The 144,179-nt window shown below is 45.1% G+C and overlaps 2 protein-coding genes and 1 long non-coding RNA gene across 6 annotated transcripts; 2 read left to right on the top strand and 1 right to left on the bottom strand.

Moving 5' to 3' along the window:
* Positions 1-13,604: 13,604 nt before the first annotated feature.
* LOC148454874 (uncharacterized) lies at positions 13,605-20,501 on the bottom strand. The gene is made up of 3 exons (XR_015874573.1): positions 20,437-20,501; positions 17,998-18,044; positions 13,605-13,875 (listed from the first exon to the last, which is right to left on the bottom strand). It is a non-coding gene; the product is annotated as an uncharacterized LOC148454874 (long non-coding RNA).
* A 36,460-nt stretch (positions 20,502-56,961) lies between these two features.
* Positions 56,962-85,882, top strand: LOC148454873 (Krueppel-like factor 4). Of its 2 annotated transcripts, none has more exons than XM_088460681.1 (3): positions 56,962-57,142; positions 83,801-84,776; positions 85,001-85,882. In XM_088460681.1, exons 2-3 carry the CDS (start codon positions 83,810-83,812, stop codon positions 85,174-85,176), a joined length of 1,143 nt encoding a protein of 380 aa, XP_088316807.1. In that variant the 5' UTR covers positions 56,962-57,142; positions 83,801-83,809; the 3' UTR covers positions 85,177-85,882. The 2 variants fall into 2 exon arrangements, with proteins under 2 accessions (XP_088316807.1, XP_088316806.1); XM_088460680.1 differs by lacking the exon at positions 56,962-57,142 and adding an exon at positions 82,962-83,122.
* LOC148454872 (uncharacterized) lies at positions 57,166-114,663 on the top strand. Of its 3 annotated transcripts, none has more exons than XM_088460684.1 (3): positions 57,166-57,303; positions 112,240-113,215; positions 113,813-114,663. In XM_088460684.1, exons 2-3 carry the CDS (start codon positions 112,249-112,251, stop codon positions 113,986-113,988), a joined length of 1,143 nt encoding a protein of 380 aa, XP_088316810.1. In that variant the 5' UTR covers positions 57,166-57,303; positions 112,240-112,248; the 3' UTR covers positions 113,989-114,663. The 3 variants fall into 3 exon arrangements, with proteins under 3 accessions (XP_088316810.1, XP_088316809.1, XP_088316808.1); XM_088460683.1 differs by lacking the exon at positions 57,166-57,303 and adding an exon at positions 57,593-57,652; XM_088460682.1 differs by lacking the exon at positions 57,166-57,303 and adding an exon at positions 111,004-111,139.
* The last annotated feature ends 29,516 nt before the right edge of the window (positions 114,664-144,179 follow it).

Genomic DNA, 144,179 nt, shown 5'->3' with positions numbered 1-144,179 from the left:
TACATTCCAGTTGTGTCCGGTATACACACAGCTCATGTCAGGAGGGATAACTATAAAAATATGTTACTTCTCCTTATACAGTGTTTTATGTGGTGCCCCGATGGGAGTACCGGACATGGTATTATCCTTTTATTGCATGTGTCCCTTTCCTGTAATGTTGTACTATGGGAAACACATTATACAGTATATTATGATGGTATTATACTCCTGTCTTGCTCTGTAGTATTGACATGTTTCCTGCATTGCAGAGAATCTAGCTAGTGTCAATTTCTGCTGCAGCTTGTAGTGTGTAATGTAATATTAGTATGTGACGTGCCATTATTCTGCAGGAAACTAGGGCATTGCTTCCGCAGCCTCGCTGTGACTGAAATCTGGGACATATTCTCACTTTCCACAAACCGGAAGCAGCTGGAAGCAGATACCATTCATCGTGAAGCTCATTTTAGCTTTTCATTATTTTCCATACAATCTCATTTGCTGATCAGTTCTGTCTCCTCTCTCAGATGCTACAAGTGCTAATATTGAAGCTGTTTTCACACCTGGATACGGATCTGGGCGCCATCTTGTTGTATCACAAATACTTCTTTGTTTGGTTGTATATAGCTCCTCTGTGTTCTGTGTTATTGTATACCTGTATAATGTATATGTTGTGGAAGCTGTTATTAGTTATGGATCCTTCTCCTGGTCACGTGTCACACATCCAGGATCTCTCCCGGCCGTTCTCCTGTCTACATTCACTCTCTCAGGTCCTAGAAATTATGTGAGTCACTCAGGGTTTGACCTGTAATGAAGGTGGAGTGTCATTGTGTTAATTGTTATAATTACTTTTCTCTGAACTTTCTATTTCTTGGTCAGTTAAACTGGAAATCAAAGTGTGTCTTACACAGGTGTCAGGGTAAGGTGGAAATCCTGCCATGTGGTGGTGCGTGGTGAGCACCTGGCAGAGAGGACTGGGACAGCAAAGGAAAATCCATCAAATACTGGGCTTAGTGGGTCATTCAGACCCGCTCGCGAGCAGCAGTACCCTCGCAAGCGGGTCGATGTTCTCCACTGCGCATGCGCACGACGGAGGGAGCTCCGTCGTGCGCATGCGCGAGACCCGGGGAGCCAGGGCTTGTGGCAGGGAGACCCTACCGCAGGGTCTCCATCGCAAGTCCGATGGTCTCGATGGTCAAGACCATCGCGTCCATCTTTTTGGCCGCTCGCAAATGCTGTGGGTGGTCACCCACAGCTATACGAGCGGCCAGGAGGCCGCTCCATTTTCATGGAGGAGGGCCCTGATTCAGAGCGCGTCCGGCTCTGAATCAGGCCCTAAGTGTTAAGTGCGATTATACACATATCAAAGTACAGTCAGGTGCATAAATATTGGGACATTGACAGAATTTTGGCCTCTATTCACCACTACAATGGCTTTGAAATGAAACAAACAAGATGTGCTTTAACTGCAGACTTTCAGATTTAATTTGAGGGTAATTACATCCAAATCAGGTGTAGGAATTACAACGGTTTCTATATGTGCCTCCCATTTTTTAAGGGGCCAAAAGTAATGGGACTATCAACTCAAAGCTATTTCATGGACATGTGTGGGCTATTCCATCATTATTTCATTATCAATTAAGCAGGTAAAAGGTCTGGAGTTGATTCTAGGTGTGACATTTGCATTTGGAATCAGTCACTATCAGTGAAGCAAGCCATCATTAGGCTGAAAAATCAAAACAAACCCATCAGAGAGATAGCAAAAACATTAGGTGTGGCCAAATCAACTGTTTGGAACATTCTTAAAAAGAAAGAACGCACCGGAGACCTCAGCAACACCAAAAGACCCAGAAGACCACGGAAAACAACTGTGGTGGATGACAGAAATATTATTTCCCTGGTGAAGAAAAACCCCTTCACAACAGTTGGCCAAATCAAGAACACTCTCCAGGAGGTAGGTGTATATGTGTCAAAGTCAACAATCAAGAGAAGAATTCACAAGAGTGAATATAGAGGGTTCACCACAAGATGTAAACCATTGGTGAGCCACAAAAACAGGAAGACCAGATTAGAGTTTGCCAAACAACATCTAAAAAAGCCATTACAGTTCTGGAACAACATCCTATGGAGAGATGAGACAAAGATCAACTTGTACCAGACTGATGGGAAGAGAAGAGTATGGAGAAGGAAAGGAACTGCTCATGATCCAAAACATACCACCTCATCAGTGAAGCATGGTGGTGGTAATGTCATGGCGTGGGCATGTATGGCTGCCAATGGAACTGGTTCACTTGTATTTATTTGTATTTATTGATGATGTGACTGCTGATAAAAGCAGCAGAATGAATTCTGAAGTGTTTCGGGCAATATTATATGCTCATATTCAGTCAAATGCTTCAGAACTCATTGGACGGCGCTTTACAGTGCAGATGGACAATGACCCAAAGCATACTGCAAAAAGCAACCAAAGAGTTTTTTAAGGCTAAAAAGTGGAATGTTATGCAATGGCCAAGTCAATCCCCTGACCTGAATCCGATTGAGCATGCATTTCACTTGATGAAGACAAAACTGAAGGGAAAATGCCCCAAGAACAAGCAGTAGAGGCCTGGCAGAGCATCACCAGGGATGAAATCCAACGTCTGGTGATGTCTATGCGTTCCAGACTTCAGGCTGTAATTGCCTGCAAAGGATTTACAACAAAGTATTAAAAAGTGAAAGTTAGATTTGGGATTGTTTAGTTTGTCCCATTACTTTTGGCCCCTTAAAAAGTGGGAGGCACATATAGAAACCGTTGTAATTCCTACACCGTTCACCTGATTTGGATGTAATTACCCTCAAATTAAATCTGAAAGTCTGCAGTTAAAGCACATCTTGTTTGTTTCATTTCAAAGCCATTGTGGTGGTGAATAGAGGCCAAAATAAGAAAATTCTGTCAATGTCCCAATATTTACACACCTGACTGTATATGTGAGGTATAATCCCCGAAAACACCAGTTTTCAGGGGTTTACCTCAAATATTAAGTATCCCCTGTTTGTATTAAGGAGGGACCGCAGCAGGTATCTCCAATACCTGCTGTGATTCCTCCATTACCGCAGGCAGCCGCATCCCCCATTGGTTTCTATGGGGGTTGCGATGCTGCCAAATTTACCAATATCCGGAATGTGATGCATTCCCGATATTGCCCCCCTCAGCTAATGCCATCTGAAGATGGCTTTAGCCGATATAGCCTATGGGCTACACCGTACATTAATAGCCGGCGGAGAGATCAGCCGGAACCCTCCCCGGCTATAGCGGCTGTGCATGTGCGAATGCGTATCAGCCCTTACACTGGCCGGCAGCTCTCCGGAGAAATCGGAGCCCCTGTCCCTGCTTGTCCCAGACGTTACATCCGGCTGCTATGATCGCATTTTGCAATGCGATCAGGGGCAGTACTGACATGTCCTGAGCACGTTGCAAGACCGATCATTAATAAATGGGGGCCTTAGAGGCTGGTTCTGAGTTGGGAGCAAAGCAATAAAAAAAGTAACTGAGTACTTGGATAAACCATGCTGCAGTGCAAATACATGTATTATTTTTGCATGCAGGGTAAACGCTGGCTGCTTTTTTTTACACTGCAATTTAAATTTGGACACACCCCTCTCAAATCTAAATCTCGGTACACACTGTAAGATATATTGGGTGATCTTGCAATCCGCGATCGATCGCAGTGACCATCGCATAACGACCATTACATGAATTGGGTGGTCGCATCTTCCCATCTGATGCGCTGTAACGACATATTGCATCATGCGGTGGATCGTGCAGTGTGCACAGCGATGCCATATAGCGTTACATCACATTGTTGGGTCGTGACATCCATGCAGATGCGTATCTATAATGGGTGCAGGGTGTGCGGGGAACACGGGCCCCTGGATCCAGGGGAGCCACGCACCGCACACCCTGCACCCATAATGTTACTTACCTCTCCGGAGTCCCACATCGGCGCGGTGGTCCGACGCTGAAAGACAACTGGAAAATGGCCGCTGCGGCCATTTTCCCGGTGATCTGTGCAGACCCTACAGACTATGGGCACACTCTAGTGCCCAGAGTCTATAACGCAGCTCAGTGCGCTGCCGGCCGCCGGGTGGAGAGGAGGGGGCCCATGTCGGAGACTGCACACGGGCCCCCTCCTCTCTAGAAACGCCCCTGCATCCATGCGTTTTGTACCCAGCTTTATTCTTTCCACACATTGTAAATCTACCACACCTGCAACGTAATATGGTTTTGTTGAGGTGTAAAGTTACTCTTTTTTTTTTCAGCCCCTTACAAGGAGAAACCAGCGCACATAAAAAGGTGATGTAACCCATAGCAACCAATCACATTCTGTCATTTGTCTAGTGTAATTTAGTTGGTTGACATTTACTGAGAAAAGCTTTGAGGGCTGCCAGATGTAAAACCTAACATTTATAGCAAGCTCTTCGGATCCGGGAATTCTTACCGGTCGTGTTTTTAGTGTCTGGGAATTGTTTTACTCACACTTACCTGTGCCCTGTACCAGGGGCGGTTTAAGAGGAGGAGGCATACGCAGGTCTCCGGTAAGATGGCGCCTGTGCTATGTACACGGAGACTTGTCTACTGCACATGCGCAAATCTCAGGAAAATGGCAACCACGCCATTTTCCTGGTGATTTCTGTCTGCAGGGCCGGCCGACATGGGACTCCGGAGAAGTGAGTATAATTCTATGGGTGCGATATGGGCCCTGGGACCCGTGTGCACTAGACACCCTGCACCTATTATAGATTTGGCAATGCCCTGTACCTCATTGCAATATAAGCTTCAAATAATTAAGGAATGTACCCTCCTGTAAAGAAACCCTGAAATCTTGCATGTAGGATCCCAAGATGCATCCAGCTGAAAACATTTGCGCTAGGCGTATGTCAGGAATACAAGTGTGTAAACTTATATACTTTCCTGTAGTAGCCTAAACGCAAAGGTCACGTATAGACGGCCACTACTGATCTAATATAGCCAGGACCATAATGATTTTACTGCTATTAGCTAGGGGAATGTCAATGTTGCAGTTAAGTGAATGAACCATTGCTGTATTCAGCCAACATGCCTCTCCAGGCCTTAGGGCAGTAATTTTCAACTTTTTTCAACTCACTGCACATTCGAACAAGGTTTACATTTCGAAGGCACGCCACAGGGGCGTTTCTAGAGAGGAGGGGGCCCGTGTGCAGAACCGGGCCCCTCCTCTCCGCCCAGCGGCCGGCGGCGCACTGGGCTGTGCGCGGCCAGCACCGGAGTTATAGACTCTGGGCACTACCAGAGTCTACAGTGTATGTACAGGTCACCGGGAAAATGGCCGTGGCAGCCATTTTCCCTGTACTGCGCATGCGCAAACAACGGGAAAATGGCCGCCGTGGCCATTTTCCAGTTGTTTTTCAGCGCCGGACCACCACGCCGACGTGGGACTCCGGAGAGGTAAGTAACATTATGGGTGCAGCCATTATAGATACGCCCCTGGCACACCATTAGTCCCTCATGGAGAAAAAACACACACATTGGCCTCCACGGGAAAAAGCACTCACAAATTGGCCCACCGCAGGAAAAAGAACAGGCATTGGCCCCCACAGAAAAACAAACACACACATTTGTCCCCCACAGAAAAAACATTAAACACAATAGCACCCACTGAACAAAAACAACCTCATCGGGCCCCACAGAAAAATAAATAAAACACAATGGCCCCTCTGAACAAAAACAACCACATTGGGCCCCACAGAAAAATAAATAAAACACAATGGCCCCACAGAGAAAAATATAAAACAAAATGGTCCCCACAGAAAGAAAACAAACACACACACATTGCCCCCCACAGAAAAAATAAAACACAATGGACCCACAGAACAAAAACAAACACATGGGGCCCTACAGAGAAAAAAGAAAAACACAATGGCCCCACAGAAGAAAAAAAAAATGGTCCCCACAGAAAGAATAAAAAACACACACACATTGGCCCCCACAGAAAAAAACAATCACATTGGTTGGCTCCCACAGAGAAAAAAAACACAATGGCCCCCACAACAAAAACAAACACATTTGGCCCCACAGAGTAAAAATAAAACACAATGGCCCGACAGAAAAAAAATAAAAAAACGAAATGGTCCCCACAGAAAGAAAACTAACACACACATTGGTCCCCACAGTAAAAAAAACAATCACATTGGCTGGCCCCCACAGAAAAAATAAAACAAACAATCACATTGCTCCCCAAAACAAAACAAAAAAAAATATCACATTGGCCCTCGCAGAAAAAAATAAAATAACCAGCTGAGAAGGCTCACTGTCGTCCCTGTCCTGTCCCTCATCGGCTGGGGTTGCTCAGTCACATTCAGTGACTGAGCACACAGTGCAGCGCTGGGAGCAGCGTGCAGGCAGGGGGGTAAGTGGACCTAGGGCCAGCCCTGACATAAACGTATGATAATGCACTTTTCATGTACATGCACAGTGTGGATTTGCGGCATATGAGTGTCCCGGAATTTTACTTCACAATGATGGGGGCCCTAAGTAAAGTCGCTAGTTGTCTGCATAATGCGCCAGTTACTCGGACTCCTTGCGCCAGAGAATAAAAGCAGTTTTTTTACTGGATGGATCTGCTGAGAGCTGGCACAATTATGAAATCCCTATTGTCCTGAACAGATTCATGTCCCGGCCGCAGCTCCTCCCTGGCAGTGCCCCCAACCAGAGATAATATTTAGTAGATGTTGACAGCTTCAGTAGGAAAACATGTTGCTTAATGCCAGCTGAAGATGTCAATTAAACCAGTTATTGCTGCTTGGCTAGATCTCACCCACGCACTAATGAATACTTGTAAAGGATTAGCGCTGCCTGCTCCAAGGATTCTCTGTTATCTGCCCTGATCGTTGCTGCCTGGTGCCAGCTGCAGATTACATGAACGAGAGATGCTTTAACATGTCTGCTCATCAGTCAAGTGAATGACATATGGCTCGGTCTCCTCCACACTGTGGCCAACAGCAGGTTATAGTAGGAACAGAGTGGCGACGGACCCCCTCCCACATTATAGGGGGAGACTAAAGCTGGCCACACACTAGACCAACTTACATCCAACCAGCCAACTTGTTGATTGGTTGGAATGAAAATCTGGTAACGTATGGGAGTAAATAATGATCAGCAATTTGCTCCTAAATGCCAGAAAACAGATGAAAATGGTAATTCAAACAAGTTTGTTAAATGTTTGATCTAAACTATTTGGGCCTGATTCAGACCCACTCGCGAGCGGCTGTCCGCTCGCAAGTGGGTCGATGTTATGGACTGAGCATGCGCATGACGGAGGGAGCTCCGTCGTGCGCATGCGCCAGACGCGACGAGCGAAGGAAAGTCCTTCGCTCGTTGTGTCCGATCAAAGGGGGCGTGCTGTCAATGTTGATTGACAGCACGCCCCCTATGGTGGGCGTGCCTCCCTGACGGGGGCGTTCCCACGGGAACGCCTCCTGTCAGAAGCCGGCCCACTGACATCACTAGTGATGTCAGTGGGAGTGATTTTGGCTCTGATAGAGCCAAAATCACTCCGGAGCTTGCGGTTGAAAACCTCAACCGCAGGCTCCGGCTCGCAAATTCGATGGTCGCGATGGTCACAATGCACGCTCGTATAGCCTGTGGATGGTGACCCACAGCTATACGAGCGTCCAGGAGGACGCTCCATGAAAATGGAGCCCGGCCCTCATTCAGAGCGTGCGCTCTGCTCAGAGCGTACGGCTCTGAATGAGGGCCTTGTTCAAACAGTTTTGGTCCATTTTCCAGCGTTTGGGAGCAAATTGCTGATTCCATTCCTTACCAGATTTTCATTCCAACCAATCAACAAGTTGGCTGGTTGGATGTAAGTTGGTCTAGTGTGTGGCCAGCTTTACTTACAGGGAGACCTACTGCGGCGTTCCACACCAGTGGGGTCAGCATAGAAGCCCTCTACCCGTCTGCTGCATACTCTCACTTCTTCCTTGGGTGCATGGTTGTCATATAGACCTACTGACAGTGGCCCAAATCTCCTGTGGCCCCATCGTATTGGAATGTGCATGTTGTGTATACGTAGCAAGCATTCTGCAGGTGAACTGGGGATATACTGCAGGTAAAGTGGGGATATACTGCAGGTAATATAGGGATATATTGTGAGTATGTTTTTTATGAACAATCTTTAAAATCCTTACAATGACACAATATAATGCACAGTTGGTGCCAAGAAATATAAACTACTGCAAATAATATCATTATAATCATTCTGATGTCATCACTTGTAATCAGAGAGTTCTGATGTTATCACTCCAGTGTTCATCAGAAAAGCTTGTGTATCATTTATAAAGAATAAAGAAGTCACTATGGAGATTAGAGGTTTGTATAAAAGCAAATAATAATAATAATAATAATATCTATGTGAATCACAGTAAGGGGTGCAATGACCTATATCGAATGTTAGTATTCAGCAACAGTATTGTATTACAGTAACTATAATGGCTGCAGGGTAAGCGGTGCACATGGGCCCCTGCGTGGAGGGGGCCCATACCACAATCCTTGCACCCACTAAACTTACTTACCTTGCATTCTGTTCACAGAGATATCCACGTGTGCGATAGACTATGACACAACATATGACCCATGCCCGGTGGTTAGAATCCCGACAGCGGCATCCCGGCAGAGGAGGAAATCCCGATCGTCCAAGGTAAGTATTGTCTAACCTAATTCTACCCCTTAACCCTTAGGGGTGCCTAACCCTAACGTTCCCCACAGTGCCTAACCCTAATCCCCCCTCTAAGTGCCTAAACCTAACCCCACCTTCCCCGCTGCCTAAACCTAAGTTCCCCTAACCTACCCCTAGCCTAAACCTAACCTCCTGGGGGGTGCCTAACCCTAACCTACCCCCCTAGTGCCTAACCCTAATCCCCCCTCTAAGTGCCTAAACCTCACCTCCTGGGGGGCGCCTAACCCTAACCTCCCCCCCTAGTGCCTAACCCTAATCCCCCCTCTATGTGCCTAAACCTAACCCGGGAGGGTGCCTAACCCTAACCACCCTTCCCCTAGCCTAAACCTAACCTCCTGGGGGTGCCTAACCCTAAGTCCCCCCCGGGAACCCTAAACCTAACCCAAACCCCCCCCCCCCCCGCGCGCGGCTATCCGTGCCCGGCATCCCTGCGATCAGGATGCCGGGCACCGGTCTCCCGGCGTCGGTAGAATGACTAGATTTAGACACCTGTCATTTAACCCTCGCTGGGATTAAGCAGTCGGGAAGCCGGCTGTCGGGATTAGGTCCGCCGGCTTCCCGACTGCAGACCGTCATGTACTCTCTCAGCAATGTAGGAAATAAATTCTCCCCAGAGAATGCAGAGAATTCTGTGCAGAGAATTCTTTTTAATAATTATACCTTTTGGAATATCCAGGATATTTCTTCCCATCACAAAAGTGGGCTTATAACTTCAGCACAACACCGCGTGTACCAATAATACATCAATTAGAAGAAAATGAAACTAAAATGCTATGAAAAGTTTTACTGTGACTTTTCACTACTCGATAATACACAACTATGGATATCTACTTTTAAAAAGTGGGTTTATAGTGGAAGCAGTAGCTAGGGAGGTGCGACCAGTGCCATGGCACAGGGCACCACAGGGCAGGGGGCGCTGTTTGGGCCTGTCAATTTTCCTGTTTATTGTCATTCTCACTTGTAGCTTCCTTTTCTTTTATCCGTAACATCTCCTGGCCTCCCCTATCTCTTCCCTGGCCCTTCCCCATGAGGCCATGCCCCTTTTTTGGGTGCGCTATCTTATGTCCCTATTTAAAAAAATGGGGGGGGCAATGCTCTCTCTGGCACAGGGCACCAAAAAGTCTAGTTACGGCACTGAGTGGAAGTAAACGCTGCAAGGGGTAAATTTACTAACGTGCAGGTTTTTAGAATTGGAGATGTTGCCCATAGCAACCAATCAGATTGTACTTAACACCTATCTTGCACCCTCTAGACGATAATAGCTAGAATCTGATTGGTTGCTATGGGCAACATCTCCAATGCTAAAATCCTGCACTTTAGTAACTATACCCCCAAAAGTGTTTTGAGATGTTGCATGGGAGAGTAAACTGTAGTAACATAACTTCCGTGCATGTCAGAACAGTTCTGCTTACTTTGTAAATAATTCACGTGTTGCTCACTACAGTCTGTCATATTTATGCGAAAGATCCGTCTACATCCCAAGAAGTCTCCTACTTATATCAATAAATAAAAAGCTGCAGCAATCTTACAGCAAACCTGTTTTGTTGCTATACATATTAATTAATAAACAACAAGTACAAATGTTACAATGATATAATTGTCCTATTTCTCATTATACAATACAGGCCCACTCACTTTTAGAGAGCTCAGCATGGACGCACCCAGCCACATATAATAATCATATAGTAATGTACGATTGGTGTAATGTTGGCGAATGACGAATGACTTGTGTGAATCAAATGAAAATCTGAAACAAATAATCTAGAATTACAAATAAGAGGTTTGAGAATAAAAACATGTTATAACCAAGCAATAAAGCTAAGGTCTGTCACGTTTCGTGTTCCACATTATTTTTAGAGTTACTAGCTTGGATCTTAGTGTTGCAACAAAACAGACCAGCAATGAAAAAAGTGTTGTATTGTACAGTGTGTGATTTGTAGCATGATTCAATTCGTACATGAAATTATAACCTATGTGTCATTTACTTGTTGCAGAATATCTCGTGTAAGTGCGTATCACTATTGTTCCTGCTACCTGTGTCGGCTTGTACTAGTCGTTCCCAGGTCATGGCGAGATCACTTTAAATGGCAATTATAATATTATCATTCAAAATATGACCAAAAGCATATAAGCAAAAACACCCTCAGTGAACTCCCATATATACCCATAATCCTTCTGCTCAGTGCCATTAATAACTCTACTGTACAGTATATCTCATTGTATGGCAAGCGTGACGCGCTGACAATGGCAGGTGCTTTATTTTAGGGGAAATTTGACTGAGTGGATTACTACGAAATGACATTGTTAGTTTATAGGTTAAATATGGGGCAACGGGCATGAATGGTGTTTCTATAACAAATTATATTCTGGAACTAGGTTCCCTTGTGGAGAATATGGGGCCTATTCATTAAACCTAAAAATTCTCTAGAGATAATTAGGTTTAGAACTCGCATGGAGTTCTAGCTAATTATAGGTGGAATTCATCATTCCACCTCTCCATAAGTATCTATTCTGAAAAGCTGCCATTTCTGCGATGACAGCTTTTCGGGAAATAGATACTTTTCCCTGCCTACACTACCTTATCGCATCTGGAAACAGTGCTGCGCATGCGCTGTTACATCTGTAAAACCAGCGCATGCGCAGCACTGCCTACAGATGCGGTAAGTTTGTGTACCCCCCCAACCCCCCTCCGCTCACCTACCCCCCCCCCCACCCCGACTTACCTGTCCGCGCAGCAGCCTCCGGCTCCGTCCTGCTGGTCTGTCATGTGGTTTCCCAGCAGACCACATGACAGATTAGAGTAAAAAAAAAAAAATTTTTTTTCTCTAAACTTTCTTGTGCTCTGCTGGGGAGCACACATGTCCGACCAGCCTCCGGAGCCTGAGGACGGAGCAGAGCACCGGAGGGACTCGTCGGGGGACCTGCACACGCGGATACAGGTAAGTCGATTCTGCTATTCGCCACCTCACAGTGGCGAATAGTAACTGCATCAAATTCCGAAAATTCATAATTTTCGGAATTTGATGAATACCACAATTTCCACATCCCCATACTAATGTATGGGGAGTGTGGAAATTAACGCAGGGGAGCTTAGCAAGGAGATATCTGTGATATCTCCTGTGCTAAGTCTGTTCATGAATACCAAAATAACGTTATTTAAGGAAAATGTCCTTAAAAACGTTATTTTAGTGTTGATGAATAGGCCCCATAATCAGCATGTATCTGTGAGAGTTAAGAAGCCATCGACTGGGCGAGGGTAGATAAGATGGTCTGATAATCGGAATGACCCAGCGGAATCAGCTGAACGACGCCTGTTTGGGAAGAACAGTGAGGTCTGATACCCAAATGATCCAGTCCATTTTTTCAGAAGTTTTCAGACTGGTAACAATTATCGTTCAGATTCATACACTGAACAATAATGGTTCGTTTCATCGGCTGATCAGAATGATTATCGTTCAGCGTTTGGCCAGTTTTGGAATAGAACAATTTTGATGTTGTATACATTAAAAGGTTACCGTTCATCTTTGAGTTGTTCGCTACTTATATCAAAGGATTCATATTGCCCCATTTTTCTCTACTTTGAAGAGTTCTGTGAAACTTTAGAATTATTATGGACTCTGGGCCTGATTCAGACCCGGTCGAAAGCGCTGAGCGCTCGCAACCGGGTCGATGGTGGCCCACAGTGCATGCGCACGACGGAGCCGGCTCCGTCATGCGCATGCGCGAGACCCGGCTAGCAACGGGCAATCCGTCGCTCCGGGTCTCGCACCAAAGGGGGCGAGCTGTCGATGTTGAGTGACAGCTCGCCCCCTTTGGTGGGCGGGCCAGGGGGGTGGCTGCCCAAACGGAGGCGTTCCCATGACAACGCCTGCCATTTGGCAAGTGATGTCAGTGGAGAGCTTCCGACTCTGTTAGAGCCGAAAGCTCTCTGGGGCTTGCGATGAACGAGACCCTACCACAAGGGTCTCGTCGCAAGCCCACAGCTATAGCGAGCGGCCATGATGATGGTCGCGATGGTCAAGACCATCGCGACCATCATCATGGCCACTCGCTATAGCTGTGGGTGGTTACCCACAGCTATGCGAGCGCCCGAGATGCCGCTCCAAAAACAAAAAAAGCCCAGCCCTGATTCAGAGCGAGCGCTCTGTCAGAGCGACCAGGTCTGAATCAGGCCCTCTGCACAATCTGCAATATCAGCATCCTAATCAGGCATGATTGTAAATGTGGTCTGAAGGTGGCTATTGTCATCCCACAGGCTCCAATGGGGACTGGCTCAGCAAATCTTGTCCAGACTCAGGGTCCAATTCAGCAAGGATCGTAACTGCTAATACGCACGCAATCGGCCGATTGTTGCGTACTGCTCATGCGTATGCATCGCATTCAGTCTTAGTGATCCCTGAGGGAACTGTAAATTGAAGAACTACAATGCAGACCCATCGTAGAGTGATTGATAGGAAGTAACATTAGCGGCTGCTCATTGGCTGGGACCCACGTGGAGGAGCCGCTCATTGGCTAAGCTTACGTGGGTTCCAGCCAATGAGCGGCCGCTAATGTTAGCCACCGCTGATTGGCCGGCGGCCCGGGACTGAAGTCAACTCGTTCCCACGAGCAGACAATAGCACAGTGTAACAGCATGCAGAAGCATGTTGTTACACTGTATCCGGAGCCCGTATTGGATTTCTGCGGAGAACATCGATGGACGTAAAGGTGAGTATTGGATTTTTTTTAACAGGTAATTCGATGAGATATTTTACATTGACAAGGGGACATCAACATCTGGAAACAGGTGAGTATGTGTAAGTGTGTTTATGGATGCAATAAAGCTTTATTTTCGCGGTGTGTTGTGTCCATTTATATAGAGTTTGTAGAACTGTTATCTCAACACTGAGATATAAACAATGTTGGTTATTTTTCCTGACGTATTTGTCTTGCAGCTGGGGACTCCATGGCCCTGGCTGCTGCATGTCTTGCAGCATCAGCAGAGTGGCGAGCTAGCCTTGCAGTGAGGGAATCTCTCTCTCTCGAGTGGCTTCTTGGTTCTCTTGTTGAGGTGCCAAGCGTGCTTGTACTTCTTGCCTCTCTTTTACTTCTAGCAGCTGTGGAGCTGTAACCCAGACTGATCGTTTGTGGCATGGCTATTCTGAAACTTAGAATTTGGTTGTGCTTTAACAGTGAATGTTGTTGAAAAGGACCACACTTTTAAAGGCTGACATGTGAAAAGAACTAAACTTAGTTTGAACGTGGTATACTAAAGGTAAAGGGGGAAAGCTTTGACAAGGGACACGGAAGTCATTCACACCTGGATAACAATGCAATTCAGGTGTAAGTGACACTGAAGGCAGGTATATTCTCTGACTCGGTTGGAATGGGGTATATTAGGAGCAGAGTGACTTACAGGAAAGAAATCAGTATAGCTTCCCAAGTCACTGCAGAACAGAAATCAGTGCAGTACAGAAATCTTTGCCAAGCAGAAGTCTCTGCAGACCAACATTGGAGACCATGGCATATGAAAATGTGCTTGGAGGAAATTAGTAACTGTCAGTGCAGGTGCAGTGTGACAGTTGATCCTCTGACTCACTGCTCTTCCATTGGAACTCTGCCTGGTACACCCCCACTGGTACATATCAGCCTGTGCCTTCGGATCAGTCCAGTTTTAGGTACTGGAAGACATCCTGAAAGAACTTGCTTAAACAAAACTTTTAAATTAGAGACTCCATGTAGAACTCCATGGTCCTGACAAACTTCAAACATAGTCAAAAACCTAATCCTGGTCAAACTACACAACCATGGCAAATTTGGTGGAGCTAGGTACAAAACTCTGGCCCTGTATAAAGAGACAGACAGACACACACACACACACACACAATCTCACTCATTATATAGATGTCCCTCCTTACAAACACATACATACTGTATTTAGTCTATGTGTTCAGTTTTGACTCTTCCATCACAACCCTTTCTTACACAGGAGTCCACTAAACTACTAATATGCTCATAATATCCTGCAATGACTACTGTAACTTCTTCTAAGCCAACCCATCTCCCCTTCAGTCTGTTCTCAGCATCACACTTTACTTCATGTCTAGTTTCCTGTGATTTTCCTCTGCGTCCTCTCCAGCATCTAAACTTTGTATCTACTGAACTAAATTACCTCCTTCCTCATTTTCTATCACCATATATCATTGATCTGATTTCAAACACAATGCCACTCAAGCTACTGAGATCCTCTCTTATAACCCTAATCATCCTTCTGAGCTACACTCCATCTACAAAACTCCCTGCCTGACCCCCAACAGAGTCCTTCAACTTCACTCCATCAGTTCAATTCCTCTGTCCATGAAATCCTCTCAGCTTTGTCACTCCATCCACCTTTTACCATCTTCATTGTTATACTTCACTCTCCCTAATCAGTCCTTGTGTCTCAGTTGCGCTGTCAATCTTTTATCAGGTTCATTCCTCCCATGATACAGGACAGATTCTTTCACCCAAGGGCCCAATCCCAGGAGCAATGCCTCATGACCCCTAACGCTTCCTCTTCTCACATAGCTCCATTTCTATGTCCCTTCCTGCCAGCACCTTAATAGGAGTATGGTTGCTGGCACAGTGTCAATGCTTCTGTGGACTATGCCAACCTGGACATAAACATAATTATACCTATTTCCAGGCATACCTTTTGCACCTAGCAAAAGATAGGTGCAAGTGCACACTGATAATCATGACTTGTAACAATCCAAACATAAACATAGGGCATGAATGGGAGCACCACAAGATGTTTGGAGCCCTACATATGGAAGAATATACACATTTTTCTCACTGCACTCAGTTTAGTAGCATATACTGCAGAAAGGAAGGCAGAGTTTGCTGTCACATTGCGCTTCCTCCTGCAGTCAGTGTATAAGGAATGCAATTACTGACAATGTGATTGGAGATGGGAAGGAAGGAGGCAGATACTTCCACTCCACTCGCAGTGTCAGGTACTATTACAGTAATTGCAGGAAGGAAGGCAGAGTTTGCTGTCACACTGCGCTTCCTCCTGCAGTCAGTGTAATAGGAATACGGTTACTGACAATGTGAGTGGAGATAGGAAGGAAGGAGGCAGATACGTTCTCTCCACTCGCAGTGTCAGTTACTATTACAGTAATTCCAGGAAGGAAGGCAGAGTTTGCTGTCACACTGCGCTTCCTCCTGCAGTCAGTGTAATAGGAATACGGTTACTGACAATGTGAGTGGAGATAGGAAGGAAGGAGGCAGATACGTTCTCTCCACTGGTAGTGTCAGTTACTATTACAGTGATTGCAGGAAGGAAGGCAGAGTTTGCTGTCACACTGCGCTGCCTCCTGCAGTCAGTGTAACAGGAATACGGTTACTGACAATGTGAGTGGAGATAGGAAGGAAGGAGGCAGATACGTTCTCTCCACTGGTAGTGTCAGCTACTATTACAGTGATTGCAGGAAGGAAGGCAGAGTTTGCTGTCACACTGCGCTTCCTCCTGCAGTCAGTGTAACAGGAATACGGTTACTGACAATGTGAGAAGGAAGGAGGCAGATACGTTCTCTCCACTCGCAGTGTCAGTTACTATTACAGTGAATTCAGGAAGGAAGGCAGAGTTTGCTATCACACTGCGCTTCCTCCTGCAGTCAGTGTAATAGGAATACGGTTACTGACAATATGAGTGGAGATAGGAAGGAAGGAGACAGATACGTTCTCTCCACTGGTAGTGTCAGTTACTATTACATTGATTGCAGGAAGGAAGGCAGAGTTTGCTATCACACTGCGCTTCCTCCTGCAGTCAGTGTAACAGGAATACGGTTACTGACAATGTGAGTGGAGATAGGAAGGAAGGAGGCAGATACGTTCTCTCCACTCGCAGTGTCAGTTACTATTACAGTGAATTCAGGAAGGAAGGCAGAGTTTGCTATCACACTGCGCTTCCTCCTGCAGTCAGTGTAATAGGAATACGGTTACTGACAATATGAGTGGAGATAGGAAGGAAGGAGACAGATACGTTCTCTCCACTGGTAGTGTCAGTTACTATTACATTGATTGCAGGAAGGAAGGCAGAGTTTGCTATCACACTGCGCTTCCTCCTGCAGTCAGTGTAATAGGAATACGGTTACTGACAATATGAGTGGAGATAGGAAGGAAGGAGGCAGATACGTTCTCTCCACTGGCAGTGTCAGTTACTTATACAGTGATTGCAGGAAGGAAGGCAGAGTTTGCTGTCACACTGCGCTTCTTCCTGCAGTCAGTGTAATAGGAATACGGTTACTGACAATGTGAGTGGAGATAGGAAGGAAGGAGGCAGATACGTTCTCTCCATTGGCAGTGTCAGTTACTGCTGCAGTGATTCCAGGAAGGAAGGCAGCGTTTGCTGTCACACTGCGCTTCCTCCTGCAGTCAGTGTAATAGGAATACGGTTACTGACAATGTGAGTGGAGATAGGAAGGAAGGAGGCAGATACGTTCTCTCCATTGGCAGTGTCAGTTACTGCTGCAGTGATTCCAGGAAGATTTGCAGAGTTTGCTGTCACACTGTGCTTCCTCCTGCAGTCAAAGCATGTGACTAGAGCATGAGAGAAATCAAGTGATTGGAGATTAAGGAGCAGCCTCCTCTCTATATTTTACACCAGTTTGAAAAATGTCCATCTGTTTGCATGTCACTACCTGTAATCTCAAATTAACAGGGGTACAGAATATGCCTAATACTTTATAAATGAATGACAATAAAGAGTAATACTGTAATTGCTGTGAGTCAATTTAGGGAGAACTCGGGACAGCCACAGACTGTCAGACTGTTTTGTTCTCCAGGTGAAGAGTTGTCACATTGGAGCGTAGGACAATGTCCTACACCATCCCCACGTCATTTCTTCCAATTTCCAGCATTAAGAAGCTCGGCCCACATACTATGGCTCAGGAGGAGAGCGGGATCAATCAGCCTTTCAGATGCTACACAAAACATGACTAATAGATTTTCTGAGACCGGTAAAAGAGGAATAGGGTGCAGTTTGTCAAAGCAAATGTTTCTTTCTATTAATACACAGAGAGGGATAGGAGGAATCCCAGCTTAGACCTGCACCTGTAGATAGCTCCATCCCTGTCCATAGCAACCAAACACAAGCAAACAGTTCTTATCACAGTCGTGCTCTACCTGACGCTGTCATGCACTGCGCACGATCAGGACAGGAAGAGAGATGTGAAGTGTGCTAGGGGTGATACATTGTATCGCTAGTGACTGTGCTTTCTTCTATATCTCCTGCTGTGATTAATACCTGTATCCAGCATCTAGAGAACTGCTTCCAGCTGCTCCCAGTGTAATCTGTAAGTAATCACAGATATGTCAAACATACTTGGCAGGTAGTGTGTAAATATATTCCATTTTCATTCACAGGTGGTATTTACATATCACTAAAAGTCAGCACTGTTTGGTGCAATGGTTAGCATCCACTGGGCAGGGTCTGAATGGCCAAATATTCTCTGTAAAGCGCTGCGGAATATGTGTGCGCTATTTAGGTAACTGTTAAAAAAATAAAACTATCACATCCCAGGAGAGGTGGAGTTAGGGGCCGATTTATCACTGACTGCATCTTAGCCCTGATAAACATATGTAGGACACGGGCTGCAATCACTTTACTTCTGGGATCGGACTCAGCAGAGTTACTGCACATGTGCCATTACACAAAATTACTTTAGTAAATAAGCCCCTAAATTGTGTCTACAACGACAGCATAGTATTAATGCCCTACCATTCCTGCCAGTCATAGCATCCCTGTTAGAACAGTGAATATGATAGTGCAGGGCCGCTCTCTTGCTAATGCAGTTTTTCTTCTGACAGAGAACGTGCTATTAATGACTCTCCTCCCTGAACTACCCATTGGAGCAGGAGATAAGCGTACATCACTTAATTTAAATTACCTGTTAAAATATCTCTTGGACAGTGTTTAATTGTCATCTAATATTGTAGAGAAAAAAAAAAGAGAGCTCATGTAAGATAATGGCCCCCATTTATTAATGATCGCACTTGCAATGCGATCTGGGCATGCCTGTACCTCCCATGATCGCATTGCAAGATGCGATCATAGCGCCGGGGTTTATTATCCGAAAGAAGCCTGTCCCTGCGATGTGCTGGAGAAATGCCGGGGCTGCCGCGCATGGGCAGGGAATTGGTATGAAATACCGCCGGCCGCATGGTTCGATTCCCGGCAGCGGCAGCCCGACATGAGCAGAGATCCCGGCAGCGGAAGCCCGACATCGCTGGAAATCCCGATCGTGGATAGGTAAGTATTGTCTAACCTAACCCCCCTAACCCTCCTTAGGGGTGCCTAACCCTAACCTCCCCCCCAAGTGCCTAACCCTAATACCCCCTCTAAGTGCCTAACCCTAACCACCCCCTTCCCCGCTGCCTAAACCTAAGTCCCCCAGGGGGTGCCTGACCCTAAATCCCCCCCGGGGTGCCTAACCCTCCCTCCCTCTAGCCTAACCCTCCCGGGGGGGTGCCTAACCCTAAGTCCCCCCCGGGAGCCCTAAACCTAACCCTCCCCCCCCGCGGCTGTCTGCTCGCGGCGCCCGGCATCACTACGATCGGGATGCCGGGCGCCGGTCTCCCGGCGTCAGGGAAATGCCAGACGTCTACATCTAGACGCCCAGCATTTCACCCTTGCCGGGATATGACAGTCGGGAAGCCGGCTGCCGGTATTTAGGCAGTCGGCTTCCCGATTGCATACCCATGGGCAGTCCTGCTGACTGCACATGTGCTGTGGCCATTTCTCGAGGAGGGTTCCGGATGAACCCTCCGCCGGCCAAATATGTTGTGTGTAGCCCATAAGTTACAGCGGCTGGCGTCATCTTCCGATGGTTGCGTCGCATCCCCCCATAGAAACCTACGGGGGATGCGGCTGCCTGCGGGAATGGAGTTATCGTAGCAAGTATCGCAAATATTTATTATGCCCCGGATTCAGGTATCGGAGATATCCGATACCTGCATCCGGGGCATAATAAATATTTGCGTTTAACCCCCAAAAACGTTTGTTTTGGGGGACATAGCCGCAAATATAAAATGATAAATGGGCCCCAATGAAGCACTACCCTTCGAAGCAAAGCTCTTTCTCTACAAATGTAGTAGTTGTCCATAGTGACTCCCTACTTCCTCACTACACCATATCAGATAACCCCATGATTTGTGAGCTATATACTCACACATATGTCTGTCACAGCTTCCTGTGCTAATTGCCAGCATTACACAGCATCTCGGCGCTGTGTAATAACATTAATTATTGTGTTGCATAAAGATTTCAGTCAGTTATACAGTAACATGACTAATGCCTGTGTGTTTGATAATCTTAAAGTTAGTTAAAAGAAGTGCGTTTGATATGCTGTAATAAATCAGGCCTGTGAGCTGGTGCCACACGGGCGGGTTGTGGTGATCAGATTTCCTGAAAGCTAGATTGCCCCATTGAGTGACATCATATGTGAATACTGGTATTTGGTCCGTAAACACATAGGGGCTCATGCAGAGGACACATGCAACTATGTATGCACAAAAATATGCTGAAGATAATGATGACAACTGTCAGCTGCTTCTAATTGGCTGATTGCGTCTAGACTCCTCCCACTGCATATAAATCATTAGTGTAGCTGCTATGTAATATGACGTTGTGACAATCTGTTCAGATTACTTCATTAATATTTGCATTTGGAAGGCGGGAACTTACTAATAAGATTCCAATTGGCTTTTAAAAGCGATGAGAGCAGATGATCTGTTTCTTTTTCAGTTGCTACGATAAGGAAAAATAAAAAAATTCAATTAAATTTCAGGTTTCTCCTAGTTATTAATTTGTTAGTACCTTTTCGTGCAATTTACCTTGTGCATCGCCATATTTTCCTCTATCAGCAGATTTTAGAAGTAAAAATTGTTTTATTTCACACAGGGGGCCTGATTCAGAGCCGGACGCTCTTTGAGAGCGCTCGCTCTGAATCAGGGCGTCCCTATTTTTTTTTAAAGACGGCCTCCTGGCCACTCGCATAGTTGTGGGTGACCATCCACAGCTTTAACGAGCGGCCAGGTGATGGTCGTGGTGGTCACGACCATCAGGGCCTGCGACGAGACCCTTGTGGTAGGGTCTCATTCCCGCAAGCCCCAGTGAGCTTTCAGCTCTAATAGAGCCGGAAGCTCACCCATTGATATCACTCGTGATGTCAGTGGGTCCGCCCCCAAACGGCAAGCGTTCCTTCGGGAATGCCTCCGTTTGGCCAGCCACCCCCCCTGCCCATCTCCAAAACGGGGCAAGCTGTCAATCACAATCGACAGCTGCCCCGCTTTGGTGCAAGACCCGTAGCGACGGAGCCCCCGTCGCTGGCCGGGTCTCGCGCATGCGCAGTGGGGGACCATGGACCCGCTTGCGAGCGCTGTGCGCTCGCGAGCGGGTCGGAATCAGGCCCAGAATCCTTCTCCCCATGCCTTGACAAGTATACTTACTAAATTTGGTGACATTTTGCCTATTATACATTATAAAAGCTGCAGACAGCTCTGAATAGGGAAACTAATTATGGACACATTGTTACACCAGGGGGATGCATAATTTATGCAGTAACCCACAAAAAGTTTTTAATAAATATGTCCTTATGTCTTTAGTATCACTACTTTGTGTCAGTTTATTTGAGAAAAGAAAATATTGCAATAAAGAAATAAGATAAAATATACAGTATCTTATGCTGGGCATACATTGGCCCTCATTCAGAGCCGTACGCTCTGAGCAGAGCGCACGCTCTGAATGAGGGCCGGCCTCCATGAAAATGGAGCGTCCTTCTGGACGCTCGTATAGCTGTGGGTCACCACCCACAGGCTATACGAGCGTGCATTTTGATGGCCGCGATGGTCGAGACCATCGCGACCATCGAAATTGCGAGCCGGAGCCTGCGGTTGAGGTTTTCAACCGCAAGCTCCGGAGTGATTTTGGCTCTATCAGAGCCAAAATCACTCCCACTGACATCACTAGTGATGTCAGTGGGCCGGCTTTTGACGGGAGGCGTTCCCGTGGGAACGCCCCCGTCAGGGAGGTACGCCCCCGGCACGCCTACCAAAGGGGGCGTGCTGTCAATCAACATTGACAGCACGCCCCCTTTGATCGGACACAACGAGCGAAGGACTTTCCTTCGCTCGTCGCGTCTGGCGCATGCGCACGACGGAGCTCCCTCCGTCGTGCGCATGCTCAGTCCAGAACATCGACCCACTTGCAAGCGGACAGCCGCTCGCGAGTGGGTCTGAATCAGGCCCATTGTCAGATAAAATGTCTGTAATACTGACAGATATTATATCGGGCAAGCTGAAACCCAGAAGATATACCTCTAAAATGTATTGCCCCAATTCCCCGTTCTGTCTGGGAATTGGGGAAATCAACATGTTGGAAATTTTCGATTCACCGGTCAAAACAATATCGGGAACATGCTGTCTTTCATTGATCTGCTGACGGATTGTCTGTCATCGATGGCCGCTAGTTGGTGGATTGGTTGGGCAGAATGTGGAATTAGGGCCAAAGATGTATGTCCCGCAGTACACTGAAATATTTCACAGTGTGTGCCCATGTTATCTGCATTCCTCCACTGGGGGAGAAACATTTCCCCATTCTTCTTCTGTGAAGGAACGGGAAAAGTCGGCCGTGAGAGCAGCGCATACACGGCCAACCAATGATCAGATCAGTCAGGCTGGTTGGAGGATTTTTGTTTTTATATGCCCGACTGTACTATCATCGATGATCGGTCGTGGCCATACACTATGCAATTATCTGCCCGATCCGCCGATAATCTGTGAATCGAGCCAATAATTGCATAATGTATGCCCGGCTTTAAGATGTAATTTATGCACTTTATTATTTTATAAATGCGGAAACTAAGTTGCATGAACAGATGTAGCATGCAGTAAATGTTCCATAAAATGTAATGGGATTTCAGATTGCGTCTAAGCAGCTGTATCCCGGATTCTCCCCACGCAATGTGCAGGATACTGGAACTGCAGAGTCAGTGACTGGACAATTGCACCATGGCGGGTTTCACCCCCTTCCCCGGTGATTGTGAGCTGAGCGGTTTCTGCAGTGTGATGAAAGCTGCTGGGACTACGGAGTATTGCGTGCCAGCCAGTGTGTATCACAGGATGATGTGCAGAACTGGATAGCTGCCATTCACCATTGGAGAGAGAAGGTTTAAGTGCTGGCAGTTTCAGGTGTTCACATGTCAGGGCAAGTGAGGGGCCCTATCACCCCAGGGCTCAACCTTAGTCACCCCACCACCAGCCTCCTCTCTGACTGTTCTTTACATCTAAGAGACGTGGAGCTGTTGTAACAGGCTGTAAAATAAACCACTCAAAGAGCCAAAATGTGAATTATAATTGCTGAATGCACCGCAGTGTCACTGGTCTATACCCTCACACACCCACCCAACAACACACATTATTTAATTGAAAACCATCATATAACTTTGCTTTAAGTCCTATTTTTTCAAGGAATAGCCAAGCAAACTTTCACCTGGCTACACTGATTATTTGCATTATAAAGCTATCCATCTGAAAATGTCTTAAATGTTCACCGATGTGGCCCGACATCATTGATTTAAATTAATAGATAGAAATGCTTCTTAATTTTTTTATCCAGATACATTTGGCCTAATTCAGGTGTGGATGCAGTGTAGATACTGCATGGAATGGGGCGATGTTTTGAGTATATGGCCCATATTCAATTAGTTTCGCACCCGCGATACTTTTTCACCTCCCGGACTTTCCGCCTACATCGCCAGTTTTAGGTGCGTAAAGTTTTTGCACGCGTCCCCGCGATCCGCCGTAATCAATTCCAAAGGACGCGAAATGGCTACCTGGCAAAACTTAAACAGGCGGAAAGTGCTGTCAAAGATGGGGAAATCATCCCCCCAAAAGATGCACTAACATATATATATCAATATAGATATCCCCGATTAGTCCTACTGAAGCTATTTGGGGTACTTAAGTGCTGTCAATTGCTTTAAATTAGTGTCTTTAATGAAGTGGTGAAGAATAGATTTTTTCTTATTTTTAACGTGAAAATAAAGTCCTGTCAAATTTGGGGTACTTGAAAATGGGGGAAAGCAGAGTTAAAAGTCGCTAATTTGTTGTTTGCAAACACGTAAAAAACTGCCCTTCTGCAAGCACATGCAATCAAAAAAACCCTCACCCCTACTTGCAGACCCCCCAAAAGTGTATTTTGCTACTTTTTAAGTTTGTCCCTCCACTTTGCACTTTTTCGTCCCCTTTTACAAAGTCATTTTTTTGGGTTCTCTATTTTTTTAGGACTTTTTTGATGCAATTATCCTCTGGGGGGCTGTCCCAAGGGTGCAGAGTGGTTTCCCCACCTTTGCACCCACAAAATAGCGATTTTGCACTTTTTCTGACACCTATTCATAGGCGAATCCTTTTCGCCTATGACATTGCATTGCATTTTCGCGTACGTGAAAAATGTTTGCAATTGAATACCGCAATACTTTTCTGCCTGGCGAAACGCCGTCATCCATGATACTTTTTTCATGGATTCCGACTTTTCAACGCTAATTGAATACGGGCCTATGTCCGATTTGCACTGCGCATGCGTTCCAGTGGTTACCACCAAAAGACAGAACGAAATTGGGCAATTTCATTAGTTAGTTCTTGGTGGTAATGGTGGTGGCTAGCCAAACACAGGCATGTCGCGGTTAGTGACTGCTTCTTTTTTCCCACGTTGCACTGACACCAGCGGCTATGTTCACATGGAAATTCTGCGCTGGTACAATCTCCCAGCTAAGTGTGCTTGGTAAAGGGCAGTTGTGTGTTAAACTTCGTGGGACAGGGAAGGGTACCCAGTCAGAGGGGGATTTAAAATGTGACAATCGGACCATTCACTATAGCTGTTTATATTGTATCCTGCCAGTGAACATCCCAGTCCTACTTTTAATGGTCACACACCCACTGGAGGGGTCGCCGTGGCAAGTGCTTGCTCCACGCTACACTACTGGCTGTACTTATCTTCTAAACTGTGTGGCATCATTGCTGGTTGCTCTGTGTTACTAATTGTAACTTGCCCTTGACCTGCCCTGACCTATTGCAGGACCAGCCCTGACCTATTGCTTGGTGTTCTTGTCCAATACAGTGAGCTTGTAGGAGAGGTCCTGATGTCTATTGAGAAACACATTAAGCCTAGACAGTGAAGTTTTATATTTGGGATGAAGGCTTGTCCTATCCAGATCATGATTTAGGTAACCTAGGCTCTCTTCTGACCCCTCCCCCACCACCACTCGGTGCACTGAGAGGCCCAGAGTACACTAGTCCATTATTATGTATTTTCTGGAGGGGGTTAACAAATGTTGGGGGTAACAAGTGCCCAGACCAGTCTGTTGCTTAGGGTCCAATGGAGGCTTAATTTGTCTCTCGGACTTGTTGTGACTTGTGATGAAAATGTCAACTCAAAAAAGTGGCTGGGGGAATTACTTATTATGAGCATTCGGGCTTTGATCAGTCATCAAGAACACCATGGGCCAAATGTAATAGGGTGAGAGTTTAGAAAATGTGAGAGTTTAGCAGTAACCTCTCACATTGGTCGAGTTTATCTTCAAAATTCGAAAACATCTGGATGAGAGTTTAGATCGTGAGAGGTTTTTTTCAATCTAAAAACATGTGAGTTTGCATGTTCTCGGTCCCTTATTGCATTGGCCGAGTTTGAAAAGTGTGAGAGTTTACATTTGGCCCCGTGTCAGATGCTGTAATGTTGCAGCTGGCTGACAATGGGGTTAGATGAGGAGGCGTCAAAGTGGAGAGTGATATGACTGAGATCTACACCAAGTCTTACAGGAGAATGACCAGTCCCAGTTATGTCACAGTGATGGTGGTGAGAGGTGAGAGACACGTTGTAGTGTCCAGTCACACGTCGATGATCACTGTGCTTAATGCATTGTACTTAGAGCATCTCATAAAGCTGGGAATATTTGCTGTAAATGATATTTTTATTACAAGAGATGGAGTAGATGACCTGACACTCCAATCCATATGTTTAGGCTCTTAATGAATATTTTCTTTTAAACCTGGTCAATAAACTACTCTTGTAAACGGATATATAGGGAATTGCTCATGCTGTTTCTTATGAGAATATAATGAATGTAGAACACAGATGAAAGAACAGGACATGTTGTAATTCTTGGGACTTTACTTCTGGTTTTCTCTAGTTTTTTTAACTCCAGGTCTAAACTGTCTCTCTTATCTATCTAGCACAGGGATAGCCAGGAGCTGGAACATTTATGTAAACAGAGGCTCAGGGCCAGGCAGAGAAGATGAACAGCCCGTTATATACCCTTAGGAAGGGGGAACTGCCCCAAAGGTCCCAACTGCTGGGAGAGTCTATGTACCCAAGGCAAAGGTTTCATAGTGTTCTATACCATTACTAACCTATTAATGACATCATGTAATGATATGTGGTTGTAACCTTTCCTGTCAGACTGTACAGTAAGGGGTATATTTCTTAAGTGCTGGTTTTAAGAAGTGGAGATGTTGCCCATAGCAACCAATCAGATTATAGCTATTATCTTCTAGAAGGTGCTAGATACATGTTAAATAGAATCTGATTGGTTGCTATGGGCAACATCTCCACTTCTCAAAACCTGCACTTCAGTAAATATACCCCTAACAGTGAGGGGGGATCGGTATGATTTACCGCTGGACACTGTTCAAATCCCGACGCCAGAAGACCGGCAGCAGTGAAGATCCCGACTGCGCTAAAGGTAAGTATAAACTAACCTAACCCTCCCTTAGGGGCGCCTAACCCTAACCTCCCCCCAAGTGCCTAACCCCCCTCTATGTGCCTAAACCTAACACCCCCTTCCCTGCTGCCTAATCCTAACCCTCCTGGGGGGATGCCTAACCCTAACCTCCCCCCTGGGGTGCCTAACCCCCCCTTCCGCCAGCCTAACCCTCCCGGGGGGGTGACTGACAATAAGTCCCCCCGTGAGCCCCTAACACCCCTCCCCCCCCCCCCCCCCGCGGCTGTCCGTGCCTGGCATACCTTCGATCGGGATGCCAGGCATAGATAAAACGACAAGCGTCAGGATTTTGACGCCTGTCATTAGACCCTTGCCGGGATTAGACAGTCGGGATGCCGATGGTCGGCATTTAGACTGTTGGCATCCCGAATGCATACCAGTGAGGGATGGGATGTATAGGGACCAGTTTTGGAGAAATGGGACTTAGAATCCGTATTTCTAAGCTCTGTTGTGCGAGATGTTCCTAGTGATTTCCTTATCTTCTCTCCTGGTGACCCCTGTGAGACACGGAACTGAATTCTGCAGAGTATTTCCCCATACTTCCTACTCCTCAAACCACAACTATTCCAGGTAACCAGTCTGCTTCCTTCCCTGTAAATACTGCAAGAAGCACCTCAGGGGTTACGTGCTGCTGATGATACAGATCTTACTCAATCAAGATGAAACTCCAGCTCCTAACATTACCAGGAAGCTATGGACATAAAAAAAGAGAGAATTATCTCCCATTCAGGAAACAATGTTAATGAGAAAAATCTTATAAGATATTTCTATCCAGCGTCATAATACCTATGTCCTACAAAAGAATGGGCCTGATTCAAAGTTGCCAGAATGATCACGTACGCATCTGCTGTGACAAATATGCAAATGTCACCGACGCGTATGAATGTATGGAGACGCTCACCTGCGGCTTTGCACATCTAAGCATCTACATATAAGGACACAGCAACAGTCGCAGATCCTTTGATTATCGTTCTTCTAACCCTATGATTGCGCAGAATGGCTGCGGGAACTGAGATGACGGAGCCATTTTTCTTGCTTACAGGATTGCAGACCCAAGATGTGGTGCCCCCGAAATGGTCGCGACATGCCGCCACTCTCCGTTACCTCCCCCAAACGCTCCCGGACTGTCAATCACACTGAGAGTAAAAAGTCGCTGCAACACTGCGCATTGATGCATGCGCAGAGTGACTCAGGCGCATGCACAGCTTACCGATAATCGCTGAACTGCAAAAGTATTGTAATTGTGTACAGCTCTGAATCAGAGCCCAATGTCCTGATACGGAATTTCAGATCAGTCCTATAAGGTCTGTTACAGAAAATATTGTCGCTGCTTTATGGGTGTCTTTAAAAATATATTCCAGACAAATTGTATGTTTCCTTCATGCATTTTGTGCACTTTACCCGTGACATAGCTGCTAAAGCTAGGTACACACTAGCCGACTTGCAAACAATGCGATGTCATCAACGATTTCCATTGAACTCCCGGGCCAGCGATCTAGTGCTTACACACTGGACCTGATTCAGAGCCGCTCGCTAGATGCGATCGCTCAAATCCAGCGTATGCAAATTTTTCAGTGACGCCATGGGAAGCACTCGCTCGCCAAGGCATAAGCACACCCACTTTGGCTGTGCGAGCGATCACTCTGTGTATGCAGACACCCACTAGCGTATGTAGAGACGCCCACTAGCGCACATCATCTCCAGAAAGTGTATTAAAACATTGGTACATCAAGCACCATCAGATGTGCTCGCAGCGCTTGTGGTTGCCTTACCCTACCGCAAGCACTGCAAGGACTTCAGTGTAAAAACCAGGCATGTGACGTACTGTGACGCTGCCTGTTAATTATGCACACCTTAAAAACGGCGTGGAAACACCGATGTATGCCTGCGTTCGCACCTCCACACCCCCGTTATTAGTGTCCTGCCCCTGTTACCACCCACAAACGGCCTCTCCTGTCACTCATTTCACGGAGCTGTCTTTGCTGGGCGAGCGAACGGGCTGTGATCGCACAGAGTAGTTTGCACACACGCAGAACGAACCATGCGCATATGCATACCATAGGGCCACTTGCGAGCGCACAGCGCTTGCGAGCGGCTCTGAATCAGGTCCACTGTGCAATCTAACAAACGACTAAACGATATATCTTGCATCGTCTGGTGGTTGCATCGTTAACTATATAATGTAACCAAATAACCTGATCGTCTGGTAGTGCATACACACTGCACGATGTGCGGCAAATCATTAAAGAGATTGATAGATCTTCCTGCATGTACAAAAGATCTGAAGATACGTGGAACGACACCGCGGGAGCGCGCATAGTGCGTACACACTTGACGATTTGTCGTTGCGATGCGTCGGCATCGGCCAAAGCTTTCAAAATATCGTCGGCATCGGCCAAAGCTTTCGTCGGCATCGGCCAATAGCGTCGGCATCGGCCAAAGCTTTCAAAATATCGTCTAGTCTAGTGTGTAGGGGCCTTAAGTGTCTACTATCCAGAGACATGTGGGATGTATTAAAGATACTTGTTGGTTAAGTTGTATCAAAGATACTAGTAGGTTAAGTGGCTTTTGGATGAATCTGGCAGTAGTATGTGCATGGCAGAGAAATTAGATTGTAAGCTCCACTGGTGCAGGGACTGAATGCAGGGCCGTAACTAAACTTTTTGGTGCCTGTGCCAGAGAGAGCATTGTTCTCCCCCCCCCATTTTTTAAATAGGGACATAAGATAGTGCACCTGAAAAAGGGCCATGGCCTCATTGGGAAGGGCCAGGGAACAGATAGGGGAGGCCAGGAGATGCTGGGGATAAAAGAAGAGGAAGCGACAAGTGAGAATGATAATAAGCAGAAAAACTGACAGGCCCAAACAGCGCCCCCTGCCCTGCGGTGCCCTGTGCTATGGCACTGGTCGCACTACCCTAATTATGGTCCTGACGGAATGATTAAACATTGAAGGTAATTATTAGTAATAATAATAAATAAATACACCAGAAAACGTTCTACTGCTTTGTGAGGTATTGACTTGTGGTTCTGTTACCACCCAGGTCCTTTCTCTCATGAGGAGAGGTGAGAACCTTGTATCATGCAGCACCATCCTACTGGGGGTACAGTTCTTACCTTGCTTCTAAGATTGCTCCCGACCCCAAAGGTTTATTTCACAATGCCAGTGGTTCCCAAACTTTTTTGAATCACGGCGCCCGAGAGTATCAGCACTGCTCTCACGGCACCCCTAAGTTTAGCTTTGTTATTGAGAAATTTAGAAAACAATGAAGTAAAGTGAAGTAAATTGTGCTCCCCTGTCAGTTATGTGGTGTTGGACAAGTTTGCATTTCTGTTTGCCCACATTTACATTACATTGACCATAAATAATTTGATTTGGTGCTGGACAACCAACCTGAGGCACCCCTGCAAGTGTCCTAAGGTACCATACGGTGCCACGGCGCACAGTTTGGGAACCACTGCACTATGCATTAAGGGTCAAGTGCTAAGTTGAACACGTGCTCCCACATTATATGTAGGGAGATAAATGCGTATTATTGCCTATATGCAAAGTTGTATGCATCGCCCCCTATGTGTATGCTTGGGTTGCTACTTATCATCATCTGTGCGCACTTGCACCTACCCTACAGTATGTGCAAAAGTTACGCCTGGCCAGGAGTATTAAGCTTACATCCATCTCTGCATAGCCGCAGTCCCGTTGATATGCCCTTACTGAACTTTGCCTTTGTGAGGATGCCCCGTTTGGCCTCCCCAGTTGTAAGTGGAGATGGGATTGAGGTGCGTAGGTCTGTACTTGGCTCCTAAACATGCATAGTGTGAAGTTACACAAAATACGCAACAGTCGTATGTTCAGCTCAATATCAGGCCCAAAGTGTGCATCATGAGGTCTAGTACTCTAGTGTAACAAAACATCTAAAGTTATAACAAAAGGCGAGAGTAGTATAGAGTACAAGTACTAACACTAGGCATGGCCAATGCTTGGATGTAGAGCTAGGAGTAAGCCCAAAAGACCTGAAGCTAAAAAGGAGCAGATTAGTTATAGTGGAACTGACATTAGAATAGGGTTGGGCTCTTGAGCTTGGAAATAGAGACCAGCAGTAGTAACTGTATTAATACCTCTGGACAGTAACGGGGCAAGGTTTCTTGGCGCCCTTGGCAAAGTTTCAGTCTACCACCCCTCCTCCCCTCAAAATCCAATTTACAGGTCGCGACCAGGGTCGAAGTCCGTGGAATTGCAACCCGGGTTGACCCTATTGCACAGAAAAGGACCCGGGTTGACCTGACAAATTATCGGGTCCAAATGCTTGACCCGGCAAATTGATCTTCTGTCTGAAAGGGGGTACTGACCTGGGATTGGGAACCGACCTGTGCTCCAAAAGCCGGGTAAAGCCGGATGGAAGCCCCAGCTTCTATGTGTAAGTGGTATAAGTGGGATGTTTGGAAGCAGAAACCTTTGTCCCGGGTGAAAGGAGTCATGTTGGAGAGGCTTTTGCTCAAATGATACAAAAATCAAGGAAACTTTTATTTCCCCTGGGACTAAAGCACAAATAGACGGACCCCAAAATAAAACCTGCATTTATAGTAAACCACGGTCCTGATTCAGAGTTGTACGCTAATGCCGAAGGCGCTGCGTCTTTGTAGGCAGATACTGTGTGAAATTAGGTAAATGCCGCAGCCACCGGGGAATATTTTGAGCAGCCCCCCGACGTCCTTGCAAATCCAAGCATCTGCATGCAAAGACGCAGCGACGGTCGCAGATCATTTCGGTCTACTTAGTAACCCTGCGGCTATTTTGAATGACCGACGGAACTAAGACGCTGGCACCATTTAAACCATGTACATGACGCAGGCGTTGATGCGCCTATAAAATGGTTGCGATATGCCCGCATTTTTCTAACCACGCCCCGTTACCCCCCAAAATCGGTCCATAACTGTCAATCATTCTGCGTCTTATTAAGTCTACGAGTGACATCGCAGAGACATTGGGACACTTGCGCTGTAATAAAAATATCGGTCAACTGCGAATATATCGGCACAGCGTAACACTCTGAATCAGGTCCCATAAACTAATAAATCTACATCTAGTATAAGGAGAAATGTAAGGTTCTATTCAGTTTATCTTAATGACAATAGCCAGAAAAATGCACAATCGTTATATTTGTTTTGGACAATATGTTATATTATACTGTACGGAAGCCTTACGCTGATTACACAGTTTATTATCATGTACAATTAGCCAGATCCGGACACAGTTGAGTCTTTTGCGTTCAGTCTGCATTAGTCATAATGGAAAAGAGTAGAGGAAACATCGTGGATGGATTTAAAGTGGAACTAAAGTTGAACAAAAATATTTTGATATGCTGTGGAAGATAAACTATTGTTTTATCTCGAATCTCAGAAAAGCGCTGGTTAATCAGAATGTATCAGAAGTTGCTTGCTGCATGCTGCTGTGTACTGACATATTTCTGTAAACATACAGTACATAGGGGCCTATTCATCATCACTAAATTTCTACGAAAGCAGGTGAAATTGAACATGTAGAAATTAAGTATTTGGGCTATTCAGCAAGAAGGTAAAACAGGAGACATCACAGATATCTCCTACTTACCTTCCTCTTGCCGAATGGCCCGCTGTCCCCATACACTAGTATCCCAGGTATCTCCTGCTTACCTTCCTCTCCCAGAATGGTCTGCTGTCCCCATACACTAGTATCACAGATATCTCCTGCTTACCCTCCTCTCCCGGAATGGTCTGCTGTCCCCATACACTAGTATCACAGATATCTCCTACTTACCTTCCTATTGTGGAGGCCCGCTGTCCCCACACCACTAGTATCACAGATATCTCCTGCTTACCTTCCTCTCCCAGAATGGTCTGCTGTCCCCATACACTAGTATCACAGATATCTCCTGCTTACCCTCCTCTCCTGGAATGGTCTGCTGTCCCCATACACTAGTATCACAGATATCTCCTGCTTACCCTCCTCTCCTGGAATGGCCCACTGTCCTCATACACTAGTATCACAGATATCTCAGGCTTACCCTCCTCTCTTGGAATGGCTTGCTGTCCCCATACACTAGTATCACAGATATCTCCTGCTTACCCTCCTCTCCTGGAATGGCCTGCTGTCCCCATACACTAGTATCACAGATATCTCCTGCTTACCTTCCTCTCCCGGAATGGTCTGCTGTCCCCATACACTAGTATCACAGATATCTCCTGCTTACCCTCCTCTCCTGGAATGGTCTGCTGTCCCCATACACTAGTATCACAGATATCTCCTGCTTACCCTCCTCTCCTGGAATGGCCCACTGTCCTCATACACTAGTATCACAGATATCTCAGGCTTATCCTCCTCTCTTGGAATGGCCTGCTGTCCCCATACACTAGTATCACAGATATCTCCTGCTTACCTTCCTCTCCTGGAATGGCCTGCTGTCCCCATACACTAGTATCACAGATATCTCCTGCTTACCTTCCTCTAGCGGAATGGCCCGCTGTCCCCATACACTAGTATCACAGATATCTCCTGCTTACCTTCCTCTCCTGGAATGGCCTGCTGTCCCCATACACTAGTATCACAGATATCTCCTGCTTACCTTTCTCTAGCGGAATGGCCCGCTGTCCCCATACACTAGTATCACAGATATCTCCTGCTTAAATTCCTCTACGGAATGACCCGCTGTCCCCATACACTAGTATCACAGATATCTCCTGCTTAAATTCCTCTACCGGAATGACCCGCTGTCCCCATACACTAGTATGGGAACAGAATTCATCAAGTTACGAAAATACAATATTTTCGGAGCTTGACTGCGGGAGCATTCGCCATCTTCAGATGGCGTTTGCTCCCACTTGTGTATCGCAACATTTTCGGATCCCTCAGCCCCTTTCCGGCTCCTTCCGCCAGACATCAGGGCTCTTGTGCACATGCGTGACCTGTGTGGGTCACACATGTGCACTTGTCTCACTGCTCCGGAGCAGTGACACACTTCGGGGAGACAACTGATTTTCGGATCAGCTGTCTCCGTGCCAGAAGAAATTAATAATTGCTCTAGCGCTCGTGGTAAGATGGAATGTTAATTTTCAGGGTCCCGATAATTAACATAATTAATAAGCCCCAAAGTCACTCACTTTAGTTAATGAATAAACAGCCCGGTGAGCCGAAATATATGAGATAGAGGACATTCTGTTTAACTTTATTTTCCTGTTTACATACTACACTTTTATGTGAAAGAGGATTTATTTTGTTATGTCATTGTCTTTGCCCCTAGAATATAAGGAACAGGACCCACACTCAGAGAGAGTGAATGGACAGGCAGTGTTCTCAGGAATATTGGTATCTCTGGGCCTGATTCAGCATGGATCGCAATTGCAACCGCGTATGCAGATCGGCCTTTGTAAATACCGCATGGTGCGTGCACGGCGATCGCACTGTGATTACGAACACACCGTGAAATCCATCGCAGGGTGAGTGACATGCCGTGAGTGTTTGGGGGTGGTGACGGGGGAGTGGTTTGAGAAACGCAGGCGTGCCTGTCCATTTGAACGTCGTTATATGGGTGCGCATAAATTAGCCACTGAGATTACATACGCAGCCTGAGTACTCACTGTGTGCGACGAGACTTGCAAATTCTGAGACAGGTCAGAGCTGCTGTAATTGTGCGTGAGGGGCCGATGTTTTCCGATGATACCGATGTATACGCAGGACTGCGAGGTATTACGGATGTGAGAAAGCAGAAGTGGGCGTCTCTATGCTGGTTGAGCGGTGGCAGACATTAGCATATTTTCGTAGCTTCATTGCGTGCGATTACGGAGCCAGTTGCGATCCGTGCTGAATCAGGCCCTCTGTTGGCGAGAGAAGTCCTTGCTCCGACCATTCCAGACTTTGCTGAACTTTGCAGATCGGAGGCTGCAGGTAACTTAGATTTTATTCATTAATGTCACCTAACTAATACAAAGCTATGTTTTTAGATTGAGTGGAGTAATCCTTTAACTTCTCTTATTAGCATATAAGTGTATTACAACGTCTTCTATTGGCCAGAGAGCAAAAGTTTACATTATTATAAAGGTGATAGTTTTGTTCAGCCATGTAAATACAGTATTTTACAGTAGCCAAACTCATGATGAATTGGTTGATGTCTGAAATTATAATTTGGATTTATCATTTTCAACCTTGTTTATTCATTTTACATTTTATTTAAAACACAGGGCCTGATTCAGCACATGAGCAGAACGGGACTGCGTTCATGCACGCAGTCCGGCAGCTGACTGTCAGTGATTGGCAGTCTGCTGCCCTTCCTGGGCGGGAGGGGGCGGCGATGGCCTCCGTTCCCGAAACGAATGTGTGTTGCCACGGTCGGGGGGGAGTGGAGAGGCCAGAATCTCTGTCAGCTGATGGAGATTTCCTGGCCTCTTTTACTCAACTGCGGCGGCCGATTTGCGTGACCCCATAGTCACTCAGCTGGACGATGGTTACAGAGAACGCAGCTCAGATCAGTAATGGATGAAGGAGGCGCGACGCCACCTGCTGCGTTACCATATTAGTGCTATCGCAGCTGCTACCATGTTAGCAGCTGTGATGGCATCTCCGTCCGCAGCTGAACCAGGCCCACGGTCTCAACATTTAAGCACAAATTAGGGATTGTTGTTTAGTCACATATTAAATACATATATATTACAGCATGTCTGCAAAATAACAACTGCACATGCATAATATATATATATGTATATACACATACATTGTGCCATTTGACCAGATCGCTGAAATTGGAAAGCAGGTAAGAAAAATATGATCAGCATATTAGCACCTTGAGAAACAGTGATTGGTTTTATTTGTCTGGTTCTAAATGGATGATAAGAGAACCGTCCGCTATTGCATTATATATAAACCTACAGGGTGCAGCCATTTCTCTGCCTGTAACACAGTGGAAAATAAAGTTTCTCAGGGGTATATTTACTAAAGTGCAGGTTTTTAGAAGTGGAGATGTTTCCCATAGCAACCAATCAGATTCTATTAAACATTTATCTAGCACCTTCTAGAAGATAATAGCTAGAATCTGATTGGTTGCTATGGGCAACATCTCCACTTCTAAAAACCCGCCCTTTAGTAAATTTACCTCTCAGAGAGATATGAGGATGACTGGGAATCTCTGGATATGTTTCAGGTAAATCATTTAATTTGACTAAATCCAGTTTCTGGCTCATATTTAATAACAGCTGAAACTGTCCTGACAATTCCTTACTCATCTGGTTACAAGTAAGTTCTAGCTGACTGTAATGAGTGGGGGTTTTCTGGAGCACCAGGGGGCAGACAGTGTCCTGTGGTCACAATTTTGTATCTTCATATTTTGGCATCTTCCTGTGAATCTTCAGGCATTAATGATCGTGCCTTTTTGAAACCCTGGAGTCAATTTCTTTGTACAACATTTTATTTGAGATGACTTCCTTGCTGTAATTGCATTGGCCAGAAGAGTGGGTGAACTTCAAATGAAAGACCCCGACTTGTCCTTTCAAACAGGATCTAGTGCTATTTAGAAAGGAATATTCCATTCTTAAGTGGTCTCAATCCTCCATGTGATTCATGATATCATATATAAATTATCGGTTCCCAACTCTAAGATCCCAAAGGACTAAATCAGACAACTTGGAAGCAGACAGGTGCCTCAACATTTATATTGTAATAAATCAAAGCTTCAGGAATACTTAATCTCTTTTACTTTATATTAAGGTGAAAAATCAAAGTTCCCCAACTTTTAGAAGTTCTGTCTCCAAGTCCTTGGTTGTTTCAGGAAAGATAATGTTATTCAAGAGCCATTCAGCCCCAAGAAATCTACTGGGGGGGGCCCTCTCTGCCTCTTGTGTACAGTATGTCAAGCCTATGGGGTATATTTACTAAAGTGCAGGTTTATAGAAGTGGAGGTGTTGCCCAGGGCAACCAGTCACATTCTACTTATTATTTATGTGGCACCTTCTAGAAGATATTAGCTAGAATCTGATTGGTTGCTATGGGCAACATCTCCACTTCTATAAACCCGCTCTTTAGTAAATATACCCCCAGTAGAGCATTGCCGAAGTTAACATGTTTGTTGATCATTATAAAGTTGAAACTTTTAAAGTAAATTTTAACCATACAGTTTTGAAAGTCAGTCTTTGAATGCATTGTGTTACATTGCATTATGTCCCACCTAAGTTTTAAAATGATTTGGTAGGTTTCAAAGATGGGTGCTACCATGGTTAAGTCCAAGAAAATAGTAAATTAAAACTTAGATTTAATTAAATATTATTTTACTGTAAGAAGTTTACTAATCCTGCCCCTAACTAACTCTGGCCAGTCCAAAGATTAAGTTGAAGAGCAAAGTAATAGCCTTGATAATTGCTAAACTGGAAGGAGGAACTAAGCTTGTGACTACTGCCATGTTCCAGCTTGGAAAAGAAAATTCCACTAAATCTGAACTTTCCTTTATGACCTCACAAAGTGCCCAAACCACAAACATGCCTCCTTGAAACTTTGCTTCTAGTGCAGCTGGATTCAATTTCAATCTACCAGTACGAAGCGACACAGTGGTCACTCAGTATAGTCAGAAAATAACCAAAATCCGGACACTTCACAGGTTAATAAATTATTTCCTAACCCCGGCTTGGGAGTGAGAACTGATATGTGTAACATGTCCATATTTAAAAAGCCTGTTTCTGCTAATAAGCAATTAAATTGATTTCAAGTAACAGACAGTATTCTCAGAGTCAAACAAACACATTAATTAAAGGTAATTATACCAAACACATTTTAATAAGCCATCCTCATTAATATCTCAGCTGGTGGGTGTGGCTTTCATAGGCTCCTCCCCATACAGTATAGGCTCATGGAATAGTTCATTATTAATTAACCCTTTTCCAGGTTATGGATTTGGGCTATTGTTTTCAAACACACGGAAATATTTTCTCTCTGCCAACAGTGAGGTGTAATGGAATGAAAGAGACTGAAAGGGAAAAAATCACAAACTCTGTTTTGCTGGAAAGGTCCATTGTCACGTGTTGGGGGGGGGTATTTATTTTTCCATGCAATGAAAGCTAATTGGTTTAAGTGCTCCCCCTGGAACGTTCACCTGACCCCCTCGTGTCCCTCTGTGATTTTTCCACTGGACGCTGCTTTATGTTGTGTTTTATACTTTCGCAGAGCTGAGATTCTCAGCTCTTCTCCTCAGTTTGAGGAAATGATTGTTGGGTCACAGCTCTACAGTCACAAGTTTGAAATTGGTCCAGAAAAAAATAAATTTATTGCCCCACTTTGACTTTTAAGAGATTTGTGTAACTGCATATGGTCCAGAAATGACAGACGTGTCAATATATGTAAATAGTATTATTATTAGAATTTTTTTTTAATTGACTCAATGTTTTTAATATAAAAATACATCATTTTAAACAGGGCCGAGGTGGGGGGGGGAGGGGGTTTAAGGCAAGAATGAGTGGCCCAACAAGCAGCGTGCTCATTGACTCATTGGGCCTGATTCAGAGGCGCAGAAAAATTGAACGCACTGCTGATATTCTCGTGATTGAGGATTATTTGCAAATGAGCAAAAAGTTTTGAAAACCCCTACGGCACATGCGCTACACACGACGATTATATTGCGACCGGGAGAGACGGCATCAGAAATGGGGTGGCAAAGTGGTGGGCGTCCCTGGGTGATGACTGTGAGATGGTCTAAAGTGAACGCAAAAAAATACGTTTCATGGGCGTGTTATGAGAGTGTCACTGGGTGGCTCAGTGACAGCGGCTGCGTTCTAAAATGCAGAGCCGCTGACATCAGTGACGTGCAGTGAGGTCAATGGCTGGGGAGGCACACATGGAGATGGCTCTGAGTGCTGGGAGCCTGTCTCACCCCTTACTCACTGTAACTCTCCCCTCTCTACAGTAAGCTTCAGTGTCCATTGATTCTCCTACCTGCATCACTGTGTCTTCTCTTGCTGCTGCTGACTGAGCGGAACTGCGATCTCTATACACTGCAGGGCACTTCCTGGTCAATGACACATCCAAGGTGTCCATAAGTGCTCAAGGCATGCCCCCCCCATACTCAAAGGCATGCCTCTATTTGCTCTCATTCTGTGCAGCTTGCTGCCCGTCGTGTGGCCCCGCCCCAGCTCTGCATGCAGTATCTGACTATACAGAAGTGATGCTGAGCTGTTGCTGCCTCATCGCTCATCTCCCTGCAGTCCCAGGGAGCTCCACAAAGCTGGTGAGTGTTAACTATAAAAAAATATTACAATAAACAAAGAAGAGTTATAAATATCTTCTTTATTTGATTATTCTAATCATTTTCATATCTAGGTTCCCATTTATTAATGATCGCATTTTGCAATGCGATCAGGGCATGCAGTACCGCCCATGATCGCATTGCAAAATGTGATCATAGCGGCCAAATGTATGATCCGGCACATGCAGGGTGACGGGTTCCTGCAATGTGGCCGGAGGCTGCTGCGCATGTGCAGTCCCATGGACTGCCCATGAGCGGCACCCATTGCCGGCGGAGGGATCTGGGAGATCCCTCGGCCGACTGACATGTGGTAAGTCCCCATAGGCTACAGCTATCTCCAGATGGCGTTAGCTGCTGGGGCCAATATCGGGAATGCTTCGCATTCCCGATATTGATACATTTGGCAGCATCGCATCCCCCATAGAAACCTATGGGGGAGGCGGCTGCCAGCGGCAATGGAGGGATCGCAGCAGGTATCGGAGAAACCTGCTGCGGTCCCTCCGCCATACATCCGGGGGATACTTAGTATTTGAGGTAAACCCCCGAATTTACCTCAAATTCCCTTTGATAAATGGGCCCCCAAATCTCAAAAGTATGACAGGAAAGGCTCTGACTGCACGTCCCTGGCTGACATAGAGGCCATGTTCAGATGGGAAAATAAATGACACCTGCCATAGTGTTAGTCAATGGTGCACGCGATGGTGGAGTGTCAGGAATCACCGGCGGTGTTACAGCATGCAGAGACATTTATACCCCTTTCAGACATACTGAGATTCCCGGGATTTTGGCCTGCCTCGGCCAAAATTCCCGGGTCTCATGTCTGTGTGAAAGGTACCTACCCGGGAACCCGTTCCTGGGTAGACGCCCCTGCAATCGACCAGGGTTTTTCCCGGGACTTATCCTGCTTCTGTCTGAATGGTGCTACCCGGGAATTTACTACTCCCGGGCAGCACCAAGCAGCTTTTGCATGTAGCTGATAGCGCAGAGCGTCCTATAGGACGCTCAGCGCTGCTGCTCACCACCCCCAGCACCGGCCGGCTGTGCCACAGGGGGCCGCCCGCACTCCCGCTGGACCACCAGGGAATTAAAATAAATGTTAAAAAAATTATAATAAAAAAAAAATGCATTACAATTGGCCGGCTTTTGGCTGCTGAATGATGACATCATCATCAGCAGCCAGAGAGGGGATAGGCTAGGAGGAGCAGATGGCAGAGAAGAGGCAGGTAAGCAGAAAAACCCTGCTCTTGTCTGAAAGGGGTCTGCCTGGGAATTTCCCGGGTAGACACTGTAGTGTGAAGGGGGGTCTCGACCAAATACCCGGGAATTTGCACAGAAGAAATTCCCGGGTCTGAGTAGGAAATTTCCCGGGTTGTATATCTGAAAGGGGTATTAAAGTTGACGTTTCAGGGCTTGCTCATTCAGGCGCAGGCTGGTGCACCAGGGGAAGACTGATACCATCATTTGCATATTATCACAGCTACGTCTCCGGCAATAGACACAGCAGCGCACACCTTTGAATGAGACCCATTGACTCAAAATTCTGAAATCATAGATTATCTCTTATTATACCCACAACCCCACCGTGTCATGTGCTCACATCAGATATTTGAAATCACTAGTGTGAAAAGCTATATTTGCTGGTGAGTTGTAATCCGATATACTGCTGAGATCACCTGAGGACAGGGCCCGTACGTCTACCATAGATAAAGTATGATTATATGTTGCAGACTGTTACATAAGTGCCACTAGCTATAGAAGCATCTACATTGCCGTCTGTGACCTGTTCTGGAGGCCACACAAGTACCCTGAACTGAGTGTTAGCTCTTCAGAACAGCACCCTGTTTTCTTCTGTGTTCTTCATCCTTTAATAGAATATTTATAGTATTAGTTTAGTATTTTGTCTGTAAGCCACCTTTTATGGATAATTATTCATATATCCACAGAGACAGAACTGGGCAGACAGACGAGTACTACGCTGAAGGTGGAACAGGTACATATACAGGCAGCAATTATCTAAGGAGAGAAAGAGCCCCTTTGATGAAATATAAGGGGTGCAGCAACTGTCCACTTGAGAATTGATCCTGTAATCTTCCCATTTTGTACAGAAATATTATTTATATTTAATTATAATACAATTAATTTCTTTTTTGTTTTTAATTTACAATGACTCAGGTATAGATAACTGAATATTAAATGTATATCTGAGCAGACAGCACATGACTAAATATATCTTAAGCTGGGTACACTCTATACCACAGGTTCTCAAACTCGGTCCTCAGTGCATGTTTTCCAGGTCTCCTCACAGAATCGCAAGTGAAATAATTAGCTCCATCTGTGGATCTTTCAAAATGTGTCAGTGAGTAATGAATACACCTGTGCACCTGCTCGGTGACCTGGAAACGTGAACTGTGTGGGGTCCTGAGGACCGAGCTTGAGAACCACTGATCTATACGATTATCGGGCTGATCAGCCAACAATTGTAGGATCGCCCCTGATAATTGTATAGTGTGTATGTAGGAGCGTTAGCTGGTAAACGGCTTCAAATGCTTCTGCATCGCTCGAATTGGGAAGTCGGGATTTTATGTCCTGGTATACTGGGCCTGATTCAGAGCCTAACGCTATTTGCGCTCGCTCGTTCAGAAAAAGGGGCCGGCTATTTAAATTGAGCGCTCGCTCTTTGCGGTCTGTTGACACCTCTATGTCTGAGCGAGCGAACAAAACATACACTCGCTATTTTGTAAAGACGCCCCCTGGCCGCTCACATCACACGTCATCTCCGCTATTTATTTGATTAATCGAGTACATCGAAAGGCATCTGAGCTGCTTGCAGTGCTTGTGGTTGGATTTTCCTACCGCAATCATGCGAACAGTTCAGGCTAAAAAACAACCAAGTGACGTGGTCGATGACGCTGCTTTGTTAATTATGCACACCCTTAAAACGCCCGTTTTGACCGTTTGGCACGCCTGCGTTCGGATCTCCACTCCCTGTTTTCAAGCACCTTCCCCTGTTACCACCCACAAATGCCTCATCCTGTCACTCAAATTAGCAGGCACTCGCTATTTAGCGAGCGCTCGATTTCCGACCGCAATGACTGGTTGGCACATGCGCATTACGACCCATACGCATGCGCAGATGTGCGAACATCTCTCGGAGCGAACGAGCGGCCGCTTGCGAGCGGCTCTGAATCAGGCCCACAGTCTCGTTCTCCGACCACCCGATCCAGTTGCAAATAAATTGCTCAGTGTGTACGGGCGCACACCAATCCGATAATCGCTCTGCTGGGTCAGAGCATTTAACGGATCTGCAGTTACTGTGTCTGATTCACGCTACTGTCACCGCAGCTGCAAAAGTGTACACAGCGGGTCTGCGAAAATATGCAAATATTGCTGCTACCGGGATTTGTATTGAAATGCCCACCAGCAGCTTTGTCAATCCAAGTGACTGTGGGGCTGATTCAGCACAGATTGCAACTGCGTAATGGCACGCAATGAAGCTGCGAAAATATGCTAATGTCTGTCACTGGTCAGCCAGCATAGAGATGCCCACTACTGCTTTCTCACATCCGTAATACCTCTCAGTCCTGCGTATACATCGGAGACCATCGGCCTGTCACGCACAATTACAGCAGCTCTGACCTGTCTCAGAAATTGCAAGACTTGTCGCACGCAGTAAGTACTTCAGCTGCATAGGCATTCGCAGTGGCTAATTTGTGCACACCCATACAACGGCGTTCAAACGGACAGGTATGCCGTGGTTACTCCAACCACTCCCCCGTCACCATCCCCAAACGCTCACAACCTGTCACTCTGCAATTCCTGATTCCACAGTGCGTCCGTAATCGCAGTGCGATCACCGCACACACTCAGTGTGGGGCATGCGCAGTACGCAACAAGCAGCCGATCTGCGTACGCGGTTGCAATTGCAATCCATGCTGAATCAGGCCCAGTGTTCAAAGAGATGCAGCATCGATCGGAGATCAGTTGACTATCGGACTTCTGAATAACCCTCTGGTCGTGCAGAATGGCTGACGGAAGTGAGATGCCGGATCCGTTTTTACTGCATCCAGAATTGCAGTCACAGGCAGAGACTCGCCCTGAAAATTTTCACGACACCGCTACGATGCAGTCGCCACACCCTCACCTGTTGCCGCCCACAAACTGTCCCTGTCTGTCCATCACTTTGTGAATAAATCCTCACTACAAGCGACAACAGTAATGGAACTTGACACACGTGCAGATTACTGATAATCGCACAACTGCGTAACCATCGTCATTGCGTCCATCTCTAAATCAGGCCTACTTTGTGTCATTGCTCTATAGTTTCTGCTGGGCACTATACTTACCTACCCTCCCGGTTCGGCCGGGAGCCTCCCGAAAATCCCGAAAGGCAGGCGGCAAGTCTCCAGTGGTGACCCACCTGCCCACCCACTCTGCGATCACAATAGAAACCCACTCAGTAGGGGTGGAACGGTGACGCGATTCGCGTTAAATCGCATCACCGTGGCCCCGCCCCCTGTTTCACCATGCCAGTAATTTCGGCATTGTGAAGAGGGGGCGGAGCCGAATGTCGCAGTCACACCTCATGCTCCGTCCCAGAAGGAGCATCATCGTTGCGACACGCCCCCCAGGCGGTGGAGTCTGACAGCTCCCTCCCGGAAGGAAGGAGTTGAAGGAAGGCAGCCCTGCACTATGACTATTTAAATGTCCATGAGAGTGGGAGGAGCATGCTCACTGTGCTCCTGAGAAACCTCCTGTGACAGCATTACAGCTGCCAGTTCTCAGCTCATTGGCTCTGAATGATCACATGAAACTTCCACCCGCACCAAAAGTTCATTTACATAATGCCGGGTCTATGTGGCGTAGTTGTTTATCTATAATGGTACATGTGTAAATAAATGTACATTGCAGTTAGTGTCATTAGACCACAGGCTGTACTATTAATGACAGATTTGACAAAATAGGCATAATCACTGCTTTGTATTATGTAATAAATGAGAAACCAACACCATAAAAAGCTATCATCAATAAAAATATAAGCAAAATACAACTCTGGGCCTGATTCAGAAGTGGACGTAAAGCCGATGTTTGCGCAGTTGAGCGATTATTTGCTACTGCGCATGGCCTGAAGTCAACGCAAAAATAGGCCGTATTATGGGAGAGTCGCAGTTGAGCCAGTGACCGCTGCTGCATTCTCAATCGTAGATCCACAACCACAGAGGCCATGTTTAGAGGAGTTTCTGAAGGAGACACTGCGCCTGCCATAAGGAGCGTACACACTAGACGATATGCTCCCTGAGCGATATCGTCTAGTGTGTCCCCGGCAGGGTGTGCTCAATGTCTAGTGTGTCGGGGGTAGGGTGTGCTCAATGTCGTTCATGACAATGAGCACACCCGCTGAACGATATCATTAACGATATCGTTCAGCGCCGGGCTCTCTCCCCCATTCCCCAACATGCAGCAACCTGACAACATCGTCAGGTTGGCCTGCATGTTTACTCGATGTGCGATAATGACGAACGACCTACGGGAACGCGTGTCGTCGTTATCGTTCATCGTTTTGATGTTAAAAATTGACGATAAAGTGGACGACTGAGCGATAACGATATTGTTATCGTTCAGTCGTCCACTTTAATCGCCCAGTGTGTACGCACCTATAGGCTGTCGTAAGTGTTGATGATGCGCCAATAGTGATGCGCATTGCAAAAGCGATCATTGATAAATGGGCCCTTACTCTATTTGTGTTTATCTATCTTTTGTATTTAATGAATTGCTGACCGCAAACCTGTTATGCAAATAAGTGAATACAAATGATCCCAGGCAGCAATGTACTGAATATCTGTTTGATCTTGCACAATCCCACAGATCATATGTGAATATGAAACAATTACAGAGAGCAGCACGTTACACGTGACCAAACCAGCATCTACTTCATAACACAAATACAAGTCCAGGGAATCTCCAGATACAACTGAACTTAAAGTAAATCTTGATGGAAAATATTTTTGTACAGATTGCCGACAGTCCCCGGGGGAAAATGCCCATAGGTACCTGCCGAGTGGGCCCATACAATCATTGTGCCATGTGCAAACATGTATGAGATAAAGTAGAGGTAAACATGGAGTTAACCCACTGTTGCCACATTGCCGGGGTAGCAACTGAGAGCACCAGGACAGTTACTAATGTGGCATTTATAATTTCCAGAATTCATTCCCTTGTACCCGTCGTAGTGCCAACTGGGACTCTTGGAGTACGCGCTGGGCAGATTTTAGGGATATTTGCATGTAAGGTGAAACTAATCAATGATTATTAAGCTGGCACCAAGAAATTCCTAACAACCAGACTGATTGTGGCATGAAATATAAAAGGCCTTATCTCCCAGTTACCCCCCTGCTGGGCCGGCAGCTACAGAAGTCTCTGGCTGTAATGTATGCCTGAGGGCCCACAACACATTTACATAATGATCTCATAACAAGGCAGCAGTGAATGAGCTAAGCAGGGGCTTTTGTGAGGACCCCCGTCTGCAGCCAACAGCGGCACCAGCTCAGGTTAATGTCAGCCAATAAAATGTAAAATCCAGATACTCATTATAGGATGATGATAGTACTGTGCCCGGGGCTCATTACTCACCTTGTACTGAGAGAGCTCTCTGCCCGGCCTACTGCAGGAGTAAATAAAGAATCAGTAGGATAAAAAAACAAAACATATCAACAAACACAGGAGGAATAATCAGTTTATGGGCTGAGAAAAGCGGATGGTAATGTGCCTCACAGATATCCCAGCTCACACTCTGAGTGCCAATAAACATCTAATGTGTGTAAATATATTTCACTTGGAGTCCAGCAGAAGGGCACAGGTGCAGGTAATGGAGCAGGATCCCTGCATGAGTTTATTTCCAAGATTGGACTGTCGGGTAAAGGGGGGTATCCACTTAGCGATATACAAACGACAGCACGATTGCGACATTGCAATCGTGCTGCCGTTTGTATAGCTAGTGATGTGCCGAGACTGAACGTTCACTCGTTCAGTCCCGGCACATCCCTCATCCCCGCACATGCAGAACCTGATGAGATCGTCAGGTTGACCTGCATGTACAGGCAATGTCGGAAGCGACCCGCGGGCACGCGCATCGCTGGTCGCTTCCGTCCAAAACATCCCCGATGCATGCGCGATTTGCAAGCGATTGCACGATAACGACATCATTATCGTGCAATCGCTTATTTAAATCGCTTAGTGGGTACCCCCATAAGGGTATCAAGGTAAACCAATTCTGATATATACTGCGTTTCCGTCTCACTGGATGGCACACGGTTTGGGATTGAGTGATTAAGAAATCGGAGTTGCCCATGCATTGACTCCGGCCACTGGTATAAAATGTACTGTGACTAGCACCAGAATAAGCAGAAGGTAACATTAGTTCTAAAGCTGCATACACACACAACGATTTAGTAAATGAACGATTCTTTTTGAACTACAAAGATTTTTGCATATTCCCTTACTGAAAATCGTTGAGGTGGTCAGTCTGACTGAACTACAAACGTTAACGCGCATGAACGATAATCGTTCATCGTTTTAACTCAGAAAGTGAACGATTTTTTCAACGATTGAACGATACACAGTATTGTTATCGATGATCGATCAAAAAATCGTTGTGTGTGTATGCACCTTTAGGCTCATGCTGTAGCTGATCACAAAGGTAGCATGAGTCCTTGGTAAAATCCCCCCCTACCATGCAGACCTTGGTAAGACAATTCCTCCCCCATACCCGTAAAGGTGCGTACACACTGGGCGATTAGGAAAGTACAGAACGGTGTCGTATTCGTACCATCGTTCCTGATCACCTGTAGTGCCTGCACTGAATGATCAGTCGTTCAGTGCAGGCACAGTCCATCATTCCTGAACATGCCAATCTGTCGTTATCGGCAGATTGTGCTGCATGTTCAGGCGATGGACAATGTCGGAATTGACCAGCGGGAGCGCATCGCTGGTCGTTTCTGACATAAAAGTTCACGATTACTGAGGGATTGCACGATTACGATGTCGTAATCGTGCAATCGCTCAGTAATATCGCCCAGTGTGTACGCAATTTTAGAGCTAGCGCAAGAAAGTGCAAACATAACCTTAGAAATCACTTGCCCCACTGTCCTGCTCTTTGTTTGTATGTCACTGCTGCGTCTGTGTACGCAGCTGCTATACGAAAATATGCAAATATTGTAGGCGCCGAGTAATGTACAGAGACGCCCACCTGCGGCTTTGCAAAGGACGCAGCATCGGTTGCAGATCGTTCGATTATCGCATTTCTGAGTAACCCTATGGTCTTGCATAATGGCCGCATTTACTGACGCCGGAGACATTTTTATTGCATGCGGGATTGCAGAAGCAGAATGTGACACTCCCCCGAAACGATCGTGACATGTCTGCGGCTACAGTAATGTCATTTGATGCATGAGCTGTGCGACTTAGACGCATGCACAGTTTGCCGGTAATCGCTCAACTCTGTAAATGTCGGCATAGAGTACATCTCTAAATCAGGCCCAATATCTATTATTATCAGAGATCTACACAGGGAATATAATAGATAACTAGATATTTAGGACATACATTTACTGCAAATCCAGAATGTATTGTGATGGACATCTGTGTTTCCTGTATCTGCAAACACCTGCCAGGCAAAATCCCTCTCCCTCTCCCCAGAGTGAACACAGGACCTGATTCAGAGCCGGACGCTATTTGCGCTCGCTCGTTCAGAAAAAGGGGCCGGCTATTTAAATTGAGCGCTCGCTCTTTGCGGTCTGTTGACGCCTCTATGTCTGAGCGAGCGAACAAAACATGCGCTCGCTATTTTGAAAAGGCGCCCCCTGGCCGCTCGCATCATACGTCATCTCCGCTATTTATTAGATTAATCGAGTACATCGAAAGGTGTCTGAACTGCTCGCAGTGCTTGTGGTTGGATTTTCCTACTGCAATCACTGCGAACAGTTCAGGCTAAGAGACAACCAAGTGACGTGGTCGATGACGCTGCTTTGTTAATTATGCACACCCTTAAAATGCCCATTTTGACCATTTGGCACGCCTGCGTTCGGATCTCCACTCCCCGTTTTCAAGCACCTTCCCCTGTTACCACCCACAAACGCCTCATCCTGTCACTCAAATTAGCAGGCATTTGCAATTTTGCGAACACACGTTTTCCGACCGCACTGACTGGTTGGCGCATGCGCATTACGACCCATACGCATGCGCAGATGTGCGAACATCGCTCGGAGCCAACGAGCGGCTGTTTACAAGCGGCTCTGAATCAGGCCCACAGGGCCTGCAAATCTATTATGGGATATATGGGCAGGGCCATCTCTTCCATTGGGCTAGTTGGGCAGTTGCCCAAGGGCCCGAAGCTTGTAGGTGCCCACCAACCCGTTCCCCTGCGGCCGTGGCCAGTTGGTAAATTTGTGATTTTATTATGAGACGGCGGCCGATGCACTGTATTCTGATCTAACCTCCCCCACCCCATCCCCCCCTATGACGAGTACTCACCTCAGTCCCAGTTTTACTTCATCCGCAGTCAGACAGAGTCTCTCTGTATGTGTGGGAGGTCTGATGGGCATGCAGGAGGGTTTAATTTTATTGACCATTTACATTTTTTTCCCATTAATGGGTGAGAAGGGGCCCCAGTGCATTGTTTTGCCCAGGGCCCACACTGCTGTTAAGACAACCCTGTATATGGGACAGGGGTAAATGCTGCATGTGATTATGTCAGCAAGACAGGCAGCTAATCACTGGGGACCTGATTCAGAAGAGCACGCTAACGTAGCCCTGACTGCGTCTTTTGCCGCAGCGCTACTGCGTCTTTATGCTAATGCCACAGCCAATGGGATTCGTACAGAGACACCCACCGACTGCAGCGCTAATCTGCCGATGTGCACATTAAGATGCACTATCGACTGCACCATTAAACGTTGCACTAGCCCTATGGAGACGCAGAATCCCTGCCTGAACATAGCCGCCAAAATCAATGCAACTGTGGCAAAGAGCCGCAGTCAGTGACCACAATACGCCGGCGTCTGGCTAGCCACTCCCCTGTTACCACCCAGAAACGCCCACTGAAACGGACTCTTTCTGCGTTTATTTGCGCCCTGCGGCTTTAGGCGGAAACCATCGGGATGCATGCAAAGTACAACTCGGACACGTGTGCAGCATCGACATAGCGAGCACCTCTGCATCAGGGCCTAGAGCTCAATCAAGTAAAGCTGTACTATAATTTTGGATATACAGTACTTTAGTAGATGATCAGTTACACTATACTCTTTCTAGTATGAGAAATGAGCTGTGTTCAGTAAGAAAATCATGCAGAAATTGTTCACCCCATGCTGCCATATTTCTTTGAATGTCCATCTTACACAGTAAGGTTCCAACACAGAGTTGAAAGCCAGTCTGGTGGCGGATGTGTCTTGCTTAAATCCGGATCAGTGCGGAAACACGCATGTGCAAGTACAGGGATGCAGAATTGTACTCACTTCCGTTGCCTCCTGACTGAAGGTGCATAACTGGTGATTTTCACTGAAAAGGTAATAGACACAATTGCGGCTAAGTCGAGCTGGACCGAAGTCCAATTGAGTGACCGGGCAATCCAACCCGAGTAGTTAGCACGGTTTGACACGGGAACATCCCGTGTAACCATGCAGTGTAAACGGCTAACCCGAGTCGTCCGACCCATACCATTTTCAGATAGAAACCCCAGCTTTAACCCGGCTCGGACCCAGGACACTGAACTCAGGTTGAAGCCGGGGTTTCAGTATTTACCCTCTTTCACGCCGGTGGATGGACCCTGGTTATTCCTGGGTCGTATTCGTTCACTCCAGACCTGGGTCGTCCAGTGACCTGGGTCTTCCGTCTCTCAGTGGGCACTTGGAGATGAATTCATCACCAAATGCCCACTGTGCTCCCCAATCAGCTCCTTTTAGGTATGACCTGGGTCATCGTGACCTGGGTCATGCCTTTTATACAGGAGGCTACCAGGGTCGGATCTGGGAATAATCTTGATTGGCAGGGCGTAACTAGGTATTTGATAGCAAAAGTTTGTAAGGGCCTCTATGTACCACCTAATGGTGAAAAATGTATATAGCACATGTAACATTGACAAGGAAGATGGGACTCCCTTAGCACTGGCCCCATAGCAGCTGCAACCCTAACACCTATGGTAGTTAAGCACATGCTGGTTGCAACCAGGGTCGAAGTCCCGGGAATTGTGCAGTCATACTGCTGAACACACAGTGCATACGCAGGCACGATCTATCATTACATTTTATCGACCCAGCCTAAGATCACCAGATCGTTCAGGAGTTACAATCAGATACGGAACAATAGCTGTTGTACTATGCAGTTTTTCTTACTGTAAAATAAAATTAGATACTGAGAATAGCATCCAGCCTATTTTAACATTGGTTTTTAAGCTATATTTTGTTACTGTGCTACAAATGTATATAGAAATGTCAGTATGTACGGAACGAGAGGCGTGGTCCTGTGCCATTGTCCATACATGTGCAATAAGATTAGATACTGAGAATTATCACATCGTTCATTTAGTGCATAAACAAAGTAATTGGCAGTTTATCAACACCGAGCGAGAGCTTTAAAAAGGAAAGAACTGTGGGGCTTGATCACACATATATATCATTTAGCAAAGTTCAGAGATGTGTGTGGAGATTACAGGGCACTTTGGGCCTGATTCAGAGCCGCTCGTAAGCGGCCGCTCGTTCGTTCCGAGCGATGTTTGCACAACTGCGCATGCGTACGGATCGTAATACGCATGCGCGAACCAGTCAGTGCGGCCGAAAATTGTTTGTTCGCTAAATAGCGAATGCCTGCTATTTTGAGTGACAGGAGGAGGCGTATGTGGGTGGTAACAGGGGAAGGTGCTTGAAAACGGGGAGTGGAGATCAGAACGCAGGCGTGCTTAAAGGTCAAAACGGGCATTTTAAGGGTGTGCATAATTAATACAGCAGCGTCATTGACCACGTCACTTGGTTATTTTATAGTCAGAACTGCTCGCAAGATTGCGGTAGGAAAAACCAACCACAAGAATAGCGAGCAGTTCATACGCTGGTCGATGTACTCGATTAATCTAATAAATTGCGGACATGATGTAGGATGCAAGCGGCCAGCGGGCATATTTTTCCAAAAAACGACCGCATGTTTTGTTCGCTCGTTCAGACATAGAGGCGTGAACAGACCGCAAAGAGCGAACGGTTCATTTGAATAGCCACCCCTTTTTTCTGAACGAGCGAGCGCAAATAGCGTCCGGCTCTGAATCAGGGCCTTTGTCTGTACATTGCTGAAATTAAGAGCCTGATTTAGTGAGAAATTATACCAATCTGTGAGCAGGGCATTGGTCAGATGTAGCCAATAGTAATGTGGTTCATTGTTCATGCTGCATTGGATTAATAAATTATCAGTACACACTTACACCTGCCCTATATTTGGTGCAAAGATGCTCCTCCAAACAGGCGTATTTGCACATGCATCCAGGTGTGTATTTAGCTCACTACACCTGGAATCAGTATGATTTACCGCCGACCGCACGGCCGGCAGTTGAAATCCCGATAGCGGAAGCCGTGCAGGGGTGAAGATCCCGAATGTAAAAAGGTAAGTATTAACTAACCCTACTCTACCCCCTAACCCTCCTTTAGGGGTGCCTAACCCTAACCTGCCCCCAAGTGCCTAACCCTAACCCCCCTCTAAGTGCCTAAACCTAACCCCCCCATCCCCGCAGCCTAACCCTAAGTCTCCTGGGGGGGTGCCTAACCCTAACATCCCCCCAGGGGTGCCTAACTCTAACCCCCCCTTCCCCTAGCCTAGCCCTAACCTCCCAGGGGGTGCCTAAACCTAAATCCCCCCCCTGGGAGCCCCTAACCTAAACCTCCCCCAATGTGGCTGTCCGCGTCCGGCTTACCTTCGATCGATAAACCGGGTGTCGAGCTCCCGGCGTAGGTCTAATGACAGGCGTAGAGATTTTGATGCCTGTCATTTGTACCTTGCCAGGAATAGACAGCCGGGAAGCAAAGCCGGCGGTCGTCATTGCAACCGTTGGCTTCCTGACTGCATCACCTGAACGTCACCTACATGAGAACGCCCGATCTCACCCCAATTGCACATCTCACTAGCAAGTGATGGAACTGACTCTGCATAGCTGTACTTGTGTGTGCCCATTTTTTGCATGTGAACATTGCAAGATAAGCTCTGCACCAGCCCCTGTGTGTCTATATCTATAGGCTTGCAGGCATGGTCATTGGAATAGGGATTCATGGATGAATAGGAATAAGGACAGAAGCCTCATACCTTGTGTACACAAAGCCTGTCCAACAGGACAGCAGAATTGTGCAATTAGTTATTTACTTGTTATGAACTCTGGGCCTGATTCAGAGACGGGCACTAACGCGATCGCATGCAGTCGGTTGCAAAAATATGCAAAATGTTAGCAAAGATCACCCAAGCATAAAGACGCCCACTACTGCCTTCTCACCAGCGTGCGACTGTACATAGTACATAAGTACATAAACATCGGGACCATCGAAGTTCATCGGCAGCCATTTTACCCCTGCGGCAGATCCGACCTGCCTCAGGCCAGGGATCTTCTGCCACGCAGAGCTGCTTTTGTAATTGTAGTGGCTAGTTTATGCACGCCCACGTAACGGCGTTCAAACAGCCAGGCACGCCTGCATTTCACTAACCACCCCCTGTCAGCACCCCCAAACGATCACTTCCTCTCAATCAATCTGCAGTGGGCCTCCGTGGTCAGCCCGAACGCAGGGCGATCGCACTGCTGCCTTCGTGCCCTGCGATGCATACGCATGCGCAGTGGCAAACAATCGCTCGATCTGCGTGCGATTTGCAGTTGCGCTCATCTCTGTATCAGCCCCTCTATTAATAGGGATCTGTAGGGATCATGGTGCAGTCATGCACACATGTTCTAATGATCCTTATATCCTATGTATCCTTATAATGATTTCACCATTCTCGGGACTCATGCTGGCTTTTTCCTCCTGTCCTCTTATTCTATATACTAGGTGCAATTCTCATCGTCCAATTGTACTCTGTGTGCGTAGTGAATGAGCATTTAATGGACAAATAAATATAACCAAGTTCAAAAAGCATTTCATAATAGGGATTCTAGTCCTCATACAGTATGTTGCACTCAGATGCATTGTCATTGGCAGCTATGATTTAACCCTTTATTGACCCTTTTATTAGTATTTCACAGCCCTTGAAGTAACTGTGGATCCACCAGTGGTGTCATGAGTCCTCGTCATGACTGTCACAGGTAAAAAGTGTATATTTCATGTATACGGCAAAGACCATACCACGAGCAGCTGTGCATTCTGCTCCTGAGTCAAGTAGAATTTAGTAAATAGCTACAGAATATGCAGGCGCTATATAAATAAATGTTAATAATAATAATAATCCTTCCATGTGCTACATTGTAGCCTTGAGAATGGACACTGCCCATCTGGCAGGCAGAAACAGGGTATAGAGCAATAGATGGAAGGATCCCAGCAACCCAGTCTGAGGACCCACTGGATGAGCTGCTTTCTCTGAGTCAGGCAATGAGACACTTCCAAGGAATGCTTGGAGCTGCCTGACAGAGAACTGGTATCGCTTTGAAGAACAAGCGACTCCACCCTGGAGAACTTAATCAGGCTCAACAGAAACTCAGATTTGCATGGTAACTTTTCCAGCTTTCCCTCAGCCATCATCACTTGTCTCCCGGAGGGATATTTGAGCCGCGCTGAGCGCTGGGGCTGGTTGCTCTTACGTGATAAAGCCAAATATTGTCAGATTTTTATTCTTAACTACCTGCCACAACTTTGACTTAATGAATAAGATGACAAATTTGAGTCTGTGCATTAAATTGTTGCACAATCATCGGTTTCTGTTCCTAAACGCAACGTGAGAAGCAGAAATCCTTGAACTGGTTCTTTTCCCATAGAGTAGCACAAATATGTAAATCTGGCTCAGAAAAAAAGAATGTACATATGGGAGCATGCATGTATTTTATTATAAACGTGGTTTGCATTAAAGGGGTCGGACATGCTTGGTATACACATCCCCTCCTTGTATAGGGCTATTGGTAGTAGAATATGCAAAGGAAAAAGGAGAACAATGTAAATATTAAGGGACAAAGCAATCAATAAAAGATAAATACTAAGGTGTCTTCAGAGCTCAACAGTAGTACAGTTCCATTATTTCCCTTCTCTTCATCGCCTCAGAGCATCCCTTTATAATAGTAAGCAGTCACTTTAACTCTGGGATTGCCAGTTTGTGTGGAGATCACTCAGTGTATGTCCTATCTGTCACCTGTGAATGGAGTCATTCGGAAATAAATTTTTGAAGACTTATGATAGTCTGATGAGAAATGTGTTTAGTCTCTGGCGATAATACATATTAAGGCAGAGCACATTATGGAGCAGATGCAGACTATAACATGCGCCAGTTTGCGGAGAGTATCTTGCATGTTTTCGTGCTGCCCCGTAAGTGCACACAAGTGAGGTTCTGCAGAGTCGTACACATTTCTATCGCACCTGCGCTTATGACTGCAGAGGTAGATTTGGGCTGTAACGGGGCGTTCTCACATAGGCAAAGTTCAAATGAGGATGAAACTCTGCAGGCTATGCAGACTTGGACCTTAGGGGGAGATGTATTAACGGCAAAATGCAGTAAAACCCCCGAAAATTCAGTTTTCGGGGGTTTTACCGCATTCCCCTTATGTATTAAGCAGCAGAATGCAGCGCATTCTGCTGCTTCGCGTCGCTAGGTAACGCCACCATCAGGCAGCGTTACCCAATAGAAGCCTATGGGCTTCTTAGCGCAACGCTCGGGGCTGGGAGGGATCCGATCGGATCCCTCCCATGAGCCCCCGCGGCCTTCTGCGCATGCGCAGAAGAACTTCTGGGTGTTCAACCCGGAAGGCCCTCTGCCCGGCAGCATCGCAAAGGACAGCTCTCATCGAGAGAGCTGTCCTTTGCGAAATCCTTGGTACATACCGCGGTAATGAACCGCGGTATGTACGCGAAGTCGGGGGGGATGTACCGCAACGGTGATGTCGCCGTTAATACATCTCCCCTTAGTGTAAATACACTTGTTTCATTTGCACCAAAGTAGGTGCTAGTATGCACTGATGATTAGTAACAAACTAAGCACACGGATAGGGGCGAGTGCACCACAAGATGCGAATAGGTGGCTTTATTCTGTGCAAGCATATACTGCCAACTTCCATGCAACTCAGCATCAGCCGTGTATAACCCACCTTATCAGATACCTAGTACATAGACTGCAATATGCAGGTCTGTCCAATTATATTGCTCAATAGCCATAATCAGTAGTTGTCAGGACTCTGATAACATGCATGATATTTATTTACTTATTCTCTGTATTTAGATAACTGAAGGGTGCAATAAAGTCACTCTGACTTGTGCCAGATGTAGTGTTAATATAGTGCTAACGATCCCCAGATTAAACCACGGTGAGGGTACGTCTAGGGCACAGGTTCTCAAACTCTCAGGACCCCAAACAGTGCATGTTTTCCAGGTCTCACAGAAACTCAAGTGAAATAATTAGCTCCACCTGTGGATCTTTCAAAATGTGTCAGTAAGTATGATTACACCTGTGCACCTGCCAGGTGACCTGCAAAACGGGAACTGTTTGTGGTTCTGAGGACCGAGTTTGAGAACCACTGGTCTAGGGCAGTGGTTCTCAGCTCTAGTCTATAAGGTCATATTTGCTGTGTTCCTATCTGTGGAAGTAGGTAGAACAATTCACATGTGCATGATTAAAGACATTCAGAAAATATGAACTGTTGGGGGGTACTAGGACTGGACATGAGAACCACTGATCTAGAAAAGGACGCCCAGCTGTCCACTATAATACCCCTTTTTACACCGACCTAAAAAGCCCAGGTTGATGCGCATCAACCCGGGATTTTTGTCTGTATAAATGGACCCCTGGAACCAACTCGGGTACTTTGCAGGGTTGGTCACGGATCGTTCCCATGGCACCCTGCAGTGTAAATGGCGCGATCCGGGGTACGATGGCTCGGATCATGCCATCCAAATGCCCGGCTTCAGTGGCGCTTGGAGATTACGTCATCTCTAAGCGTCCACTGCAACTGCAACGCCGGAAGAGCCGGGTCACTGCAGACCCGGCTCCGGTGTGAACGGCGCCGACTCGGATATATCCTGGGTCGGTGTCGCAGTATGAAAGAGGTAAGTTCCGGATTGAACTTTGGTATAAAAGAGGTATTCCAGAAAAGGGATAAGCCAAGCAGTGACCAGAGCTGTCTCTTCTATTCAGAATATCTGGGGCTCAGAGATGTGGGCTTTTATTCACTGTGAAAACATGTAACTCTGGCCTTGTGTTTTATGAGAACACAGCTCGATTTGTTAAATGAACGATTTTAGTGAACGATTTTCATTAATTTTTTCAAGGGAAAAATTTACTAAAATAGTTTACTAAAATTGTTCATTTACTAAATGTAATGAACGATTTTTTTGAACTACAAAGATTTTTGCATATTCCCTTACTGAAAATCGTTGAGTTGGTCCGTCTGACTGAACTACAAACTACAAACATGAACGCGCATGAACGATAATTGTTCATCGTTTTAACTTAGAAAGTGAACGATTTTTTCAACGATTGAACGATAAACGATATCGTTAATGATAATCGGTCAAAAACTCGTTGTGTGTATGCACCTTTATGTATATGGAAATAGCTGATTAAAACATTCCTTGTTGGGACGCTGATGATTTCCTCTCTATAAGCATCTGTAAAATGTGCCGTTTACAAGAATATTTCAGCATGAGAAGACAAGAACCAATAAATACTGGCATATAATGCAGCATCTGATCCACCTGAGCTAATGTCCAGCTCTCCCAGGTACCTGCACTGCTGAGGCCTAAGAACCTGCACAGTAATTATTGAATTACTTGCATTGCAATTCTTCTATACTGGATACTGCCACAAAGCCACTACATTGAGGAATGCAGTCACCAGAGATTTGGGTTTTATATTTTCAGACTATGGGCTAATGGAAAAAGATGAAACGATCCTGGATTGCTTTATTACCTGCTTGGAGTTCTCTATTATAAGTTGCATTGATGGTAGTGCAGCCCTTATAGGGGAAACACAGGCTCCAGGGTTGGAATGATTACAGGGATAATAAGTGGGTGTATGGCTACTCCACCTTTCCCTGTTCCTCTCCTCAGGCCCTGCAGTCAAGGCCATGGTTTATGGATAGCCAGATAATTAGCTGCTCTCAGCCTGAATCAGCAGAGAAGAGTGTTGGTCATTCTGGAGGCAGCTTGGTCAGCTCGGAGAAGAGCAGGTAAGATGTAGTCATAAAGTGTTCTCCCCCCAACCGTGTCCCAGCCCCCCACCGTGTCCCAGCTCCTGTTCCTGTCCGCTCTCCATACAGTGGTCATCAGTGTTAATTACACAGAGCAGCTATAGAAATATCGCCTGGACATCTGAGGGAGACAGTGACAGGTAAGAATAAGCTGGAGAGATCAGAGTATCATCCAGGCAGATACATTGGGGTAAATTTACTAAAGTGAGAGTTTTTAGAAGTGATGTTGCCCATAGCAACCAATCAGATTCTAGCTATTATCTTCTAGAAGGTACTTAAATGTTAAGTAGAATCTGATTGGTTGCTATGGGCAACATCACTTTTAAAACTCACTTCTAAAATCTCTCACTTTAGTAAATTTACCCCATTGTGTCATGTTTGTAAAAGTCAATATAATCATGTGGCAATATTCTGTTACCTGAGATCCCTGGAGAGGAGGCAGAGGATGGGGACATGCACCCCAATGTGCTGGAGATTCCATACCCAGAGGTAAGTGCTGCGGGAGTTCCCTATCTTCCCCCATCATCAGGATGTTCTGGATCATGTATGAAGTTACCCTACACCAGTGATGTGAGGTAGAGCCTTTCCTGTCATACTTTGGTATATGCCAGAGTTTTGACTATATAAACTATAAGTAAAATGTAAAGAAAATATTATAAATATCTTTGTATTATTCCAATCATTTTTGTAATCAAAACTCTGGAGTAAATAGTGTATTGTAGCATACACACGATCAGATGAATGATTTGACCAATGATTTGAACGATTTTGCAAATGATTTGAACTACGAATGATTTTTTACTGCATTAAAATGACTGAAATCATCCAAAACTGACTGCAAACGCATCAGATGTCAGATATCGTTATCTGACCATCGGGAACGAGCATCGTTCAAACATTTCAGATATGAACGATTGAACGATTTTTTAAAATCGTTATCGTTCAGATCTGAAGAAAAATCTGACCGTGTGTATGCACCATATGGCAGGTGAGGCACTGCCTCCCCTGTCTGCCTTTTCCGCACATCCCTGATCAAAACACACCAAATTTCCAGCACTATATACTGCTGCACCTTTGTATAATGCCCACCTAATTATTATTATCCTTTATTTAAAGGGCGCCACAAGTGTTCCGCAGCGCCTTGCAAAATACATAAGCAATCAAATGAACAAGAAACCAGAAACCTATTTTCCATAAACCCTTATGCAAGCTCCAGTCTGGAATCATAACCTATATAACAGGGGTATTCAACACCCAGTCAGCCAGCTGCTGTGGAACTACACATTCCATAATGTTCTATTATAGTTTTGCTATTAGGGCATGCTAAAACTGTAGCAGGGCATGCTGGGATGTGTAGTTCCACAGCAGCTGGAGGGCCGCAAGTTGAATATCCCTGATATATACTGTATGGGTGCTGACATGCTGGTTGGGATCGCTGCCTTCTATACGCCGCAACACAGGTTGCCCTCACCATATGGAGACATATCAAGCAGTGAAAAGAGCAATAAGCTTCTTCCTATCATTTTATAGCCTGTACTTGATTAATGATAGCTAGAAGCTGACTGATTGCTGTGAGTAAAGGCCCCCATACATCAGAGATTGATTGCAGCAATCGTGCAATTTACAATCAATTGTGTATAAAAATCTTTCCCTTTTTCAATTGATTGCAGAATTGCCACAATCGATTGTGTATAAAAATCTTTCCCTTTTTCAATTGATTGCAGAATTGCCACAATCGATTGTGTATAAAAATCTTTCCCTTTTTCAATCGATTGTGGCAATTCTGCAATCAATTGAAAAAGGGAAAGATTTTTATACACAATCGATTGCAAATTGCACTATTGCTGCAATCAATTGCTGCTGTATGGGGCCTTAACTTTTCCACTCTATACTGCATTTTTTATTTTTTTATTTTAACTATGGGTGAGATATATCAAATCTTGGAGAGAGATAAAGTTGAGAAATTGCCCAAAGCAACCCGTCAGCTTTTAACTGTCATTTTACAGGCTGTGCTAGGCAAATGACAGTTATATGCTGATTGGTTGCTATGAATTTTGAGAAGTCTCCCCATATTAATCTTACAGCACTTAGCTCTGAGCTGAAAAGCTGCATACACACACAACGATTTTTTTAATGATTATCGTTAAACGATATCGTTTAACGATAATTGATGGCAAAAATCGTTCACTTTCTGAGTCAAACGAACGATTATCGTTCATGCGCGTTCACGTTTGTAGTTTGTCGTTCAGTCAGACTTGTCAACTCAACGATTTTCATTAAGGGAATATGCAAAAATCGTTTGCAGTTCATAAAAATCTTTCATGACATTTAGTAAATGAACAACTTTAGTAAACGATTTTAGTAAATTTTTTCAAGGGAAAAAATCGTTTACTCAAATCGTTCATTAAAAAATCGTTGTGTGTGTATGCAGCTTTACAGTGACTTTTCTGATGCTAAATGGGTGTTCTGTTAATGAAAAATTGTATATTGAGAAAAACATCTGAAATGATCAGAAAGACCAGTTTATACTCCAATTTGAGAGAAGGCTCTGTATTCTATAACCTTCGGACTATAATAGGAATGGTAGCTCTCATTCAGTGGCTCAAGATACAGTGAAAGTGTTCCCTATGCAAAGTAATTTTATATGTAATGTCATTTATTATTATTTTTTTAAAATATTTGTAGAAAAAGAAATTGGATATATTATATAATATTATGTAGATGCAGTCCAGGCACACTGGCATAGTGTGGGTTAACGCTGCCCCGGCCGGCCTGCACCGTGTTCGGTAGCCTGCCTGCTGTGTGGTGTGGTGAGGCTGATGTTGATTTTGGCACGGTGACTGTGACACACCTGTTCTTTAAACTACTCAATGAGAGATTCGGCATAAAAAATGTCTATTTATTGTTTGCAGTAGCAGAGACATACATAGAAAGTAACACAGAAACATGACCTACAGTAATTCAATATATAAACATCCGCTGCAAATATGATACATGTAACAGTTCTGGAACAGTAGAGGCATGCGCAGGTCCTGGGAGTTTGTTCATACATATCCTAGTTTTGGAACACTACAGGTATGCGCTTGTCCTGGGAGGTTGTCCTTACAGGTTCTAGCTCTGGTACATAAGCGGTTTGCATTTGCTCTTGGGGATGGGGGGGGTATAACATATCGCCGTTCTGGAACACTAGAGGTATATGCTAGTCATTTTGTGCTTACATTACATGTACCCCTTCTTGACCACTAGGAGTGTAAGAATTGATCCTTATGAACTGGTGTGGACCTTTCAGGGGTAGGTGGTTCTTACAACAGTAAAGTTAAATACATGAGGGGAGGTTTATTACATAGCTCAGTTCTGGAGCAGTAGGGGTGCATGCAGACCCTTGGGGCTGGAGGGGCCAGTTCTTGCATACCCTAGTTGTGGAACACTGGGATGTGAGACAGCCTTTAGATGCGATTGGGTGAGGGGGGTTCTTGCATTCCTAGTTATTGAACACTAGGGGTGGGTGGTTGTCCTTTAAGGGACAGGAGGTGTATTAAGATCAAGTCAGGGTGACTTTATTCCCTCGCTGCTATCCATGACAGTGTGACATACAGTACTTCTGCCTTCCATGATTGTACCATGCTCCAATGCATGGTAAATAGTCTATCTTTAATTTCTCCCAAAGGACCAGTCTCAAGAGCTGGACTTTTGTAATGCTATAATGTGGAGCAGGGCTAATGAAGAGAAGAGGTCACTGAGTGATGGGAAATGCTTAGATCAAACTTTCAGATGGGAGCAGAATAGCTGTGTAACATGGAGTAATCACACAGGTCTACCCTTAAGATTAAACCGTTAAGTGAAAGGGGACAATAAATGTATTATTATCACAGGGTGTCTGTAGTGCCATACAGAGATTAGACAGCGCCGGAGCAGGACTCACTGCCGTCCGGTGTCACCCCTGAACACTTGATGTCACGAGAGGGGGCGAGACTGCCTGGACGCTCTACACACTGCAGGGTGCGTGCCCGGAGAACTAGGGATGGCCATCGGTGTGCTTAATATCTATTGCAAAATAGCAAGTAGCCATCGATGGCTACGAACTATGCAATGAATGACCATCAAAGGTTTCCCCAACCGATGGTCATCCCTGTTTTTTGACTGACTGCCCCGTGGACTAATCAAAACCTGGCTGCGGAGCTTTGCAGGTGCCGGGGGCGGAGCTATGCTCTGCGTCCTGGTACCTTGTAAAAAAAAAACATTCAGTTATGCTTAGGCATCGATGGAGGGAAACCATCTGGTTCTCCCACTTCGATGGCAAAACCATTTGACATCGGTCATAAACCATCGATGATTATGAACCATCAATGGCCATCCTACAGATAACCCTATGGACCCAACAAGCAGCACTGCAGCAGCACTACTACCCGCACGGCAACCTGCTACCCAGATGCCCGCATTCACACCCCTCCCTATGGCCCTGGTAATCAGAGGAGGTACCTACCTTTTCCTGGCAGAGGGGACTACCTGTGCAGTGACCTGGTGACTCCTGTTCTCTCTTAGTGCACAATGCACCTGGCAGGAGCCGATCTGGCAGGGCCTGTGACCGGTGCGTGCACAGAAGCACTGGCTTCTAGGGACTGCATCTGCTGCAGCAAGCACTCTCTCTACTAAACACGGTCCGGGCTGGTAGCCCCATGGGGAGAAAACGCCTGACTGTGATTAGTAGATAGCGTTTCTAATTGGAAGCCAGTGAACACTCACACATTAGGGACCCCCTCTTTCTACATGTGACAAAATGGGATTTTATATTGAATGGCATCACTTCTACAATCTTTGTTTACACTGATTGGGGGCTGCCATGATGGTGTCACGTAAACTTGGTGGAGCTTTACATGCTGCATACTGAGAGCGCAGATCATCGGATGGTGCTTAGCTTTGATCATGATGAGTTTTTCTCTAGTGAAGGTGCTTAGGAAAAAACTCTCCTGCAGCCCATAGTGTTACTAACCGGTTAGTATATTGATTTAAACCAGTAAAACTTGAAGTAAAACCTTTTTTACAGAAATATGGCAGCGGGTGATGAACTAGGCCCTCATTCAGACCCACACGCGAGCGGCTGTCTGCTCGCAAGTGGGTCGATGGTCTGCACTGCGCATGTGCACGACGGAGGGAGCTCTGTCGTGCGCATGCGCGAGACGCGACGAGCGAAGGACTTTCCTTCGCTCGGAGTGTCTCATCAAAGGGGGCGTGCTGTTGATGTTGACTGACAGTACGCCCCCTTTGGTGGGCGTGCCGGGGGCGTGCCTGCCAGACGGAGGCGTTCCCAAGGGAACGCCTACCGTCTGAAGCCGGCCCCACTGACATCACTAGTGATGTCAGTGGGAGTGATTTTGGCTCTGATAGAGCCAAAATCACTCCTGGCCTTGCGGTTGAAAAACTCAACCGCAGGCTTTTGCTCGCAGTTTTCGATGGTCAAGACCATCGCGACCATCAACCTGCACGCTCGTATATGCTGTGGGTGGTGACCCACAGCTATACGAGCGTCCAGGAGGACGCTCCATATTAATGGAGGTGGGCCCTGATTCAGAGCGAGCGCTCTGGTCAGAGCGTCCGCCTCTGAATCAGGGCCTATATTTGTATAGAATATTATCCAGACTTATTTTAGGGCAAAACAATAGTATTTGAACAAAATTGTGTCCTTTTTTAAAACCATAAAAACATATATAAATATTTGCATGTAACATTCGTAGTATTATCAGAGAATGTGAATAGAATCGCTAACCAATTACTATTATGTGAGGTATATTTTTTGCTTCTTAGTTGGACATTTGTCACAAAATTATTATTGTTTTTCTTGAAATTAAGATAAATGTGATGTTTCTAAAGGCGATAGGCTCAGTTTTGGACGTTCTTTAAAAAATCAAATCAGTCTCTAGGGTAGATTTACAATAAGACCCGTTATCTATATTCAGTTAAACCCCCTGCAGCTAACACTTCTCATTACTGTCTATTGTGTAATTGTGCCCTATAAAGTGTCCCTGGATGTGGGCGTAGTGATTTCCTGGGTCAAGTGCTGCCACGGCTTCCGACCCCTCACTCAGTGTAAATGTAGGGGACAGAGTAAAGAAAAAATGACTGTAGCCCTTGCTCCCTAATCTGATGGGACGTTGAAGCCCACCTATACTTGGAGGATTACAGATGAGGGTCTTCCCTCTCCCTTCAGAGCGGTCATGGTTTCCCTGCCAGGGAACCACGTCTTACATTCTCTGCTTATTCCACATCTGCTAATCTCTATTTTCCTGTAGCAGTGAAAGTTGAAGGAAATGAGAAAAAAAACTAGATTGTGTTAGCGAGATAGAGAGGTAGAAAAGCTACATATCCAAAGCTTTATTTTATGGACTTAAATTTTTTATTTATTTTTTTTTTCTAACTTGTTCAGGAAACTTACCCCATCTCCTTTTCCCGTTTGGCTGAGCTGCTCGCTCATTCCGGATCTGGATTTGCGTAGGCAGTGTTAAAAATAGTCAAGGTATATAAAGAGGCAAGAAGAGCCCCGCAGACCAGAACAGTGTAAAGAGCCCCAGATAAGGCCACAAAATCTTTTAACACCGTGCAGTCTAAACACAGACTAGAAACCGGGGTAACGCAGATGGGACATAGATATAATATATATATTTCTGTACGAAGAATACAGGGACTCTTTCACGTTACCTCCTCAAACACCATTTCCATAACTTACGGCATGGTTTCTAGAATGGCGCTCTCTCATTACCAACAAGAAGTAATCCTCGCCTGTATCCAATCATTCCAGTTATCCCAGTCACTTAGCACTGGGTATAATAGCACTGTATTTTATGTGGTTGTTAGCATTCTGCAGCTTGCATCCTAATTATTTTATCACCCCCCCCCCCCCTCCCGGACTTTAGGCTTGCCCCCACCTCCCCTTACTACCGGTTGATCACCTATATAAAGTAAATGTAAGTATCCTGGCTAATGTCAGATGATGTTTCCTTCATCTCGAGTCTGTACTCTTTGCATCACCTGATCGGTTCATATGGAACAGGGGTCTTCAACCTTGGCCCTCCAACTGCTGTGGAACTACACATCCCAGCATGCACTGCCATAGTTTTAGCATGCTGTTATATCAAAAAGGTGGCAGTGCATGCTGGGATGTGTAGTTCCACAGTAGCTGGAGGGCCAAGGTTGAAGACCCCTGATACAGAATTTTGGCCTATACAATAAAATCAAAAGTTTATCTTCAATGGAGGTTACTATATGTATAAACTGACATGTGGTCTCTTCACTGACTGGAAGCAAAGCGGGTGCTGGGAAATTATAAATAGAAAAAAATTGCTAATTAACAAACTAGAGGCAAATTACAACATGCAACATAGTGAGAGTGGTCTGATGCTGGAGATCGCCTGTATTTGCTATAGGCCGGATTCAGAGATTTACACTAATGTAATTGCAAAATATGCTAATTCCTTCCAAAGCATAGCGACGCCCACTGCTGCCTTCTCATATCCATCTGACGACATGCAACAGCGCAAACCGATGTTCAGTACCATATTAAGAAAGGAGGGGGTCCGTGTGTAGTATCCGTCCGGGGCCCCCTCCTCTCTGCCCGGCTGCCGGCAGAGTACTGAGTGCAGCATACTCCGGGCACTAGAGTAGATTCTAGTGCCATGCTGGAGTCTACTGCTCATGTGCAGGTGAATGGGAATATGGTGCGGTAGCCATTTTCCCGGTGATCACCTCACTGGGCCTTCACAAAATGTCAGACCCTTTGTCCGCAAGTATAAAATTCCCCACTTAACATTGGATCCCTGTAAACCTAAAATTGCAATCCCAGTAACATCCCAAGCTTCTAAAAGTGGAACTAAACTCAATTAGAGCCTATTTATTAGCTATATGTTGCCGGAGATCCTTCCTAAACACCTGTTTTTAGATGATTCCTGAAAAAGTTAAGCATACCCTGAATGTATGAAGGATTAACTGCAGCAAATATTGGAGATTGGAAAAGCAACGCCCATAAGTGTCTTTGGCGGCTCCTAAATTATAAAGCTTTCTGGAACTTTGCTGTGATGGCTATCGACATCTTTACATAGCATTCGCCATTGTAGCTTTTGGCCTCATCTCTGCATAATTTTTCGAAAGAAGGATTTGAAACCTTCCTCTCTATTACCTGCCGCTTGCCTGTGCGCGATCCGATGACCGTGCGCGCACAGTAAGAATGACTGGCATTAGTGATCGCTTTACTTTTTACACTTTTAAGGGACTGCGCACTGCAGGCGTTTTTGTTTTTTGTTGTTTTAATATATAATGTGCTCTGATAACTAATTTCTTATCGCCACGACATGCAGTGATAAGAAATGTATAATTATTGGAGCTAAATTGCAGTAATAGTTAAATATGTCCCACAGGGGTCTATTCAGAATTGAAAATACGGAATACGTAAACTATGATTTCCATATTTCCTATTCAATAATGGAGAAGATAACGCAATTATCTTCAGTAATTCCCATCTCGCAGAGTACCTCACTGTAGGGATCAGCCATTGATTTCTACAATGCTTTAACACTTTTTGCTATTCAGCAAAGCAAAAAGTGTTAAATCACATTCGAAAAATCATTACTTTATATAACGCCATCTCCAAATGCTTACATGAAGAATATACTTACATTTCCCGAAAACTGCTGGGACAGATGGAAATTTTCCCATAAGTCCCTGCAGCATCTTGCAAGCCCGCCCAGTCACTCTAGAGGCTTTTAAACCCCCCGAAACTGATTGATATGAGTATACAGGCTTTATACTAGCCTGTATACATGTATATTTATGTGCGATTATATTTAACATTTATAAATAAATGTTAAATATAAAAGTGCATAAATATACTGTACATGTATAAAGCCTGTATACGCATATCAATCAATTTCGGGAGGCTGGAGCTGTACTTACCCCTCCACGGTCACCAGGAAGCCAGGACGGAGACTGTTCCCCAGCGCATGACTGAGCATGTGCAGGGAACAAACAGAAGGGATTGTTTCCGGAATCCCGAAAACAATCCCTTCTAGGACATCGCAGGACAGCGTGTTACCGCAACCGCTGTCCCTGCTGAAAATGTTGCTGAATAGCTTACATATTTTATCATAATTGATAACATATCGTGATGATATTGCCCGATAATATTCTGGGCAACATCGTCACTGTTGCTGAATAGACCCCTAAATGTTTATACACACGGTCAGATTTTCTGTCAGATCTGAATGATAACGATTTTAAAAATCGTTCATATCTGATGAAAATCCTGGCGATTGAAACGTTGAAGTGAATACAGAGGTTTATATAACCCTTCTTTATTGTGCTTGTTATTGCTGAGTGCCGCCGCTCCTTTATGACTTTAATTTGATACTATTGCGGAAGGCACCCAATTTATGGTTGGAATTTGAGTGCCGGGCCCATGCTACTATATATATATATATATATATATATATATATATGCACCATACAGTACAAAACAGCAGAACATGTGATACAAGCTATATAGGCATTTGTTTTATTTGCAGTCACAGTACCCGCAGAGGTAGCGCTGCCTGTTATCAGTATGCCCCTCCCCCCCATGCTACATAGGATCGTCAGACGATGAGGCTAATGACCCCACGGGAGCGTGCACTACCCGATGTAGAGCATACACACGACACAGTTTTAACGATATGTCGATCCGATGTGTCGTAATTGGCCAAATCGTTCGTGTGTAGGGGCCTTAAAGGATTGGTGCCAATGTGGGCAGGAGAGGAGCACAAGGGCAGAGGGCCCTGCTCGTGACTTAACTTCTACAATCATTTTTTTTTTCTCTACCCACTAAGCTCTATGGAGAAGATTAATCACTTGGAAGTTATTTTATTGCAGCATTTAAATAAAAAACTAGAGGGCATTCTCTCCCTGCAAAGTCATTAGAAGTCGTTCGTTTGTGTAGCCAATCACATAGGCAATAATGATTTAAACAAGCAATTTCTGATATAAGATTGACTTGGATAAATAACATTGCCCTCATAACCTAACTTTAAATCTGATTGCAGACACCCTGGCAATATTATTGTGGAATAAATCCGTAAAGTGAACAAGCAGGTTGGTTTACTGAGCTGCCATTTGCAAAATATGCATTTATCTGGAACGATAAACAGGTTTCTGCTGGAGAGACACAATGTGACCTATATCCCCTGCTCCTGGTTACATTAGTGAGAAGCACTAAACAAAATAATGATGCTAAAAATGTACACGCCCTTCAATAAGATCTAAACACCCTACTGCAAGTGTGGGCTTTTGGGGTTTTTTTCTGAAAAAAAGTTCTATATTTTTTTCCAACTGTAAATTCCACTAAATTCATGGTGAAGCTCCTCAATCCACAATGTGATGTTCTTTCTGAAATCTGGCTGACTCATTAGACACGGGGTCAGATTCAGTGGTGCACGTAATGCTGAAGTTCCCATAGTTGGGCGATTTTTATTTTTTACATCTTGTAAGCAAAATATTCTTAAAACCCCTACGGCGCATGAGCTACCGAGTGTAGGCACAAATCCACTGTTGCGTGTGGGAACGCTGATATCAGAACGGACAAGAGATAACCATGGGTGGTGACTGGGAGGTGGCCCGAAGTGAACGCTAAAAAATCTGGGCATTACGGGAGTGTCGCGCGCACGTCAGTGAAATCTGCTGCGTTCTCAGATGCAGAGCCACAGCCACAGAGGCCATGTTTAGATGCAGTTCAGACTGTGACACTGCAGGCGTGTCTGGTGCGCCGATGGTGGATTGTCTTGAACCGACTGTGTTGCACCGTTCAGCACTGATGAAAGTGGGCCTTTCAGTGCATGCACAGTTTGGTGAATGCAAGTACACGAGTAGCATTTGTATCATTATTGGCACCGCTAAAAGACACAGCTTTGGGTGACTGCTTACACCTCTGAATTGGGCTGATATGCGGTACATGATGTATCTTTATAATACTGAAAGATGATGGAAAATGTGAATGTTTTTCTTCAGTATATTCCTATGAGAAGTCTTCCCAAATGCAGGTAAACTATCACAATGCTAAAAGGGGAAAAAACAAACAATAAAAGAGAACAATATAATTGAATGTTATTGACCACCCAGCAGATTACCTTGGGATATATAAAAATGGACATTTAAGATGGAGGTTTATTCTTCCCACAGATCTTTAAATAAAACAATCAGAATAGATGGTTAATTCCTCCTTATCTGCTCTCCATTTACGTTGAACATCGAGACTAGAGGGTAAATTTACTAAAGTGAGTGTTTACAAGTGGAGATGTTGCCCATAGCAACCAATCGGATTTTAACATTTAACTAGCAACTTCTAGAAGATAGTAGCTAAAATCTGATTGGTTGCTATGGGCAACATCTCCACTTGTAAAAAATCTCACTTTAGTAAATATACCTCTAGTAGTTACTTTTTATACCCAGTCAAATCCTGGGTGCAAACTCATATTTACTAAGCTTTGGCTTTTCAAAGCCACCGGTTGTCAGCGGTATCTAAAACGGCAATAAATTTAAATGCAAAATCACATGGCTAGGACAGCTGACAATTCGCTGCTTTGAAATGACAACACTTAGTAAATATACCCTGGTGTTTTCTGGTTTGTGTTCCTAGGTCCTAAATATAATCATCTTTTATTATTATTGTGTCAAAATATGCAACGCTGTGCAAAGAATGTTTATTTAACATCCGCTCATGCTTTGGCAGATCTTGCAATCTAAAGGTGAGTACACACCTGAACGACCGGCAATCGTGCCGATGTTCAGGGCGATTTGCCTTCACCTTGGACATCGCATGATTGCCGGTACACACTACACAATTTAATGAACGATGGAACGCGCAAATTGGGCATACACACTGCACAATATGCCCGATATGTCGTTACGATTCGGTCAAATTGTCCCAAGTGTGTAGCCGGCCTAAGCAATCTACCAGCATGAAACCAATGTTTTAAAAATTATTATGGAAGCTCTTATTACGACCCATATGATTAAAAAATGGCATGCATAGACTTGGCTAGTGGCAGCATAAATACTGAAATATGGGAGATGACTGCTCCTGTGCCTTCCAATTACAGTGAGAGGGAACCCACCTGCAGAATGGGCAGACTCTATGCTCCATACTCCCATTCTACCACCCTTTGCTGCCAAATGTCTGAATTCCTTGCACCATCACCATACAGGTCCTGGGAATGATGTATTGTAGGAAAGAGTTATGAGTGCGATGTACGACCTGACTGAATGTTTGGTAGAAAGTTTTCTGACTTTTTTTTTTTCTTTTTTCTGCATCGTTGGGGCTGGTGAGAATGGGGATCTCTGCAGACTGTTAAAACTTAATATGCAAATTATTAATAGGACTTTCATTAGTGAGCGTGGAGCGGACACCAGTTATTGATACATTGCCACGTCCTCTCTGAACTAGCTTATATGCAAATGCCGGGTTACAACCCAGTCATCCCCTTTCAATCACTAGGGGGCCTTTTTTTATCATGAAATATTTGCTGCATTATCCACGAAAACATCTGATTTTTGGGGGATACCTGCCAATATATACCGCAGACGTACTATGGAAGGATCGCAGCAGATAACTGTTTCCGATAATTTCCAATAGCAGCCTCGGTCCCCGTAGGTTTCTATGGGGGATGCAATGCCGTCAGATTTACCAGGTTCTGCAATGTGAAGCATCCCGGAGTTTTTCTGACGCCATATGAAGATGGTGCTGTAGCCTATTGGCTTCACTTCGCCAAATTTACCGTGGGAGTTCTTCCGGAACCCTTAACGGCAATAGGCGCCTCACATGCGTGGTCAGCAGACCGCACATGCAAAGAGACCGCTGGTCCAGTGACTTCTCTCAGAGCACATTACAGGGACAGGCTGTTTTTCAGAGTGCCCTGTCCCTGCATGTGCTATTTAATACATTTGAGCGCTGTTATTGCATACTGCAAAGCAATCACGTGCGCTAATGTCGTCTAATATAGTGGCAGCACTAATGAGAGCCGTATTAAGGGCTACATGGACCTGGGGCTGAAATTGCTCAAGAAAACGGAGGAGGTGTGACCAGTGCCATGTGGGTGTGACCAGTGTAGTATGGGCGTGGTCAGCGCCAAGTAGGAGTGTACACTTCCTGCACTATCTGCCCTGTTGTCTACCTACATATGTATACAAAATGTATTATTTTGTCAGGAAAATAGAAATACAATTTTATTACTTATTATTTATGGCCGAAGGTGTGACAGGCCGGTGACTGGTCATCATCATGTTGTCATGGTGATGGGCCTATTTTAAGTGGAGGCCTGAAGCTGTAGTCCTATCCGCTCCATTGTTAATCTGGCGCTAATGACCAAGTACTCTGTCATCTGTAGTAGTCAAGACGCAATCTGAAAAAGGCAGCCAATTATGGGGATAGACATTCTGAGGCCTCCAGCACCCATAATGGATACAGCTCCTGACTGGTGCATCTGTGTCCAGGTGTGGCATGGGCTGTTACGTGAATGTGCCCCTCCTGTAAGATGTCTGTCTGCAGCTACAGTCTTTTCTTTCATCCTGCCCCGGTGTACGGATTCGTAAGCGTAAAATGCTCCAAAATCTAAATTTAGAGGTTTCCATCACTTTTGTGGTGCACAGTACGTAAAACACATATATGTCTTGTTCTATACCAGAAGATCTTATAATCAGGCTGGATTCCTATGGGAATGAAAAGGCGGCATTCCAAAATACCCTGAGGAAAAGACCCGTATGGTCTTGAAACATTGGTCTGTCTTAATACAACTTTATATTCAAAATTCCGTAGAGTGCAGCTTTTCTCCTTCCATAGGATATCAGCCAGCTATTCTGATTTCAGGAACCCCCCCCCCCCCCCTGTTAGATGGTCACTGGAGCCACAGTGCCAAAACTTCACAAAGTATATGTGTGTATATGTATATAATATATTCTTCCCTTCAGGCCAGTCTTACACTAGAAATCACTCAGCATTTATTTAAACATAACTGAGATTTTTTTTTTTGGTCTGGTGTACAGCTTTATAGCTCAATCTCCCCCATTACAATGTTTACTGAACTAAAACATAGGGTACAAGTGGGACGAGACCACAAACTTTGTGTAAACAGAAAACCTAGATGTACTTGGTGCATTCCTTGTGATGGTACTCAATAGTGCAGAGTACCGCAGCTTTTTTTTTTTCTGGAGACAGAGGTTTTCCATCATGGCTGGTATATTTTAACACTCCTTCCTAGAACTTGTGACACCAGACTAGTTCATTCCAGCTACTTTATAGACCAGGGAGACACAAACCTGGCAACCGGGCCTTCAGCAATTGTGGTGAACACTGTGTGTGTGTGTGTGTGTGTGTGTATATATAATATAAGCAACCTAATTGTGGTCTAGTAGTTGCACACTAGAAAGCCCTGTCCTCCCAGCTCTCACTGGCTGCGCAACTGGGTCGCCCTACCACCCAATCTGTCCCTCTCTGCTATTCCTCAACTTGTCTCTCCCACCCTCCCTCTCCCATACTTACCCTGGAGGCCATTCCTCCTCTTCCAGGCCTGTTCCATCTCCCTCTCTCGCAATGGGAGCAGTTGGGGGCGCGCGCAATGTCCACATCACTTGTGTGGTCTGCTGACTACCCATGCGCAGAACGGCCCCGGCTCCCGAGCCGTATTCAATTTGAGCGAACCCACAATACTTCTCCGCCTCCCGGACTCTTCGCCTACATCGCGTGTTTTGTAGGCGAAAAAGTATCGCGCGCATGCCTGTGTATCCCCGTATTCAATTCGAAAGTACGCAAAAACGGGACCCAGCGAAACTGGAACAGGCAGAAAGTACTGTCAGATTTGGGGAAATCAGCCTGACACCCCCCCAAAATATGCTCTGATATGGAGGTTCCCTATGGTACGCCCCGATTTGGCTTGCTGAAGGTATTTGGTGTTTTTAAACGGGCTCAATAGCTGCTAAATAGCGTTTTTGTATAAGTGGTGCAGAATAGTATTCAGGAGTATTTTTGCAGAAAATACCTTATCCCAGCAAATTTGAGGTACTTGAAAATGGGGGTCAGCATATTTTAAAGTTGAAAAAATCATGAAAAATCCACCTTCTGCAAGCACCTGCAATGAAAAAAACACATGGGGCTTACTTGGGGAACCCCCCCCCTCCCCAGAATCAAGTTCGCTAGTTTTTATCTTTGTCCCCCAACATTTTTTTTTTTCTACTCCAAATTCAAAGTGATTTTTTTGGGGTGTTCTTAAATTTTTTTAAATTTGACACAGATTACCTTTGGGGGACTGTCTATAGGCTGTATGGGGGTTCCCGCAATGTTGCACCCCAAAACCCCAATTCTGCACTTTTTTCCGCCTGCTATTCATAGGCGAAACTTTCCGCCCATTACATTGCATTGACTTCATTGTATACGGCGACACTTTTCCGCCTGGCGAAATGACGTCATTGGCGAAACTTTTCCACGCATTCCGGCTTTTCGCCTCAAATTGAATACGGGCCATAGAAGCGAAATATTGCTTTTGTGATCATTTCACTTCTTTACACATTGCTTGCACAGGCAACTTTCGAAGCCCCTGTCACTGCATGTGATTTTTAGTACATGCCGGGGAATGTTAATTTATTATTACCGACAATAATAGTGGGGGTGCTTAGGATACAGTAGTTACTAAATGAGTTTAATTATTTGGGTAATTACATTGGAGTCAGATTAGTTTTGTATACTGGTGGGGATTTGTGAATGTCTCTTACCCAGGGAAGATATGTATAATATTCCGTATTATACCCCCATCCATCTCATATACAGTAGGGGCCTATTTATTAAGTATTTGCGCATATTCCCTGAAAACATCAATTTTCGGGGGATATCCGCAAATATTTAGTATCCCCCAGATGTACTATGGAGGGATTGCAGCAGATACAGTATCTCCGATAGGTTTCTATGGGGGTTGCGAAGCTGTTGGATTACCAAACTGAGTTTGGGCCCCGCAGCTAACGCCATCTAAAGATGGTGTTGTGCTACTGTAGCCTATAGTTTTCACTCCGTAATATATACAGAGAGAGGGTTCCCCCGGATCCCTCCCCAGCAATGTCCGCAGCACATGTGTGATCTGTAGACCATGTATAGGCACGCGTTCATGGTGTAAATAGACCATTGATGCGGTCACTTCACTCCAAGCACATTGCGGGTGCATGCTCCTTTCCAAGCCCCCTGTCCCTGCCAGAGCTATTTCATACACTCAGGCAGCAATATCACATACTAGAATGCAATCATGGGCATGATATCATGCCCAGATCGCATTGTATTTGATTCTTGATAAATAGGCTCAGGTGAGGGGGCCATATAGACTGGTCTCAGCCTCTACTGTCCATGAATGGCCAGGGGGGGGGGGGGTCTCACACAGCACAGGGACCATCCATCTATCTCTGCACAACAGACTTCTCATTTACATGACTGCTCAAAATGCATAAAGTGACTGAAGAAATAGTCCTGAGTTGCCCCTGAGGGGTCACTGATGTGTTTATAGAGCTGGGTGTAGGACAATAACTGCCCCCACTGCTTTTGTTGTATAAAGAATTTAATCACCATAAGTAAGGAAGGCACCAATTCTATTCAATGTCCTATGTGCTCACACACTTGTTACTCTACATGTTGCACTCTCTGTTACAGTGGGGTGCTGGTATTTTAAGTTACCATCTCAATTACAGGAGGAGTGATGGCATTATACATACTGTATTACCCTCCTGGTTACAGGTGGGTGCTGCCATTTATACATGATACCCCCAGTTACACGTATACCTCTTGTGTAAACCTTCTTACCCCAGGTTCCCTCCTTTTAACCTGAGTAACGTCTCTCGTTTTTGGCTATATAAAACAACACCTATCCAATTCCATATCCATGGTTCCGATGTCTGCAGCCACAACGGCATCAGGCACATTTTCTTTTGGATTCGCTGCTGTGATAATATGCAAATGCTAGTCTCACTTTCCCCTTGTGTTCTCGTGAGCATCGGACCGTACAATCCCTGAGACGCCCACATTTTTAATATCCGTGGACAGTGGAAATCCGCCACTGAACTCAAACATGCCACCATCGGCGCACCATTGCGATGACCATCAACACTTCTTATTAACCCTTTAGCTGACGCAGTGTCTGCTTCTGAACTGTCTCTAATCGTGGCCTCTACAACAGCGGCTCTGCATTTGAGAATGTCGCGTTCACTGACACGCCCCTTTTTTTGCGTTCACTTCAGGAACTCCCATGGCTGCCTGCCGCCATCTCTATTACAAGCAACTGCGTTCACCACAGAGGTCTCTGCGAACACTCAGCAATACACATGCACCATAGGGGATTCTCTGACTTTTCGCGCAGTAGCAAAAAAATTGCTCGACTGCGCAAACATGGACACTGTGTCTACCTCTGAATCAGGCTCTCTGTATCCATATAATTACAGATCATTCCCTAGGCTGATCAGTTGGGTATAATAGTTATTAATGTTATCAGCTGTCTCATCTGCCCTCAGTACCACCATATAATGGAGCGGCAGGGCTGCACATCCTAAAATTAAACATGGTAATAGGTGCTACCATGCTGAGATCTGTAGTTCTACAGCAAAAAAGAAGGGGGGAGGAGCAGGTACACACTATAAGCACTAAGAATTCTGTAAGGTTTCTTTTTTTTTTTCATCATTAAATTTTTATTGAATATAGTACAAAATTTTTATGGGGTACAGAAAGAGAAAAAAAGAAAAAAAAAAAAGGGGGGGGAACATACATAAAATAAAAGGATGTGGCAGTACACTTGAAGACATCAAACAAACAAAAAAAAAAAAAAAAAAGGAACCAATAAAGGAACCATAGCTGCCTGAACATGTACTTAGATGTGCTAGTCCCGCTCTGGAGTCTCATTTAGATTAAAAGGAGAGGCACCCTGAGGAACCGGAGAGGGTAGGGATAGGGGTGGCGGTCCTCCATTTGTGACATACAGATACCAAGGATACCATTTTACAGTAGGGGATGAAATAGTCACAGAGTGAGGAGCCTCCCTCGTCTCCATTTCAAAATGGGATTGTGTTTTAGTTATGACTTTGGCAAATGGGGGAGGGGAAGGGGATTTCCAACTCTGAGCGATAGTAGCTTTAGCAGAAATCAGAATATGGCCAAGAACATATCGGTCAGATTTGGGTACAGAGATTGGGTACCAGTGGAGAAGGGCGAGGGAAGGATCTGGGATTAAGGTGAGACCCAGGACATCTTTAATAAGATTGAACACTTCCTCCCAAAAGGGGCGTATTACAGGGCAATCCCAGAAGACATGAAAAATAGATCCTTCAGAATGACAGAGACGCCAACAGAACTTTGAGACTGTAGGCCAAATTTTATGCAATCTAGAGGGTGTCAAATATAATCTATTTAAAAGTTTTACATACATCTCAATATGGTTAGTGCATTTAGATATAGAGAAGGTAGAGAAATAGATAGTCTCCCATTGGGAGAAGGTAAAGGTACGTTGAAGATCTGCCTCCCACCGGAGCTGAGCAGGGGACTTAACCGTCGGGGCTATGGGGGAGAGTACGGAATACCAAGAAGATATTGCACCCCTAGAGGAGGGGTTATTAAATTTACTCAGAATTAGATGTGGTGGAGTCTGGAATACGGTAGGGCCGGTGTTCATCAGAGCATACCAATGTGTGAGTTGGAGATAGTAAAACCAGGCTGATGATCCCAATGGGTACTTAATGCACAAATCTGTGTATGATATTAAAGAGGACGGGGAAAGAAAGTCTGCGAAAGACACCATGCCCAAGGACATCCAGTAGGACAAATTGAGATTAGGCAAGATCCTGCTCAGCGCCCGAAGGGAAACATTTCTGGTAGGTAAGGCAAAATCGAAATGGGCCAAGAGACTGTTATCCCAAACTTTTAAAGTGTCCAATATTGTTTTAGGGAATAAAGGGGGTTGTGGTCGCAATCTATAAGGTATCCATAAAAGGTCAGGGAGGGGAAAGTGCCGCAGGAGTGCATGCTCCAGATCAACCCAGGGTTTGACTGCAGGAGGGAGAGACCAGTCACATATTTGAGAAAGAAGGGCCGCTTCATGATATCTAGTCAGGTCAGGGAGATTAAGGCCTCCCTGAGGTTTAGGACGAACCATGCGACTATAGGCCATTTTATGAGCTTTGCCTTTCCAGATATATGAAACCATCAAGCGGCGCATCTGTTGCAGTAGCCTCCCTGGGACATCATATGGAATAGCACGGAATAGGTACATCAGTTTTGGTAAGAGCATCATTTTGAACGCCGCTATACGGCCCAACCAGGAGATCTCGTGGCTCATCCAGGCAGTGGCTAGAGAGGACAATTGCAGCAAAAGGGGAGCATAATTTTCAGTAAAGACACCATCAATAGAGGAAGGTATATTAATTCCCAAATAGGATAGGGAAGACTTTTTCCAAATAAAAGGATAATGACTCTTTAATGATCGTAAATAAGAAGGTGAAATATTAATAGGTAAAGCTTCAGTTTTTGTAACATTCAATTTATAATGGGATGCTGCGCTGTAAGTATCTAAAATGCCTTGGAGCGATGGCAGCGAAATCTCCGGGTCGGTGACAAACAACAAAACGTCATCTGCAAACAGACATAACTTATGGGAGGTATCATAAACAGAGAGCCCTGGGAACTCAGATGATTGTCGAATCTTTTGCGCAAGAGGTTCTATGGCCAACACGTATATTAGTGGAGAGAGTGGGCACCCCTGTCTTGTGCCGTTAGAGATTGAGAAGTGTGAGGAGAGAAATCCATTACTAAAGACACGAGCAGAGGGATCAGAGTAAAGGGCATTAATGGATCGGAGAATATCGCCCCGAAATCCATACCGATGTAAAACCTGACGCATATAGTCCCAGTGAAGCCGATCAAACGCCTTCTCAGCGTCAAGGGATAAAAGAAGGCATTGTCCCTTATTGAACGATACCCATTCCACTAAATCCAAAACCCTTCGGGTGTTATCAGGAGCCTGGCGCCCATGGACAAACCCAACTTGATCAGGATGTATCAGACGGGGGAGCAGTGGGTTTAAACGATTGGCGATTAATTTAGCAAAAATTTTCACATCCGTATTAAGGAGCGCGATGGGTCTATAATTTTTACACTCAGAGGGGTCTTTACCAGGCTTCGGGATGGTGACTATTTGAGCTTCTACCATTTCGGGTGGGAAGGATCCAATATCGGAAGCTTCCGTAAATAAATTTAGCAAAATTGGGGAGAGGGCTTCAGTAAATACAGAGTAAAAGGAGTTTGAAAAGCCATCAGGACCAGGGGCTTTGCCCCTGGGTAGTTTCTGAATGACTTCCTGAATTTCCTTCAAGGACCAAGGGGCGTTCAGAGACTCCAGGTCGTCCGCATCCAGGGAGGGAAAAGATAGGTTATCTAAGAAAGAGGATATAACAGTAGCTGAAGGTTGGGGGATTGAGGGATCCTCACGTAGATTATATAATTTTGCATAATAATCCGAAAATAAATTGGCAATGTCAAGAGGATTAAGGCATTTCGCTCCCGAGGGGGTTAATAAACATTTAATTCTATTGCGAGCTTGCTGGCCCCTCAGCTTCCGGGCTAGTAGGCGGGAGGCTTTATTACCGGCCGTATAGAACTTGTGTCGTAAACGTGAAAAAGCCGCCTGCATACGTGAGATAAAGAGCTTTTGGAGTTGCGTTCGCACTTCTTGGAGTTGTTTGCGCAATGCTCTAGTGGGATGATTTTGATTTTGGGACTCTAAGGACCGAAGGGACGTTTCCAGATTATTCTGTAATTCACGAGAGCGAGCCTTAAATTGAGCTCCTTTTTGAATGGAAGTACCACGGAGTACTGCTTTTAAGGCACACCAATGTGTGAAAACAGAAGTATCGGTAGGGGAATTAGTTTGAATATATAATTTAAGAGAATCTGTTAGGGCCTGCCGAGTCTCTGAGTCTTTTAATTGATACTCAGGAAGGCGCCAGGGACGCTTAGAGGAAATGTGTTTGCCTATACTCCAAATCCACAGGACAGGCGCGTGGTCAGACCAAGCAATAGGGAGGATTTTAACCTTTTTAGTAGATTGTAGAGTTCGTTTATCCAGAAGGACTAAATCGATTCTGGAGTAACTATTGTGGACCGAAGAGTAAAAGGTATAATCCCTCTCATCAGGTAGATAAGTACGCCAAGCGTCATACAAATCATATTCCGCCAATAATTTCTTAAAGGCCAGCGATGGGCCCGTTACACGAGGGGAAGAGGAATGTCCCTGCGGCGAGGACCTGTCTAGTTTAGGATCGAGGACTAAATTAAAGTCACCCAGCAAAATGAGAGCACCTTGTCTAACTTTAGATATTTCCTCAAAGGTGTCTCGTAAAAAGGGAACCTGTCGGGAATTGGGGGCATATAAAGATACTAAAGTAATTAAAGTCTCCTCAACTTTCCCAATGAGAATAAGAAACCTGCCATTCCCATCTTCCACTTTCCTATGTAATTCAAATGGAGTGTTAACATGGAACAGTATAGCAACTCCATTACGTTTGAGAGGGCTTTTAGCAGTATAACATACAGGGTATCTATGATCCTTAAATACGGGGGGGGCTGAGGATGAGAAGTGTGTCTCCTGGAGAGCTACAATATTAGCCTTATGATGATGAAAAGTAGAAAGAGCCAAGCGTTTCTTTTGTGGGGAATTAAGCCCCTTGACATTTAGCGAAAGAACCTTAACCATTGGGACATTGAAAACAGTGCATAATGTAAGCTCCTCCAAGTATACATGTCAGACAGCAGCAAAACAAAAAGGAAAAGTTACAGATGTACATAAAAAAAAAAAAGAAGGAGAAAAATAAAAAACTAAGGTAAAAAAGAAAAATAGAGAACCCAAAAGGCCCGGTATATCGGGCCACAGTAGTTGCCGTGAGAAAACAATACGGCAACATGGTTAACATGTGGGGCGGGTCGTGACAATACCCATCCCTGAGACCTATTATGAGACATAATATAAACATATAATGATATAACATATTTACCTACCCCTCTCCATCCTAACAGCAGGGAGATAGTCCCAATACATATTATGATGGAAAAGAGGATAGGAGGAGGGGAAAGGGATTATTGTAGTCAAACAGTAAACCACTTATTGTAAACAAAACAATACACAGAAGTTGTAAATAAACAACAGACCTTTACACCAGTAAGTTCTTATGAAACGACATAACATGAAACGACTGCAAAAGAAATCCAAATCTGTATCTATGAAAGAAACAGAGTTCTGACGTTGGGAAAAAAGAAAAATGGAAGGGATTTCAGAAAAGGCAGCAAAAATCGGCTTCATCCCACTCGAGACCACTCCGATTGGATAGGGAGAGCTTGTGAAGGTGTAGGGATCGAGACCGGAATCTCCCATTCTGCTAGTAATTTAACGCCAGCTTCCGGGGAAGAGATTACAAATGTCGAGCCATCTTTTCGTACTAGGAGCTTCACCGGGAACCCCCATCTATACTGGATGTCGTTATTCCGAAGCGCCTTCGTAAGAGGTTGGAATGTCCTCCGTGTATTTATAGTATGAATCGAGAAATCAGGAAACAACTGTAGGTTATTAAGGACTTCCACATCTGTCGAATCACGTGCCGCCCTGAGTATCTCTTCTTTGATGTGAAAGAAGTGAAGTCGCAGGAGAACGTCTCTGGGAGAACCTGCTGGAGCTGAGCGGGGCTTAGGTAGGCGATGAATGCGGTCGATTAATAAGTCCCGAACTTCTACAGATGGCAATAGCTTCTGAAAGATATTTAAAGCAAAGGACTGAAGTTCTGAATTTGATACCGATTCCGGGACGCCTCTAATTTTAACGTTGTTCCTCCGGGATCTATCTTCTAAATCTGCCAATTTGTTTTTGACCGCCGTCAACTCCGTAAGGACCGAATTGTGAGAGGTTAGAAGGTCATTATGCGAGGAGACTAGTTCTTGCATCTTAGTCTCCAAGTTATTCGTGCGGTCTCCAATACCTGTCACTTCAGTAGTGAGTTGCTTAATAGACACTTGAAAGTCAGAGGTAAGGTCCGTGCGGAATGCCTGAAGCATTTGGTGAAGAGTGCGGACAGTAAGCGGAGCATCAGCAGAAATATCAAGGTTGACGTCAGGGACAGGAGAAGGAACAGCCTTAGTTGTCAGCGGAGATTTCCCAGTAGAAGAAGAATCGGTGGTTCTCTGTGCTACAAATTTAATAGGAGGCGCGAGAGTAGACAACTTGCCTCTTTTGTTGGGCATACTGGCGTCTTCGTATAGCAAATATGGGAAGATAGATGGTTACTGTTACCAACAGTGTAGTATTAGGTAAATATGGGCTGTGGAGGTCTCATAGGGATGAGAAAGTAAATCACTGAAAAAACATGACAGCAATGTATGCTATTATCCTGGTATGAGGAAGATATAGAGGAATGCAATGTTCATCCAATAGGGGGATTGTAGTATTGGAATGGATAGGGCATACAGAAAGTTGATAAGTGCAGAACCAGCAAGAAGCAAGTATGTTATGGGCATGTAGCCCTGATCCAAAATGGCGCCCTCGGCCTCCTCAGAGGCGTCTAATGGAGTCTGGTCAGCAGCAGCCCTGGGAGAGGAGAGAACCGGCACAGCTGAGGAAAGCAAGGACCAGGGGACGCACTCACCGCGACCAGGAGCGCCGGGCAGCGCCCGTTACAGCAGCGCCACGCGGGACCCCGCCGGAGCTCCAGGCCACGATCCGCGGCACCCGGATGGTAAGTAGATCCACTCAGAGGGATAAGGTCGGCCGGCGGGGGACAGCGGCTAGTAGAAGGCGACCCGGCATCCACGGCAGCCGCAGGGCAGCTCCGTGTGGAGTTTCGTCAAGCCGCGCGGCACTCCACGATCCGCCGCGGGCAGATGACCCAGAATTTAGGCCGCGGCTTCTGGCGCGAGAAGGCCTCTGGTCTCCCGCCTCCGCACCAACGATTCCGGGAAGGCTAATTTCACTTCCCCTGCACCTAGCTCCACCACAGCCAGTATGTGGGGGAAAAAAAAAGTCCCTTTATATGCTGAGGAAGGGGTTTACAGGCTTCCTCGGACGGAGCTCCCGTACAGTGCTGCCACTCAGGTCTGCAGTTAGGCCACACCCCCCAAATGTAAGGTTTCTTAGTATGCTTGGATGAAAATGTTTGCCCACCTGCCACGTCACTGCGAACCTTCTATAGGTGGGTCCCTAACATCTCTAATACTGACACACTAATTAATTTATCTAGGACTTACCTATCATAGAGCCCATTAGATGTGTGTACTGCAATGCAAGGACCCATACCAATTAAAATCACCTGGGGCAGATAGGAGGAGTGCTAGCCTAGGAGTAGGGGTCTCTCCTTCAAAATGTACCTTAAATACACACACAGGAAAAAGGAGGGGCTGGGCTGCACATCCTAATATTAAACATGATAATAGGTGCTACCATGCTGAGAACTGTAGATCTACTGTAGTAGAATGGGACAGTAACTCCCAGTAGGCTGGTTGTGGTGATGGGTGTAGTGGTGGAAGAAGACAGGGAGACCCCCATATGTGACTGGTCTGAGATGTACTATAATAACTGACCCTTTGTATGGAGACAGATCCCCCCCCCCCCCCAGGATAGGAGACGTACAGTATATAAGTGAGGACTTTCTATTGGTGTATTGCCAGTCATGTACAATAACAACTATCACTCCTGTAATCGGCTATACACCCGGTCATGTTACTGTGTATATGTGAGGGAGTCATAGAGCCTCTATAATCCCCTGATCACCTACCACCTACCAGTGCTATAGATCGGGCTCATTCCGGGGATACAGAGATGAACGGGCTCGTCTCTAACATAGAGAACAGGGAAAGTCCTTATACAGGGATAATGCACTCCCTATGGTACTGTATAGTGACCAGCAGCCTCCAGCCCTGTACATGTCACATCATTCCTGGGTGACCTCTAATATCTGGAGTCATTATTTTAATACACATTTTACTAATGATCATTAGATATAACCTGCAGGAGTTATATCACACACTGGGGTAACTCACATACTGTATATGGACAATGTGGTACATAGAGCACCCTGGAGTATTGTCAGCGAGGTGGGAGATGTGATCACTGCTGGGTGCATCAGGGTGATCTGAGCAGGTCCTATCCCGCGATGTATGAAGGAAATGTGCGATAACTGCAGTTCTGGGAAGGAGACAGCGCTCCCCGGATAAGTGTTATCTGCTCCGACAGGCTGCGCCCTTCTGTGTGGGCCTAATTCCTCTCCCCCCTCCCCCTGCAAATAGTAACGATGGGACCCTACAACAGGCGATGTGACTCTGTGTTACCCGGATCTCTACTACTTGTGCGGGGTGCGTTTCCTACCAGCCAGTGGCACACGTACTAGGGAGTGAGTCTTTATAAAGAGAATAAAACATTGCATATATAATGTTGTTTTTTTCAGATATGCACAAAACCAATTGCATTATTGCATTAAAGAGTATTTCTGTTTTAGACTCTAGTAATAGTTTGTATTAATGTTGCAGTGTGTTATATACTATTGCGAGTACTCAGGATACGTGCACATATTATTACAGTGTAATCCTATGTGACAGCAGCCTGGGGCTATGGGCGGGGCCACGATATATGTATAAAGACAAAGTGGACAGCCAATCAGATGAGATTACTCATGCATATCAATAGAGCTGGCAGCCAATAGATACAAGTCATGCACCATAACAGGCTGGACTCGCCTCAGAATCAGATTAGTTGTCCTAAAAAAGTTTGTGGATTTACCTGGAGGACACAGCTGGCCCCCTGCGCCCCAGTCACCCGCCTGCCTGGAGTTCCCTCTCCAACAAGGATGACTTTGGCGTTCTCCAGCCTTCAGCCAGTTGAGGACAAGCTCGGAATAGTCTCGGTGAGTCTCCTGTTACTGGTGGGGAACGTTACAGAGTTATTGTTACATTTGTGTCAGTTACAGTTGGTGCTTGTTACATTGTATCCAGCAGTGATCTCAGAGTTACCTTGTAGCCAGGGGATGTAGGCAGCGCACCCATAGATTCTCTCCTATTGGAGTCAGTGTGTAACAATGTATCAGAGTAGAGAATGTATCACATCAGAGTTATTAGTAAATAGTGACAATGTGGCCTCCGGAGCCCGGGCTGTGTGTCCTGAGCTAGACCCGGGAATGCCTCTCTCAGGCTGGGGAGGAAGAGACTCCTGAGCGGGCTGTGATCTGTTTGTACAGCGCAGTGTTTGTTATAGGACTATTAGGAGATGAACTCGTTTTACAGGTTCGCAGTAATAATAACGCAGCGACCTGTGCTGGACATTTCGCGATTCTGCTGCGATTCTGATTTGCAGTAATTAATGACCCATTTGTTTTCTACAAAAAAAACCTAATAAATTACAGCACAAATGGTTCGTTCTCCTTTCTGTAGTCTATAAATTCTTACGTGTATTTTGTGTCTTGTGGTTTATGAAATGCAAAAGTAAAGCACGTGAGTCCTATTGGGAGTAAATTACTATAGAATATTGTTTATTTTGATTGCTTTTTCTTATTCTTATATTGATGACCCCCTCTCTCTCCCCCCAGGACCTGAGCATGGAGGACATGGGATACATTATGATCGACTCCTGCAGCATCAAGAAGGAGGAGGATGATCTGGGAAAGTTTGTGGATTTGGATTTTATTTTGGCCCATACCACCAGCAGCCAGAGCGGGGGAGGCTCGGGTCACGGGGGCACTTACCCCCTGCCAGAGACCCCCGAGAGCTGCAGCACCACCTATGACAGTGACGGCTCGTACCCTGCCAGCAGGAAGTACAGGACGGGCAGCTTTATTGGGAGCCCCCAGCACAGCTATGTGGCAGAGCTACTGACCCCCGATGTGCCCTGCATGGATGCCCCCCCAGAGTACGGACTGAAGCCCCTGCACAGCCGCAAATACACCGAGCTGCGGGTAACCGGCCTAGATGCCCCTCTGCACTTATCCATGGAGCAGATCCAGCAGCTGGGGCCCAACATCAAGAAGGAGAGACCCGAGCAGGCCTGCATGCTGAGCACCCCGTCCCCCGGCTCCCCCGACTGCATGGGTCCCATGATGGAGCACAAGGCCAGCCTAATGCACCTGCAGGGGCAGCTAGGGGGGCACACGTATGTCCAGCACAGGGTCAGCCCAACAGAGGAGATGCCCCTTAGTGACTGTCACGTCATGCAGGACCTGCACTGCCTCCCCATCATGCCCATGGGCCAACAGCACTACCAGCTGACCCAGCCTTACCCCCCGCACTTTGCCGGCCAGGCAGCAGCACAGTTCCACGGACAGTTTGGTGTTTACAGGGAGCACATGAAGGTCCACCCGGCCATGCACGGCATGATCGTCACCCCCCCATCCTCCCCATTGCTGGAGTATTACCCGGCCATGAACCCCCCTGATGACTGCAAACCCAAGAGGGGCCGGAGGTCCTGGGCCCGCAAGAGGACCGCAACCCACAGCTGCGAGTACCCTGGATGTGGCAAAACCTACACCAAGAGCTCCCACCTCAAGGCGCATATGCGCACACATACAGGTAAGCGCAGCGACATGCCAGCGTTTCTAGATGTGCCCAACCCTTACCCTCCCTGACTCCCCTCCACTATACTGTTACTGTGATTCCATCTCACCCCATCCACCCTGGATGTAACTATAATACTGTTACTGTGACTCCATCCACCCCTGATGTAACTATAATACTGTTACTGTGACTCCATCCACCCCTGATGTAACTATAACATGACCTTGTCTCTCCCCTAGGTGAGAAGCCATATCACTGCAACTGGGAGGGCTGCGGCTGGAAATTCGCCAGATCGGACGAACTCACTCGCCATTTCCGCAAGCACACTGGCCACAGACCTTTCCAGTGCCAGCTGTGCGAGAGGGCCTTCTCCAGGTCCGACCACCTGGCCCTGCACATGAAGCGCCACATGTGACCCCCTCATAGACTGCCTATACACAGAGGACATATTTTCTTACAGGGGGGTGTATATAGGTCTGTACAGTTTGCTATTTAAACTAAGATGCACCTGCTCAGCAGATGAAAAAGAGAGTCTATAAATTTATATAATTTAAATGGAGGCAGGGATCCATTTTATTCCCTGCGTTTTGTACAATATTTGTAATTTAGCTTCTTGCGTTTTTGTAAGGTAAATTGAAGTTTTATTTTATTTTGCTGATCTGGAAGTTTCAGCTTCTTTTTATACTCTCAGTTATATTTAAAGAGTCTAGAAAGCCGGGAGGGGGAATTGGGGCCCGAAAGTGTTGTGGGTTATTTGTATATGATGAAAGTGAAGTATTCTGGAAGCACTGCTCTAACCCTAATGTGCAATTACTGTCAGTCTAATGAGCGCTTCATATGGGGTGCTACCGGCTGCGGAACAGTGCCACCTAATGGACGCATATGTGCACTGCATGAAACTTACTTTTAAAATACTCCGCCTGTACATCGCATTATTGCGGACACTTTGCAAAGTCAGTGATCTATTTTGTTTTTTTTACGGTTTATCTTCTTTTTTTTTTGTACAGTACCTTTTTGTTTTATTGCCTTATCAGCTATCCTTGCTCTTTTCCCTTTGGAAGGGATACTAGGTACCGTTGGCACTGCCTTATTTTGTAAATAATTGTACAATAAAACCATGTTTGTCACTATTTGTTTCTCGGCTGTTACTTTGAAAAATAAAACACGTGTTTTTACACAATCCATTGTAATGAACGGTTCAAAGGGGATTAGAATAATTGAATTTCAGATCTTTCTTTTGTTGTCGCATTGTGAATGTGTAAATAGAATAATAGAGTCATTTATGTACCTTGGGTAAGTGTGTGTATGTGTCTATAAATATTAGTATCAATAGTGATTACGTATTGAAAGTAATTACCCACCGTTATCACACCTTTTGTTTTACCAATATTCGATATGACCTCAAAGATCCTAACCGTTATATAGGCATGGAACGGTTTAGACTTTAGATGAATTGTATAAATATTACTCCTATTGTAAATAAGATGGGCTTTTCTATACTATATTTCCCAGCAATAAGGGGGAACGGGCTTAGATGGAAATAAAAAAAAAACCTAAAAACAAAACGTGTTCGGGTTTTAGCTTCCAGCTCTCATTAATGAGAGAGAACGTGTGTCCTCCATTCTGATTACAGGACTGGTGATGGGTATTCTCCCACTTGATACTTTTTATTATCCCTTTTTACTATTAGAATATGCACAGATTTCCACACTGACTATTGTGTGGTTTTGATTGTTCAATATATATGTGGATGTCACACAATAAATATATATATATATATATATATATATATATATATATATATATATAATGTGTTAGGTAGAACATATCATACAGAGATAATTCCCCATAACCACATCCTACAAAATGGATACAATTCCATGTGTCCAGAAACGTTGGTTTGGAATTTTGCGTCTTATTTAAAGGTCAAAGATCTTTTTATTGTCATTAATACCTGGCATGGTGCTGGCACCCCACCCTTCCCACTGGCATAGTGCTGGCACTCCAGCCTTCTCATCTATGGTCATATGATTATTCATATAAAATATCCACAGCCGTATAACTGTGCACCCAGCCCGGGACCATGAGCATTACATGAAGAGAACTTGGCTGTCTGCATTAGAAGCATAATCCTCTTTTTGCGGCCACAATGTAACGATTTTACACACATCCAGCGCTCCCAGGTTCCATCTAATCATCAATCTATAACTGACTCACAATGGGGTCTATAAATATTTGCGACATATTCCCAGAAAACACCGGCAAATATTTATATCCCCTGATTGTAGATCTCTGTCTAATAGGACATTTAATCATCCTGCAAGAATTTTTTTAAAAAAATGAAAGTTGGAAATAAATCTCCATGTTTCATACATGTTCCAAAAGTAGCATGCATCATAAATGTTACATACATGTTCCAACAGTAGCATGCATCATAAATGTTACATACATGTGACATATTTAGAACGATTATCCATTTTTATGAACACTCCCTCCCCTCCTCATCAGATTGCCTGTAGACTGACCATCACTCTACCTCTGTGTGACCCTCAGGAGCTCCTCAATTATTACAACTTCTGGTGTTTAAATGGAGACAAAGGATAAATCGTTGCCTTTTATCTCAATTTATTGCTTCATGTTTCTAATGTTTGACTGAACCTATTATTACCTGGCATGTTATAATGTAAAACCACATATCAGATTATTAGTCGTAATGACTTTAATGACCGCTGGGGGGCGCTATACTGAGGAGATCCTTTTCTGCATAATTGGTAGATCCGTACCTGCCGGACTCCTCTGTGTCTTTTCAGGCAGATTGTGTCTCCTTAGTTCTGTTGTGCCAATGACCGTTCTTACACTGCAGCTGCAGTGTAATATTTTATGCATCTTCCAATTTCCAAATTATTATAATTATAGGATATACTGTACATTCTGTGGCAGTGGGGATGCTGGGTTCTTTCCAATGAAGGTGACAACCCCTGGGTTAGGCGTAAAGCCAGTCACCACAAGCAAGAGGTGAATGTGTGGAACGTTTATACTGGGAGATAATTTAAGGTGGGTGCCTGCTGGACCACTACAGAGACATAGATGGATAAAGGTCTTCACAAATAAAAGCTACAAGCAATAACTTTATTAAGTTTAAAATAATATTAGATCCAGTAATGTGTTTTTATTTTCTCAGTTCTTTTTGAACTATTGTAAGTGGTCATTCCAATTAGGTGCAAGTTTGCAAAAGTGAGTTTGTTTTAGGAAACTCTCAAACTTTGCATGAATTTGCGCTCCAGAGAAACGTAAAATCCAATTAGAAATGCCCATTCACGCTACTCGTGGGGAGGATATAAGAATTGTCTAAAACATGCGACCTGGGAGAAGGGCATGAAACAGTGAGGACACTATCCTGGAGCCCAAAAAAGTGACAACTTCATTAGCAAAATCATACAGAAGGTTGTTAGTGGACATAAGGAAAGTACTGGAGGTGTTTAAACAGGGTCAAATGGCTGATTTGTGCTATTTTAGAAAAACAGATTGTTTTTATATTTTTTTTGTTTAATCTTGAACAAATTAAAAGAAAAATATGTTGAAGTAATTTGAGGCCACTCTAACTGTTTAACAAAAAATTGTTTAAAAAAAGAAAATAACTGCTTTTTATTTTTTAATTGCAAAAATGCTTTAATTAAATTTGATGTGCCTAAACTAACGAAAAAGATGATTTGGGGGTAATTTGAGGCATTTTTTTTAAACCCCCAAAATTATGTGTAACTATTGGGCTAATTAAGCTAACTGAAAACTTCCAAATGCCTAATTAATCATTAGTGGGGTGTCCAAGGGGTTTTGTGCTGAGCGCTCGCAACTGGGTCGATGGTGGCCTAGAGCGCATGCGCACGATGGAGCCGGCTCCGTCGTGCACATGCGCGAGACCCGGATAGCGACAGACAATCCGTCGCTCCGGGTCTCGCACCAAAGGGGGGCGTGCTGTTGATGTTGAGTGACAGCATGCCCCCTTTGGTGGGCAGGCCGGGGGGGGTGGCTGCCCAGACGGAGGCGTTCCCATGAGGACGCCTACTGTCTGGGGGCGGCCCCACTGATATCACAAGTGATGTCAGTGGGAGAGCTTTAGGGTCTGTTAGAGTCAAAAACTCTCTGGGGCTTGCAGCCACGAGACCCTACCACAAGGGTCTCGTCGCAAGCCCAATGGTTGCGATGGTCTTGACCATTGTGACCATCATCATGGCCGCTCGCTGTAGCTGTGGGTGGTCACCCACAGCTATGCGAGCGGCCAGGAGGCCGTTCTAAAAATTAAAAAACCCGGCCCTGATTCAGAGCGAGCGCTCTGTCAGAGCGTCCGGCTCTGAATCAGGACCTGTGTCCGGACATATGTACCTTTAACATAAAAATGTATCCTTCATGTCCACACACCTGTCCCACAGCATTATACCTCACTGTACCTGTCCCACATCATTACACCTCACCCTACCTGTACCACATCATTTAACCCAGGGGTGGCCAAACTCTGTCCTCGAATCACAAGTGAAATAATTGGCTCCACCTGTCGATCTTTCAAAATGTGTCAGTGAGTAATGACTACACCTGTGCACCTGCTGGGTGACCTGGAAAACGTGAACTGTTGGTAGATCTTGAGGACCAATTTTGGCCACCCCTGATTTAACCCATTGAGCTTTTTAGAGAAATTCACCTGAAAACTGACATTTTTATTGGCCAAATTATGCTATTTAGGGGCCCATTTACCAATGATCGCTTTTGCAATGTGATGAAGGCATGCCAGTAAGCCCATGATCACATTGCAAAAAGCGATCCTATCGGCCCAATGTATCATCCGGGAAATGCAAGGACACAGGCTCCGAAAGGAGGCCGTCCCTGCGATGTCTCCGGAGAGCTGCCGACCAGTACCAGTGCAGGGGACTGCACATTCACATCCACCATAGCCAGGGAGGGTTCCGGCGAATACCTCCGCCGGTTGATCGTGTGCGGTGTAGCCCATAGGCTAAAGCGGCTAACGCCATCTTCAATATCGGGAATACAGTGCATTCCTGATATTGGTAAATTTGGCAGCATCACATCCCCCATAGAAACCTATGGGGGATGCATCTGCCAGCGGTAATGGAGGGATCACAGCAGGTACCTGCTGCGGCCCCTCCTTAATACATACGGGGGATACTTAGTTTTTGAGATAAACCCCCGAAAAATGGGTATTTTCGGGGATTTTACCTCAAATACTCTTTGATAAATGTGCCCCTTAAACCCCTCCAGTGCCTGATTATTCACTGGGATGGGAGTACCAGAGATTCTGCACTGTGTCCTGACATAAAGGTTGTCCCTACCTTTCCCCTGCTCAGGGGGGGGTGCACACAAAAAACATGAATTTCTTCTGAAAAGTCAGTACGAGTTTAATATTGGATTGTAAATGGAATTTGCGGTGCGAGTTTGCTGTGAGAAGGGCTTGCAGGACCCAACTTGCACCTAATTGAATTGACCCACTGAATGATGATATGTAATTTGGTAGTGTCCAGATATTCAGAGTGTGTACAGATTTAAATAAATACAATGGTTCTAGTAGGAATGAGAGATGTTTTGCAAAGCTGATAGAGAGTTGGAGAGTCCTGTATCTGTATCTGATAGCATGGTATAGAAAGTTGGATTGTCCTGTATCTGTATCTGATAGCGTGGTATAGAAAGTTGGAGTGTCCTGTATCTGATAGCGTGGTATAGAGAGTTGGAGTGTCCTGTATCTGATAGCGTGGTATAGAGAGTTGGAGTGTCCTGTATATCTAACTGATAGCGTGGTATAGAGAGTTGGAGAGTCCTGTATCTGATAGCATGGTATAGAAAGTTGGATTGTCCTGTATCTGTATCTGATAGCATGGTATAGAAAGTTGGATTGTCCTGTATCTGTATCTGATAGCGTGGTATAGAAAGTTGGAGTGTCCTGTATCTGATAGCGTGGTATAGAGAGTTGGAGTGTCCTGTATCTGATAGCGTGGTATAGAGAGTTGGAGTGTCCTGTATCTGATAGCGTGGTATAGAGAGTTGGAGTGTCCTGTATCTGATAGCGTGGTATAGAGAGTTGGAGTGTTCTGTATCTGATAGCGTGGTATAGAGAGTTGGAGTGTCCTGTATATCTAACTGATAGCGTGATATAGAGAGTTGGAGAGTCCTGTATCTGTATCTGATAGCATGGTATAGAAAGTTGGATTGTCCTGTATCTGTATCTGATAGCGTGGTATAGAAAGTTGGAGTGTCCTGTATCTGATAGCGTGGTATAGAGAGTTGGAGTGTCCTGTATCTGATAGCGTGGTATAGAGAGTTGGAGTGTCCTGTATATCTAACTGATAGCGTGGTATAGAGAGTTGGAGAGTCCTGTATCTGATAGCATGGTATAGAAAGTTGGATTGTCCTGTATCTGTATCTGATAGCATGGTATAGAAAGTTGGATTGTCCTGTATCTGTATCTGATAGCGTGGTATAGAAAGTTGGAGTGTCCTGTATCTGATAGCGTGGTATAGAGAGTTGGAGTGTCCTGTATCTGATAGCGTGGTATAGAGAGTTGGAGTGTCCTGTATCTGATAGCGTGGTATAGAGAGTTGGAGTGTCCTGTATCTGATAGCGTGGTATAGAGAGTTGGAGTGTTCTGTATCTGATAGCGTGGTATAGAGAGTTGGAGTGTCCTGTATATCTAACTGATAGCGTGATATAGAGAGTTGGAGAGTCCTGTATCTGTATCTGATAGCATGGTATAGAAAGTTGGATTGTCCTGTATCTGTATCTGATAGCATGGTATAGAAAGTTGGATTGTCCTGTATCTGATAGCATGGTATAGAGAGTTGGAGAGTCCTGTATCTGTATCTGATAGCGTGGTATAGAGAGTTAGAGTGTCCTGTATCTGATAGCGTGGTATAGAGAGTTGTAGTGTCCTGTAGCTGATAGGGTGGTATAGAGAGTTGGAGTGTCCTGTATCTGTAGCTGATAGCGTGGTATAGAGAGTTGGAGTGTCCTGTATCTGATAGCGTGGTATAGAGAGTTGGAGTGTCCTGTATATCTAACTGATAGCGTGGTATAGAGAGTTGTAGTGTCCTGTAGCTGATAGGGTGGTATAGAGAGTTGGAGTGTCCTGTAGCTGATAGGGTGGTATAGAGAGTTGGAGAGTCCTGTATCTGTATCTGATAGCGTGATATAGAGAGTTAGTGTCCTGTATCTGTAGCTGATAGTGTGGTATAGAGATTTGGAGTGTCCTGTATCTGATAGCGTGGTATAGAGAGTTGGATTGTCCTGTATCTGATAGCATGGTATAGAGAGTTGGAGTGTCCTGTATCTGTAGCTGATAGTGTGGTATAGAGAGTTGGAGTGTCCTGTATCTGATAGCGTGGTATAGAGAGTTAGAGTGTCCTGTATCTGATAGCGTGGTATAGAGAGTTGGATTGTCCTGTATCTGATAGCATGGTATAGAGAGTTGGAGTGTCCTGTATCTGTAGCTGATAGTGTGGTATAGAGAGTTTGAGTGTCCTGTATCTTTTTTTTTTTCTTCAATCCACCATGTTCAAATATGGGCGCTGCTCCATTGGAGTTTATGGATGATGATTCAGTTTAACTTGACAGAGTAATTATAAATATAATGTCTCTTGTTAACAGGTATAAATAAGTATCCTTTATATAGCACTACTGTATTATACAGCACTGTACAACTGGAATATTTATACATTAACACCAGTTGCCGACCAAGTGGATTTTACAGTGTAATTTTCCAGCAAAGACAAAATCTCATACATTGGACATAATTTATAAAGAACATACCAGCTGCCTCAGTGCCCTTGTCCCTCTCTCCCCCTCCCCCCTCCTCCCAGGCCATTTTGATTCCTCTCGTGTATTGTCATTCGCATGCTCAGAGGTGATTCCTCTGCAATGCCCCTATCTGTGCTTATTTATGATCCCTGACCTTAGTGCAGTAATAACTACACCTTAGCTGGGTCCAATGGTATCCTATGACTAGCAAGTTCATGGGGTAGGTTTCTCAAGCCTTCTAAAGAGGCAATGGAGCACCATCAATGGACTGCTGAAGGCTAGAAGAAGGTCTGAAGGTGCCTACACACTTAGCGATTATTTTACATGATTTGCCTGATTCCGACGCATCGTGATGACAAATCGTGTAAAATATGCCCAAATCGTGAGTGTCCACTCATGATGCCAATGCGCATCCTCGCAGGTCGCACATCGCATCTTCAGATCTGCCGTGCTTTAGGGCAGATTTGCAAATCTGGGACACGATGCACTGGAAAAAGTTAAGGATGCACGATAGATCGTTTGTCACATTGGACACTTTCTGCACCAAATCATCTGCAGGACTGCCAGGGGAGAGTTCAAGGGAAATCGTACACGATGTCGGATCGCGAGCACATTGCCAAGTGTGTAGGCACCTTTACAGACCGATTAATCAAAACTTGAAATCACCATGCACTGTTTTTATATACGATAAAGCATCGCCTTAACAGGGCAAAGATTCGCCCTGTGTTTGCCCACCATGATGTCGCGTGCATGAGATCATTAGGTGGCGCTGAGGAGGTGGGGCTGGCAGCAATTGGGGGAAGTGCAGCGCTGAACATAGCATCCGGAGGATGCTCTGATCAGATGCTCTCGGTGGCACTGCAGTAGCGATCCTGGCTGCAGGGAGTTGTTCCAGGCACCCTACTAGCCAGAAGCAAGGGCATTGTGCCAGCGACTGTGACTCCCACAGAGCTCTGTGCAGCTTCACCGGTGGCACACCCCTAGTTAGTGCCCTGCCGTCAAGCAGGCGAAAGGATTGTTCCTTACCCAGGGACTGAATCAGAGGTGGACTCCATGTTGATGCTATGGGGTGTTGGATGATGATGTAAGTCTGGGGATTTTAGTTGGGTATTCCTGGGAGGTAACGGAGGTGGTCAGCCAGATGTGGGTGTGTCGCTGGCGGCGGCTGCGTCTAAACAAGCCCATAGCGCTGACACAGGACGCCATGTTCAGATGGGAAAAACTACGCATGCCATAGGGCCGGTGTGACTGATGGCACACCGATGGTGATTCTAAAGACGCACCGACTGATTAGCGCCGCTGCAATGGCATGATCCTCGGCAGCATTAGCATAAATGAGCTAGCGCTGCTGCAGCCCCCTCTGATTCAGGCCCCCAATGTTTTACTATGGAAAGCATCGTCCTTTTACATTTCAGGCTTATGGTACATACACACGGTCAGATATTTCATCAGATTTGAACGATAATGATTTTAAAAATCGTTCAAATCTGATGAAAAAATCGTTCATGTGTACAAGCATGGATGATGAACGATGCGCGTTCACATTTGTTAGGGAACGATATCTGACATCTGACATGTTTGCAGTCAGATATCGTTCTTTTTCTTCAGATATCGTTCAAATCGTTGAGTAAATCGTTAATAAAATCGTTCAAATCATTTGAAATAAAAAATCGTTCAAACGATATCGTTCAAAAGAAAAATCTGACCGTGTGTATGCTACATTAAACATGCTTGGAAGCTATATGCCTATTACAGTCGTCAGCTTGCAACACCATGTTCCTGTTTGTGTGGCTTTTCTATTGTAGACCCTATATACTGAACTTTATATTATTATTTTTTAGTTTGCCTACTTTATGCTGTCTGCACAATATACTTGTCTGAAGTTTTGGCAATTATCACATCACAGTCATGTTGCCATGTTCCGAGTAGGAGCTGCCATGTTCATCAGTGGTAGCATTGTTGGTAATAAATACAACTTTATGTTGGGGTTGTTATTGATTTTATTTGGAGTAAGTATGATGTTGGGATTGTTAATGGCTTTATTAAATTCATTATATGTGCTGTAGCCCCACACATTTTTATTTATTTATTTTTAAATATTGTATATTGAATCAGCATGAATACAAAACATACATTGTAACTGATGTTGAAACATCTGATCATTGGATAAATGAACAAATATATCAGTTTACATTTTGCATTTGTGGATATTTTAAACAATTTGTATATGAACAGATACATAGATATTACAGCCCCACACATTTATAATATTATACAGAATGATTTGGAAGTATTGTACATTGTTAGATTTATGCTTCCGCTTAATAATTACATTGCAGTCTGGCCATTCTCTCCATCTAGGTTCTATACTCAGATACTGACAGCCTTTGTTATAACTATCACAATGTGGATGGGTAATCCCGATCCTCTGAAGGCACAAACTCCCACAATGCCCTTCACCTTTACTAGGGCAACCTGCAGTAACTATCTGACACTATTGGCATTTAGTTGACATGGTTTAGGCACAGGGGCATATTAATTATCGGGTTTTAGACCCGATAATTATAATTTGATATTGTGGCAATAAGAAATTGGCCCGGATGTATCAAAAATCACCTCCAGGAAAAGGGGCTCCAAAGGAATACATTCACTTCCCTTCTTCGGGCCCCTGGGTTCAAGGGGGCCCACACCGCACACCCTGCACCCATATTTTCTAATACTCACCTCTCCAAAGTCCTGTGTCGGGTATAGCAGCCCTGCACAAAATGCCTGGAAAATGGCCGCCGCAACCATTTTCCACCATTTTGTGCTTGCACAGTGGGGAAAATGGCGGCCATGCCATATATTCTCCTGCTTGCTCCCCCTTCACAGCCAGCCATTGGAAATCTGAATCCCATGGCTGGCAAACATGGAATTCCCGGTATTCGATGGAAAAAGTACTTTAATCGAATCGGAAACATCGATGTTTGTTAACGATCGGCTTCCGATGTCTATCCTTACTCGCTGCCAGCCACTGGAGAGAGAGGAGAGGACCCCGGACGGAGTCTGCACACGCGCCCCCTCCTCTCTTAATACGCCCCTGCCTGGCGGTCTATATTAAATTGAAGGGGAAAAAAAAGTTAACATGAATGCCAATCCACTGAGGTCTGCGCCCCCTGTCGCAGCCGGTGTCAGGAGCATGAGATCCACTTGCTCCGTCCATGCTACACCTCTGCTTATGATGCTCTGGGCACTCCGCTCCATCCTCTTCATGGTGGCCCGGCCCCATCAACATGACGTCTTGTTTGAGGGCTGGGGTCAGCACGGGGTGAATTATTACCATGCTAAAGCCCTGATTGGATGGTCAGAAGAGGCTCACTCACTGGTCCTCTTCCTGGCTCCTCTTCTGCACAGACAGCAAAAGAGCTGGATCCTTACAGTAGGGCAGTGGTACTCTAACTTTCTTCTGCCATGGTCCCTAGAGTATCAGCATTTTTTTCATGGCAACCCAATGCCAAAAGTTTCTTATTTAGAAATTCTGCAATCATTATTAAATTAAGTAAATTGTGCTTATATGTCATCCTTAGGGTCAGTTATGTGGTGGTGGACAGGGTGGTGCATCTGTTTGTCCACATTTATATAATAGGCAAAACCAGTGCTGGCGGATGCCAATCACATGGATCATAAAATATTTGATTTAGTCCTGAACCCACCAACCCAGTGGTTCCCAAACCCATGGCACCCAGTTTGGGAACCACTGCAGTAGGGCATTACATAACATGGGGGAATTATCGCACCACATAGTGGCTAGAAGTCGCTTGTATAGCAGATCTCATTTAAAAAAAACAACAATAAATTACAAAACAAGCGATCTCTGTTATCGGATCGTACAACTAAAAATCGCCTACGTAGCAGGACCCGAAAGCTGAATGCAGACAGCCTGGGAATATCATTGTGGAATAAATCTGTAAAGTGAACAAGCAGGTTGGCTTACTGAGCTACTATCTGCAGAATATGTATATATCTGGTACATAAACAGGTTTCTACCGGAGAGACACAATGTGACCTATATCCCCTGCTCCTGGTTACATTAGTGAGAAGCACTAAACAAAATAATGATGCTATAATGTACACGCCCTGGAATAAGATCTATACACCCTTCTGCAAGAGTTTGATTTTTTTGCAGGAAAAAAAAATCTTGATTTATTTTTATATACTTCAATCCATATGTGGTATATTTCTGGATAAAATGTGTCTCACTTCTCAGCACTAGAAAAGGGCACACAAGTAGGACACACAAATGCTATACACATTAACCCTGGTGTGATTCTGTCCAAAGCACCCAGCACTGATCTCTAGACATCCCACATGTCCCTTTACCCATTCTCTACCATTATCCTGCCACATAAATCTGGGCATATTAAACCTTCCTGCCTACAATACAACGTATGAAGCCGGATTTGTCTTCTTTACTCCTCATGTTACCTAAGCCTAATCTTCACACTAACCCTCCCCTTGGTGCCTAACCTAACCATCAGGGTAGATGCCTGACCCTAACTGTCTCTTCTAGTGCCTAACCCTCCCTCCTAGTACCTAACTCTAACCGTTGGGGTAAGTGCCTAACCCTAACCCTCCGGTAAGTGCCTAACCCTCCGGTAAGTGCCTAACCCTAGCAAATAAATAAAAAATCATGTGTCGACCATTTTTTATGTTGACCATTTTCATGTCGACCTTTTGACTCTGTCAACCATTTGTACCGGTCGACCTTCTTACATGTCGACCTTTTGTCCCTGTTGACCTATTGACTGTCTAACATCTGGTGTCTATCTAGACCAGTGGTCAGGGAACAGGGGTAAATTACCCCACATGGGGTAAAAATGAAATTCCTGGGGGTAATGGATGGACAGCCGGGCATGCATATGAATGATTCATATGCATGTCCGGCTGTGCCGCAGGGAGGCTCTAAGCCAGACACCCGCTGAGATGTTACTACCAGCGGACGCCTGGCTCCTTCCCTGCAGCGCCGCGTTAGCCAGAGGCTGGAGCTTTCTTCTGAAATCCAGCTTCCATCTCTCTCCATGCGCACTATTGGAGAGACGTCATGACGTCTCTCCCATAGTTTCCGAGGAGCAGCCGGGCGGACAGGATGGCGGCAGATGCAGGAGCGGGGATTAAGGTAAGTGGGGGTTTTTTTTTGTTTTTTTTTGTACAAGCGGCACTACAGAGGCATTATATGGGGGCACTACTATAGGGGCATTATATGGGGGCACTACTATATGATTTCCTCCTTTCAAATCAAGGGGGCAACGTTGGCATATCTAAATATATTTTGGGGTAAAGGGTAAAAAAGTTCCTTGACCCCTGATCTAGACCTACCTTTTTACTGTAGATCTTTAAACTGGTTCCTGTGAAGCCATAACTCTCCCCTGTGATTAGGCATAATTACTGTATACACACTTGAATGCCTAAACTACACCTGGCACAAATACCACAGATTTTGAGCTGGACGAACGTTGAAATATGTCCACCTCAACTTACACAGATAATGTTCTTTCTACATGTCTGAGTACAAGTCATATTTTCATTGCGAGGCTATGGGCCGTATTTAATTTGGAGCAAAAAGTCAGTTTCAGCTAAACATTTTCGCCAATGACGTCATTTTCGGCGATTCCATTTATCCCCGTATTCAATTTCTCTGACTTTTCACCAGTACGAAAAGTTTGCGCATTGTAACCAGCGGAAAAGTTTTGCCAATGGATACCTGGCGGAAAAAAGTGCAGAATCGGGGTTTTGGGGTGCAAAATTGCCGCAAACCCCCTAAACCCTTTTTACACCCCCCTTGATGCTAATTGCATTAAAAAAAACCACTAAAGACACCCCAAAAAAGCACTTTCAAAAAATGGGCGAAAAAAAATCAAAGTGGGGTTACAAAATCAAAAAGTAGCGAAATAGCTTTTTGGGGGGTCTAGAAGTATGTGGGAGGTGTTTTGTGGGTGGCAGGTGATTGCTGAAGGTGTGTTTTTGGTGCTATTTAATTCTTTTCTTTAGCACCTTGACAATATGCTTGCACCCATTTTCATGCACCCCAAATTTGATGGGACTACTTATTTTCCCCCAAAAAGTTGCAAAATGCTATTCTTCGCCACTTGCTCAAAGACGCTAAATAGCGCGTATTGAGACCATTTAAAAACCCCAAATACCTTCAGCAGGGCTAATCGGGGGTACCCATAGTGAACCCCCATGTCAGAGCATCTGTAGGGGGGTGTCAAGCTGATCTCCCCAAAAACATGACTTTTCGCCGATCTCCATTTAGCAGGGTCCTGTTTTCTCACATTTTGCAATTGAATATGGGGATAAGCGGGGACCTGCGTGATAATTTTTCAGAGGCAAAATCTCCGATGATGGCGAAAAGTCCGGACTCTGACTTTTCACTGCAAATTGAATACGGGCCTATGATGGAATTGAGAGGAATCCAGTCACTAAGGAATGGCTCCTGTATATTCCAGCAGGGTGATCAGAGTCAGGACAATTCCCTGATTGCCCAGTGCAGAGTGGGCCTTGGCTCGACCGAAGGACACCCATAACCTCTCAGGGGACAAATCACACCTTGACAGCCCTTCATCCAACAAGGGGCATCACGTACAGTCACAAATGTGGGTTGACTTGGTTTCTACGCCAAGACTGCATTAAAATCCAGTCTGGCTTTGTGTGTTAGTATTCTTCTAATTATTAATATGGCTTTCATTAGTGAGCATTAGGGATGCCCAGCCCATCATTGTTATGCACTCCAGAGAGAGGTGCGAGAAACTGCTAATGTAACTGATTTTGTGCCTTTATTTCATCAACACAGGGACTGTTTTCACAACTGTTTTATTGTCTCCAGTCTCTAGTGTTCTATAAGAGAAACAAAGATATGCTGTGTGTACATAAAAACGTGGGACGGAACTGGATCTCACACATTACTCGCTAATTGCCAAAAATGTATATTCTGTTTATAAATCTGGTTATTTGTAAATGCTCAGTTTAATGAGGAATCCGCAATGCAGCAGCAATATCCAGAGATTACTTTATCTAGTAACTGAGCAGGAGGTTTTGTGGGACATCGCCACCCACTGGCAAAATCATCCTAAAAAATATAAAAGTTTTGTGTGTCCAGATATTTTATTAACAATGCATTATAATTGATTGCGCCTTTATTCTAATGCCAGGGCTGATGGGCATCCTATTGAGATGCCTACCGGGTGCATCGCGAATCTGCCTAGGTGTGTACAAGGGTGCACTATTGGTGCACCAGTGCCCTGACCATCAGACATTGCACCTGGTAGATGCAGAATGTCTGAGTGTCCATGGCCACTGGTTTCAGTGCAACTGTGACACCAACATGCCCACTACTTCCACCGCGATTCCTCTCCATCGCCCCCCGATGATGCATGCGTATTAGTCGTGGGAGACCCGAACCAGAAAGCAGTTCGCGACCATAACACATTGTAAACGCGATTATTAATAAATGAGCCCCCCAGTATCACACCCAAATCGTATTGCAAATGCAATTATTAATAAATGGGCCCCCCAGTGGAACCAGTATGATTTACCGCCGGCCGCATGGTAAGTATTAACTAACCTATTTTTACCCCCTAACCTTCTTTTAGGGGTGCCTAACCCTTCCCCTCCCAGTGCCTAACCCCCCTCTAAGTGCCTAAACCTAACCCCCCCTTCCCTGCAGCCTAACCCTAAGTCTCCCGGGGGGGATGCCTAACCCTATCCTCCCCCCGGGGGTGTCTAACCCTAGCCTCCCCTTCCCCTAGCCTAACCCTAACCTCCCGGGGGGGTGCCTAACCCTAACCCCCCCAAGTGCCTAACCCCCATCTAAGTGCCTAAACCTATCCACCCTTCCCCGCAGCCTAACCCTAAGGCTCCCGGGGGGGGGTGCCTAACCCTATCCTCCCCCCGGGGGTGTCTAACCCTAGCCTCCCCTTCCCCTAGCCTAACCCTAACCTCCGGGGGTGGTGCCTAACCCTAAGACCCCCACGGGAGCCCCTTACCTAACCCCCCCCCACGGCTGCCCACGCACGGCGCCCAGCCTACCTTCCATCAGTAAGCTGGGTGTCGGGCTCCCTGCGTAGGTCTAATAACAGGCGTCGGGATTTTGTATCTTGCCGGGATTAGACAGTCAGGAAGCTGGCCATCGGGATTTCGTCCGTTGGCTTCCCGACTGCTTCCCCCCCCCAGTGTCCTAACTTGTCTGTGATTTTGTTGCTGTATGGTGTTCCTAGATATGTCATTTTACACTGTACTGTACTTATGCTATGCCATGTTACACTGTTACTGTGTATATTCCCTGTACGGTACTGCAAACATTTTGTGGTTATTTAAAAAATTAAATATAATAAAGACATATGCAGGAAACTACACATGCAAGAAAACAATAATTTACATTTGTATGTCCAGAGGGCCTGATTCAGCAAGGATCGCAATTGCAAAGCTGCACACAGGCTATAGATATGATGTATGCACGCAGGCTATAGATATGATGTATGCACACAGGCTATAGATGTGATGTATGCACGCAGGCTATAGATATGATGTATGCACGCAGGCTATAGATATGATGTATGCACGCAGGCTATAGATATGATGTATGCACGCAGGCTATAGATATGATGTATGCACGCAGGCTATAGATATGATGTATGCACGCAGGCTATAGATATGATGTATGCAAGCAGGCAGTTTTGCAGTGCGATCCTTGCAATAATGCAAATGTAGCAGGAGGTGTATGACACCCCCTGCTGCATTTGCGATCACCCAGCTTGTGAGCCCAGGACTCTGCGTCGATCAACGCAGATCCTGGGCTTGCCACACCCGGAAAACAGGGCAGACACGCACCCGTTTCCAGGAAAGGCAGCCGCCCCCGCACTGCCCCTTAAATGCTTCTCCCTGTCAATCAGGCAGCGGCATTGAAGGGTCTGCGTGCAACTACACAGGACCCATTCTGCCCACTCGCAGAATGGGTCCTGCGCATGCGATAATCTGGAATCTGCGATCAGCTGAATCTGGCCCGGAGTCTCTTGATGTCTCCTGCTGTAAACCAGTAGTAATGCATCAGAAGTATAATGGGCCTATTTACCAAATAATATTAGTGGGATATTCCTCAAAAACACCCATTTTCGGGGGCTACATTTCACAAAAATGGCCACCGCACATGCGTGGTCAGTAATAAGTGTATATGCCTACACCACATCTTGCCATACAGATAAGGTAGAGATGACATGTAAATAATAAAGGGGCCCATTCATCATTTAATATTTGCGGCGTATTCCCCCCAAACACCCGTTTTCAGGGGATAACCACAAATATTAAGTGTCCCGCAAATGTATTATGGGGGGGAGCCGAAGCAGATATCGAAGATCTGCTATTGTCCCTTGTTTTCTGCCAGCAGCCACAATCCCCATAGGTTTCTAGTAAATGCTGTCAGATTTACTAAGCTCCAGAATGCTTTGCATTCCAGAACTTGGTCCCCGCAGCTTACGCCATTCTTTTGATGGCGATGGCATAAACCGCTGTACTCTATGGGCTACATAACACACAACTTACTGAGCCCCTGTACATTCGGGTGCTATGATCTCGCCAAGATCACATTGCAAATGCAATCATTAATAAATGGGCCCCAAAGTCACAGTACCCAATGTGTACACCATATAATAATGTAATGAAATCTCATATAGACGAGAGAATACTATTAAGATGGTTACTAAGGGGTCAATCGTATTAGGTGCGAGGTGCGATTTTCACTTCGGATTCTCATAGCGAATTAATTTTGCAATCCAATTAGCAACTCGCACTGAATCAGTCAGACTGAATTCGCAAGTTTCCAAGGAAAGGAAAATCTTTATTTTAAGGTTAAAATGTAGGGACACTGTGCTGAACTCCATGCCCCCCCCAATGACCAATTAGGCAGTTTCTAATTAGCTTATTTAGTTCAATAATAACAGTACATTTTTTGGTGTGAAAAAAAAAAAAGTCTTCAAATTACCCCAAAATCAACTTTTTCGTTAGTTTAGGCACACCAAAATTTTGTTACAATAATTTTTTAGTTGAAAAATAATTGTTTTTATCACTTTTTTTAAAAAAAATAAAAATTTAAAGGTGCTCTCAAAGTACCCCAAAATCACCCTTTTTCTTAGGTTTTTTTTTTTTTTTTTTGCATTTTTCATTTAATTTGTTTGAGATTAAACAAAAAGATTTTTTTTTTTATCATTTTCTTGCATTTAAAAAAACAAAACCACAAATCAGCCATTTGACACCATTTCAAAACTTACAGTAACTTTCTAAAGGACACAAACAGCCGTCTATACGGTCCTGCTATCGAAATGATCAATTTTGGGGGATCCAGGATGGTCTCCCCACATTTTCATGCATTCTGCCAAATCTCATTTGGCAGTCAATTCGCAAAGCCTCCGCTGCGCCCTAATAATCTGCATGTTGCATATTCCACACGGAATGTAATTATACATTCTTATGTAGAAATTATTAGGTTTTTATGATAGGAAAACGATTATATATAAAAATAAATAAAACTTAGATGTGTAATGAGACTATTTATTGGGGTCATTACATCGGGGTCAGAGCAGTTCTGTAGAATGTGATCCCACCGAGGGAAGATCTGTAGTGTATGAGATTCCGCATTACACCCCCACCCCCTTTCACAGGCTCCGGATAGACTGGTCTCAGCCTCTTCTATCCATGCATGGCCAGGGGAGGGGTCTCACCCTGCACCAGGTCCTTCCATCTATCCCTGTATAACAGACTCCTCATTTACATGACTGCTCAAAATGCATAAAGTGACTGAAGAAATAGTCCTGAGCCTCCCCCAGGGGGTCACTGTGATGTGTTACAGAGCCGGGTGTGTTGTATAAAGAATCTTATCACCATAAGTAAGGAAGGTGCCAATTCTATACAATGTCCCCTGTGCTCATACACCTGTTAAAATGTATATTGTGTATAATAAGCTATGTATACCCCTGGGCCACCTATTACCCCCCCCCCCCCCTGTTACAGGGGGCTGGCATTATACGTGTTTCTCTCCCAGATACAGAGGGGTGCTGGCATTATACATGTTACCCTCCCAGGTACAGGGGGTGCTGGCATTAAACATGTTACCCTCCCAGGTACAGGGGGGAGGGTGCCACCATTATACATGTACAGGGGGGTGCAGCATTATACATGTACCCTCCCAGGTACAGGGGGCTTTTGGCATAATACATGTTACACTCCCAGGTACAGGGGGCTTCTGGCATAATACATGTTACACTCCCAGGTACAGGTTGGTGCTGGCGTTATACATGTTACCCTCCCAAGTACAGGGGGGTGCTGGCATTATACATGTTACCCTCCCAGGTACAGGGGGGTGCTGACATTATACATGTTACACTCCCAGGTACAGGGGGTGCTGGCATTATACATGTTACATTCCCAGGTACAGGGGGTGCTGGCATTATACATGTTACACTCCCAGGTATAAGGGGGTGCTAACATTATACATGTTACCCTCCCAGGTACAGGGGGTGCTGGCATTATACATGTTACACTCCCAGGTATAAGGGGGTGCTGACATTATACATGTTACCCTCCCAGGTACAGGGGGTGCTGGCGTTATACATGTTACACTCCCAGGTATAAGGGGGTGCTGACATTATACATGTTACCCTCCCAGGTACAGGGGGTGCTGGCATTATACATGTTACCCTCCCAGGTACGTGGGGGTGCCGGCATTATACATGTTACACTCCCAGGTACAGGGGGTGCTGGCATTATACATGTTACATTCCCAGGTACAGGGGGTGCCGGCATTATACATGTTACACTCCCAGGTATAAGGGGGTGCTGGCATTGTACATGTTACCCTCCCAGGTACAGGGGGTGCTGGCATTATATATGTTACCCTCCCAGGTACAGGGGGGTGCTGACATTATACATGTTACCCTCTCAGGTACAGGGGGCTTTTGGCATAATACATGTTACACTCCCAGGTACAGGGGGCTTCTGGCATAATACATGTAACACTCCCAGGTACAGGTTGGTGCTGGTGTTATACATGTTACCCTCCCAAGTACAGGGGGGTGCTGGCATTATACATGTTACCCTCCCAGGTACAGGGGGGTGCAGGCATTATACATGGTACCCCCCAGGGTACAGGGGGTGCTGACATTTATACATGTTACACTCCCAGGTACAGGGGGCTTCTGGCATTATACATGTTACCCTCCCAGGTAGAGGGGGGTGCCGGCATTACACATGTTTCTCTCCCAGGTACAGGGGATGCTGGCATTATACATGTTACACTCCCAGGTACAGGGGGTGCTGACATTTATACATGTTACACTCCCAGGTACAGGGGGCTTCTGGCATTATACATGTTACCCTCCCAGGTACAGGGGGCTTCTCGCATTATACATGTTACCGTCCCAGGTACAGGGGGGTGCCGGCATTAAACATGTTACCCTCCCAGGTACAGGGGGTGCCGGCATTCTACATGTTACCCTCCCAGGTACAGGGGGGTGCCGGCATTCTACATGTTATCCTCCCAGGTAAAGGGGGGTGCCGGCATTCTACATGTTACCCTCCCAGGTACAGGGGGGTGCCGACATTGTACATGTTACCCTCCCAGGTACAGGGGGCTTCTGGCATTATACATGTTACCCTCCCAGGTAGAGGGGGGTGCCGGCATTATACATGTTTCTCTCCCAGGTACAGGGGGGTGCCGGCATTATACATGTTACACTCCCAGGTACAGGGGGGTGCCGGCATTATACATGTTACCCTCCCAGGTACAGGGGGCTTCTGGCATTATACATGTTACCCTCCCAAGTAGAGGGGGGTGCCGGCATTATACATGTTTCTCTCCCAGGTACAGGGGGTGCTGGCATTATACATGTTACACTCCCAGGTACAGGGGGTGCTGACATTTATACATGTTACACTCCCAGGTACAGGGGGCTTCTGGCATTATACATGTTACCCTCCCAGGTACAGGGGGCTTCTGGCATTATACATGTTAACGTCCCAGGTACAGGGGGGTGCCGGCATTATACGTGTTACCCTCCCAGGTACAGGGGGTGCCGGCATTCTACGTGTTACCCTCCCAGGTACAGGGGGGTGCTGGCATTCTACATGTTACCCTCCCAGGTACAGGGGGGTGCCGGCATTCTACATGTTACCCTCCCAGGTACAGGGGGGTGCCGACATTGTACATGTTACCCTCCCAGGTACAGGGGGTGCTGGCATTATACATGTTACCCTCCCAGGTACAGGGGGTTGCCGACATTATACATGTTACACTCCCAGGTACAGGGGGCTTTTGGCATTATACATGTTACACTACCAGGTATAAGGGGGTGCTGGCATTATACATGTTACCCTCCCAGGTACAGGGGGGTGCTGACATTATACATGTTACCCTCCCAGGTACAGGGGGCTTTTGGCATAATACATGTTACACTCCCAGGTACAGGGGGCTTCTGGCATAATACATGTTACACTCCCAGGTACAGGTTGGTGCTGGCGTTATACATGTTACCCTCCCAAGTACAGGGGGGTGCTGGCATTATACATGTTACCCTCCCAGGTACAGGGGGGTGCCGGCATTATACATGGTACCCCCCCAGGTACAGGGGGTGCTGACATTTATACATGTTACACTCTCAGGTACAGGGGGCTTCTGGCATTATACATGTTACCCTCCCAGGTAGAGGGGGGTGCCGGCATTATACATGTTACCCTCCCAGGTAGAGGGGGGTGCCGGCATTATACATATTACACTCCCAGGTACAGGTTGGTGCTGGCGTTATACATGTTACCCTCCCAAGTACAGGGGGGTGCTGGCATTATACATGTTACCCTCCCAGGTACAGGGGGGTGCCGGCATTATACATGTTACCCTCCCAGGTACAGGGGGGTGCCGGCATTATACATGTTACCCTCCCAGGTACAGGGGGGTGCCGGCATTATACATGTTTCTCTCCCAGGTACAAGGGGCTTCTGGCATTATACATGTTACCCTCCCAGGTAGAGGGGGGTGCCGGCATTATACATGTTTCTCTCCCAGGTACAGGGGGCTTCTGGCATTATACATGTTTCTCTCCCAGGTACAGGGGGGTGCCGGCATTATACATGGTACCCTCCCAGGTACAGGGGGCTTCTGGCATTATACATGTTACCCTCCCAGGTAGAGGGGGGTGCCGGCATTATACATGTTTCTCTCCCAGGTACAAGGGGGTGCTGACATTTATACATGTTACACTACCAGGTACAGGGGGCTTCTGGCATTATACATGTTACCCTCCCAGGTACAGGGGGGTGCTGGCATTATACATGTTACCCTCCCAGGTACAGGGGGGTGCCGGCATTATACATGTTACCCTCCCAGGTACAGGGGGGTGCCGGCATTATACATGTTACCCTCCCAGGTACAGGGGGGTGCCGGCATTATACATGTTTCTCTCCCAGGTACAGGGGGCTTCTGGCATTATACATGTTACCCTCCCAGGTAGAGGGGGGTGCCGGCATTATACATGTTTCTCTCCCAGGTACAGGGGGCTTCTGGCATTATACATGTTTCTCTCCCAGGTACAGGGGGGTGCCGGCATTATACATGTTACCCTCCCAGGTACAGGGGGGTGCCGGCATTATACATGTTACCCTCCCAGGTACAGGGGGGTGCCGGCATTATACATGTTTCTCTCCCAGGTACAGGGGGCTTCTGGCATTATACATGTTACCCTCCCAGGTAGAGGGGGGTGCCGGCATTATACATGTTTCTCTCCCAGGTACAAGGGGGTGCTGACATTTATACATGTTACACTACCAGGTACAGGGGGCTTCTGGCATTATACATGTTACCCTCCCAGGTACAGGGGGGTGTTGGCAATATGTCTGCGCTGTAGCCAAGATCTGAACTTTGCAAGACGTGATTATACTGTATATCTAGTTTGTGGATGGTTCTCAATGACGCAGCTGTGAAGTGTCTGTGAAAATTTATGGAGCCTGTGAGCTGATGTGGTACTAGTAGTTCAGCATGCTGTCTGAATCATGTAAAGCAATTTCCATGGTGCCAATTTGTCAGACTGTTTCGGGAAATGTATGTAATGCCCCCTATTGTACTGGGCTTTCATTTGATCTCAGACTTCTGTCCTTTCTTTTGTATAACCCGGCATTGTAACCTGTGTTCCTGCTTTCTCATTAGTCGTCATGTAATTCCTGGACGATTCAAAACCATTGCTTCGATGTTTGTATTGGTGTAATTACAGATCAATCCCTAGGCTGATCAGTTGGGTATAAGAATAGTTATTAATGTGTTATCAGCTGTCTCATCTGCCCTCAGCACCACCATATAATGGGACAGTAACTGCCATTAGGCTGGTTGTGATGATGGGTGTAGTGGTGGAAGAAGACAGGGAGACCCCGATATGTGACTGGTCTGATGCTGCAGAGATGTACTATATTAACTGACCCTTTGTGTGGAGACAGATCTCCCCAGGTTAGGAGACATACAGTACATCTGTGAGGACTTTCTATTGGTGTAATGCCAGTCATGTACAGTAACAACTATCACTCCTGCATTCAGCTATACACCCGGTCATGTTACTGTGTATGTGTGAGAGGGTCATAGAGCCTCTATAGTCCCCTGATCATCTACCACCTACAAAAACAGACAAATCTCAGGTGCACAACTCCAAATTATTAATAATATATAAATACATTTGCAATAAAATTTTGCAGTCAATAGAGGTTTTTAGCATAATCTTGGCCAAGGTTATGGGCCCACCCACCATATCCAGGTAACCTCTGTAGGGTAGGTCCCTAACATACTAGGATTCAAATCCAGAGCACAGTACACCCCCAAACTAGCCCAGCTAAGCCACCCCAGGGCACCGCCATAGTAAGAAAAGTGCAGTGTGAAAGAGATAGTTAGGAGCAGCTACTGCTGCATATAAAGAATGGAAATAAAAAGTGAGTTACATATACAATAAACAAACAGTGAAGGGTTAAAATGTGTTATAAAGGAAAAATTTGTTATAATGCGGTGCCCTGAAACAGATCAACAAAGGCAATCAAGGGGGACCCACGCCCCAAAAAGGAACCAAAGTTGCACTACAGTATATAAAATTTGTAGGACTTACCTAGAATTGTGGCTAATACCAGTGTGCACATACTATACTAGACTCCATGCTTTCTTTCACACTGCACTTTTCTTACTATGGCAGTGCCCTGGGGTGGCTTAGCTGGGCTAGTTTGGGGGTGTCCTGCACTCTGGATTTGAACCGTAGTATGTTAGGGACCCAGTGGCGTAAGTTCATCCCAGCCGCCGGAGGCAAGTTATAATTTGGTGCCGCCCCCCCCCCCGTCACACTGTAATATAGCAATCGCATTCAGACAAGCTATAGATAGATGGAGGCGGAAGCTGATGGTCTGACATGGAGCTCTCCACTAGCATATGGTGGCTTCTCAGGTGCCGGGAAGAGATGCCATGTATTGGGTAGCCGTGACGGTACACTCCGAGTACATAGTTACAGCCCTAACTAGGGTGAATATGTTGTGGACAATGGAGGAGGTGCCCCTTCAGAGCTGGAGCCCGGCAGCAGGCGCCTCCATTGTCTCCCATAGTTCTGCCCCTGTAGGGACCTACCCTACAGAGGTTACCTGGATATGGTGGGTAGGCCCATAACCTTGGCCAAGATTATGCTAAAAACCTCTATTGACTGCAAAATTTTATTGCATTTATATATTATTAATAATTTGGAGTTGTGCACCTGAGATTTGTCTGTTTTTGTGCCTGCAATTAGTCTCATCTACCACCTACCAGTGCTATTGATCAGGGTAATTCCGGAGATACAGAGATGAACGGGCTCATCTCTAACATAGAGAACAGGGAATGTCCTTATACAGGGATAATGCACTCCCTATGGTACTGTATAGTGACCAGCAGCCTCCAGTATACTGTATATGGATAATGTGGTACATAGAGCACCCTGGGGTATTGTCAGCGAGGGGGGAGATGTGATCACTGCTGGGTGCATCAGGGTGATATGAGCAGCTCGTATCCTGCGATGTATGAAGGAAATGTGCTATAACTGTGAAGGTCTGGGCAGAGCCACCATAAGCAGCATTGTAGGCTCTGGGCAAAGCAAAGCACTGGGGCCCCTGCCCACCCATTCAAAGGAATAAAAATGTAAACGATCAATAAAATTAAATCTCTAGATTTATTGATACTTTCAGCGAAATTATGTAAAGTGAGGATTGTGGAGTCCACCTCCCTCTTCTCCAGCTCTCAGTGCAGTTCCTGCTCAGCTGTGAATAAAGTATGAAGGGGGCACTGAGAGAGAGGCACCAGGAAGAACATGCCCCCTTCCCCCTAATTCGGCTCTGTGGCTGTAGGCTGAGGCAGGTAAAGAATGCTGCCTGGTGCTCTGATTGTGTGTAATCCAGGGAGCATCTTTCTCTGCCTGTCTCTTAGCTGGCTGGCCTGTGCACAGAGTGAGAGGCCGCACACTCCATGTAGATGCCCCTTGGCCCTCCCGCCCCTGCACAAAGACCCCCTAGAATTAAATGGCCCTGGGCAGCTGCCCAGTGGGCCTATACGTTAAAATATCTGTTCCAACACCCTATGCAGAAGCATCTTCTGTGTCCCTTGTCAGGGGTCCAATTCTTCTCATTCTCCCCCTGCAAGTAGATATGGTCCCCTATGACAGAGGACTTTATATTCTCACCCAGAAATCTACAGCTTCTGCAGGGTATAATGCCCCCAACAGGATCCTCTTGCCTTCCAGCCAGTGGGACAATTACTAGGAGTGGGTCTTCATAAGAGAAATATATGCACCTACCTATCTATCTATCTATCTATCTATCTATCTATCTATCTATCTATCTATCTATCTATCTATCTATCTATCTATCTATCTATCTATCTATCTATATGTACATCTATATATAATATACTCCAGCCTGCTTCATAAGTTATATGTCCAGCAATTATAAGCGGCACTCATGCGGACTTGGAATTTACTACTTATGTATTGCATTTCCCTGACGAAGAGTAATTTTTGTCTACTTGGTATTATCCAAATCCTCGTGAGTGCCGCTTAAAGTTGCTGATTGTATGTGTACATAATTATAATATATTTACCGATCACAAAATCAATTTTATTATTCAGTTAAAGAGTATTGCTTTTGCAGCGTGTTATATACTATTGCGAGTACTCAGGGTACGTGCACATATTATTGCAGTGTAATCCTATGTGACAGCAGCCTGGGGCTATGGGCGGGGCCACGATATATGTATAAAGACAAAGTGGGCAGCCAATCAGATGAGATTACTCATGCATATCAATAGAGCTGGCAGCCAATAGATACAAGTCATGCACCATAACAGGCTGCACTCACCTCAGAATCAGATTAGTTGTCCTAAGAAAGTTTGTGGATTTACCTGGAGGATACAGCTGGCCCCCTGCGCCCCAGTCACCCGCCTGCCTGGAGTTCCCTCTCCAACAAGGATGACTTTGGCGTTCTCCAGCCTTCAGCCAGTTGAGGACAAGCTCGGAATAGTCTCGGTGAGTCTCCTGTTACTGGTGGGGAACGTTACAGAGTTATTGTTACATTTGTGTCAGTTACAGTTGGTGCTTGTTACATTGTATCCAGCAGTGATCTCAGAGTTACCTTGTAGCCAGGGGATGTAGGCAGCGCATCCATAGATTCTCTCCTATTGGAGTCAGTGTGTAACAATGTATCAGAGTATAACAATGTATCAGAATTATAACAATGTATCAGCTCAGTCAGTGTATAACAATGAATCAGATTAGTCAGTGTGTAACAATGTATCAGAGCAATCAGTGTGTAACAATGTATCAGAGCAGTCAGGGTGTGTGTGTGTGTGTGTGTGTGTGTGTGTGTGTGTGTGTGTGTGTGTGTGTGTGTGTGTGTGTGTAACAATGTAGTCAGTGTATAACAGTGTATCAGAGTAGAGTCAAAGAATGTATCACATCAGACTTATTAGTAAATAGTGACAATGTGGCCTCCTGAGCCCGGGCTGTGTGTCCTGAGTTAGACCCGGGAATGCCTCTCTCAGGCTGGGGAGGAAGAGACTCCTGAGCGGGCTGTGATCTGTTTGTACAGCGCAGTGTTTGTTATAGGACTATTAGGAGATGAACTCGTTTTACAGGTTCGCAGTAATAATAACGCAGCGACCTGTGCTGGACATTGCGCGATTCTGCTGCGATTCTGATTTGCAGTAATTAGCGATTCTGATTTGCAGTAATTAATGACCCATTTGTTTTCTACAAAAAAAACTAATAAATTACAGCACAAATGGTTCGTTCTCCTTTCTGTAATCTATAAATTCTTACGTGTATTTTGTGTCTTGTGGTTTCTAAAATGCAAAAGTAAAGCACGTGAGTCCTATTGGGAGTAAATTACTATAGAATATTGTTTATTATTCTTTATAATATGTATTGTTATTAGTATTGTTTATTAATATGGCTATTATTATTATTATTATTATTATTAATAATAATAATAATAATAATAATAATAATAATAATAATTAATAATAATAAATATATTCGTATTTTTATTATTATTTATTGTCATTATGTATTATTAGTTATTTTTATTGTTATAGTTCTTATATTGATGACCCTCTCTCTCCCCCCAGGACCTGAGCATGGAGGACATGGGCTACATTATGATCGACTCCTGCAGCATCAAGAAGGAGGAGGATGATCTGGGAAAGTTTGTGGATTTGGATTTTATTTTGGCCCATACCACCAGCAGCCAGAGCGGGGGAGGCTCGGGTCACGGGGGCACTTACCCCCTGCCAGAGACCCCCGAGAGCTGCAGCACCACCTATGATAGTGACGGCTCGTACCCTGCCAGCAGGAAATACAGGGCGGGCTGCTTTATTGGGAGCCCCCAGCACAGCTATGTGGCAGAGCTACTGACCCCCGATGTGCCCTGCATGGATGCCCCCGCAGAGTACGGACTGAAGCCCCTGCTCAGCCGCAAATACACCGAGCTGCGGGTAACCGGCCTAGATGCCCCTCTGCACTTATCCATGGAGCAGATCCAGCAGCTGGGGCCCAACATCAAGAAGGAGAGACCCGAGCAGGCCTGCATGCTGAGCACCCCGTCCCCCGGCTCCCCCGACTGCATGGGTCCCATGATGGAGCACAAGGCCAGCCTAATGCACCTGCAGGGGCAGCTAGGGGGGCACACGTATGTCCAGCACAGGGTCAGCCCAACAGAGGAGATGCCCCTTAGTGACTGTCACGTCATGCAGGACCTGCACTGCCTCCCCATCATGCCCATGGGCCAACAGCACTACCAGCTGACCCAGCCTTACCCCCCGCACTTTGCCGGCCAGGCAGCAGCACAGTTCCACGGACAGTTTGGTGTTTACAGGGAGCACATGAAGGTCCACCCGGCCATGCACGGCATGATCGTCACCCCCCCATCCTCCCCATTGCTGGAGTATTACCCGGCCATGAACCCCCCTGATGACTGCAAACCCAAGAGGGGCCGAAGGTCCTGGGCCCGCAAGAGAACCGCAACCCACAGCTGCGAGTACCCTGGATGTGGCAAAACCTACACCAAGAGCTCCCACCTCAAGGCGCATATGCGCACACATACAGGTAAGCGTAGTGACATGCCAGCGTTTCTAGATGTGCCCAACCCTTACCCTCCCTGACTCCCCTCCACTATACTGTTACTGTGTGACCCCATCCACCCCTGATGTAACTATAATACTGTTACTGTGACTCCATCTCACCCCATCCACCCCTGATGTAACTACTATACTGTTACTGTGACTCCATCCATCCCTGATGTTTAACTATAATACTGTTACTGTGACTCCATCCACCCCTGATGTAACTATAATACTGTTACTGTGACTCCATCCACCCCTGATGTAACTATAATACTGTTACTGTGACTCCATCCACCCCTGATGTAACTATAATACTGTTACTGTGACTCCATCCACCCCTGATGTAAATATAATACTGTTACTGTGACCCCATCCACCCCTGATGTAACTATAATACTGTAACTGTGACTCCATCCACCCCTGATGTAACTATAATACTGTTACTGTGACTCCATCCACCCCTGATGTAACTATAATACTGTTACTGTGACCCCATCCACCCCTGATGTAACTATAATACTGTAACTGTGACTCCATCCACCCCTGATGTAACTATAACATGACCTTGTCTCTCCCCTAGGTGAGAAGCCATATCACTGCAACTGGGAGGGCTGCGGCTGGAAATTCGCCAGATCGGACGAACTCACTCGCCATTTCCGCAAGCACACTGGCCACAGACCTTTCCAGTGTCAGCTGTGCGAGAGGGCCTTCTCCAGGTCCGACCACCTGGCCCTGCACATGAAGCGCCACATGTGACCCCCTCATAGACTGCCTATACACAGAGGACATTTTCTTACAGGGGGGTGTATATAGGTCTGTACAGTTTGCTATTTAAAGAGGCACCTGCTTAGCAGATGACAAAGAAAGTCTATAAATTTATATAATTTAAATGGAGGCAGGGATCCATTTTATTCCCTGCGTTTTGTACAATGTTTGTAATTTAGCTTCTTGCGTTTTTGTAAGGTAAATTGAAGTTTTTATTTTGCTGATCTGGAAGTTTCAGCTTCTTTTTATACTCTCAGTTATATTTAAAGAGTCTAGAAAGCCGGGAGGGGGAATTGGGGCCCGAAAGTGTTGTAGGTTATTTGTATATGATGGAAGTGAAATATTCTGGAAGCACTGCTCTAACCCTAATGTGCAATTACTGTCAGTCTAATGAGCGCTTCATATGGGGTGCTACCGGCTGCGGAACAGTGCCACCTAATGGACGCATATGTGCACGGCATACAACTTACTTTATAAATACTCCGCATATTTTGGACACTTTACAAAGTCAGTGATCTAATTTTTTTTTGTACAGTATTTTTTGTTTTAATGTTTCATCAGCTATCCTTGCTCGTTTCCATTTGGAAGGGAAATTAGGTATCATTCGCACTGCCTCAATTACAATTTGTAAATAATAAAACTATATTTGTCACTATTTGTTTCTCAGCTGTCTCTAAAATGGTCATACATTGATTTTGATACACGTGTTGAATTCATGTATAACAGTTTTTCTTTTTTTAGTGTGTGTGTGTGTGTGTGTGTGTGTGTGTGTGTGTTCACCGTTTGCATATTTGTTAACTCCTAGTGTAAAGCTGATTTATTTAATTACATTCTGGCAGCATGCTGACACCTCTGTTTATAGACACCCCCAAGCATGACAGCCCAGACCTGGCCCAGTAGTACTATATGAATGGAAATTGCTGTCTACGTGATCTTTCTGCATCCACAGTGTACCTGAACAGGTCAATACTTTTTAGCTTAATTCAGATCATACATGTGATATGAACATCACCACTGACGCAGGATAAAATTACATCACTGACATGGGATAACGTCACATCACCACTGACATGGGATAACGTCACATCACCACTGACACGGGATAACGTCACATCACCACTGATACGGGATAACGTCACATCACCACTGACACGATATAACGTCACATCACCACTGACACGGGATAACATCACATGAAAGGGGCTATTCGCCAAAGCTTGGAGAGAGATAAAATTGTGAAAGTGTCAACCAATCAGCTCCTAATTGTCATTTTTCAAACAGCCTGTAAAATGACGGTTAGGAATGGACTGGTTGGTACTAATATATGTGACCACATTGTTTAAATAGAAATCACAGGGGCTCTGCACTCACCGTAATAACTAACAATGATAATACTAATAATAATAAACAGTGGGGTTTTGGTTCATGAATTGATCAATGCATTTAAGCTTGCAGCCCCCGCCACCATTATGGTGAGTGCAGACCCCCTGTGATTTATATATATATATATATATATATATATAACTTTATAACCGCTGCATAGAACCATTTCCAACTAACGTGCCTTTATATGAAAAGTCAGGTGAAATTTCTGTGCCAGTCTGTGGAGCAGAGGATATGCGATTGGAACACTGGGGAACGTTTAAGCTACACCCAGGGGAGAATTAGGCATGGGGGGTACCTGCGGCATCTATGGGGTACACTGAGTTTCCCCCATTTTCTGAATGTAGAACAGACTTCTCTTCAGTGGGAAGGTTCACATGAAACAGTCTTTTCCTAAATGGGTCCTCCCTTGTAGACACTTTATGCCCCCTGTATTAGGCATGAGCCGCCGCCCTTGTATCTGACCATGCTGTAGATGAACTCGAGGGCTCAGCAGGCATATAATAAGAGCCGCAGTCAGGGGTCTATTCAGCAATGATTTTCTTACATAAATAATGCAATTTTTTTTTGTAAATCCCCTATTCAGCAATGGGATAATGGAGAAGATAACGCAATTATCTTCTCCAGTAATTCCCATCTCGCACTGTAGGGATCAGCCATTGATCTCTACAGTGCTTTAACGCTCTTTACTATTCTGCATAGCAAAAAGTGTTAAATTGCTCAAAAAATTAATTACTTTATATAATGCCATCTCAGAATGGCGTTATATGAAGAAAATGACTTAAATTGCCTGAAAACTGCAGGGACAGAGGGAAATTTTCCTATAAGTCCCTGCAGCATCCTGTAACTCCACCCAGTCTCCGTGCCTAGTTTGCAGTGACTGCTGGCAGGTAAGTCCAATCAGAGCATGTTAAACCTGCCAAAAGTGACTGACGTGTATACAGGCTTTATACTAGCCTGTATACATGTATATTTATGTGCTATTATATTTAAAATGTATATATACATTTTAAATATATAAGCACATATATATACCTGTATACAGGCTAGTATAAAGCCTGTATACACATGTCAATCACTTTGGAAAGGCTGTAATTGAACTTACCCCTCCGCAGTCACCTCAAAGCCGGGACGGAGACTGTTCGAAAGCGCATGACTGAACATGCGCAGTAGCAGAAACAGAGGGTATTGTTTCGGAAACCGATAACAATACCTTCTGTAACATCGCAGGGACAGCGTGTTACCGCAACCACTGTCCCTGAACAAAATAATGCTGAATAGCTTACTTAAGTTTTAACAATTCATAAAAAATCTTGACGATGTTGCCCGATAAAATTCTGGGCAACATCGTCACTTTTGCTGAATAGACCCCTCAGTGCTGGTCAGTCAGGTCAGATATCTCTGTAGGCAATGATCAGACATGATGTTCTCAGCACCAGAAATAAGAGGAAGGGTTTGGGAGTCTCACTAGTGACCTGTGAGTAGGTCCCATGGATGTAGAACACTCAGGAAGATCCAACTCTCCTGGTAGAAACATTAGAATGAAAACTTACTCTCTCCCTTTGCTACAGGAAACCTTAACAAACTAGTTCTGCCAAAGGAAATGCTACAACCTGCTAACTGACCGGGAGGAGAAACCTGTGGTGTTATTAATATAAATAGTGATGATCAATTATAAAGTACAGACAGTAAATGTGCTCAACTGTGCATAGAAGAGAGAGAACATCCAGTTTCACCAGAGGTCCCAAATGTGCAGAAATACTGGGAAGAGAAGGGATATGTTCATTTTCAGGGGGTTGGGTTATATGTGTGTGCTGTGGGCCCTGGAATAATTAACAAGAAGGATAATTAAGCTGTCCACAGATGAGCAAGTTTATTTATCCGGCCAATCGTAGCCCTCTTTATTCCTGACAGATCACACTTGAATCAAATTTGTATTTTAAATCCTCTCCCAATTATTATTTTAATATATTGCCTTTTGGTGGAAATATAGCACCTCCTAGAGCAGCTTTAAAGTGTCTACTTCTCCACGGTAGACTCCAGCTGACCCGTGGTCATTCCACAATCCCCTCCATTCCTCATCCAGTACAGTAGACTGAGCCTACAGTCAGCATACGTGTGACTATATTATATATGTCACCATTCCAGGCTTTTCACATTTTCCCGGTGGGCTCATTCGTTCATGGTGATTTACAATTAAGAACTCATCCAAGAGCGACTACATAATGATCCATTTTGATATATTTTTTTATATAATACAACTGATGCTGCACGTTGTGTGTTGCGGTGATATTAGAGCTCATTTCAGGCAGGAGCTAGATTTACATTTTGTGCTAGGGAGATTAAGTTAGATACATGTTTAAAATTTATATCAATTTATACACTGAGCATAAAATTATTTGCAAATATTGAAACAGATTTTCTTCATGTAAGTGCTGGAAGTAAGTGTGAGAGCAGCTACGGAGAATATGGTCTCTCCTCATCCCCATTGCAATGCTTCTGCGCATTGTAATATAGAAACAGCATTGACTGGTTGGCACGCTTACACGTGAATGGAGCCTTATGGTTTAAATCCCTCACTTAAGCCAGCCATACACTGTGTGATTTGCACCTTGCAGCGTGACAGGGGATCCGACGGCCGACATATCGGGCGGTCCCCCCACACTGTGCGATTGGGTGGCCGCCCGCCCGATATGCCAGCACCCCCTCCCCCACCCGCATAGCGCTGCATGGGATCGCACATCGCATCCCCAGGAATCTGCAGTAAGATCTGGAGGTGCGATGTACGACCCCACGGGAGCGCGCTCTGTCCGATATCATGCCCATACACGGTACGATGTAGCAGCGATATCGTACCAATCCATCGGATCGGCTGCTTAATCGCACCGTGTGTGGGCACATTAACACGCACCATCTTACCGCAGCAGGTGCAATTTTACCAACATCTGCACTAAGGTTTTAACAAATTCAGTCATGGCTGTCTGCCATGTTCTAGATAGTGTTCTGTATAGTGTTAAATATTAAGAAGATGGGGTGAGTGGCCAAATCTACTGACCACATGACAGCTGAAATATCCAGCTCACAAGTAGGTAGGTTAGTAACAATTTATATATGCTTATTTTTTTCACAAGAAAGAAGTAGACATGCAAAAAAAAAATCTAATTATTATTCTGGGGTATAGTAGATCTTATGATTTTGTGTGAAGATTATTCTAAATCAGTGGTCTCCATCCTTAATTGGGGTGGGAGCTACTTGAGAAAAATGAGACGTCTTGAAGAGCCACCTTTTATTCTTGAAAGCTAAAATCTGGCTAATAAGCAAATTTGTCATAGAAAAACAACAATGCATTTATTAATACAGTATAAAGCTACTAAGCTTTGGATGGAGATAAAGGGCCTGATTCACTACAGAACGCAATTCTCCTTATACGCACGCAACGCAGTTGCTAATATCAACGGTGCTTTTTAAAAGTTTGCATTCACTTTGCGATTGCATCCTGACATAAGGACGCCTACTTTCCCTTACATCCGTATACTAGGGCAACATAGGGAAACAATCGGTAACATCGAGTAACATCGGACCCATATGCACACTTACACAAGCCCTGATCTTATTCAGAAATTGCTAACAGCTATGCACGCTATCAGTGCTATGGCTGCTTATGGCCACGCAGTGGATAATTTATGCACGCCCTGCAAAGGCGTTGCAACGCACTGGCACGCCTACGTTCGCCTGACCACACCCACATCACCACCCACAAATGGCACTTCCTGTCAATCGCTCTGCTCTGGATCTGCGTAGCCTCTGCAATCGCAGTTCCCATCACAATTGCTAGTTCACGCAAGTCAACTGATTGTGTGCGTATTAGCAACTGCGTTCCTTGCTGAATCAGGCCCAAAGTCAACTGAGATAAAGTGCCAGCCAATCAGCTCCTAACTGCGGTTTCTTCAAACACAGCCTGTGACATGGCAGTTGGGAGCTGATTGGCTGGGACTTTATCTCCGTTCACTTTATGGTCCCACACCCCCTTTTCAAAGTGCCCAATCTGTACCTCTGATGCCTGTTGAGAGCTGTCAGCGGAGAGCAGGGTGCTGCTGGAAGTATTATGCTGGTGGGACAGTGGATGGCCTGGTCCCACACTCCCACCTGGTCCCGCATTCCCACCAAGCAGTGCCCGGTCAGTGCTTCTCTTGACGCAGTCAGCGGCGAGCCTGCTGGCAGTGTCTGTCTTGCAGTGACAGCTTCCATGCCACGTGAGGTTAGAGCAGTAAAGTGAGCTACCCCGCCGGGCTACCACCATTGCCGTAAGGCGAGCTTCCCAGATTGAGGCGGCGCAGCCACCAGTCACTCGTGAGTGGCGGGTTGGCGACTGCTGTTCTAAAATAAGATCCCCATAGGGCCCAAAAGACTCATGGCTGTGCTTTGTGCTATAGGTACAAGATGCTGTATTGTGTTAATATTAAAATAAACCTCTATATGCCCCTGCCAGTACCTTCTAAAACCCTTCCTATAAACCTCTAAGGATGACACTAATTTGCGTACGCAGTCATACCATAAATAAAGACTTAGATGTGGAATCTGTGGTTCCAAAGCACAAGTGATATTCAGGTAAAAGTTCAGACAGTTACACACAATTGATCAAGACACAATTTAGGCGCAAAAGGAAATTATACAGACCCCAAGTACAGTATACATACGCAGGCGCTTCCGGACCCGGAGATAGGCATCAGCAAGAGACCCCTAGTCATACAGCGTTCAGCATGAAGACTGAGAACCAGCGTTCGTGCACTCATATTTATACCCCCCCAGAATAAACAGGACAATAGGGAAGTCTGTTGCTGATATCATTGGTTCCCAGGGGAGAAGCATCTGTTACAGCACATTTAACAGGCTGGTTCAAACAGACTCTCCCTGCCTCTAACAGCTGGGGATCTTCCTCTTCACTCCCCCTGCAACATCCTAACAGCTGTTCCTAAAATATACATTTTGTTGCTTGTAGGCTCTGTGATCCATAACTCGAGAATGCATGATGCGATCTCCTCACCGATAACACCGGAATACTGTAAAAAGAATACGCATCAGTACAACTCCAAACACGACTTGTTTAGCATGTATAATACCTTGGTTATCAAATATCTTTATTTCTCAGCATTTAACTAACTGAACCAACTTAAATCATACACTTTAGAGCTTATTGAACCTTATGTGTGAATATGTAATGTGTGGGTATTTGGGGTTTGATATAAGGATGCTAGTTATTAATGGGTGAGATTTAAGTGCATAATTTCTCATACACGAAGTGAACATCCAGCAGTGTGGATTGCTGAGCATTGTGGTTCCACATGCCCTCTGTCAGCAGGCCCCCACCTGTCCTGTGTTCAAAGGAAAAAAAACCTCTTTTGTTCTCCCAGACTCTTGTGTGAACTGTGAATCAAGCTGTGAAGTAGGGGCCATCCTGTCTGTGTGTGGGGCTAAGACCTGTTTAGGACTCAGACAAATCCAATTGTGTAGATCAATGCCTGGATTATATTACAATTGCCACAACTATACTTTATCTGCATCCAGGGATTCCCAATTTGTATGTAAAAATACCCATTGTCTATTCTATTTACTTTTACTCAGGAAGCTTGTTTTTCCAGTTGCCCTTGGTAGATTAACAAAAACATTGCCATCTGTTCTTAGCTCCTGAGTTGTAACTTGAAGTGACGCTGGTCACAAAATGGAGTCTTGCAGATTCTTGTTTCTAAAATGGAGTCTAGCTGCCATTTGCAAGATGGTGTCGCGCACGCTTCAATTTTTAACTGATCTTGTCTCAGCCAATTATTCAGCTTCGACAATTGCATCACATCTCTATATTTTCTTTTAATTGCAAATAATGTCCAAAATTGTATTTGTCTGGAAAATATCCTTATCAGGGCGTATATATATAAAACATCTCCACACAGTGTGTGTGTGTATATATATATATATATATATGCACATATATAAAGTATATCTACACAGTATGAATCTGTGTGTTTATGTGTGTATATATATATATATATATATATATATATATAGGACTGGTGCGATACGACAAGCCGGCATCGGGCTGGAGAGGCTCTGCTGCCTTCTCCACTTGCCAGGTGCCCACTGAGATTTTGTTACCAGCGGGCGCCCGGTGGCTTCTTCCCTGCTGATGGAGGCTGGAGCTTACGCCTGAGCTCCAGTTTCCGGCTTCTGGCTCCTGCAGTGTGTGTAGGGAGAGACGTAATGATGTCTCTTCCATAGTGCCGAGCACAAGGAGCTGTCGTACAGCAGTGGGTGCAGGAGCGAGGTTTCAGTTAGGTACAATGTTGTGTGTCTGCGTGTCATTTTGTGTAAGGGGCACTATTACTGTGGGCATTGCATAAGGGGCACTTTTACTGTGGGCATTGCATAAGAGGCACTACCAGAGCTGTAACTAGACTTTTTGGTGCCCTGTGCCAAAAAAAGCATTGGCGCCCCCCTCATTTTTCAATGCACCCAAAAAAGGGCCATGGCCTCATGAGGAAGGGCCAGGGAAGAGATAGGAGAGGTCAGAAGATGCTGGGGATGAAATAAGAGGAAGCTACAAGCAAGAATGATAATAAACAGTAATTTGAGAGGCCCAAACTGCGCCCCCTGACCTGTGGTGCCCTGTACGATGGTACCGGCCGCACTACCCTAGCTACGGCCCTGGGCACTACTACTGTGGGCACTTACTATAAGGAGCACTACTATTGTGGGCATTGTGTGCAAGGGGCACTACTACTGTGGGCATTATGTGTGTAAGGGGCAGTACTGTGGACATTGTGTATTAGGGGCACTACTGTGTGTCATAACATAAATAAAGGATACTACTATGTGGTGTAATGTGAATCAGGGGCACTGCGGTGTAATGTGAATAAGAATTTGAATTGGGGGTTCTATTGTATGGCCACGCCCATTTCTTGTGAGACCACGCCCTTTTTTGCACAGCGCGCTGTCCCTTTATAAAGAAATGGAAGGGTGCAAATTTATAGTTTGCACGGGTGCGCCGAACACCCTAGCATCGGCCCTATATAATTATATAAAAATATATAATCTCATTGATATTTTGTTGATATTTTGTTCTGCTTTGTTTGTGCGCTATGACATTGTGGGTGTGCAGCAGTAGTGAAGGTGCACTGGATCTTTCTGGAGAGGGAATTACTCCCTGCCAAGAAGATGCTCCTCTATCTCTGTATGTTTTATTTATTGCTGGTTTGGCAGGCTTGGACGGCTTTTCTTTCTCTGAGGGGAGGGAGGGGACGTTAGAAGTCGAAAAAAGGAATAACAAACAAGCATAAAACAAACTAATCCGATGAGTCAGGTAATTAGTCCATTGAAGAGGCTGCATATTTATATTCCTGTTGCTTTCTGCTTCTATGGACATCCGGATCCCGGGCACAGGTGGAGATGAGAGCTGCTTTATAATTGGCCCATCTGTCTGGACATTACTAGACCCCCCTATAATGCAACACAGCAGCTCCGAGCTGTCAGTCATCCCGTTCCACACCTTTCCAGTGTCTTTGATTCCAATTCCATTATTATGTACTCGTATGTTCAGGATGCTCTATTCCTTATAACCTTTTTTTAAGGCTTGAACATATTAGCCTTAATAAACGTCATTATTTTGCAGAATATTCACTTCTGAATCTTTCTATTATCTTTCATGTATATGGCACTACCGAGCTTCCAATGACAAACTGTGGAATAAAAAACAGAATTCAAAACAAACAGAAAACTAAAACAAAACAAAAGCTCACAGAACAACAAACTGACAGCACCGGGATAAGCTTCCTCGCTCCAAACAGATGAAGAGAGTTTGGAGACAGCGTCATCATTCAATTTGTCCACAAACTGAGGGTCAGATTCAGAGATGGACGCTTATGCCGCTGCAGTTAGAATTGTTGCAGCCGCCGGCATTTGTCTTGACACACCCGCCCGCGGCTTCACAGATCCAAGCAGCTGTATGCAAAGACTCGGCATCGGTCACAGATCAGTCGATTGTTGGACTTCTTAGTAAGCCTTTGATCACGCAGAATGGCAGCGGGAGCGGAGACTCTGGAGCCATTTTTACTACGTACGGGATCGCAAGCAACGACACTTCCCAGGTCGCGACACACCTGCATTTCGTCGCCACCCCCCCCCCCATTGCCGCCCACAAATGGTCCATTCCTGTCAATCACTTTGCAAATAAATCTTCACTGTGAGCGATGTTGGTAATGGAAATTGACTCATGCGTACATCAGTGATAATCGCTCAACTGCGTAATGCCCATAGGCAGTCAGATCATGTGGTGTCCATCATTGCTGCAGGGCTGGCCGACTGGCTGTGTCAATAATATTGCAGGAAGGGGGGGTTAGGGTTAGGCACCCCCGGGAAGAGGTTAGGATTAGGCACCCCCCCGGGAGACAGGTTAAGGCAGCGGGGAAGGGGGATTAGGGTTAGGCACCTTAAAGGAGAGTTACGGGGGGGAATTAGGTTAGTTATACCTCTATAGACGATCAGGATTTCCTCCTCTGTCGGGCTGCCGCTGATAATGGCCATCTTCCAACTGCATTTTTAACCATGCTGGTTAATAGTCCCGTGGGTTTTGACATTGCAGTTGTGTTGTAGAGTAACATGCTGTCATATTGGCACAATGGCCCATTTTGTCTGCACCTGCATTTATTTTATTCTTTTTGCTTGCCAAGGTGAAATAAATATAATCTATCAGCTCCAATAGAGAAGCTCCTCCCGCCAGCCAAACATTATGCCAAAGGCATTACTTCATCTGACTTACAGACACAGCTGTATAGACCAGCATCCGATGATGCCAATATCGCTATTGCATCTGCAAAGAGTTCAATGTTGTAGAGGCCCTCAGGGACCCCTAACAGTTCATGTTTTCTGGACCACCTGGGGATCTGTTAAAATGTATAAAGTTCCGTACATACTATGCAATGTGTACCCAGCCGGCGGAAAAATATATAGCGTGTGCTGTACACACTATACAATCGGATGTACGACTGCGCAATATGTCGGCCCATGCTGCATTTAGCAGCATGGCATTGTTCATTGCATCTTCCCATCTGCTGTGCCGCCCTGCAGATGGGACGATGCGATGAACGACCAGCGCGCACGCGCAATAGAGTGTACACACTATAGGATCCACGCAATATATCATTCCGATCTGCACTGGAATTATATATTGTGCGATATGTCTTATAGTGTGTACCCAGCTTTAGTATTAAATGCACCTGTGCACCAGCTAGGAGACCTGAAAAACATGAACTGTTAGGGGACCATTAGGATAAAGTTTGGAGACCATCTGCTCAAGGACAAACAGCAGCCCAGAAGGATCTGACTGTAGGAGTTCACAATTACTGACATTTTGTTTTCAGGGTGATATCTGTAATTTGTAACGTTAAGTGGGGGGCATTGGCTCTATGCTATTCCAATAGTATAAATGTGGGGGTTCACCATTAGACAACTTTAATGTATTGACTTCTGCATACACTTCTGCAACTTTTACTAAATTCATTGGTTTATCTTTCAGTATTTGTTCAGTGCTTTTAATACACAACTGTGTATTCAATGTGCTATTGCATTGGATAGAAATGAATAGCTAGAGCAGCTTGGTCTAATTACCATGGGTGACAAAATAACAGTGACTGATAATATATAGAACAGGCTGAAACACACACGTATAAACGTTGCAGGAGGGAGGAAGGTAGAAGACATTTAAATATAAGAATTAATATCTAAATTATTTATATAAGCAATTTAGGCATTTATATTTATAGTCAGAATTTCTTTGTAATAATGCTGTGACTTTCACCTCCAATATGGTGCACGGCGGTGACTGTGCCCTGTGATCCACGCCGCGTGTGCCACTCACTCCAGATCTCACTGAGCATTGCTATGAAGGTGCAGGGAGCGGCTCACCAGACCGAGCTCCACCTAACCCCAATGTAACAAACAAAAAGCCTATAATTGAAACAAGAAAGCCTAATAAACACAATGCACGGCTCTAACAGAACTGTCACTTCCTGCCTTAAATCACTAGAAGAATCACTGCTCAATCTTATTCTACTTGCAAAGCACGTCCTGTATCATTGTAACCCCTGCAATAAGCCCTAGAGTCCCCCCGCACTGCAAAAGATTGAGGGTGAGATGTATCAAGCCTTGGAGAGAGATACAGTGGAGAAGTTGCCCAAAGAAACCAATCCTCTCCTAACTTTAATATATCTAGCACAGTCTTTGAAATGACAGTTACAAGCTGTTACGCTCCAGGGTTTGATACATCTCCCCCAGAGAGTGACCTCTAGAATGATTCCAGAAATATTCCTGCAGAAAAAGCTGTGCAGAATCAGTGTTCCTGGTTCACTACAGTTCATACATGTTGTTACAATGTCGTGTCTGTATTTAAACCTTAAATGCATAACTTATGGAACATAGGACCGTATTCAATTAGTTTTGCATTGGCGAGAAAGTTCTGCCTGCCCGACTTTTCGCCTACATCGTGTGTTTTGGAGGCGAAAACTTATCGCGCGCGTCCCCGCTATTTGCCGTAATCAATTACAGGCGAAAACAGCAAGCGGCGAATGCGGAACAGGCAGAAAGTACTGTCAGAATTGGGGAAATCAGTCTGAAGTGAACCCCCCAAAAAGATGCACTAACATTGGGGAACAATGTAGAAGTGTTCCAATAGCCCTAATAAAACTATTTGGGGTACTGAAGAGGTTGAAAAATCTTGTTATTAGCGTCCTTGTAAAAGTGGTGAAGAATGACATTAAGCAGTATTTTTTGGTGAAAATAATTATCCTGTCAAATTTGGGGTACTCGAATATGGGTGCAAGCATGTTTTAATGTCTCTAAAGTGATGTTTAAAAAAAACATGAAAAACACACCTGTTGCATGCACCTGCAATCCTAAAAACACCTGACCCATCCGTGCAGACTCCTAAGAAGGCTATTTCGATAGTTTTTATGTTTGTCCCCCCACTTTCTACTTTTTCGCCCCCCAAAATAAAAGTACTTTTTTTGGGGTGTTCTTATTTTTTTTTTTCTCAGGATTTTTTTTACACAGTTGTCCTTTGGGGGCTGTCCCAAGAGTTCTGAGTGGCTTCCCCACCTTTGCACCCCAAAATACAAATTTTACCCTTCTTTTCTCCTGCTATTCTTAGGCCAATCTTTATCGCCCATTACATTGCATTGTACTTCCGCGTAGGCAAAACCCGGCTGGAATTGAATTTGGAGATAAGTTCCGACCACGCGAAAAGCCGAGATCGGCGATACTTTTCCGCGGATAACAGCATTTCGCTTCTAATTGAATATGGCTCGTAGATGGCAAATGGTCATAGATGGCATCTTATGTGCTGGCGCTATATAAATCAATGTTAAAAAAATAATTGAAAGGGCAGCAAAAGAGAAGTTATACTCTGCCCTTGGCCAATACTGTAAAAACGGGACACATTATTACGGGACTGGTGCAGTAATACCTCCCAGCCATTTGGAAGTATACAGCACTACGGAACGTGAGTTATTGTCTCTGCTGCAGAATTTCAGAAACTCTCACCCATAAATGACATAGCGAGCCTGGCTCAGAGGTGTACGCCAGTCCCCATGTTTATGCAGTTGAGCAATAATCAGCAATCTGCGTGTGCATCTGAATCGCACGGCGCACGCGTCAAAGTCCACTACCGGCTATTTTCGCACAGGACGATTGACAGTTGTGCACCGTTTGGGGGAGGTAACGGGATGGCGGTGGAAAAAATTCAGAAACGTCACGGCCGTTTTTTGGGGGCGGGACGCATCCTTCATCCGCGATCCGGTATGTAGATAACATGGCTCTGGCGTCTCAGCACATGCAGCCATTCTGCACGACTATAGGGCTAGTCAGAAGCCTGATTATCGAAAGATATGTGATGGCGGCTGCGTCTTTGTACGCAGTCTATAGGGTTTACGAGGTCGCAATGGACATTTGCATATTTTGTCGCACAGCAGCTGCATAGAAAGACGTAGCAGTGACGCCATTGGGGTACTTCTCTGTATTAGGCCCAGAGGTTCTTGCAGGAAAGAGCTTCTAGTAAAACAGAGCGGATTGTACAGAGCAGAACGCCCGCCTGACGGTCACTTCGCAGTTGCCTAATACCCTGAGAAGATATGTTTAGAAGACGTTTAGGTATTATTATAAAAAAGTGTCTGTATTTGGTTTTAGAAAGAAAAGAAAAACAGCGCCCGTATTGTCCCCAAAATGATTGCTTGGGCAGCGAGATTTGTGGGTCTCCACAATGTAGGGAATTCATAAAAAAATTTAAGATATATTGGGGGGGATTCACCAAGGATTGGAGAGAGATAAAATTGTGACAGATAAAGTACCAACCAATCAGCTCCTCTCAATTTAGAGGCTGTTTGAAAAATGGCAGTTAGGAGCTGATTGGTTGGTACTTTATCACTCTCCACTTTATCACTCTCCAAGGCTTTAGTACATCTCCCCCATTTGCTTTATAGTCTCTCTTCAAAGCGAGAACGGTAAAGCTGTTACACACCTGCAGTTTATTGACGCTTTGTTTTATTACAAATGTTTGGTCAAACAGTGTATAATGAACATAAGAAATGTCAGGCTAATACTTCCTGTTATAGTCATATTTATTCATTCTTTTAATTTCTTTTCATTCTTTTAATTTCATAATATACTATATGCCAATATAAACTAATATGCCACATAGCAGAGCCCCAAAATCATACTGTGCCTCATAACACTGCCCCAATTCATAATATGCCATACATCTGGGCCACAAATTCATTATATGCCACACAGCTGTATCCCCAGTTCATAGTTATGCTACACATCAATGCCTCCAATACATATGCCACACAGCTGTGCACAAAATGTATTGTATTCCACATAGCCATGAATTATGCTATACAATGCCCCAAATTCTAATACATACACACACGTGCATCAGTCTTGGTCATCAGTTGAGCCAGCCTGGACTGAAAGAGACATCCTGGCTTTTTTTTGTGGACTCGGTGGCGCCCTCCAGTGGCCGGCGCCCCTAGGCAGCCGCCTAATGGTAGCACCGGCCCTGTATAACCCCACTTTATACTGTGATTTCCCACCTAAAGCTGCTCTGCAAACTGAATATCCGTTGCCTAAATTAAAAAATAATCAAAAAATAACTTTGATTATTTATCATGTATCTGTAAGACCTGCCTTTTAGGAGCAGGGCTGGCGCTAAGCTTATCTGTGCCCTAGTGCCGTCCATGCTGCACTGCTGTGCCCCTTCCCTCCCCCTGAGCGTTTATCCAGTAACGCCAGCGGGAGGGTTGGGGCGATGTTTTCCTGTTCTCCCGGGCAAAGGGAGCAATTCAATTGGTTTAAACGCGGCTATTTCTTTTGGACACCCGACGGAGCAATTCAATTGTTGCTCCGTTCGGGCACAAACATCCGCGGCTGCACTTATTTCCCGAGGTGGCGAGCAGAAATGTGTGATAATTCGGCACTTTGGGCACCCAGATGGTACTAAGGGCACCCAAAGCAGTACTTTAGGCTGGTTTAGCTGCTTTGCATGGCTATACCCAGTGCTTTTCGGGCAGCACATGCGACACTCACGCCCTAACTCAGGAAAACAATTGAATTGCTCCTATGGGTGCCTATTACATTTGGGTGCCTAAAAAATTTATTGACTCACCAAAATGTGATAAACATGTGAGGAGGATTATAATAGGAATAAGTACACCTGTTATCTTAATTTAGAACCATACATTTAAAGAAGAAAATGGTAAGGGGGGGGGTGAGTAGCTACAATAGTGAGGGGAGAACACACGGGGCCCTATTTATTAAGTATTATGCTTTAGACCCAATAATTTGAATTTATTATCACCGCTTGGGAAACAGTCAGGAAGCCGATGGACGGAATCCCGACCGTAGGCTTCCCGACTTTCTAATTCCGGCAAAGGCTAAATGACAGGCGTCGAAATCCCGACGCCTGTCATTTTACCTACGCCGGGAGCCCGACACCCGGCTTACCGATTGAAGGTAAGCCGGACGCGGACAGCTGCGCAGGGGGGTTAGGTTTAGGGTTTCTGGGGGGGACTTAGGGTAAGGCACCCCCGGGAGTTTAGGGTTAGGCTAGGGGAAGGGAGGGTTAGGGTTAGGCACCCCCCCGGGGGACTTAGGTTTAGGCTGCGGAGAAGGGGGGGGTTAGGTTTAGGCACTTAGAGGGGGGATTAGGGTTAGGCACTTGGGGGGGAGGTTAGGGTTAGGCACCCCTAAGGGGGTGTTAGGGGGGAGAATAGGTTAGTCAATACTTACCTCTCGACGATCGGGATTTTCACTGCTGCTGGGATGCCGCTGTCAGGATTTGAACCGCCGGCTAAATCATACTGAATCCTCACCGCTTGTCATGGCAATAAGAGGTGATGTACAGCCGGGAGCCAGTCCCTGCAATCACTTTACTAATGCGATCACTTTACTTTTTGCTTCGGGACCCCTTTGCGCCCCTGTACGTGCGCGGCTATCAGACTACCCATGCTTGAGTGGCCATTGCCTACAGAGTGTGGCTCCCTCTACCAGTACATTGTGCAATCTGTAGCCCATAGGCTCCAATGCTAACACGTCTAAAGATGGCGTTGGCTACGGGGAGGCCAAGACCCGGAATGCTTCAGTTTTGTTAGCCCAAATAAAATCTATAAGTGACCTTTGGAGACATCTAAGAATGTTTTATTGAATTGAGATAAGAAGCGTTTGCCTGAGATAAAGAAGTCGGGAGGATGTTCAATTTAACGGCAACTGTGCGACCAAACCAAGAGATAATTAGTTTGTTCCAAGCTGCCAAAATGAACAGACGCTAGTAGTGGAGGAAAGTTGGCAGCCTACAATTGGTCATGAGATTTGGTTGGGTATATTCCTACATATTTCATCTTGTGAGGCTGCCAACAGAGGTTATAAATCATCTGTAAAAGCTGCAGGATTGTCATATATCTGATGAGGATGTGATTGCCTCAGTTCTGTGTCACAAAGGTGTCATGTGTCTCCAGATTTATCAAATTCTTTGAACTGTACAGAGATTCTTTTAATCTGTGTTAATCGCCAACTTTGATGTGAGCCAGACATCTGAATAGATTTGTGCCGGCTGTATCCCGTGTTGGCGCTAGCTTGCACTTAGTAGAATGAGGCTTCTAGGCCATTGGACGAGCTTGCACTTAGTAGAATGAGGCTTCTAGGCCATTGGACGAGCTTGAACTTAGCAGCATGAGGCTTCTAGGCCATTGGACGAGCTTGCACTTAGCAGCATGAGGCTTCTAGGCCATTGGACGAGCTTGCACTTAGCAGCATGAGGCTTCTAGGCCATTGGACGAGCTCGCACTTAGCAGCATGAGGCTTCTAGGCCATTGGACGAGCTTGCACTTAGTAGCATGAGGCTTCTAGGCCATTGGACAAGCTCGTACTTAGTAGCATGAGGCTTCTAGGCCATTGGACGAGCTTGCACTTAGTAGAATGAGGCTTCTAGGCCATTGGACGAGCTTGCACTTAGTAGAATGAGGCTTCTAGGCCATTGGACGAGCTGGCACTTAGTAGCATGAGGCTTCTAGGCCATTGGACGAACGGCTGCTACCTGGGCACTTTCCTGGAACACGACCTCTGTGGCATCTTTATATTTCTAGAAATAGACAAATTGATCACAAAAAAATCTCAACCGGTAAAACTCTGACTCTGTGACCAGTCAGAAGCAATTAGGAACCCAAAAAGCACCTGCCAACCAGAAATCCAGACAACCAAAAAGGGACCTTAAAAACATGATGATGTGGAAAACACCCAATTTTTCATGTCCTTACAGCCTCCAGCAGTATTAGACTCTCAGATAAAAATGATCACAAAACAATTAAGCATAATACAAACACCACACAGCACAAGCTTCATAATAATATACAATTTGGATACTAATAAGCATTTAGGATGGACATAAACTGATAGATTAATCCAGCCAATGTGGACGATTTATGACCATTCTGAACGACTTGTTCAGTGTATGTACATGAACGATAATTGTCAAATGCTCAAAAAAAACCATTTGTGATGTCTATATTTGATTTTCAAGCATGTACGATCTGTCCGACCGTTGCTCTGCAGATATTGTTTACAGCTCATGCACAGAAACAACTTTATGGATTTTGAAGTATGTTCATCCTATTCTGAGCCTGACGCCACTTGGCCTGATCAGGTTCACCGTGAAATAGGATGTTTATTGGCTTGAACTGGGCGGTGCCAAAGCAATGGCACAGAACTACCCTGACTTGTGGGCGTATATATAAAGCTTTGTGCGATTCTGAATCAGTTCTGCGTATGGGGAAGGGATCTCACATGTCGATATTTATGATGATGGTTGCAATGGTCGGCGTACAACCAATGGGTGGCGCTAGTTCTGCTTTCACGCGCATGTCTCCCGCATTAGTTGAATTGCATTAGCATAAGGTAGTAAATCTGGCTTCCGCAGCTTAGCGTGTGACCTAGAATCAGACCTGAAATGGTCACATTTGCCAGTGTTCTCTGTGAATGCAGAAAGATCATCGATTTCTCCCTACCAATCGCTGGTACTGTGAAATCCGTTAAATCGTGATGATAAATTGCTTAATATAGAGAAGCCTGCTTCAGAGGTGGACGCAAAAGTCACCTGTATGCAACTTTATGAAAATGCCAGTACTTTCTTGAAACCCACTGTAAAACTGCCGCTTGGGTCTTGCACCCGCACTGTGGCAGGTGCAGGTTTTCTGCCTGAGTATGGCCTCCAAACTAAACGATTGAGTGTCTGAGTATGCAAACACGTCAGTGACACTCCCATAACACGCCCATACGACGGACCATTTCCGTGCATCTGCTTAGCCACTTCCCTGTCACCGCTCCCAGGAATGCCCAATCCAATTTCAGAACACTTCTGTTTGCGTACTTCTTAAATCGCGATTGCGACCCTGTACTGTTATAACGTAATTAAACCTTGTACAACCCTGCCTATACCTTCTAAACCTTTATACACTTCTGCCTATACCTTCTAAGTTGACGCTATTTGCGTACGCAGTCATACAGTAGAATAAAAGCCTTCAGACATGGAAATGTGTTTCCAACGCACAAAGTATATTATTCAACATAACAGTAGGTTACACGCTGTGATCTAAAGACAATTTAGCGCAAATATATCATACATACCCAAGGTACAGTTGTTACATACGCACGGGCACTGGAACCAGTTACCGGCATCAGCAAGAAACCTCCATCAACAGCATCAGCAAGAAGACTACAGATTGGAGTCGGTATGCACATTTATACCCTTACAGGGATAAGCAACACAATAGAAGAGTGTGGCATGGTTCCAATGGTTCCCAGTACGCGTGCATCTGTTACAGGACATTTAACAGGTTGATTCAAATGGACACAGATCAGCCTCCGACAGCCTTTTGTCTCCTTTTTCCCGCCGCTTGCAAATCTAAGCTGTTAATATTACAAAGTACATTTTAGTGTTTTAACTCTCTACAGTCCAGAAGTTGAGAATGCATGTTGCTATCTTCTCACCGATGTTACCGGAAAGCTGTTGAGACAGAGTAGATCAGTACAACACCAAACACGGTTTGCTTATCATGTACTAAACCTTAGTTGCAGAAAACAGTCTTTTCTTTACATGCTGGCATTGTGATTGAATTGAATAATAATAACCCTTTTGCACTATGCAACCATTGCTTTAAGTGTATGTATGCAAGGGAGAATGACACTAAATAGCGTTGTGCGTCTGGGGGTCTGTGGGGTACTTAGTGAGCAGCACTAAGCTGGAAAGGTATCTCTGAGTGTATGGGACTAAGTCGGTATTGGTTGTGTAGGGATTGTTAAAAAGCTGAACGTGCTAATAATTAGCTATTTTGCGTTGTGCACTGTTTAACATTGCGTGTATGTGTTAATGTGAATGCAGGGAAAACACCACTAATTTGCTACTTTTTACTGCTGTTCATATTTAAGTCTGTGGTGATTTTAATGTGTTGGAAAGTAATTTTTATGTATGTCAGACACCGTGGGTATGTGTTTGGGGAAGATTGTTAAAAAGCTGGCCATGCTACTTATTAGCAATTTTGCATTGTGTTTTGTGTACTATGTGGTTTTGACAAAATGGAGCTGTGTGACCTATTTCTAAGATGGAGTCTTGTCGTCATTCGCAAGATGGCGTCGCTCCGATCTAATTTTAAAACTGATTCTGTCTCAGCCAATTATCCAGCTTCGACAGTACGGACACAATCAGGGTGCATGCGCGGTGTGTGTTTTAGATGCTTGCGCAGTAGCAAAAACAATAGAGCTCTGCTCTGTCAACAACCACCATTGCGTGTCACTCAGAATTAGGTCCATAGAGTAATTTATAGATCACTGAATCGCTCAGACCATTTGTCGGAGTGTTGGAAGAAATCTCAGGTGTGTGACCAGCTTTAGACCAAAAGGGACAAGTGGCTGGAAGGAGAAACACAGAAGTTTGCATTTAATAGTTGTTGGAAATTATGTGTGTGCAGGTGGTGATATTGCAGAGTTATTGTATGTAGGCACACACTAGCGGATGACTCAAACTATGAACAACCCAGTTACTTAACCAGTGGTGTTGGGTTACTGATAGATAACAGGTACAGCTGTACTTACTGTTACATGCACACTGGTAGAAGGAGTGTATCTCGAGTGTATGCTGATAATGAGTAGGGGTGCAGGGTTGCTGGAACAGCTTACTGTATGCAGGTATACACTGGCATATGAGAAGATATATACCTGCAAACTTGTGTACATCTGTATTATTAGATGCACTCATTTATGAGTTTATGCAGCCATATATATAGGGTATGGATGTGTCTGGAGAATAAGATGGAGACATCAACATCATCAACTTTAAAACTTCTAAATGGTATACCTAGGAGTAAAAAAGTCTAGTAGCTAACAGTCAAGATTTGTGTAACTCATAGACATCACGCCGACGTACGGCGGTTTCAGAGGTGTCTTCCGGGTCTGGCGGTAATGTCCTGATGACTTCTGGCTCATTGTGTGGCGCTTCTGGTGATGTGTTCCTGCTAATCCTAAACCCCCCTCGATAGTGCCTAACTTCCCCTCCTGTCGCATAACTGTAACCCTCCATTGCAAGTCTGTGCAGAATGTTGACATTCTGCCTGTGCCGACATGTTCAATGTCGACATTTCAATGTTGTGGTGTCGACATTATGACTACATTCCGAATGGAACACATTTCAAAGGGAATGTTTACCTTGTGTCTGATATTTATAGAAAGATCAATGATTCTGTAGCTGTAGACTAAACCTGTATAATAGGTAACAGCGTGTACAGCTTAAACAAAAATCCATCAGTAACATGCACTGAAGCTGCTGGCAGGGCATTCATACACCTGATGAGGGATATTTACTAACACTGATTTATGGTACAATTCTACTGTAAACCCATAACAACCAATTAGCATTATTCGCTCTAGTGCAATTTAGGCATTAAACAAAATGTCTGCTCTGATTTTCCACCTCTGAGCAATGTTAGTAAATAGCCTTCAATGATGTGAAAGTTGTTCAATCTGAGGATACGGCTCTGCATGTTTAACTTCTATTATGGAGGGTACACACTGTACGATGGGGGGGATCAGATAACGATAACGATCGTTATCTGATCGTCCTGCATGTGTTGGATGATCGTTATCGAACATCCAACACATGCTGCAAGCCCCTTACAACTATAACGATGCTTGATTAATGATCGTGGGTCCCTATAGTAAACAGGCTAACCTGGTCGATATCGACCAGGTATTGCCTGCTTGCACGGACTACCGACGATGGTCGATAACGACCATACCTGGCCACGCATCGACCATCGTTTGGTTGTTTGCAGGGGCCAGAAGCTGTCAGATTTAAACGATAATGATAGGATCGTTATGGTACAAATCTGACAGTTTATCTGACCGTGTGTAAGCACCATAAGACTTGAATTGAATTAAAGCTTGCAGGAAAAATAACCTGTTAGATGCTTTATTCAACTTGAATATAGTAAGATCTATTCATTACAGTGCAACTACAGAGAGTACACACATGTGAGTGCATGTCTATGATCTATATACCATGTCCTGAGCTGCGGTGTTTGTGCTTCTCCAGGTAGGCGTGTTTATATTGTCATGGTATTATGGTAAAATGAATCAGTGACATATGGTACATCTGGTGGCACAAGAAATTCTGGATCTGTGTGGGAAGGTGATGTAATCCCAATTTAGGACAGGTAATTAATGACAGTAGCTAAAGATTATTAAAGGAGATGAGAGACTTGTTTTAACTTGCCCCAAAGAGTCCATTTACCATTTAATAACATCCAGGCTGAGACTACAGAACCTACAAATAGGGGACAGCCTGCTGGAGGGGAAGGAAATGACCTTATTAGGATGGAACACAGAGATATGATTCAGGTGACACTGTAGTGTAGGATAAACGACATAAAACATGTTGGAGAACAGTGTAACTAAATGCAATTATTTACATGTGATGTTCCCAGACCCTCTTGTTATTGGTGACAGAATGGGACATAGAGGCCTATTTATATTATATACCCATTTTTTTTTCATGCGGAAACTGCAGGGCTATTTAAAAAAAAATAAACTAATTCAGGAGATATCAGAGATATTTTATGTAAAAGGCTAATTAGCACTGCAGAACCGCAGTTTACATTTTTTTTCTCAATGGGGACTGCAGTCTGTCACCTATTTACTAAGCTCCGAAAAGTGTAGATCCATGGAGCTTGGCTCTGTTGGCTTACCATGGTGTTAGACAATTTGTGCCTAAGTAGGTATGACAGCTGGATTCCTATCTGGTAGCCTCTAACCTCCTCAGTGGTCATTTTCAGTAAGTCAGGAAGTGAGAGTGATAGCAATCAGGGGTAGGGATGGCCACCAATCATTGATGGAAAACCACCAATGATCGATGGTTTTACAATTGATGGCGGAGATCCAATGGTCTCCTCCATCAATGGCTCAGAGTTAAGCAATGTTTCTTGTATTTCTTATGCGCAGGGACATAGAGAATTGCTCCGCCCCCGGCATGACCTGCGAAGCCCCATCCCCACTTCCTGATTGGCCCGTTGCCCGGCAAGCATTAAAGCAGGGATGAAAGCATTAAAGCATTGATGGATGAAACCATTGGTGAATACCATTATGGTCAACCACCGATGGCACTATCAATGGTTAACCCACCGATGGCTGTCCCTAATCAGGGGTGCTTTCCCGGCAACAGTTTTTTTTATAACTTGGTATGAGAAATCCTTCCTTATTGCTGTGATCTGCGGTGATAAAGAATGATAATTAACAGGGCCTATTTATCAATATTGATAAATTGGCCCCATAGGGAGTTATATTGAATATAGGGCCTGATTCAGAGCCGGACGCTATTTGCGCTCCCTCGTTCAGAAAAAAGGGGCCAGCTATTTAGATTGAGCGCACGCTGTTTGCGGTCTGTTGACGCCTCTATGTCTGAGCGAGCGAACGAAACATGCGCTCGCTATTTTGTAAAGACGCCCCCTGGCCACTCGCATCCTACGTCATCTCCGCTATTTATTTGATTAATCGAGTACATCGAAAGGCGTCTGAACTGCTCGCAGTGCTTGTGGTTGGATTTTCCTACCGCAATCATGCGAGCAGTTCAGGCTAAAAGACAACCAAGTGATGTGGTCGTTGACGCTGCTTTGTTAATTATGCACACCCTTAAAACGCCCGTTTTGACCTTTTGGCACGCCTGCGTTCAGATCACCACTCCCCGTTTTCGAGCACCTTCCCCTGTTACCACCCACAAACGCCTCATCCTGTCACTCATATTAGCAGGCATTCGCTATTTTGCAAGCACACAATTTCTGACCGCAATGAATGGTTCGCGCATGCGTATTACAACCCATACGCATGCGCAGTTGTGCGAACATCGCTCAGAGCGAACGAGCGGCCACTTACGAGCGGCTCTGAATCAGGCCCATAGGTCGGTGGTAAGTGTAGAGAGTAGTGCAGCATAGAATCCCAGTGGTCTGCAAAATAAGGATGATTTAATTCATGATTCATAATTAACACTTTAAATTCCACCCACAATGATATTTTTTCTATGGGTGGTGTTATCCTTTAGATACAGGTTTCATCATATGGAGTGTACATAATTTATATCCCATTTTAATACCGCTGTTTACACACTCTGCAGTCAGCACAAAGGCCGCCGTGCCGAGGCTGTAGAAGAAATAAGGGGATGTTGGCAGCGCAGAGTATCTCCAGGCCCCTCTCACAAGATAATGTGAGGTCCTGTGCTGGTTCTTCAGGATACTGGTCAATTACAGCAGGTTCTGTAAGACTGATCAAAATCTGAAGTTTGAGACATAATTATAGTACAGTGGCCCTGATTCAGAGCCGGATGCTCTGGCAGAGCGCTCGCTCTGAATCAGGGCCGTCCTTCTTCATTTTTAGAGCGGCCTCCTGGGCGCTCGTATAGCTGTGGGTGACCACCCACAGCTATAGCGAGCGGCCAGGAAGATGGTTGCGATGGTCAAGACCATCGCGACCATCGGGCTTGCGACAAGACCCTTGTGGTAGGGTCTCGTTGCCGCAAGCCCTGGAGTGCTTTTGGCTCTATCAGAGCCGAAAGCACTCCCACTGACATCACTTGTGCATGCGCACTGGGCTAACATCGACCCGAATGCGAGCGCTCAGCGCTCGCGAGCAGGTCTGAATTAGGCCCAGTGTTCGGCCACCTTTTGTATTCTTGTTATCATAAAAATTATTTAAATTGTTTCAACACCTGTGACATCATAGACAAGTTGTGACATCAGAGAGGAGCTGTGACATCAGAGATAAGCTGGGACATCTATAAGCAATGGCATCATAGATAAATGTTGACATTTTATATAAGCAGTGACATCATAAGCGGTGACATCAGAGATAAGTTATCACATCAGACATAACTTGTGACATCACAGATAAACTGTTTATCATAAGAAAATTCCACTGGTTAGATAAACCCCTTCTAAGTACACTGTTACAACACTTATAGCTATTGATAAGGGCCTATAGGATCTATATATTATCATAACTCCAGTCAGCGTAATAATGTTTTATTTCATGATCTATATTTATAAAAATAATAAAAGCTTTGAACTCGCTGTGAGGGATACTTAAGTATGCAGCGGGGGAAATGTGACACTGGAGCAATTTATCATTGCTATGGTGAGGGGACAATTGCAGTTGTCCCCGTAGTTAGTATCACAGCTACTTCTGTAGCTACGTTACTTACCTGCTCCCCATCGTCCCAGCTACGCATGTGCAAAGCCACCGGGGAGCTGGTGAGGAGGCGGCGGAGGGATCCCTGTTCGCATCCCCGGAACTGCTTCCCATAGGAAGGAGCAGAGATTCGACAACAATGTGTGAAGATGGCGCTTGTTCTCGGCAGCAAACTCCAAAAACGTTCACTTTTTGGAGTTTGCTGAATACCAATGGGGTCCTATCGGACCCCAATGATGAATGGCCCCGTAACTAAAAAATGCTAGTTTCCGCATGGTTACCGGGCCATTTATCATTTGATGAATAGGCCCCTTAGTCTCTGTGGATGTGTTTGCATATATGCTTTATTCTAGGGAGAAAGCTTTTTTATGGTTTAGTTCTATTATCACCATCCAGAAACTGAGATAGCAAATCACTTATCATGACATTTTAAGTTGGCATCTCCATACAAAGGCAAACTCTTCTGCCCAATGGTAATCCCTTTCATGTGCCTAATGCCTATTGCCAAACAAACACCCAGCCAGTATGGCTCTTTGGACTTCGATAAATATGGCTCCATAAGGGGAGATTTATTGAACCTTCTAAAGAGGACAAGTGGAGGTGTTTCCTATAGCAACCAATCAGAATATACCTATCATGTAATATATGTACTAGATAATTGAAAGCTAGAATTTGATTGGTTGCTATAAGGGCTGGTGCAATCTCTGATGATGCGACCAATGGAGCGTCTAGATACGCAACAACACGGAATAGTGCCACTGCCAGTGGGCGTCTCAGTAGGCTCAGAATCGGTGGCAGCATTAGCATAAAGACACAGATGTGGATGCGGATGAAGACGCAGAATCAGGCCCAGATCCAAAGTGTGGCACATATATTCTATGCACTATATGACTGGCACATATATTCTATGCACTATATGACTGGCACATATATTCTATGCACTATATGACTGGCACATATATGCTATGCACTATATGACTGGCACATATACTCTATGCACTATATGACTGGCACATATATTCTATGCACTATATTACTGGCACATATATTCTATGCACTATATGACTGGCACATATATTCCATGCACTATATGACTGGCACATATACTCTATGCACTATATGACTGGCACATATATTCTATGCACTATATGACTGGCACATATATTCTATGCACTATATGACTGGCACATATATTCTATGCACTATATGACTCGCAATTATATTCAATGCACTATATGACTGGCACATATATTCTATGCACTATATGACTGGCACATATATTCTATGCACTATATGACTGGCACATATACTCTATGCACTATATGACTGGCACATATATTCTATGCACTATATGACTGGCACATATATTCTATGCACTATATGACTGGCACATATATTCTATGCACTATATGACTCGCAATTATATTCAATGCACTATATGACTGGCACATATATTCTATGCACTATATGACTGGCACATATATTCTATGCACTATATGACTGGCACATATACGCTATGCACTATATGACTGGCACATATACTCTATGCACTATATGACTGGCACATATATTCTATGCACTATGTGACTGGCACATATATTCTATGCACTATGTGACTGGCACATATATTCTATGCACTATGTGACTGGCACATATATTCTATGCACTATATGACTGGCACATATATTCTATGCACTATATGACTGGCACATATATGCTATGCACTATATGACTGGCACATATATTCTATGCACTATGTGACTGGCACATATATTCTATGCACTATGTGACTGGCACATATATTCTATGCACTATATGACTGGCACATATATTCTATGCACTATATGACTGGCACATATATGCTATGCACTATATGACTGGCACATATATGCTATGCACTATATGACTGGCACATATATTCTATGCACTATGTGACTGGCACATATATTCTATGCACTATGTGACTGGCACATATATTCTATGCACTATGTGACTGGCACATATATTCTATGCACTATATGACTGGCACATATATTCTATGCACTATATGACTGGCACATATATTCTATGCACTATATGACTGGCACATATATTCTATGCACTATATGACTGGCACGTATATGTTATGCACTATATGACTGGCATACTGCATGACGGCTCCTAGAGGATTTCCAAAATGTGGAAGAACTGTGTAAACATCAGTATAGAGTACCACTCAGGCCCTAAGTCTGCATAACCACAGCCAGATATACATCCAGGGCGGGATGTACTAAGCATCATGCGGTACAACCCGCCTCTCATCTTAGAATATCGCAAAGGACAGCTCTCCCGATAAGAGCTGTCCTCTGCGATGCCCCTTGATAGAGGGACGTCCGGGTTTAAAGGCCCCCATACATCAGAGATTGATTGCAGCAATCGTGCAATTTGCAATCGATTGTGTATAAAAATGTTTCCCTTCTTCAATCGATTGTGGCAATTCCGCAATTTGCAATCGATTGAAAAAGGGAAAGATTTTTATACACAATCGATTGCAAATTGCACGATTGCTGCAATCAATCACTGATGTATGGGGGCCTTAACACCCAGAAGTCCCTCTGGCGTCCTTCTGCGCAGAAGTCCGCGGGTCGTGGGGAGAGATGGGAGGGATCCGAATGGATCCCTCTCAGGGGGAGCGTCCCGGGTAGTGCACCTAGGCTTCTATTGGGTAACACCACCTGAAGATGGCGTTACCCACCGGGACGAAGCACCACCGAATGCTATGTACCTATGGAAAATGTGGTAAAACCGATTTTTTCCCTTTAGTACATCCTGCCCAATGTGCCCATAGTGACCAATGTAATTTCTCGGCGATGTGGGGCAGTGCACATCACTGACGGTACACCAATATTGCAATAGTACATTTTTCTGCGCACTTCTATCGGGTGCAAGGGAAAACATGTTGGTGGCCACGAGGTTCCGGCGTTTCAAACGATTGTCTGGCACATTGTGGCCTTTGCATCTAATTGAATTTACCATTTAGGCCCCTATTCAAGTAGTTTCGCGTATGTGATAAAGTTTCGCCTGCCGGACTTTTTGCCTACATTGCATATATTAGCCGTGGAAACTTAACGTACGCGTAACCGTGATTCACCCTATTCACTTCCAAAAGATGCGAAAACGGTGACACGCGATATCAGAATAGACGAAAAGTGGTATCAGAATCGGGGAAATCAGCCCGAACGCCCCAAAAAGATGCTGAAACATTGGGGATCAATGTAGTAGTGCCGGATTAGTCCTAATACTACTGTTTGGGGTACTCAAGTTCTCACAATTGCCATTTATTAGCGTCTTTGCACAAGTGGTGAAGAATGGCATTAAACAGCATTTTTTGGAGAAAATAAGTAGTCCTGTCACATTTGGGGTACATGAAAATGGGTGCGAACATCTTTTAATGTCTATAAAGTGCAGTTTTAATAATTACAATATTTCCACCCTTATAAAAACATCCAAAAACACTTGACCCCTTCTTAGTGCACCCCAGAACCTTATTTCACTTGTTTGTGAACTTTTCCCCCCACTTTGTGCTTTTTCACCCCAAAATGCAAAGTACTTTTTTGGGGTGTTCTTAAGGGGTTTTTTTTAGGAATTTTTTGACGCAGTTGTCCTTTGGGGGGCTGTTCCAAGGGTTCTGAGTGGTTTCCCCACCTTTGCACCCCAAAACAAAAATTTTGCACTTCTCTTCTCCTGCTATTCAGAGGCGATTCTTTTTCACCTATTACATTGCATTGACTTTCCGCGGATGGAATTGAGGCCCTGATTCAGAGCCGGACGCTCTGACAGAGCGCTCGCTCTGAATCAGGGCCGGCCTTCTTGTTTTTTAGAGCGGCCTCCTGGCCGCTCGCATAGCTGTGGGTGATCACTCACAGCTATAGCGAGCGGCCAGGAAGTTGGTCGCGATGGTTAAGATTGAATCGTTCATTTACTAAATCATTGTGTGTGTATGCAGCTTTAGTAATGAAATCAGATGAAGCGAAATGCATCTTCAATGGGAACACTGAAATAAATAAACACAATGGTATAGTGGAAGACACACCAGTTACTTTATACTAATAATATATTCCCCTGTGTCCTTAATAGCCATGGGGAAATTATAGCTTTGCTCAACCTGACATTTGTAATCAACAGCATTGGTGCAGTATAGGCATTAATAGCACCATTATCCATTATCTGCTGGTGTTGCACAATGGTAATGATTTGATAGCAGAATGAAAAGAGCAGCGATATCATGTGACAATCGGTGTTCTCATAGTCACCCTTATAAAAGTTGATCTTTAATTGGCTGCTATCTATATTGAGGGTCTGACTCAGAGTTAGGAGTTAGTAGAACAAAAAAAAGGGCAATTTGCACCTCGGTCAGAGGATTTAGTGGTGAGGCCGCCCCTAGGTACAACATTATCGCCCCTATACACAAAAAAAGTTTGCCTCAAGTAATATAACAAGATAATTTAAGTATGTGGCCTGCTACTTAAACGTAATTTATATATGCCAGTGGTTCTCAAACTTAGTCCTCAGGACCCAACACAGGGCCTGATTCAGACCCGCTCGCGAGCGCTGAGCGCTCGCAAGCGGGCCGATGGTGCCCTAGTGCGCATGCGCACGACGGAGGGAGCTCCGTCATGCGCATGCGCGAGACCCGCATAGCGACGGCCAGCCGTCGCTATGGGTCTCGCACCAAAGGGGGCGTGCTGTTGATGGTGAGTGACAGCACGCCCCCTTTGGTGGGCGTGCCGGGGGCATTGCTGCCCAGACGGAGGCGTTCCCATGGGAACGCCTACCGTCTAGGTCCGGCCCCACTGACATCACTAGTGATGTCAGCGGGAGTGCTTTTGGCTCTGATAGAGCCAAAAGCACTCCTGGGCTTGCGGCAGCGAGACCCTACTGCAGGGTCTCGTCACAAGCCCGATGGTCGCGATGGTCTTGACCATCGCGACCATCTTTTTGGCCGCTCACATAAGCTGTGGGTGGTCACCCACAGCTATGCGAGCGGCCAGGAGGCCGCTCCAATTTTAGGTAGGAGGGCCCTGATTCAGAGCGAGCGCTCTTGTCAGAGCGTCCAGCTCTAAATCAGGCCCCCAGTTCACAATTTACAGGTACACAGGTGTATTCATTACTCACTGACACATTTTAAAAGATTCACAGGTAATGCTAATTATTTAATTTGTGATTCTGGAAGGAGACCTGGAAAACATGCACTGTTAGGAGTCCTGAGCACCGAGTTTGAGAACCTGTGTTATATGCAATATCTAAATTCCCATAAGGGCATATTCTAATCAGGGCTGCAAGTGCCACCAGACAGGGATCCATGATTCAGTGTATCTGGTGACCAAAGCCTTCACCTGCGACTCCCATGCCAGCCCCGCTGCACTGCAGTTCACCATAGCTGCAGAGCCGCCCAGCAATGACAGCCATCGGCCTGTCACAACATCACAAGCGCCTTAGGCTCTGCA

The sequence above is a fragment of the Taudactylus pleione genome, unplaced genomic scaffold (assembly GCF_031769625.1).
Source record: "Taudactylus pleione unplaced genomic scaffold, aTauple2 ptg000969l, whole genome shotgun sequence".
Lineage (NCBI taxonomy): Eukaryota > Metazoa > Chordata > Amphibia > Anura > Myobatrachidae > Taudactylus > Taudactylus pleione.
This window is presented reverse-complemented; position numbering and strand designations above follow the sequence as displayed.

What these genes read in the sequence shown, in the direction of transcription:
- LOC148454872 (XM_088460682.1), top strand. Translation starts at nt 111,083, where the DNA reads ATGACTTTGGCGTTCTCCAGCCTTCAGCCAGTTGAGGACAAGCTCGGA. An exon ending in ACAAGCTCGGAATAGTCTCG is followed by an intron (nt 111,140 to 112,239) that starts GTGAGTCTCCTG and finishes CTCTCCCCCCAG; the next exon opens with GACCTGAGCATGGAGGACAT. An exon ending in GCATATGCGCACACATACAG is followed by an intron (nt 113,216 to 113,812) that starts GTAAGCGTAGTG and finishes TCTCTCCCCTAG; the next exon opens with GTGAGAAGCCATATCACTGC.
- LOC148454873 (XM_088460680.1), top strand. Translation starts at nt 83,066, where the DNA reads ATGACTTTGGCGTTCTCCAGCCTTCAGCCAGTTGAGGACAAGCTCGGA. An exon ending in ACAAGCTCGGAATAGTCTCG is followed by an intron (nt 83,123 to 83,800) that starts GTGAGTCTCCTG and finishes CTCTCCCCCCAG; the next exon opens with GACCTGAGCATGGAGGACAT. An exon ending in GCATATGCGCACACATACAG is followed by an intron (nt 84,777 to 85,000) that starts GTAAGCGCAGCG and finishes TCTCTCCCCTAG; the next exon opens with GTGAGAAGCCATATCACTGC.